Genomic DNA, 144,179 nt, shown 5'->3' with positions numbered 1-144,179 from the left:
TTACTAGTCCTAGATTTCATGAATTCATTAAAGATGGGCAAGGTGAAATAAAAAATTATTCAACTAACAAAATACTTGTACTGCCAGAAATATCTCCATCTATGTGTCCTTAGATAAAATGGAAAATACTCTTTATTCTCATAAAAGAGAAATAATATTAGATGCAGGCTTTTCTACCTCCTTAAATAGCCAGAGAGACATAGCTACCATGTCATCTGCCTGTGCGGCCCCAATTTCTTTGCTAACCATATTAGTTATTAATCTTAGTTATAATACCAACTGCTTCTCTATCAAGAGACATATGAGACAGTAAAGTAGAAATGTCCAATCCAGTTGTCAAATGGAAATGAGAGACTGGAGTTAGTATAGGATTGGATGTATTTATTGAGGAAACATTTTATTGAGAACAAGTATCCATAAATGTGAACACTTCATTCTACATAATTAATAACCCCCCATAAGAACTCAAGAACTAGAAAACTAGAAAATTGATGTATTGTATCCTACACTGGCCTGTATCTAATATTATTTCTCTCTTATGAGAATAAAGAGTATTTTCCATTTCTTCTAAGGACACATGGGTGAATATATTTCAGGCAGTACAAGTATTTTGTTAGTTGAATAATTTTTTTCCCTTTGCCAGTCCTTAATGAATTCATGAAATCTAGGACCAGTAAATGTTCTTCAGAGGGTCTTCAAAGGACTTCTTCAGAGCTTGTCTTCTAATGTTAATAGTGTTAACTCAGCTCTCCCATGTGGCACAATGGAAAGAACTGGAGGTACAAGGTTTGAATCCCAACTCTGCAATTGCATAATGAAATAGCAAAAGCCCTGATTCTCGGTGGTGACTACCTTGTACAATTCACTGAACCATTTTCACATCTGCAAAATGAGGCAGGTGTTTGACTGGATAATTTTTTAAATATATTCCATCTCTAAATCTATGATCCCATGTTCCCAAATCACTTAACATCACTGGGCCTCAAATTTCTTCACCTATAAAATGAAAAGGTTACCCTCAATATATTCTAAAGCCCCTTCCAGTTCTAAGTCTATGACCCTATGATCTTCTTGTGAAGCCTAGACATAAAGAATCGAATTTAACCCAGACTGCTGCCTGAGACCTCTTATTACATGAGTCATTATTTTAAATAATAGGTCTATACTGGTCCAAAGTCTTTAGCTAGCAAAGAACACAGAGTATATGTGACCTATTTACTATAACTTCAAAGCTTTGAATTAAGTGCCTTGTCTCCCTTTTTATCCCTAAAACTACTCATGCAGTGCAGGGATTTACTTTGGCTTTGAAAAGTCAATTTATTAAAGCTCCTACTATGTCCTAAGCTCTGAACAAATATTATCTGATATGAGGGTACTTCTGAGGTATGAGTTCCAGGCTGAAATTATCTTCAAGACGAAGCATTTCCTAGAGCACGAGGAGAAGTCTAGAGGAGTGTGTAGCCTGGTAGGATTCGTTTTTTTATGTGTTCATTCTGTATATAGCTGTATAGCCTATAAAACTTTTGAAAGTTTTGAAAAAAAACTTTTGTTATAACTTTTTATTACTTTATTATTTACTTTTCTTAATTAATTATTAACATATTACATAATGTTTTCTCCTTCCCAAAAGAATATAAACTTCTCTCTCTGTGTCTCTCTTTCTCTGTTTCTCCCCATCTGTCTGTCTCTCTGCCTCTGTCTCTGTCTCTCTATCTCTGTTTCTCTGTCTCTCTCTTGGTCTCTGCCTGTCTGTCTGTCTCTCTCTCTCTGTGTCTCTCTGTTTCTCTCTATCTCTTTGTCTGTCTCTCTGTGTGTCTTTCTGTCTCTGTCTCTCTCATCTTTTTCTGACTACTACCTAGCACAGTGCCTTAAACATTTAAGGTATTTAAAAAATGCTTTCTGATTGATTCTCTAGTTGTGAACAATTAGATTTTAGACCCATGTTGGCAAACCTATGGCACGTGTGCTGGAGGGGCTGCTCCCCTCCCTCTCTCCACCACCATGCCTGAGGAAATTTCTCCCATCCCCCACCCCTCTGCCCAGCAGCCAATGGGAGCGCTTCCTCCCTCCCCCGTCTGGGGTAAGGCGGGGAGGGGATGGGGGGGCTCACATGCAGCATGAAGGTGCAGTTTGGGCACTCGGTCTCTAAAAGGTTCGTCATCACTGTTATAGGCAGTGTGGGGTAGTGGAAAGCATCCTGAATTTTAAATCAGACAATATGGATTTGAGGTCTAGCTCTGATATTTATTCATCTTGACAAGTTGCATAACTTTGCTGAACCTCAGATTTTTACATATGAAAAATGAAGAAATGTGATTAGATAATCTTTAAGGTATCTTGCAATTCTAAATCTTATGATTCTCTAAAATCCCTGCGAGGGGGCACCTGGGTAGCTCAGTTGATTGAGAGCCAAGTCTAGAGACAGGAGGTCCTAGGTTCAAATCCGGCTTCAGACACTTCCCAGCTGTGTGACCCTGGGCAAGTCACTTGACCCCCATTGCCTAGTTCTTACCACTCTTCTGCATTGGAACCAATACACAGTATTGACTCTAAGGGTTTAGAAAAAATTTTTTTAATTAATAATAATTAAAGTCCCTGCGAATGAGAACTATAACAATTTTAAATTTTGTACCTGTACTGACTAGCACTGCATCTTGCACATAGTAGGAAATTAATAAATACTTGTTTAATTAAATGGGTAAGCTTTACTAAATGTCTGAAATTCAAATATCATAGGACTGCCTCTTTGCTAATGTAGCAATATTAAACACACATTTACATAATTCAGGTCTAGACTAACCCATGCTAAATGAACAGAGAATCTCATCTAGTTAATTGGATTGTATCCAAGTGACAGATGTGAATATTTTCAATCCCCCTGCTTGATCTAACTTGTGATGCTTTCAGCATACCAAATGTTTCATACTTTTAAAAGGAATCTGTCTATAGTGAGTTGAACAGTGTTTTCAAAAATAGTGAAAGAGGTGATAGGGAAAAATTTGTACATGAGCAATTCATATTCCCTTTTATTTCTGATGGTACGTATAAAGCACAGATAAATAAATGATAGATAAATGATAAATAGATAATAAAAATTCCTTGAGATCATATATCAAATATATATGTGTATATAGATAAATGATAAATAGATAATAAAAATTCTTGAAATCATATATCAAATATATATGTGTGTATAGATAAATAATAAATAGATAATAAAAATTCCTTGAGATCATATATCAAATATACATATTTGTATAAATATGTACATATATATGCAGTGCCACTTCTTTTCTCAGACATTTGCATGGACATATTTAAATGTAAACCTTTCATCCTACCTTTAATAGTATCAAAATAAAAATAAATTAATTTATAGGGCTTAATACAGATAAATATGAGACCTCAGAAATGTTTACAGGTACTCTGTAAGTCAAAATTAACTAAAAACTATAGTTCTTGAGCTTCTATTAATGTATTTACTTTTACAGAGCACACAATTTTTTTGAACAAAAGCATTTTTAAAATCACAGTAAGAAAAATAGCAAGAGCTATTTTTTCATCAACCTGGACTATAGTTTCCCACAAATATCCATAGGATTAGTGAGAAGTTTAATTCTACCTAAAGAACCTTTGTGAAGGAACAGAAACAGAGAAGACATAGAGATTCTGATGCCATTCTTCAGTATGACTTCTGACCAGCTTACCTCCCATCTGTGAGAGTACAGTCACTAGAGAGTATCTCCTTGAAAAGGTCAAACAAGATAAGCTACAACTTAAAGTTAAAGGCCAAAACTGGACAGAAATTAAAGATTAAGTGTGACTTTTAAACTTATTGATCCCTCTATTTGACTTGGGGCTAGACAGTCGATGTAATACCTGCTTAATTTCTGACTACCAAACTGCCCCTTTTAGATGTGTTATGGAGTATAAAATTCATATATAATGGGGACTTCCAAAAGCCCTACAATTGAGGGCTTGAGACTTGGGGCCAAAAATTTTATTCTCTGTTTCCTTACTTATAAAATAATAAATGTATTAAATATAAAAAATAAATTTATAAAATAAAGGGCATAGACCATTTGGGTCCATTTCTAGATCTACAATATAGGATTCTATGACTTGTATTTGAGAAAAAGATATTGTTTTCATAGGTAAGTCCTCATTGAGTAGAGAGGGGGAGGGGAGTGGCCTGAGCACTCTGCTCCCCTCCAGCTCTACTGCTTGTGAGTCATACCCCTTTACCTTACCATTGGGCTGCTGGGCAGAGGGTCAGGGGATGTGAAAAAATGTCATCAGACACAGTGGAGAGAGGGAGGGGAGCATCTCCATCCAAGTCCCTCTACCTTTCTAATAATGAATTCTGGCAGGGGGGAGGGCAGCCACGTGCCCACTGAGAGTGCTCTGCATGCCGTCTTCGACACCCGTGCCATAGCTTCGCCATCACAGTCCTATGTGTTTTCTCTTCCAACAGTGAGTTTATGTAAAGAGAAACTTCTGAAAGTACTCAGAAGCATCCTTCATCAGATGCACTGTTCAGCCTAGGAACAGATTTTTTAAGAAGCTCCCATTTTTTCCCCTTCCTTCAACTCTTGACAGATTTTGCAAATCTTTCTCTTTCTATTTATTTGGTTTTTGTCTCTGGGAACCCATTTTTTTTAAGTCTGCAGCCCTGGATTTAAAAAAAAATTTATGTTGGAGAATATCTTCCTGTCCTCCAACACTTTCAAGCCTCAGTTTGTTAAAGTCTTCATGACATTTCTAGAAGGCATCAGGCTATTTGGTTGCTATTCAGGCACTCCCTCTTCTGAAGTCAATGTTCCCTGGTTTCTTCTCAGATCTAAGGTACTATAACTGCATTATAACTCAGGAAATGTGGTATAATGGAGACCAAAAAAAACCTCATTGTTTGGGGGCTTGTAAACAAAACAACTGATTTGTTAAAGTTATTTTTTTTTCTTCCCAAACAATTGTTTAGTGTCTCAGCCTTAGAAATTGCTCTAGTGACTAGGCACAGGGTTATAGAACAAGAAACAAAGGTCATGAGATCACATAGCTTGTGACTTACCTAAGGTCAATTAGAGAGAAAGCACATCAAATTTCAATCCAGGGTTTACTGACTCCAGAATCAGCATTCTTTCCCCTGTGACATATCATATCTCATATACAGAGGAATAATAAAAAGCCACTTAGATGTGATTTCAGGATATAAGGAAAGGTTACACTACCCTCAAATGCCTCCTATTCCCAATTACACTAGCTGATGACTAAAATTATTTTGGGAAACAAAAACCTTTCAACTCATAATTTAAAGATGAAGTTGAAATGCAAATATTTCTGAGAGAGACAATGCATTGATTTAAAGTCCCATTAGCAGATTTTTTTACTGAGATTAGGTTTTGGTGGCAACTGAAAGAGAGGCTTTGAGAGTGCTGAAGCAGTCTAAGGGATTAGAACTAACAAGAATCAGTACCAAAAGGAGAAGTTCAACTAAAAGTCAAACTAAAAAAATTGGGTAATATTTATTAGCTGTACAACCATGGATAAGTTACAATCTCTCTTAATCTCCATTCTCTCACCTATATTATGGGCATGCTGATAAAAACAAAGATTTAGAACTGAACCTCAGAGGTCATATAATCTTAATCCTTCCTTTTATAGATGAGGAAAATCAGGCCTAGAGCAAGTAAATGACTTATCAAAACCTTATGCAATTTAAGGGAAGCAATTCATAAACTCTAAAGCGCTATAGAAATGTGATTTATATTGTCAGAATAATTGTTCCCACTGCAAACACAATTAAAACCTAAATTTATTAAATGCAGTGCAAGTTAATGCTGACCCTTTCCAAACTTGGTCACAAGTTTGACTAGAGATAAAAAATTATTCAATTACTCATGGAAAAGGCTAGCAATGAAATTACTCACCCAGTAGAATTAACTGCACCCAGCAGAAATCAGAGACACGTTATCCTGACAGATATATAGAGAGGCAGATATATACAAAGAAGAGGCATTCAAGGTTGAAAAAATATCTTCAAGATACATAAACTCTGGCAGCAGAAAATAAAGCCAGCTATGAATTCCAGGAAGAATTATCCCTTGTAGTCAAATGTTGAGCTAAAGAAAGGAGCAGACCCAGAAAACTTGCTCAGTCTGTGGCTTACAATAGGAAACAATTGATTTATGAAACAAATACAGCTCATATCACTTCAGGAATAATTAAGAAGGGTTGGAGTAAGACACCATAAATTTTAGTCTTATTCATTAGAGTTTCAACAAACAACAATCATCTCGTCAGTGCCCAGGCTCCCTCAGAGGTGCATTTCGTTCAGCCCAGTGTTTGGATCCTGCATCGTCTTTGTCCAGATCCCTCCATAAATACTCCATGCAGGATTGTCACCCACTATAAGACAGATCTTCTTTTAGATCATGAGTTCTTCAACTTTTTGCATTATGAACCCCTTTCTCAGCCTGCTGAAGTGTATAAATCCCTTCTCCAAATAGTACTTTAAATGAACAAAACAAAATGCATAGGATTACAAAGGACACCAACTATATTGAAATATAATTATCAGAATTTTTTAAAGCAAGATTACAAACCCTAGGTTTAAGAAGCCCCTGCTCGAGATCTTTTTCCTATTTTTGGAGAAGCGGGATCATACTTGGACTGTCCTACCCCCATTATCTTTCACTTTTCCTACATGACTGACTTTTAGCCTTTTCTGGTTATTTTTTCCTTGAGGTCTTTAGTCATCTCAACCCAAGTCTCAAAGGTCGTTTGAGACTTTAAGTAAAAAAAAACTATTGTAACTTGATTGGAGACCAAGTCCAGGAGTAGGGAATGATTAGGACGTTGCTCCCAACATCAAGAGTCTTCCTAATTCTAGATGCATCTCTATGCTATACTGTCTTTCAGGAAAGCAACAGTATGGTATAAAGATAGCATGTAGGGAATAAGTGGAAACCAAAAGTTGTGGCGATGCAATGTGGATCCCAAAGTTTTGTTATTAATTCCTAAATAATGTAGTCAGATGACTGCAATAAGCTTCGCACTGAGATAGCCAAACCCAACCTTATATAAAATTAAGAAATGGCCACAACCCAAATGGCCTTCTGAACTGTTTGACATAATTTTCTCTTCAACACTATCTGTGTGTTCACTCTGATAATAAGATGGGCTATTGTAATGCCACTTCCTGGGTGAGATCCCTTCAAAAAGCGTCCCCAGAAAAACTGGTGAAAGAAAGAAACACTTTTCTCATCCTCTCTTTGAGCCTTTAGCAGGAAGGACACTGGACTTAGAGTCAAAAGACTTGGGTTCAAATTTCAGCTCTATTACCTACAAAAGTAGACAGTGTTCAAGTTCCAGATTTTCCATTTATCTGTTGTGTGACCTTAGGTCCCTTCTCCTCCCTGAGCCTCAGTTTCCTCATCCATATTGAGAAAAATAACATTTACACTACCTACCTCATAGGTAGAAAAATACATTGCAAAAACAAATCTTAAAGTGCAATATAAGTTTCAATTGTCATTTTATTTATATTTTTAAACTTTTTTTATTTAGAATGTTTTCCCATGGTTAAATGATTCATGTTCTTTCTCTCTCCTCCACACCTCTCCCCTCCCCATAGCTGACACGCAATTCCACTGGGTTTTACATGTGTCATTGATCAAGACCTATTTCCATATTATTGATAGCTGCATTAGGGTGATCGTTTAGCATCTGCATCCCCAATAATATCCCCATCAACTCATGTGTTTCAATTGTCATTTTAGAGTGCAGCAATGGTAAGCACATGGCTTTGTAATATTCTCTTCCAGCATGCCAGCTTATTTGAAGTTGTCTTAGATCAAGCCTCAGTCTAGACCTGAGATTTGTTATACTTCTGGAAGATGCCAAGAGGGCTTTCCAGAAAGGGTTCCAATCAAAGTCCACATTGAGGGTGGCACTCCTGGTCAACCCACCCTGATTGGGAATCATGCAGATGACAATAAGCTCCTGGCATTGCGCTTGGCTTTGGAGCTGGTGACAGTGTTGGTAAGAGTTCCCATAGTTCGATGGTCTCAATTCTCTTGGGACAATCTCAGAGGACATTGATGACCCAAGGCAGGTAGTGTTCCCAATGCCCAATGCACAGCAACCTATGGAACTTTGGATTCCTTATTGGGCAAATAATGTGAAGGGACTAATACAACATTATCCAATTGGTTTCCTTCTCAGCATCTCTGAAATGATCGCCAGCTCAGAAGAGCCCAGGGCAGGATGGGTTGTCCAGTTTTAGGTCCCTGGAAAGTAGTTGTGCTCAGCCTCAGGGGTAGCACCTACCCTTAGCACAACCTAGAACATAATAAGTATTTAATAAGTGTTGATTAATTGATTAATTGATGTTGTTCTTCCCGCTCTCTCCATTCCAATGAAGTCTTTGCCCTCTTTTCCCAGGATGCTTCCAAAGAGGGGGCACAGATCCTTCTTCAAGACTTAGTCCTTCCAAATCCTCAGTTATGGAAAGAATACTAGATTTGGAGTCAAAAGAGTCAGGTTCAGATCTTGTTAAATTTGGAGTCAATAGACTCAGGATCAAATCCTGGCTCTATCACTTTTTTACCTGTGTGACTGGATATTTCAACTAATGTCTCTGGGGCCTCAATTTTCTTATATGTAGAAGGAAAGATTTCACTTAGATGATCTTAAATACTCTTTCCATCTATAAATTTCTGACCCTGGTCCCCACTAGAGTAAATATCTTATTCCTTGGGAGTAAAGGACTTAATATAATGCAACAAAATATAGAAATAACTCACAGTAGCCCATCAAGACATCAAAACAATCAAGACAATTCTCATCCTTATCCATCAAGTGTCACTTTCTAAAGGATCAAAGATCTAGAGCTGGAGGAGATCTTAAAAATCACAGGGTATCACTACCACAACACACATACTTTATAGATATGGAACCAAGTGACTTTCATAGGGTCACATAGCTAATAAATGCACAAGGTTGGATTTTAAATCCAAGTCTTCCTGACTCCAGTTCAGAATTCTTTTATACAATGCTATCTTCCATGAGAATAAGAGCCAACCAATTCCCCTTGGGGGCAGTCTCCATCAAGAAAACCCTTATGTCAGGAGGTTCCGAAGGACATGTTCATATCCTCCAGAAGAGGATAATATCATTGGTCCTCTTTGAAAATGAAGGACAGGAGGAGACAGTTAAGTGACTAAATGGAGAGTCAGGTCTAGATACAGGGGGTCCTGGGTTCAAATCTGGCCTCAAACACCTCTTAATTGGGTGGCCCCAGACAAGTCACTTAACTCCAATTTCTTAGCCCTTGCCACTCTTCTACCTTAGAACCAATGCTTAGTATCAATCTAAGACAAATTTAAGGGTTTAAAAAAAAGAAAAAAAGGAAATGAAGGACAAAACAACAACAAAAGCCCCCCAAAATGCTTACCAACCTATATCACCCTGAAATTACCAAGGAGATTCCTTAGTCAATCTGCCTATACTTTTTTTTTAAATATGTGAAAAAAATCTGAGAACTCTAATTGGTTACAAGATCAGTAAGAGTCAACAGCATGTATGGCCCAGATTAGCCTATATTTAGATTGTTGTATTCACTTCTAGGTACCATACTTTAAAAAGGATATCAAGTTAGAAGGCATTCACAGGAAAGTATTAGAGATATTTATGTGAGGATTAATAAGAATAAGTGATGTTTATTCTTTTAACCTCTGTGAAGCACTTTGCGTATGATGTCTCTGAAAAGATCATTGCTTGGGTGAGTACCCTTTCTCACTAAGGGCCCCCCCCATCTGAACTCAAGTGAACTAGGTTTAGTCCTGCAGGAACCTAATCCCACAGCAAAGGAGTAAGGGTCTTGTTTTACTCTCTTGTTCATAATGTCTTCGCCCTAGATTCCTGGGGAAAACCTTATAAAACTTAGGTATAACCTACATCTAGACTCACCCTTAAAAAAGGACTAACAGAGTCCCTTCTAAAAAAGTAGTCAATCAGTCAGTCAACATGCATCTATTGAATGTTTACTATCTGCCAGGCATTATACTAAGAGTTGGGACTACAAATATAATCAAAAAGAAAGATGATTCCAGCCCTCAAGAACTTACAATCCAATAAGGAAGACAATTCATAAAAGAAAGTGAAAAAGGAAATAGGGCCATGATAGAGAATTCTGGATGGATACAACCATCTGGCATTGGGAAATGAAGAGATTGAAAGCGAGGTACCCTCCTTAAATGGAAGTTTTTGGAGGAGTATTTTACCTTTCATTCAAAGGGAGGAGGACCACGGACAGTTGGTACTTCTGAGAGATGTGAGTTCCAGGGCTTAAGTGATCTTCCAGGATATAGAGGTTTGGGGGCCATTAAGGGGAAGTCTAGAGGAATGAAGCCTGCTCAGAAAGAAGAGCAAGTATAAGATAGCTATTTATTTCCTCTAACACAAAAGAAATACTTAAAACACAAAAGATTCATAAAAATGCACTGACAAATATTTAAAATGTGAAGCAGCAATCTCCATTTCCTATTGTACTTTCTCAAGAGGTTGAAACTCAAAATAATAAACATGAAATACTTGGTTTCCTGCCTGCCGAGTAGACATTTCATCTTCAACTTGGCTCTGCATTATCTGAGCAATTCCTTCAGTGTCTATTATCTTCTGGCAAGCCAGGACATGGTTTGTAATCATCAATTCTAGGAAGCTGTTGTGCAGATTACTTCTTGCTGGCAATCAGGACCTGAACCCAGGAGCTCATGAATTCTCATAACAGTGACACTTGTAGGCTGGGTCTGATCTGGACTGTTCTTAAAACTCCAGGTTCAGATCCAAATGAAATTAGACACTTATACATCATCTAAGAGGTAACAAACGGTTTATTTAGGCATAATATGGAAAGGATACTCAGAAAGGAAACAGCATAGGCTTATCTGGACATGACTTTCCTGCCTCTGTGTTGGTCATGCTGGTCTGTCAAACAGAAGGATGAGAAAAGAGCTGTTGATTCATTAGGCACTGGATTTTTGTATTTATGCCACCACAAAAGATCAATGGTTTGAGCCTTAGACACACGGGTCAATTAAGCCTGAAAGAAGATTTATAGCACTTAAGGAAAAACTTGCAGAAGGATCTGAAAATATTGCTTATTCTATACTACCAAAGCTAGAAACGTGTCTCAGAGCAGCTTTCAGTTATCTGTGTTCAGAGAAAGAAACACAAAACATAAAAGGCAGCCACACTGAGCTCCAGTCTTATGCTCTTGAAAGACAGCAAATGTGTGTACAATTGCTATTGCTGCCTAAAAAGGAGAATGATGAAAAACCCTCTCGAGTCTTTAATGGGAGTCTGAGTGAGAACTGCAAGAGTCCCAATTCACTCAGGGGGGAAAAGAAAGATAGTATAAATTGTCTCCCTTTTAAAAGTCTACTGAGTAGGCAGCTCTTCCTTCTCAGTGGCCAAACCTCTGAAGGAATAAGGAACCAATTAAGAGCCTCTTCATATAAGCCAAGACAAGACAAGAGATCAGAGCACACATTATCAAAAATGGTCAGACCATAGGACCATTGGCATGGGACTGGTCTTATGCTTAGTTCCATGGAAAATGTCCTATCTATACAACCCAGATACATATAGCACACCACAATGGGGACAAGTGTCAACTAACAGTTAGGTTGCCTACTCTTGATTCCCCATCAGATATCCATCGCAGACTGAGAAAGGGACCAGTCTCTTAGGGAGAGGAGGAGAGTTACTGCTCTCCCCAGGCTAGGGAGAACCTATGCAGTGTACCAATAAAAGAGGAAGATCAGAAGCAAGCAGCAGCAGCATAGTCAGATCCCAAGAGTAGAGTAGGGTCTCAGTTCCAACATTCAAACTATCCTGAAGAGAAATAACTACAGTAGAAATCCCAGACCAAAGGGAAGCCTAAAGATCTGTAAATCTGAACCAAGAGAACTTTCTGGCTGGCTGATAAAGAATTTGTCCAGCATCTTTCTAAGTGAACTTGCAGAGCCCAGACCAGGATGACAGCAGGTTTGGCCCCATACCAGACTAATTTGGGAGCATTGAAAGTTTGGAGGTTCCAAGTCTATTGCTAAAATCCTGGAACAACATAACATATAATACTCCCAAGAAAACAGGAACAGGAACTAGTCCAGACCTTCCCTCCAAAAATGCATAGAGGCCAGTCCTAAAATCAAGTCCAAAAACAGGAAGTAGATTGAAAGAATGAGCAAACAAAAAAGGAATCTCATCATAAAGAATTAGCATGGTAGCAAGGATGCTAAAGATTCAAATAAAAAAAAAAGACTTCAAAACTTCTATGAGCAAAGCCTCTGAGAAAAATACAGTTTGGGTACAAAGTTTACTGCAAGAGAAGTAAGTGATTTAAAAAGAGTTTAAACTATTATTAATTAAATGAGAACACTTGTTCACGACTTAAATTAGTGGTGCTACTGGGAGAAAATAAAAAAGATGCCATAGCTAACAAACCTCTAATTCCACCCTGATTTCTCAGTGCTTTTTTTCTTTTTTCCTTTCTTTCTTTCTTTCTTCTTTCTTTATATCAATGTCATTTTATTTATTTGTTTATTTGTTTGTTTTGGTTTGCTTATTTTTATTCATTTTTTAATTTTAAGATAATAGAGGATTGGAGGGATGTTAACTATTATTATTTGTGGGTTCACACTGGGGTGAGAGAGACAGGAATGTCAGTTGAACAGGACCAAACAGGATAGGGAGACCAGGGTTTACTGCCAAGGAGCTAACTGTCAACAGGAACGGCAGTTAGGCCCAACAGTCTCTCAGCCCACCTAGGCAAGGGCCTCTGAAAACAGCAGGAAAAAGGTAAAAGTTTAAGGAAAAACTTGCAGGAGGATATGAAAATATTGCTTATTCTATACTACCATGGTTACATGATTCATGTTCCTACTCCCCCCTAACCCCATCATTCCCCCCATTCCCCACCCCATAACCAACCAATGCTCATTTCCACTGGTTTCTTCATGTGTCATTGATCAAGACCTATTTCCATATTACTGATAGTTGTTCTAGGATGATCCTTTAGAGCCTACATCCCAAATCATGTCCTCATCAACCCCTGTGTTCAAGAAGTTGTTTTTCTTCTGTGTTTCCACTCCTGAAATTCTTCCTCTGAATGTGGGTAGCGTTCTTTACCATAAATCCCTCAGAATTGTTATGGATCATTGCATTGCTGCTAGTACAGAAGTCCATTACATTGGATTTTACCACAGTGTATTGGTCTCTGTGTACAATGTTCTCCTGGATCTGTTCCTTTCACTCTGCATCAGTTCCTGGAGATCTTTCCAGTTCACATGGAATTGCTCCAATTTATTATTCCTTTGAGCACAATAGTATTCTATCACCAACATATACCACAATTTGTTCAGCCATTCCCAAATTGAAGGGCATACCCTCATTTTCCAATTTTTGGCCACCACAAAGATCACGGCTATAAATATTTTTGTACATGTCTTTTTTCCTATTATCTCTTTGGGGCACAAACCCTGCAATGGTATGGCTGGAACTAAGGGTAGGCAATCTTTTAGTGCTCTTTGGGCATAGTTCCAAATTGCCATCCAGAATGGTTGGATCAGTTCACAACTCCAACAACAATTCATTAATGTCCCAATTTTGCCACATCCCCTCCAAAATTGATAACTCTCCCCTGCTGTCATTTTAGCCAATCTGCTAGTTGTGTGGTGATACCTCAGAGTTGTTTTGATTTGCATTTCTCTAATTATTAGAGATTTAGAACACTTTCTCATGTCCTTATTGATAGTTTTAATTTCTTTATCTGAAAATTGCCTATTCACATCCCTTGCCCATGTATCAATTGGGGAATGGCTTGATTTTTTATACAATTGATTTAGTTCCTTGTATATTTAAGTAACTAGACCTCTGTCAGAATTTTTTGTTATAAAGATTTTTTCTCAGTTTGGTGTTTACCTTCTGATTTTGGTTGCATTGTTTTTGTTTGTACAAAATCTTTTTAATTTAATGTAATCAAAATTATTTATTTTACATTTTGTAATTTTTTTCTAACTCTTGCTTAGTTTTAAAATCTTTCCTTTCCCAGAGATCTGACAAGTATACTATTCTGTGCTCACTTAATTTACTTACAGTTTCCTTCTTTATATTCAAGTCTTTCACCCATTCTGAATTTATCTTGGTGTAGGGTGTGAGATGTTGCTCTAAACCTAATCTCTCCCATATTGTTTTCCAATTTTCCCAGAAGTTTTTGTCAAATAGTGGATTTTTGCCCCCAAATTTGGACTCTTTGGGTTTATCTTACACTGTCTTGCTGATGTCACTTACCCCAAGTCTATTCCACTGGTCCTCCTTTCTGTCTCCTAGCCAGTACCATATTGTTTTGATGACCACTGCTTTATAGTATAGTTTAATATCTGGTACTGCTAGGCCGCCTTCCTTTAGGGTTTTTTTTCATTATTTCCCTTGATATTCTTGATCTTTTGTTCTTCCAAATGAACTTTGTTATAGTTTTTCCTAATTCAGTAAAAAACTTCCTTGGTAGTTAGGTTTGGCACTAAATAGGTAAATTAATTTGGGAAGAATGGTAATATTTATTAGGTTAGCTCATCCTACCCATGAGCAATTGATGCTTTGCCAATTGTTTAGATCTAGTTTTAATTGTTTGGATAGTGTTTTGTAGTCATGTTTGTATAATTCCTGTGTTTGTTTTGATAGAGAGATTCCTAAGTATTTTATATTGGCAAGGGTGATTTTAAATGGAATTTCTCTTTCTACCTTTTGCTACTATGATGTGTTGGAAATATAAAGAAATGCTGATGATGTATGTGCATTTATTTTGTATCCTGGAACTCTGGTAAAGTTATTGATTATTTCTACAAGCTTCTCTAGGATTTTTTAAGTAGACCATCATATCATCTGCAAAGAGTGATAGTTTAGTCTCCTCACTGCCTATTTTAATACCTTCAATTTCTTTTTTCTTCTCTAATTGCTACTGCTAGTGTTTCTAGTACAATGTTAAATAATAGAGGTGATAATGGGTATCCTTGTTTCACACCTTATCTTATTGGGAATGCTTCTAATTTATCCCCATTTTATAAGATGCTTGTTGATGGTTTAAGATATACACTGTTTATTATTTTAAGGAAAGGTCCTTCTATTCCTATACTTTCTAGTGTTTTCAATAGGAATGGGTATTGTATTTTGTTAAAAGCTTTTTAGCATCTATTGAGATAATCACGTGATTTTTGTTTGTTAGCTTGTTGATATGGTCAATTATGTGAATAGTTTTCCTTATGTTGAATCATCCTTGCATTCCTGGTAAAAATCCCACCTGATCATGATGGATAGCCCTCATGATCACTTGCTGTAGTCTTTTTGCTAGTATTCTATTTAAGAGTTTTGCATCTAAGTTCATTAGGGAGATTGGTCTGTAGTTTTCTTTCTCTGTTTTTGGTCTGCCTGATTTTGGAATTAGTACCATGTTAGTGTCATAAAAGGAATTTGGTAGAACTCCTTCTTTGCTTATTATATCAAATAATTTGTACAGCATTAAGATTAGTTGTTCTTTGAATTTTTGATAAAATTCACTTATGAATCCACCATGCCCTGGTGATTTTTTCTTAGGGAGTTCTTTGATGGCTTGTTCAATTTATTTTTTTCTGATATGGGATTATTTAGGTATTATATTTTTCTTCTGCTGTTAATCTAGGCAATTTATATTTTTGCAAATATTCACCCATATCACCTAGATTGCTATATTTATTGCCATATAATTGGGCAAAATAATTTTTAATGACTGCCTTAATTTCCTCTTCATTAGAGGTGAGGTCTCCCTTTTCATCTTTGATACTATTAATTTAGTTTTCTTCTTTCCTTTTTTTATTAGATTTACCAGTAAGTACTTTGTCTATTTTATCTGTTTTTTCAAAATACCAGCTTCTAGTCTTATTTATTAATTCAATAGTTCTTTTACTTTCAATTTCATTCATTTCGCCTTTGATTTTTAGTATTTCTAATTTAGTTTTCATCTGGGGATTTTTAATTTGTTCACTTTCTAGTTTTTTAAGTTGCATGCCCAATTCATTAACCTCTGTCCTCCTTAATTTGTTAATATATGCACTCAATGATAAAAAATTTTCCCCTTAGTACTACTTTGGCTACATCACATAGGTTTTTATAAGAAGTCTCATCATTGTCATTGTCTTCAATGAAATTACTAATTGTTCCTATAATTTGTTCTTTAACTAACTTATTTTGGAGAATCATATCATTTAATTTCCAATTGGTTTTTAGTTTGCCTCTCCATGTATCCTTGCTAATAACTTTTATTGCATTATGATCTGATAAGGTTGCATTTATTATTTCTGATTTTTTGCATTTTTTGCCATGTTTTTATGCCCTAGTACATGTTCAGTCTTTGTGAATATTCCATGTGTTGCTGAAAAGAAGGTGTATTCCTTTTTGTTCCTATTTATTTTCTCCATATATCTATTAACTCTAATTTTTCTAGGATTTCATTCACCTCTCTTATCTCTTTCTTATTTATTTTTTGGTTTGATTTATTGAGATCTGATAGGGGAAGGTTCAAGTTTCCTACTAGTATAGTTTTATTATCTATTTCCTCCTTGAGCTCTGCCAGTTTTTCCTTTAGAAATTTGGATGCTATACTATTTGGCATACATGTTGAATATTGCTATTTCTTCATTGTTTATACTGCCTTTTACTAGGATGTAATTACCTTCCTATCTCTTTTAACCAGATCCATTTTTACTTTTGCTTTATCTGAAATCATGACTGCAACTCCTGTCTTCTTTTTCTCAGTTGAAACCCAAAAGATTTTGTTCCAGACTTTTATTTTTACTCTATGTATGTCTGCCTGCCTAATGTGTGTTTCTTGTAGACAACATGTGGTAGGATTTTTGTTTCCAATCCACTCTACTATTTGTTCCCTTTTTATGGCCAAGTTCATCCCATTCACATTCAGAGTTATAATTATCAAGTGTGTATTCCCAGACATTATGATTCTCTCTCCTTGTCCTCCCCTTTCTTCTTTCACTATTTTCTTTCACTATTTCCTTCTATACCAGTGTTTTGTTTTTAATCAGTTCCCCTGATCCCCTCAGTTATTGTACTTCCCTTTCTCCCCCCTCTCTTGTTATTCCCCTCTTATTGTTCTTTAAGGTCTTTTTAAGCTACCCCTCCCTCTTCCTCCCTAGTGTTGCTTCCCTCCCCACTAGTCCTTTTGTTACCCTTCTACTTCTCTATAGGGCACAAATCAATTCTCTGTCCCAATGGATCTGATTGTTCTTCCCTCTTTAAGTTAATTTCCATGCACTTAAGAATTAAGTATTTCCTCTCTCCAATCTCTTTACCCTTCCAATACATTGGTCTTCTCCCCTTTTTGCCCCAAGCACTTCTTTATGGAATATAAATTTACTCCATTTTGTCTGTTTTCCCATTTCTCTTAATATTATCTCCCCCTTTTTTCCTTCTTGACATTTCTTCCTATACAGTATGTCACTGTTCCCTCTCAAAAAACTTCTAGTTACCCTGTTGATAATAACAATTTTTGATACTTACCAATATCTTCTTTTCTTCTAGGGATACAAATCAATTGAACTTATTGGGTCCCTTAAAGAAAAGGGTTTTGTTTTTGTGTTTATTTCCCCCCCACCTCCGCTCTCTTAATTACCTTATGGTGATTCTCTTGAGTTCTGTATTTGGGCAGCAAACTCTCTGTTTAAGTATGTTTTTTTTTCTTTATGAATGCTTGGAAGCCTTCGATTTTATTGAATGACAATACTTTCCCCTGAAAAAATATAGTCAGTTTTGCTGGATAGTTGATTCTTGATTGTAGTAGTCCCAGTTCTCTTGCTTTCCGGAATATTATATTTCATGCCTTCCGATCCTTCAATGTAGATGCAGCTAGATTCTGTTTTATCCTAACTGTGGTTCCCTGGTATCTGAATGACTTCTTCTTAGCAGCTTGTAATATTTTTTCCATGGTCTGGTAGTTTTTGAATTTGGCTATAATATTCCTGGAAGTTGTCAATTGTGGATTAAATGTAGGAGGTGATCTGTGGATTCTTTCAATTTCCACTTTTCCCTCTTGTTCGAGAACTTCAGGGTAGTTTTCTTGGATAATTTCCTATAGGATGATATCCAGACTTTTTCTTTTGTCATGATGTTCTGGTAGACCAATAATTCTTAAATTGTCTCTTCGAGATCTGTTTTCAAGTTCTTTGTTCATATTCTCCTCAAACTTTTTATTTTTCACAATCTTGTTTTACATATTCTTGCTGCCTTTTGAAGTCATTTGCTTCTAGTTGTTGAGTTCTATTTTTTAAAGACTTAATTTCATCCCTGGATTTTTAGTCATCCTTCTCCTTCTGGTCTGATTTTCTTTGTAGATCATCTTTCACCTTCTTTGCTTCATTTTCGAGCTGGTCAATTTTGGCTTTTAATACATTATTTTCTTGTTTTATTTCATGTATTTCCTTTTTCCAATTGTCTTCAGCCTCTTTTGATTGTTTTTTGAGTTCCTTAAGTTCTTGAGTTAATTGAATTTTGAGATCTTCCAAAGCCTGTGTTGAATTTGCTGGAGCTTCCTCCTCTTCTATTTCATTTGCTCTTTTTTCACTTCCTGGAAAGAAGCTGTCAATTGTAATTTCTTTTCTCTTTTTATGTTGTTTACTCATATTTTTCCCTTCTCTGTTCTGCTAGGTTAAGCAGATGGATTTAATGAGCTTCAAAGAAAGATCTTTCCCCAGCTGGCAATGGATATTTGTAGTTACATTCTCTGCAGTCTGTATGGAGGGGTGTTGGAGTTTCCCTTCCCTTCGAAGATTTCTTGTCTTTCCAGTTGATGGAATTAAGCCTGGACTGGGTTAGTCTGTATTGCTTAATGTTTCCTGAGGCTAAAATCTCAAGAGAAAAAGGGGAGGGTTACAAAATGGAGTGTTTTCACTGAGCTGTCCAGAAGTAGGGTCCCCCTGCTCTGTCTTGCTGTTAGACTTAGCTTTCTTTCCTCTCAAAGCACTTTGTTTTCTATCTCCCTGTGGTAAAGCATGCAGGTCCGAAGTTTTGATCCATTTAAGACACCATCTTCCTAGTGTTTTTTTCTGTGTTTCTCTGCCTCTCTCTCTCCCAGCCACTTCCCTGGTGTCTGTGTTCAACTCCTTGAGTTTGGTGCCATCAAGGCCCTTTTTCTGGGCTGATGTGTTCGCCAGCCCAGAGATTTCAGGGGCCACTGAAGACTCCACACAGCCCGTGGGGGAGGAGTCCTGGGATTCCCTTTCTATACCCTCAGACCTAATAGTTCAAGAACTCAAGCCATTTTCTTGGCGTACCTCTTGAGCTGTCCAGCAGTAGGGTCCCCTTGCTCTGTCCTGCTTTCAGATTGGTTTTCTTTCCTCTTGAAGCTCCCTATTTTCTATCTTGGTGTGAAAGGATGCGGAGGTCTGAAGATTTGCTCTAAGCCACCATCTTCCCAGAATTGTCCTCTTTTTTTCTTTCTTCCTTCCTTTCTTCCTTCCTTCCATCTTTCCTTCCTTTCTTCCTTCCTTCCATCTTTCCTTCCTTCCTTCCTTTCTTTCTTCCTTCCTTCCTTCCTTTCTTTCTTTCTTTCTTTTCTTTCTTTCTTTCTTTCTTTCTTTCCTTCCACACAGTTATCCCAAATTCAAAATCAGGTACATACCATTCCCATTAGAGCTGCACAAAGTATACTGTAAGAGGGAGATTTTAGGTATTTTATAGGTATATATTTAAAGTGTGGCCGCCAGGAATCAACAATTCAGATTGATTCCATAATTAAAAATAGACCCAAGTCAGGATCAGGTTTAAGGTAGTTTATTTACAATTAGGAAGGTAAAAGGTAGGGAAATAGAGAGAGGGAGAGGCTAGTCCAGGCCTGCAGAGGCTAATCAAACTAATTTATAAGCCATAAGACCTTAGCAATAAGAGAGCTAAAAGCCTACTTTAGGTAGAGTTTGGAAAATGCCAAGGTAGGCCAAGGAAGTCAGCCTATTCAGAGTAGAAGCAGTCTGAGGTCTCAGCTGAGAACCTTCAGCACCAAGTTCAAAGCGGGAACTGCTCCAACAGAAAGTAACCAACATACTTGAAGAGATAGTGTCTCTCATCACTTCCTGTGCGTCCACCTCTAATTCAAGTGGACAAATCACAGCCTCTACACTGATTTGGACTGCCCAAAGGGTAGTCCCTTGTTCTTGATTAGTTACTTATTTTCACGTGTGGGTAACACATATCCCCTCCCCACTAAGGGAGGTGGGGATGACATCATCTCGGATAAGTAGAGTTTTGACTATGAATGGGCTAGAGATAATTCCATTTACACAATACAAGTTATATAGAATACCTGCAGAAGCATCATTAATAGAAAACATAACAAAATTCCAAATCTTACAACATTTCCACTGATTTAAGTTCTGAACAAGTGAGCATACTGACTAGCAACACAAGCTCTAATCTCACCTTCTGTCATAGTGGTCTTTCCGTGTTCTCAACACTGCTAATTTCTTCCTTGCAATTACATACCATCTACACTTTTTATATCTTTTCTCTTCAAAGTTGTTGGCATATTGTCTTCCTCATTAGAATGTAAGCTAATGCTGGGAGAGGTAAATAGTGAGGAGATCAAGGGATAGATCCCATTTGGTTGGCTCTTCCCTCTTTCCAAGCACCAGGAGCCTAAGATTAAAGCAAATAAAAAACAAAGTCCTTACTCACACCTCTGTTTGGAAGTGAAACCAACTGGTCCCACACCCCAGCAGTTTCTTTATCTTTCAAAAGAGTAATGTAAATAGAAGTTGAAAAGGACCTGGAAGTCTGCCTTAGGGCCAGTTGATTCTATAAGCAATAATAAAGCCAGGCTTGTACTTGATAAGCACATTAATCTAAGGGCAAACACTATGGCAGGATAATATTATTGAAGTCAGAGGATGCAGAAAGGGCTGATGAAGTAATTGACAGGCACGTTAAATTTTTCTCTGGTGAATTGAGTTTTGATGTGCAACTTTGGCAGCCAGCAGTCATATGATTGATGATCACTAGAATACAGTATACTTCCAGGGTTGTAAAATGCTTTCTAAAGAAAAATAATTTAACCATTAATAGGAATACTATAGTCAGATGAAAGAATAGTCACTAAGAGTCATAAGGCATTTATTTCTAAATTACTATTCACATCAGTAAAATTCAAAGAAATGTCTCCCAAATTGTTCTGTTCCTCTCATGTTAAATATGTTTCTAAACTGAATTTAGATTAGATCTAAATCAGACCTAAACATTTGGGCATTATAGTCAGTACAAAACAAAACCAAAAAACCTTATTGGTGAACTGATCCAACCATTGTGGAAAGAAAAGTGGAACTATGGCCATGGGACTTTAAAACTGTGTATACCTTTTGATCCAGCAAGGTCTGTATGCCAAAGAGATTTTTTTAAGGGAAAAGGATCTATTTGTACAAAAATATTTATAGCAGCTTTTTTTGTGGTCACAAAGATTTGGAAATTGAGGGGATGTCCATCAATTGGGGAATGGCTAAACAAGTTGTGGTATATGATTGTAGTGGAATACTATTATGCCATAAGCAATAAAGAACAAGATGATATCAGAAAAACCTGGAAACACCTGCATGAACTGATACAAAATGATATGAACAGAGGCAAGAGAACAATGTGCATAGTAACAGCAATATTGTGTGATGAATGATTGTGAATGACTTAGCTATTCTTAGCAATACCATGATCCAAGAAGATCCCCAAGGACTCATGATAAAAAAAAATACCATCTGCCTTCAGAGAAAAAAACTAATAGTCTGAATATAGAGAGAAACATACAATATTTAACTTTCCTCATTTTCTTTTGTTCAAGGTCTCTTCCACAAAATGACTAGTATCGAAAAATGGTTTACATTATTGCACATGTAAAATATATTGTTTGCCATCTTAAGGAGGGTGGCAGAGAGAAAAGCAAGGAAGAGGAGAATTTGGCTGAAAAAAATTTTAAATGAAGGTTTAAAAATTGTTTTTACATGTATTTGGGGAAAATAAAATGTTATTTTTAAAACTTTACTGTTTACCCTTATATAAAAATTAGTCTTTCTCTTCTCAACCAATTTTTAGTATCTCTTTATTTAGTATCTACTGTGTTCAGGGTCCTAGAATTGCAAAGTTCCAGAGGGGAATGAGGTCAGAGCAATTAAGTGTCATCCTAAATCCAATCAATATAGTTGTAATAGTGACCAAGACCAATGAGGAACTCAATGATCTTGATCTGTTGAGATACTCCTCAAAGACAACTTTGTTCTGTTTTGTTTTTTAAACACTAACCTTCTGTCTTAGTGTCAATTCTAGGACAGAAGAGTAGCAAGGGCTAGGGTAATCAGGGTCAAGTAACTTGCCCAGGATCCACAGCTAGGAGGTACCGAGGGTTAGATTTGAACTCAGGTTCTCTCCATTTCAGGCCTGAGGCTCTATTCGTTGTCAAAAATAATTTTGATGTCTGCATCACCCACACTAACCTCAGCAAAAGCAATTAGCTATTCTTTGTAGTTTCTTTGAAAGGAAAAAAAAAAAACAAGGTAAGCAGAAGCACGGGACAAAGAAGGAAAGAAACAGGGCTCAGATTTTTACTCTCCTGGATTCTTCTAACACCATCCCCTTTGCTCAGGGCTTCAGACTTGCTACCATCATAAGTCTAATGGAATGATGGCTTCTGATTATAAAAAATTTTCTTTTTGCTTTTCTCTCTCCTACTTACCACTTTATGTCTAGACAAAGTAGACATCTATCAAGATTTCATAGATACTGGGAAGGGCTCTCTGGAGAAAAAAATATTTCCTGCACCCTGAAAAAAGTACTTCTTATTCTTTGAATTTTAGTTCATGAAGAGGTCATCTATTTACCTCATTTGGCACTTAAGGAACCTGAAAGCCCAGAGAAGAAAAGATAACTTGATCAAGAGTGTACTCTGCTAGCTACAAACCAGTACTTGACATTCTATTATCAGAATACCTCATTCCACAGCTAAAATGCAATCACCCCTGGAAAAGGATACATGGACTTAAACTATTATTGTTGTTTTTTGTTGTCAATATTATTATTATTATGAACAATAATAGTGTAAATAATTGCTATTGACTTTTTTAATAGAAAAATTTTTTTATTTTTGAAAAATTTTCCATGGTTACATGATTCATGTTTTTAATTTCCCCTTCACCCTCTCAAACTCCCCCCCCCCACCAAACCAATGTGCATTTCCACTGGTTTTAACATGTGTCATCAATCAAGACTTATTTACATATTACTGGTAGTTGCATTGGTGTGGTCCTTTTGGGTCTACATCCCCAATCATGTCCTCATCAACCCATGTGTTCAAGCAGTTGTTTTTCTTCTGTGTTTCCTCTCCTATAGTTCTTCCTCTGAACGTGGGTAGTGTCCTTTTCCATAAATCCCTCAGAATTGTCCTGGGTCATTGCATTGCTGCTAGTACAAAAGTCCATTACATTTGCTTTTACCACAGTGTATCAGTCTCTGTGTACAATGTTCTTCTGGCTCTGTTCCTTTCACTCTGCATCAATTCCTGGAGGTCTTTCTAGTTCACATGGAATTCCTCCAGTTTATTATTCCTTTGAGCACAATAGTATTCCATCACCAGCATATACCACAATCTGTTCAGCCATTCTCCAATTGAAGGGCATACCCTCATTTTCCAGTTTTTTGCCACCACAAAGAGTACAGCTATAAACACTTTTGTACAAGTCTGTTTATCTATGATCTCTTTGGGGTACAAACACAACAATGGTATGGCTGGATCGAAGAGCAGGTATTCTTTTAGCACTCTTTGGGCATAATTCCAAATTGCCATCCAGAATGGTTGGATCAGTTCACAACTCCACCAGCAATGCATTAATGTCCCAATTTTGACATATCCCATCCAACATTCATGACTCTCCCCTGCTATCATCTTAGCCAATCTGATAGGTGTGAGGTGATACCTCAGAGTTGTTTTGATTTGCATTTCACTTTCTCATGTGCTTATTGATAGTTTTGATTCCTTTATCTGAAAATTGCCTATTCATGTCCCTTGCCCACTTATCAATTGGGGAATGGCTTGATTTTTTTTATACAATTGATTTAGTTCCTTGTATATTTGAGTAATTAGACCTCTGTCAGAATTTTTTGTTATAAAGGTTTTCCCAGTTTTGTGTTTCCCTTCTGATTTTGGTTGCATTGTTTTTGTTTGTACAAAATCTTTTTAATTTAATGTAATCAAAATTATTTATTTTACATTTTGTAATTTTTTCTAACTCTTGCTTAGTTTTAAAATCTTTCCTTTCTCAGAGATCTGACAAATACTATTCTGTGCTCGCTTAATTTACTTACAGTTTCCTTCTTTATACTCAAGCCTTTCACCCATTCTGAATTTATCTTGGTGTAGGGTGTGAGATGTTGATCTAAACCTAATCTCTCCCATATTGTTTTCCAATTTTCCCAGAAGTTTTTATCAAATAGAGGATTTTTGTCCCAAAATTTGGACTCTTTGGGTTTATCTTACACTGTCTTGCTGATGTCACTTACCCCAAGTCTATTCCACTGATCCTCCCTTCTGTCTCTTAGTCAGTACCATATTGTTTTGATGACCACTGCTTTATAGTATAGCTTAATATCTGGTACTGCTGGGCCACCTTCCTTCACATTTTTTTCATTAGTTCCCTTGATATTCTTGATCTTTTGTTATTCCAAATGAACTTTGTTATAGTTTTCTCTAATTCAGTAAAAAAAATTTTTTTGGTGGTTTGATAGGTATTGCACTAAATAAGTAAATTAATTTGGGTAGAATGTCATTTTTATTAGGTTAGCTCATCCTACCCATGAGCAGTCAATGTTTTTCCAATTGTTTAGATCTAGTTTTAATTGTTTGGAAAGTGTTTTGTAGTTGTATTCGTATAATTCCTGTGTTTGTTTTGGTAGATAGATTCCTAGGTATTTTATATTGTCTAGGGTGATTTTAAATGATGTTTCTCTTTCTACCTCTTCCTGCTGTGGTGTGTTGGAAATATATAGAAATGCTGATGATGTATGTGCATTTATTTTGTATCCTGCAACTTTGCTAAAGTTGTTGATTATTTCTAGTAGCTTTTTAGTTGATTCTCTAGGATTTTTTAAATAGAACACCATATCATCTGCAAAGAGTGATAACTTAGTCTCCTCATTGCTTATTTTAATACCTTCAATTTCTTTTTCTTCTCTAATTGCTACTGCTAGTGTTTCTAGTACAATGTTAAAACATAGAGGTGATAATGAGCATCCTTGTTTCACACCTGATCTTATTGGAAAGGCTTCTAATTTATCCCCATTTCATAAGATGCTTGTTGATGGTTTAAGATATATACTGTTTATTATTTTAAGGAAAGGTCCTTCTATTCCTATACTTTCTAGTGTTTTCAATAGGAATGGGTATTGTATTTTGTTAAAAGCTTTTTAGCATCTATTGAGATAATCACGTGATTTTTGTTTATTAGCTTGTTGATATGGTCAATTATGTAGATGGTTTTCCTTTTGCTGAACCATTCTTGCATTCCTGGTAAAAATCCCACCTGATCATGATGGATAACTCTCATGATCACTTGCTGGAGTCTTTTTGCTAGTATTCTATTTAAGATTTTTGCATCTATGTTCATTAAGGAGATTGGTCTGTAGTTTTCTTTCTGTTTTTGGTCTGCCTGGCTTTGGAATCAGTACCATATTTGTGTCATAAAAGGAATTTGATAGGACTCCTTCTTTGCTTGTAATATCAAATAATTTGTATAATATTAGGATTAGTTGTTGTTTGAATGTTTGATAGAATTCACTTGTAAATCCATCAGGCCCTGGTGATTTTTTCTTAGGGAGTTCTTTGATGGCTTATTCAATTTCTTTTTCTGATATTGGATTAGTTAAGTATTCTATTTCTTCTACTGTTAATCTAGGCAATTTATATTTTTGTAAATATTCATCGATATCACCTAGATTGCTATATTTATTGCCATGTAATTGGGCAAAATAGTTTTTAATGATTGCCTTAATTTCCTCTTCACCTTTGATACTGTTAATTTGGTTTTCTTCTTTCCTTTTTTTATTAAATTTACCAGTACTTTGCCTATTTTATCTGTTTTTTCAAAATGCCAGCTTCTAGTCTTATTTATTAATTCAATAATTCTTTTATTTTCAATTTTATTAATTTCTCCTTTGATTTTTAATATTTCTAATTTAGTTTTCATCTGAGGATTTTTAATTTGTTCCCTTTCTAGTTTTTTAAGTTGCATGCCCAATTCATAAACCTCTGCCCTCCCTAATTTGTTATATAAATTTTCCCCTTAGAAATGCTTTGGCTGCATCCCATAGGTTTCGGTAAGACGTCTCATGATTGGCATACTCTTCAATGAAATTATTGTTTCTATAATTTGTTCTTTCACTATATTATTTTGGAGAATCATATTATTTAATTTCCAATTAGTTTTTGGTTTGCCTCTCCATGTATTTTTACTAATAACTATTTTTATTGCATTATGATCTGAAAAGGTCACATTTATTATTTCTGCTTTTTTGCTTTTGTTTGCCATGTTTCTCTGCCTTATTACATGGTCTATCTTTATTAATGTTCCATGTGCTGCTGAAAAGAAGGTGTATTCCTTTTTGTCCCTATTTATTTTCTCCATATATCTATTAACTCTAATTATTCTAGGGTTTCATTCACCTCTCTTATATCTTTCTTATTTATTTTTTGTTTTGATTTATCTAGATCTGATAGGGGAAGGTTGAGGTCCCCTACTAGTATGGTTTTGCTATCTATTTCATTCTCCACTAGCTTCTCCTTTAGAAATTTGGAAGCTATACAGTTTGGTACATACATATTGAGTACTGATATTTCTTCCTTGTTTATACTGCCTTTTATTAGGATGTAGTTACCTTCTCTACCTCTTTTAGCCTTATCTAGTTTTACTTTGGCTCTGTCAGAGATCATGATGGCAACCCCTACCTTCTTTTTCTCATTTGAAGCCCAATAGATTTTGCTCCATCCTCTAATTTTCACTCTATGTCTGTCTGTCTGTCTCATGTGTGTTTCTTGTAGACAACATATGAAGTAACACTAGGAAGGGAGAGGGTGAGGGGGATGGTAACTTAAAAAGATCCAAAAGAAGAATGAGGGGAATAAGAAGGGAGAGAGGAGAAAGGGAAGTACAATAAGGAAGGGGATCAGGGGAACTGATTTAAAAAACACTGGTATAGAAGGAAATAGTGAAAGAAGAAAAGACAGGACAAGGCAAGAGAATCAAAATGTCTGGGACAAACAGGTGATAATTATAAATCTGAATGTGAATGGGATGAACTCGCACATAAAATGGAAACAAATAGCAGAGTGCATTAGAAACCAAAATCCTACCATATTGACTCTTTATTGAGAGCAAATGTTAATGGCAGAAAGGGCACTGGATATTTGTAGGAAATGGAGTATCAAGTAGAAAGAAGAGAGTGGAAATTTAGGAGACAAACTGTCATATCCTACCAAAATTATTGGGTTGGGAAGCTGTCTTAACTAGCAATAGCAGATGAAATAAAGTACTAGGGAATTCTTCTTGTTCAAGCACTATTCCCATCCTTTGGGAAAGAGGTGATGAGGAGGGAGGCAATGGGAAGAGGAAAAGGGAATAGAGGCAGATATAGCTCTTACCACAGTCTTGCTTTGGTTCCCAGCCTCCATCACACAAAAACTAAACTAGTTTCTTATATCTAGGAGTGAGATAACCAATCTAAAAAAAGGGGGAGGGGAAGCACAGGGTGAAGGAGGCATCACTGGAAATATAGTAGCCTGAACTAACCACTTTTGAATATAAAGTCAAGAAAGATGGTTTTCCTTTTTGAGACACCAGAAAATGGTGGCTTCTTTCACAGCACAGTACCACCTACCTTCTATTCATTATCTCATTTGAGCCTCACCACACTTCTGGATGGCAGTTAAGGGAACCTAGGAATGGCTATTCCAGTTTTTCCCTCTTATATCTGAGAGACAGACTCAGTGACTAAGGCCTAGGGACTTAAGGTCAGAGTCACAAATCTAAGAAGTGGGAGGTACCTTAGTAGTCCCATGGTACAGCACATACACAGAAGAAATATCCATCTTAAATACTCAAGTGGTTGACTAGTGCCTGGTTAAAGGCTTTCAAAGAGGAAAAATCTGCCACCTCAAAGGTAACTGAGGACCATCTCTCATGGTGGGGAAATTTTGTTTGATTTGCATTTTACCTAACATCAAGGTAATTTGACCTCTTTAATTTTCACCTACCACTCTTGGTTCTTCCCTCTGTGTTCAAACAGAACAAATCTGATCTGCTCTGAACATGACAGATATTGCAATACATGAGGACAACAACAATGTTGTCCCCAAATCTCTCCAAGCTAAACCCCTCTAGACCTTGGACTGTCTTTATGTCTGGACAAAGTAGGGGTCTATCTATATGGCTATATTTCACAGATGCTAGAATGTTTCCCTTGACAAAATACATATATATATATATATTTATATACATATATATTTTTTGGACCTTGGATCATCAGAATTTAGATAATGAAAGGGCCATCCTTTACCTCATTTAAAATAAAAGAAAAGACTAGAAAAGTAATGTAACTTGCCCCAAAGCACACACAAATAAATAGCAGATCATGAATTCAAATCAAAATTTTCTAACTCTAAGCTTAGTGCTCTTATCATTCTACCAGAGCTATTACTGCTAACTACATATTTGAAATTCTATTATCAGAACACTTGATTCCACAGCTAAAATGCAAAATTCCTGGGAAATGTGCATTGGCCTAGACTATATTTTAGTAGTAATAATAGTAAAGGAATAAATATTAAATATTATTATTAATAATAATAGTTTAAACAATTGCTATTAGCTTTCTTGAGGATGTCAGAAAGAACATTGGATACTTGGAAAAGGTAGGGTAGAGTAGAGGAAGAGGAAGGTGGAGATTTAAGAGATATACCGGTATATCCCACCCAAGTCATTTATTAGTTCTATGAAGTTCAGGGAGTTAGTTTCAAAAAGAACAGAGCTGAGTGAAGAATCAGAGGAAAAACTGAACTGAGTCAATCTCCAGCTATCAGACCTAATTTGGCCAGAACATGGGGGAGAAGATATTTATTAATATTATTATTGTCTTACTTCTGAAAAGAGCATTCCTTTTTTTAAAAAATCTTAAGTCCAAATTTAACAATCACCAAACAAAAGCAGAAGATTCTGATATGCCTTAGAAAAAGGACTATGCATGCAACTCAGAATGTGAGAATGTTATGATGGGGTTTGGTTAACAATGCTATCATTGGTTGCTGCACTTCTAGTTTTCAGCTTTTCCTTGGGAAACCCATCATGAGCAGAGATTAACTTATTTTGGAGAGAATTATAATGGAAGTCCCTCATCTAGGGAACTCGACAATTAGGAATTCAAGTCACGAGTGCTTTCACTTTTATTCCTAATGATCCTGTGAATATGAGAGAATTTCTTGTGTACATTATTCAGGAAAGGTGAGTGAAAAGCTGGAAATAATTGCTGACATGAGTGGTTACCGATTTTAATGCAGAAGTCATAGATGTCATGCAGTCTCTTTTCAGCATTTGAGTAGGGTCCATGTAATGAACAAACCTGCTGCTCGTAGACTGATAAAATATTCCTTGTCAAGGTAATCGAATCACCATTTTTTTTATCTGAAAAATAGCCTTAGCAACAACTGTTTCAATAGAGGTCATATAGATTCTCTAAAGATTATAAAAACATTGGATAGAGGGAGGGAAGTGAGGGAAGGAGAGCCAAGTAGGAAAAGTCTAAATATTCTAAAAGTATTTTACAAAGAGCTCAGAAAAATATATCAATAACTCAAAGAAATTGTACATCATATGCTCCATTCTCTTTTCTTCCTGCCCTCTCCCCTTTTATGTACCCTTGCATTCTGTAGTTTAGAGCAGGTAGGTGGCATGGTGGATACAGTACTGTGTGACCCTGGCCAAGTCATTTAATTCTAGTGGTCTCACTTTCCTCATTAATAAAATTGGCTGGAGAAAGAAATGGCAAACTACTTCAGTGTCTCTGCCAATAAAACCCAAATGGGGACACAACTGAAAAAAACAAACTGAAAAAACAGCTGAAAAAAAAATCTGTAGTTTAGCCCCTCTCTAACCCCTACCTCCAACCTTCCCAACTCATCTCTCTTCTAACCTCTCCCTACACATACCTATAAAGATTCTTCTGTAGGCAGGATATTGTGAAGCATAGTCCATAGTGTGTCAGTCTGTTCCTTCACAATCTCTTCTTATGTTCTGCTTTCAGTCTTGTTTCTTTGTGTACTTTTAGAAAGAAATCTCCTAATAGTCCTACTGTGTTTTTCTTATTATTTTTAACCTATTCCATAAATAAATTTCCTTTCTAGTTTTTTCTTTCACCTTTTTTTTGGGAGGGGGGCACAATTTATTTGTTACTTATGCCTTCTTTAGTAGTTGTATTTATTTACATTTCTTGTATTTGGTTGTTTACAAAGCTATGCTCCAAATAGGAATTGCTTCAAATGTCCCTTTTGGTTGAATGTCCATCTTTTTTGTTGATGATTAGGCTCAGGTCTGCAGGGTAGGTCACCTTGGGTTACAGCTTGAGCCACTTTGTTTTCTAGCACATATTTTCATTCCTTTCTATGGTTGCAGAATGGTCCTGTATTTTTTTTTTATTTCTTGTCCTTTATATTTTAAGGCTTTTCCCCTCATTATTTGCAAAATGTGTTATTTATTACTAGAATTGTTCTATTTAGTCACAATATGCCTTGGAATTTTCAGCATAGAATTTTTTGGAAGCAATCTATGAATCCATCTTATTTTATGTGCTTAATAATTCTGGGATTTTCTATTCATATTTTTTTAAAACTTGTGTTCTTCTAGAAGACCTATATTCCTTAGGCTGTCTCTATGCATCCTACCTTCTAGATAAATAGGCATTACTTGCATAAAGACTGTTTTATTTTCAATTGCTTTTTGCTTCTCTTCTTCCAAACTATCCTTCACCACTGTATATTTGCATTCCCAATCAGTTATTCTGTTGATTTCATTGTTGAGATCTGCCATAATAGATTCAAGTTTTTTCTGTTCTCCTGATTATCTTCAATGTGTGGGCCATACATTCTGCCTTTTAAATTTTTTTTAATTTAAGATTCATTTTTTTAAATCTTGAGTTCCAAATTCTCTACCTTCCTTGACGCTCTCTCCTATCTATTGAGAAGGCAAGTAATATGATATCAATTATACAATATGAAGCCATGCAAAATATTTCTATATTAGTCATATTGGGGAAAAAAACAACAAGAAAAATAAAGTGAAAAAAATGTGCTTCCATCTGGACTCAAGAGTTCATCAGTTCTCTCTCTGGAGATGGAGAGAATTTTTCATCAATGGTCCTTTGGAATTGTTTAGAATCACTGCTATTGATCAGAGTGGCTACGCCTTTCATATTTGATCATCATTATAATATTGCTGTTACTGGTTCAGCTCACTTCACTTTGCATCATTTTATATGTCTTCCCAGGTTTTACTGAAACTTTCTTGCTCATCATTTCTTTAACACAATAGTATTCCACTACAATCAAATAGCAGTGCTTGGCCATTCCCAAACTGATTGACATCCTATCAATTTCCTAATCAAAAAAAAGCTGCTATAAATATTTTGGTACATATAGATCCTTTTCCTTTTTCTTTGACCTCTTTGCAATACAGACTTACTAGTGGTATTGCTGGATCAAAGGGTATACCAAGTTTTATAAGCCTTTGGGCATAGTCCAGATTATTCTCCAAAATGGGTGGAGCAATTCACATCACTACCAACAGTTCATTAGTGTACCTATTTTTCGACATCCCTTTCAGCATTGTTCCTTTTCCATTTTTGTCATGTTAGACAATCTGATAGGTATGAGGTGATACCTCAGAGCTATTTTAATTTACATTTCTCTAATCAATAGTGATTTAGAACATTCTTTCATATGATTATTGACAGCTTTGATTTTTTTTCCTCTGAAAACTGCTTATTCATAAACCTTGACCACTTAACAATTGGGAAATAGATCTTATTTTTATAAATTTGGCTCAGTTCCCTAAATATTTGAGAAATGAATTCTTTATCAAAGAAACAATGTAAATTTTTTTTTGTTCATTTTCTACTTTCCTCCTAATTTTGGCTACTTTGGTTTTGTTTGTGCAAACCCTTTTTAATTTCATGAAATCAAAATTGTTCATTTTGCTTCCATGATCCTCTTTATCTCATTTGACTAAAAAAAAAAACTTCTCTTATCCCTAGATCTGATGGGTAAAATTTTTCATGCACCCCATAATTTATTTATATTACCTTTTATATCCAAAACATGTACCTATTTTGACCTTACCTTGATATGCAGTGAAATGTTTGTTAGTTCCTTATTTCTGCCAAACTGCTTTCTAGTTTTCAGAGCAATTTTTGTCAAATGATGAGCTCTTGCTCCAAAAGTTTGTATGTTTGGATTTATCAGACATTAGATAACTTTGGTCATTTACTACTATGTATTGGGTACCTCATTTATTCCACTGATAATAGCCAGTACTAGATACTTTTGATGATTACTACTTCGTAATATATTTTGAAATCTGGTAATTTTAAGATGCCTTCCTTCACATTTTTTCATTGATTCCCTTGATATTCTTGGACTTTTATTCTTCCAGATGAATTTTGTTACTATCTTTTCTAGCTCTTTAAAATAATTCCTTGCTAGTTTGATTGGTGCGGTGCTAAATAAGTAATTTAAGTTAGAATTCTCATTTTATTATATTGGCTTGGCCTACTCATAAGCAATTAATATTTTTCCAGTTGTTTTAGCCGCCCTTTTTTTGTGTGAAAAGTGACTTGTAATTGTATGTATATGGTTCCTGGGTTTCTCTTGGAATATAGACTCCCAAGTAATTTGTATTGTCTGCAGTTATTTTAAAAGAAAGTTCTCTATTTTTTCCTGCTGGGTTTGTTGGTAAGATGTAGAAATGCTGATGATTTATACTGCTATATTTTAAATCCTTCAATTTTGCTAAAGTTGTTCACTGTTTCAACTAGGTTTTTAGTTGCTTTGTTAGGGTTCTTTAAGAATACCACTATATTGTCTGCAAAGAGTAACCGCTTTGTTTCCTCAATGCCTATTCTGATTCCTTCAATGTATTTTTTCTTGTCTCAATGCTATAGTTAGCATTTCTACTACAATACTGATTAATAATGGTGATAATGAACACTCTAGCTCCCCCTCTGATCTTATTGAGATTTATCCTCATTACTTGCTTTTGGATTTAGACAGATAATACTTATCACTTTAAGAAAAGCTCCATTGATTCCTGTACTTCCTAGTGCTTTTTAAAAATAGGAATGAGTGTTGTATTTTGCCAAAACCTTTTTCTCTACTGAGATAATGCTATGATTTTTGTTGTTTTTGTTATTGATATGGTTAATTATGCCTGTAGGTTTTTTCCCTATCCAGCTCTGCATTCCTAGTATAAATTTACCTGGTCATAATGTTTAATCTCTGTAATATATTTTGTAATTGTGTTAGTATTTTATTTAAAAATTTTGCACCAATATTCTTTAGGGAAATTGACCTATAGTTTACTTTCTCTATTTTTGCTCTTCCTAGATTACGTTATCAGGACCCGAATTTGGTAGGACTCTTTCTTTACCTATTTTTTCAAATATATATAGAGTCTGGAAATCATTCATTTAACTTTCCCTTTAATAATTTGGATGCTATGTTATTTGGTGAATACATATTTAGTATTGATATTACTTAATTATCTGTGGGACCTTCTAAATTTTAAATTATTTAAAATTTATTTATAGAATTTATCCACAAGTGTCTAAGGCCCCTACCCTCTTTGCATCACAGAAGGCATAGTCCAGGAGATAAATATGTTTATACAAATTAAGTCTTTCATGTTCCACCTTTCAATTCCCTCTCTGAAAGTAACATTCACAGTGTCTTCTTCCAGTATTAATTCTGTAGCTGTGTATGATGTTCTCTTGGCTCTATTCATTTCAGTGTTCAGCGTCCCATGTAATTCTTTCCAAGTGCTATAATTAAAATTAATCTTGGAGACTTTGATTTATAATAATTTATTTTTGAAAAAGAGGAAAGAAAGAAAGAAAGAAAGAAAGAAAGAAAGAAAGAAAGAAAGAAAGAAAGAAAGAAAGAAAGAAAGAAAGAAAGAAAGAAAGAAAGGAACGAAGGAACAAAGAAACAAAGAAAGATATATCACCAGGTGCTTCTAACTAACATAGTCTCCCCAGGAGTGCTGCTTCTTCAAGTTCCGGATTCCCAACCGGCCCTGGCACATTATCCAGTCAGACAAATTAAGGTCAGTGAGAGTGAACTCGAATTCAGGACAGGAGTGGCTCCTTGCTGAGGCTTTTTATATGGCCAATGACATTACACCTGGTTGGCTTTCTGATTGGGCAGTCTGGGTCATGTGTTCTGGTGTCCAGGCACGTAACCATGACGTGCCACTTGCACCATCAGGACTTCTACCTGCCCATTCAGGCAGTCAGAGCTTCAGTTTACCATGCAGTCCACCCCTTACATGACCTGGTGTCTTTCTTAGTGTATATGTGCCAGCTAATGGATTATATTTTTATCTTAATTTCATATGTCTTTTTTTAATTAGTCTGATCATCATTTCTTATGGTCTGGTAGTATTCCATCACAATCATAAACTACAGTGTGTTTCATCATTCCCCAATTGATAGACATCCCCTGAATTTCCAAATTTTTGCAACCCCAAAGAGAGTTAATATAAATATTTTGGAACATATAGGTATTTTTCCTTTTCCCCTGATCTCCTTGGGAAACACATCCAGCAATATTGCTGTGTCTAAGGGTATACACAGTTTTATAACTCTCAGCATAATTACAAATTGTTCTCTGAAATGGTATCAGTTCACAGCTCTACCACTCTACCAGCAGTGTATTATTGTTCCCATTTTTACTCATCCCCTCCTATATTTGCCATTTTGCCCTTTTGCCATTTAAACTAACCTGATGGGAAAGACATATCTCAGAATCACTTTGATTTGCATTTTTCTAATCAGTAGTGATTTAGAACATTTTTTCATATGTCTATATATAGTTTAAATTTCTTCATCTGAAATTTGTCTGTTCATATATTTTGCCCATTTATCAATTAGGGGATGGTTCTTCTTCTTATAAATTTAACAAAGTTCTCTATATATTTTAAATGAGATCTCTGAGAGGCTGGCTATAAAATTCTCCCCTTTGCCCCACTTTTCTGCTCTCCTTCTAATCTTGGCAATATTTGTTTTATCTATACAAAAACTTCAATTTTATGTACTCAAATTTTTCCATTTTACATTCCACAATGCTCTCTATCTCTTGTTGACTCATAAATTCCTTTTGGATCCATAAATCTGATATGTTATGTTCCCTGTTCTAATTTTTTTGTATTTCCTTTTATGTCATCATGTTTCCATATGATATCATGTATCTATTTTGATCTTAGTGAATTGTGTAAGATATTGGTCTATATCTAGTTTCTGCCAAAATATTTTCTATATTTTCCCAGCAATTTTTACCTAATGATTTCTTATCCTTAAAACATGGATCTATGGTTTTGTCAAATACAAGTTAGTATAATCTTCTACAGCTGTTTGTTGTGTCTCTCCTATTCTACTTATCTACCTTTCTATTTCTTAGCCAGTACTAGATAGTTTTGATAATCTGTGGTACCTTTTAGCAAAATATCATTTCCCTAATTATCTCCTTTAATTAGATGTTTTTGCTTTTGCAATAATCATGATTGCTACCCCTGCCTTTCTTCAGCTGAAGCATAATAGATTCTGATCTAGCCCCTTATTTCAAATCTGTGTGTATCTCTAAGTGTGTTTTTGTAAACAACATATTATTTGTTTCTGGTTTCTAATCCATTCTGCTATGTACTTTCATTTTATGGGTGTGGTGGTAGAATCTGAAATGACTGAGGAAATAAAAGTTTAAGCTTCCAAGCATACCAACTTATTAAGCAATATATGCCAATTGCATAACAAATTGGAAGCAGGCTTTTCTAAGCATAGCACTATACCCTGAAAACAGGGGGAGAGAGATTTTCATGCATTAAAAACAATCAAATGAGGTCAATTAATTAAAAGAAAAGAATTAACCAGATTAAAAATCAGGTAATTTGATTTCAAATTGGAGGAAAGATTAGGGGCTTTCTGAATCAAGAGAGGAAGAGTAAACAGATGCATTTCCTGAAAGAAAAAAAAAAGGTATCTCACTCTCACCAAATGTCTGTATTCAAAGAAAGAAACATGGAAACAATAACTGATTGACCAGTATAGAGCCAGTTTTCAGACAAGACATATGGGTTGTTTGAGATGGCTATATCTCAGGAGAAAAATTGTATTAATCTTCAGATCTGACTGGGTTTCTAGTCAGCAAAACCTAGGTCCTTAGTTAAGGGTCTCTAAGCAACCGGTAGAGATGGTCCAATTTCCCAGCCATGCAGCGATGCAGTCAAACAATGCAAGATTTTTCACAATTCCCATAATTGAATGAAAGTTTCTCACAAGACAGAAATTAGACTAGATTGAAAGAGAAAAAGAAAGAAAAACTTTGCAGATAGAAATAGACAGAAGAGGGCAAAGGAGAACTTACCACATGCACAGAACCAAAAGGGCTATTCTAGAACCTGGGGACTACTTAAAAGGGGATACACTGAGTCAGTTAGGGGCCATTGATTCCTGTCCCTCAAGGTGATCAGAGAGAACTTTCTGTGTGGTTTGTTGGTCTAAGTCAAGTGGGAGTTAGCCTACCTGTTCCCTGGGAAACCAGAGGTTCCTGATTTCAGCTATCCAGAGATCCTGATATCCTGGTGGAAGATTTTGTCAATCCCTGTCTCCACATTTCTACCTGTGTTCCTGTGACATCCTGTGTCCTGAGAGTGTCCTTAACATCTGTGAAGAGAAACTGTCTACAAGCCAGTAGCCTGAGTGTGAGAAAGGCTTGAAGCCACCTTGGGCCCAGCCCCAAAAGGGTTTGATCCCTAAGATAAAGGGATCAATCTGACTGCCTGGACTGACTATTTAATCTACCCAAAAGAGTATCTGGGAGGATTAGAAGCACAGGTAGCCAGTTAGTGGGGTTTTATATTAAGTTCAGTGTGGATTTAAGTTAACTTGAAGAAAATGAAGACTATCTCTCTAAGACCCATAGAACTGGGGGTTGGAGTAGCTAGAACCATTAGCTTAGGGCATCCTCACCTAATCCTTCCTTCCAAGTGACTGTGTTTCCAAATAAACCTTTTAACTTGTTTTTATAACCTGTCTGTGAGTTGGTCAAGCTCACTGAGCCCTATTCAAATTGTGGAATAACTTCAACTTCGGTATCTCTCAACAACATACAGTCAGATAATGTAACTATTTCAAGATCCATAATCAAACAGAAAGGGAACAGAGCTAGATCCAGAATTGAGTCACAAGGAATCTATGGTTCATTCAGTTTCTACAATTCTTCATGGGCAAGTTCATAGTCATGATTATTGTGTATTTCCCTCTATCCTATTTTGTTTATCCTTTTCTCTGTCTTTTTTTACCATTTTTCCTCAAATGTCTATTTTATTTCTGACTATTGCCTTCCTTAATGTTCTCTCCCTCTAACTCCCTCTTTCCCTTTGTGATAATGAGATTAAATCTACCCTGCCCTTGCTTAGATTTAATCGCCAAAGATGTAAACACCACCATTTAATTCACAAGTTGGGAGGTCTGTGACCCAGGTATGCTAGAGTGTGATGAATCAGAATTGACTGACTGGTCCCTGGGCAATCCTAAGAAAAGTGTCTGTTGTGATTGGACATGTAAACTATGAGGAAGGCACAGGAAGTGATGGAAGAAATGGCCTGGATAAATTAAGAGAACTTCCAGGGCTCATCCCTTTTTGGTTTTTTCTTATTTGTGACTTGCACCTGGAGAAGCTCTGGTTGGGACCCTGATACCTTGGTGAGTGAAAAAGGCTGACTGACTACCTTAACTTCCCTGAAGGTACCAGCCTCCAGGAGGCTCCCTTGATTGGGAGAAACCTTAGTGGCTAAACCCCTTGTTGATTGAGTTTTAGGTTCTCTGGCTGGCCCTCTGGAGCCCTGCCAGAGTAAAGTCCAGACTTGAATACAAATCTAGTTCATTAAGTTAGATCTCTTTCTCTACCCTCTTCTCATCTCTCTACTTCCACTCTCTTCTATATTTTGTAAATAAATTACTAAAATCATTTTAGGAATTGGTATTTATTCAGTTCCTTGGCAACTACACCTTTAAATATTAATATATCCAATCAAATACCCTTTTCCCTCTTACACCTTATCCCCTTCCCTACTTACTTCTCTGTTGGGTAGAAGAGATTTCTATACCCAACTGAATGTGTGTGTGTGTGTGTGTGTGTGTGTGTGTGTGTGTATACTTCCTTCTGAACTAGTTCAGATAAGAATGAGGTTCAAATATTACCCACTCCCCACTCCTAAGCTATTTCCTCCTTCACTTTGCCTGACTTTTATGAGATAATTTTCCCCATTCTTCTCCCTTCTCCCTTTTCCCTGTGCATGTCTTTCTCATCCCTTCATTTTTTAAGATAACCCCAATATAACTAATTCACACTTGTGTCCTCTATGTAGATTCTAACTGCCCTAATAATGATGAGGTTCTTTGTAGTTACATGTATACTATTCTTATATAGTTATATAAACAGTTTAACCTTATTTAGTTCCATGATTTTTCTTTCATGTTTACCTTTCTATGTTCTTCTGGTCTTATTTGAATATTGAATTTTCTATTCATTTCTGGCCTTTTCATCAGGAATGCTTGAATATCCTTTATTTAATTAAATATCCATCTTCCCCTCCCCCCTGGATTATACTCGGTTTTGCTGAGTAGGTTACTATTGGTTGTAACTTTAGCTCTTTTACCTTTCAGAATTCCATATTCCAAGCCCTCTGCTCCTTTAACATGTTAGCTACCATACATTCTGCTTTCATAATTCTTATTTTTTTTCCTTGAACCATCTGAGAATATTTTGCTGTAATTTCTTGTTCTTAGAAGGCATCAGGCATTGATTCATTTTCATTTTTCTTGCAGTATTTATTTTTATTTAAAAAACATTTTCCTGATGGTTACATGATTCTTGTTGTCTCCCTCCCCTCTTCCTTCCCTCCTCCCAGTTGTTATAAGGATTTGAGGATATGAGCAAGAGATGCTAAAAAGGCAGAGGTGGGAAGATTTTAGAATTCTGGAGAAGTGACTGTCTTCTAACAGACAGTTGAGCCTGGAGGTTGGGTCTTGTCTTGACTCCTGGGATGGACCTGGTGAGATTGGATTATTCTCTCCTGTGTCTTTCCTTCTACTACATCTTATCATCAACCTATTCCTGTGGTTATCCTGTTCCTGCTGGCTGAGATATATCAACAGAAGTGTTTGAATCATCTAAGGCAGTGTTATGATGATAATAACAGATAGTTTGGAGAAGCAGATAAATGTTTTCAGGGCCAAATAGAGCTTTAAGTCAAGAGCCAGAGATTGACAGGCTACAGTGAGGAAAAGAGGGGGTTAAACACTCCTGGTTCTCAAACCGCTCCCCCTCTAACTGCTTCTGCTTCAGTTGGTAATGAAGACAGGAATAAGATTCCTCTGGTAAGTTTCAGTTATGGCTGAAACCCCAATTGATGTTCCTTTTCTTAAATGTATATCCCTCACAGGTCAGTATGATGAGTATATAAAAATTAGTTATCTAACAGTTGAGGACAGAGGAGATCTTCTTAAACTGGCAGCCAACAGGATTCAAACTAAATGTACAGACTGAATTGTAAGTATCTTCCCAAATAATTATCAGGCATAGATTTGAAGGTAAAAAGTTATATTAGGGATTAACAAGGAAAATTAGAGAAGTTAATGAAGGTTTTAGGATAAAGGAAAGGTGACCCTGAACTGTGCAGATTAGGAATAATGTCCCACAGCCAGATAGAACATTTCAGGGGGCTGCATCTGGCCTGCCAGCTGTAGTTTGCCCATCACTGATCTAAGACATCTGTCAGGGACAACCTCTCCCTGAGTCCTGTTCCTGCTTAGCTCCCAACCTAATTACCTCTATTACCATCCAAGGGGGAATTTGGGTTAGTGGAGTTTATTTATATTAGGGACTGGGACTTCAGGTAGAGAGGTAAAGGACAATGCAGCCAATATCTCTCTGAAGACTTCCCATGAGGGAACAACTGTAGTTTTGTTCGGGAGGGTTAGTTAGATACCTTAGATAAGATAATCTAAATTCCCTTCCCTACCTTCCCTTACCTTAAATAAACCAAACCATCCCTGTGTTTATTCACCCTGCCTGGACTTCATTTGTTATCCTGTCAGCTATATCCTGTAGACCTTCCCAAACCCTTTGTATCTTCTGATACTGGTCCCAATCAATCATTCCTTGAACCTATTAACATCCCATTACCACCCTGGTATATTCTAGTTACTTCATTCAGAGTTGACAAGCAATTTCACCAGGTTACACATATATTATGCTCAAGTCCTATTCCCATATTATTCATTTTTGTAATAATCTTTTAAAACCAAACCCCCAAATCATATACCCACATAAACAGGTGATAAATCATGTTTTCTTCTGTGTTTCTACTCCCACAGTTCTTCCTCTAGATGTAGATAGTGTTCTTTCTCATGAGACTCTCAGCATTGTCCTGGATCATTGCATTGCTTTCAGTAGCAGAATAAATCATATTTTATCATCCCACAATGTTTCAGTTATTGCGTATAATGTTCTACTGGTTCTGCTTATTTCACTCTGCACCAGTTCAATGTAGGTCTTTCCAGTTCTTATAGAAATCAAGTAGTTCATCATCCCTTATAGCAGTGATAGGCAAACTTTATAAAGAGGAGGCCAAAGGAAAGGAAATGCTCATCTGTCAGTCTGTTTCTAAGGCAACTCTTTCTAAATTACATTGTATTGTATCCTATTCATTGTATTCATCAGATTAGGAATAATGTCCTGCAGCTGGAGCGGGAAAGAACATTTCAGGGGGCTGCATCTGGCCCACAGGCCGTAGTTTGCCCATTACTGCCTTATAGCATAATAATATTCCATCACCATCACAACTTGTTCAGTCATTCCCCAATTGAGGGACACTCCCTCATTTTCCAATTTTTTGTGACCACAAAAAAATGCAGCTATAAATATTTTTGGATGAACAGAACCTTTCCCATTTAAAAAAAAAATCTCTTTGGGATACAAGCCTTGTAGTAGTAATGCTGGATCAGATATGCATTACTGAATAAAAGTGATAGAGAAGAGGGAAGGGAATAATAATTCATTAAGCACCTAGTATTTGTTAGGAATTAAATTATTTTACAAATATTAACTAATTTGATCCTCAGAAGGATATTGGGAGGTAAGTACTATTACTATCCCCATTTTACAGTTGAGGAAATGTGCTTACAATGACACTGCTAAGTAAGTGTCTGAGGCCAAATTGTAACTCAGGTTTTCCTGATTCTATATCCAGTGCTCTAGTTACTACTTCACCTGGCTGCTTTTAAATAAGGATTAAAGATTAGCCATTTCTGCTGTTAGTTCCTTAGGTAGCTAACTTGTTAGGGTTCTGTGTATCTTTGACCATAATTGCAATTGCTTCTTATACATAATTTTTATTTTGGAGAGATATGAGAAGTCATGAGAATCAGAGATAATGTTGACTTCTATCTTACTGTTTACACAACCTGGAAGCAACTCCATCAAATTTTTATCTACTATTCCAACATTTTATAGTGACAATTCAATTAAATGTTTACTTATGTTGACTATTAAATTAGGTTTTCATACAATTTGATATTTGCAAATAGTTTTGCGTGGGATCACTACTTTATTTATGCCCACCTTCAGGGAACCACCTTGATTTTCAGTTCTATTGACAATACAATGTTTACATGTTTCTAATTCATTATCCAATTCACCATAGAACCATTAACCAAATATTTTCACCCCTCCTCAAATTTTCAGTGGCTTTCTTTTCCCTCAAGCTCAGCTGAGAGCTTTGATTCATATTTCAATGAAAAAATTGAGGCCATTCTTAGAAAATCACCTTTTTCCCACTTCCTTAATTTAAATCATTCAGATGCAGTCTCCCATTGTGTCCTTCAACATTTCCTAATATGAAGAGATTGGTCTTGTCAAAGCTAAACCTTACATATTTACAAGGAATCCTATTCTACCCCATCTTCTCAGTGGATCATCATTTCTATCACCAGGAAGTGGGTATCCTCACAGCAGAGTCCAGACTCACTCCAGCAATGTTGTAGTTCCTCCAGGACCACTAGATGTACTCTTCCAGGTGGGTAGATTCTGGGAGCTAACCCAGACCAAGTGAACCGGCAACTCGGGTTGGGATTGTCTCTACCAAAATCTCCCACAAGTGGATGACAGTCTTCCTTCAGGATCCCAGGGCACAAACTCCACTTCCTCTGAGGTCTTCCAGAGTCAGTTACAACTTGTCCCAACTACCATGGAGTCCACACTTCTTGTTTCCCCATTCCACTTGGAATTCTCAAGCCCTTCCTGCTAGGTCTCCTAAATAATTAAGTAATCTTCCTCACAACAATCCCCACTCTTTGTTTTTATTCCTTCTCTGCCTACTGGCTGCTTCCCAGATGCCCACAAATATGCCCATGTCTTTTACATTCTAAAAAAAAAAACTGATCACTTGATCCATCCATCCCTGATAACTATTATCATATACTTCTTTTCCCTTTCCCAGCAAAATTTCTTGAGAAGACCATCTATGAAGTCCCTTCATTTCATTTCCTTTTATTCTTGTCTTAATTCTGATTTCATCATTTATTTTCTTTCCAAAGTTACTAATGATCTTTTTATTGCCAAATCTAATGGCCTTTTCTCAATATTCATCCTTCTTGACCTTTCTGCAGCCTTTGGCACTGCTGATTACACTCTTTTCCTGGACACTTTTCTCTCTAGATTTTCATGACATTCCTTCCTTTATCTTCTCCTCTCTAACTGGTCCTCATTCTCCTGTGCTGGAACCTCACCCAGTCACATCTGCTAATGACAGGTGCCCTATTGAGTTCTGTCCTGGGCTGCCTTCTCTTCTACTTCTATACTTTTTCACTTGGTCATCTCGAGACCCATGTATTCAATTATTATCTTTCTGTTGATGACTTTTAAAAACTTATTCTGATATTTTATTTTCTCAATTACATGTAATAACAATTTTTAACATAGGTTTTCCAAAATGATATGATCCAAGTTGTCTGTCTCCCTTCCTTCCCTCCCCATCCCCCATCACAGAGGGTAAGTAAATTGATCTGGATTATACATGTTTTATTATGCAAAATACTTCCATATTGCCACTCATTATGAAAGAATACTCATTTGAAGCCCAAACCCCAAAATAAAACCATAAATAGGCCAATGTAAATTTGTATTAATTTGCATCTGACTCCAATAGTTCTTTCTATGGAAGTGCACAGCATTCTTTGTCGTAAGTCCTTCAGAATCATCCAGGATCATTGTACTGCTGAGAGTAGTTCTTTCACAGTTGATCATCATACAATATTGCTGTTACTATGTAAAAAGTTTTCTTGGTTCTGCTCATTTTGCTTTGCACCAATTCATGTAAATCTTTCCAGCTTTTTTAAAAATCATACTATTCATTGTTTCTTATAACACAATAATATTTCATCAGCAGCAGGTATACAATTTGTTCAGTCATTCCCCAATTAATGGGATTTCCCTCAATTTCCAATTCTTTACCACCACAAAGAGCTGCTATATTTTTGTACAAGTAGGTCCTTTCCGCTTTTTTTATGAACTCTTTGATATACAGACCTAATAGTGGTATTACAGAATCAAAGGCCATTAGATTTGGCAATTAAAAGATCATTAGTAATACATTGTTGTGTAGCCCTTGGGCATACTTCCAAATTGCCCTCCAGAATGGTTGGATCAGCTCACAACTCCACCAACAATGCATTAGTGTCCCAGTTTCACCACATACCCTCCAACATTTATATCACTTTCCTTTGTCATATTGGCCAGTCTGATAAGTGTGAGGTGGAACCTCAGAGTTGAGTGATTTAGAACATTTTATGTTTGATTTCTTCATATCATTTAACCATTTGCCAATTGGGAAATGACTTGTATTCTTCTATATTTGACTTAGTTCTCTATAAATTTGAGAAATTTTATCAACTTTGTATGAAATTTTTCCCAGTTTATTTCCCTTCTAATTTTGGTTATGTTGATTTTGCTTGTACAAAAGCTTTTAAAAATAATCAAAATAATTTATTTTACATCTTATGCTATCTCATTTGGTCACAAATTTTCCCCTTCTCCACAGATCTGCCAGGTAAACTATTCTATGCATCCTTAATTTACTTTTCTTATTCTTTATATCTAAACCATATATACATTTTGACCTTATTTTGGTATAGGGCGAGATATTGGTATGTACCAAGTTTTTGCCATACTTTTTATTCCCCAGTTTTCCCAGCAATTTTTGTCAGTTATCTCAAAAGCTGCCGTCTTTGAGTTTATCAACCTTTAGGTTGCTAAGGTCATTTAGCCCATGTATCTAATCTATTCTACTGACTCTCCATTCTATTTCTTAGCCAGTACCACAGTTTTGATGATTACTGCTTTATAGTAGAGTCTGAGATCTGGCATTGCAAAGCCACCTTCCTTTACATTTTTTTTCAATAATTCCCTTGATATTATTGGCCTTTTGTTCTTCCAGCTAAATTTTATTTTTTCTAGTTCTATAAAATAATTTTTAATAGTTTGATTGGTATGGCAATGAATAAATTTAGGTAGAAGTGTCACTTGTATTATATTAGCTCAACCTGCCCATGAGCAATTAATATTTTTCCAATTGTTTAGTCACGATTTTGTGTTAAACATTTTGTAATTGTGTTCATATAATTGTTGCTAAGTTTTGACAAATAGATTCCCAGGCTTTTTCTATTGCCTAGTAAATTTAGATGGGATTTCTCTCTTGCTGAACTTTGCTTTTAATATATAGAAATTATTTCTGTGGGTTTATTTTGTATTCTGCAGCTTTGCTAAAGTTACTAATTATTTCAGCTAGATTTCTAGTTGATTCTCTAGGATTCTTTAAGTATACCATTATATCATTTGCAAAGAGTGATACTTTAATTTCCTCATTGCCTAACACTTTCAATTTCTTTTTCTTCTCTTATTGCTAATGCTAGCATTTCTAGTAGAGCATTGTGTTAATAATGGGTATCCTTGTTTCAACTTTGATCTTACTGGGAAGGCTTCTAATACTCCCATTGTAGATGATACTTGCTGACTTTATTTACTTAGAATATTTTCCCATGGTTACATGATTCATGTTCTTTCCCTCCTCTCTTTCCTCCCCATCCCCAGTTGACAAGCAATTCCACTGGGTTATACATGTATCATTCTTCAAAGCCTATTTCCAAAATTCCTGATAGTTTCAGACATACGTTACTTATTCTAAGGAATGGCCCACTTATTCCTATGCTTTCTAGTGCTTTTTTTAAACCCTTACATTCCATCTTATAATCAATACTGTGTATTGGTTCTAAGACAGAAAAGTGGTAAAGACTAGGCAATGGGAGGGTGTGGGGGGAGAGAGGGTAAGTGACTTACCCAGGGTCACACTGCTGGGAAATGGCAGACCAGATTTGAACCCAGGACCTCCCGTCTCTGGGCCTGGCTCTCAATCCACTGGGCCACCCAGCTGCTCCCTTTCTAGTTTTTTTTTTTTTTTCCTTTCTAGCATTTTTAATAGAAATGAATATTGCATTTTGTCAAAGGCTTTTTCCCCCCTACATCTATTGAAATAATCATGTGATGTTAGTTTGGTTATTGATATGGTCAGCTATATAATTCGTTTTTCTAATAATAAATTGGCTCTGCATTCCTGGTATAAATCCCACCTGGTTACAGTGAATAATCTCTGTGATATGTTGCTGTAGTCTCCTTGCCAGTATTTTATTTAAAATTTTTGTTAACTATATTCATTAATGAAATATGTCTATACTTATCTTTCTCTGGTTTTGCTCTTCCTTGCCAAGCTATCAGCACCATATTTATATCATAAAAAGATTTTGGTAGGATTCCTTCTTTGCCCATTTCCCCCTAAATTTTATGGGGATAGGGATTATTATTCTTTAAATGTTTGATAGAATTCACTTGTGAATCCATCTGGCCTCAGGGATTTTTTCCTTAAGGAGTTCACTGATGGTTTTTTCAATTTCTTTTTCTGAGATTATTCTATTTCCTCTTTTGTTAATCTGGGCAATTTATATTTTTATAAATATTCATCCATTTCAGATTGCCAGATTTATTGGCATATGATTAGGCAAAAAAGTTCCTAATCTGATGATTCTCAAATCATCACAATTATCTGCACATGCCTTCCTTATTAGATTGTCAGCTTCTTGGAAGCAGAGACTATATTTTACCTTTCTTCATATCCCCAGCATTTAACACAGTGCTTGGTACACGGTTAATGTTAATAGGTACAATGCACATTGACTTCATTGAAAAGGTAGGGAAAATTTATAAACATGGGAAGAAATACATGAAAAAGCATAGATCAAGAATTAATGAGTGGCCAAATATTTGTAAATCAGCCCAAAAAATAATACCTTTCTGAATAAAAAATTGGTAGGCACTGATGGGGTGAGCACCAATAACAATTCCCATGCAAAAAAACCACCATCCCAATATGTGTTAACAGACAGAAAAATATTTGCTATTGATGCGGCATTTATCCCTAGGTCAGATGTCCATACATAGTCAGGCAAGTGAAAAAAGCAGGAATATGAGGGCTAAGAAAATATGGCATACAATTGAAACAACTCAATCAAACTATTAAAAACAAGTAAATGACATAAAAAAAAAGAAATGGATTTAGAAGTTTAGCCAATATAAACTGATTCATAATTAATGCAACAAGATCACAAAATGCCCAGAAAGTATTTTAGGCAGCAAATATACAACTTATTTGCTAGAGAACTTCAAAAGGCAACATTGGGTTAGAATATAACTCATCCGTAAGATCTTTTTTGAATATCATTTCATAAAACAATAATTATCAAGAGAAAAATTTATTTAAATGTGTCAAAGCAAACAATTAAGCTACATCATCCTGTGAACATTAAAATATGAAAATAGAAAAATCATATGAAAATAGAAAAATCATGAAGAAAAATGGAAGATTGTAAAAATCATTATAAGAAAAATTTCCATCAAGAAAATGGAACTATAATTCTTGAACCCTAATGTCAGAGTTACAGTTCTGATTATAGGGGAAGTAGAAAAGGCCACTAATGGCAATAGACAGAAACAATCAGATTGAGCCCAATATAAATAGAGGATTGTCATGGTAGAGAGGCACCACATTGATGAATTTTGAGAGATCAATATTCAATATACCCAAAGGAGTAGAAGATGCTAAAAATGTAGGATGAAAAAAATCTAAGCTTATAACTAATAATGTGCGAAGAGAGAATTAGACTCTTAGTTTATTTTTAAATGTAATCCATCAGCAACCTTTAATTTAATCAAATCAACAATTTGAAGTACCCCTAACTTAGCACTTGGTAGCACTTACCACTAGGTAAGACAGCTCACAAGTCACCTACTACTTTACACCCACAAAAGGCCACAAGCACTGCCCTCCCTTGGGCAGTGCTAGGCAAATTGGGAGACTGCAATTGGTTCCTGTAAAGAGGGAGAGATAGGAAGTGATGGGAAAAAGGGGTATAAAAGGCCAAGTCCAAGGACCAATTCATTCACTCTGCTTCAGGGAGCTGAGCTGAAGGGAGATTCTTCTTGGATTCATTCTACAGTGAGCAGGGCTGGAAGAAGACTCTTGGAAGCAGTCATGTTGTCCTAGACTCCTTGACTGGAGCTTTCTGCGCTGGAGGCTTGCTGGGTGACTTGGGCTAAAGGAAGAGGTTCGAGTTGGTGGATTTCTGGCTGAAGACATCACTGGGACTTCCAAGTGGAGATCAGGACTTGAGGGAGCCCTTGGGGGTGGAGGGGGGGGGGGGGAGTCGGATTTCACCAGATCAGCACTTAGGATGGTAGGCTAGACAAGGCTCTGTCTCCTTCCTACACTTCCTACTTTCAATATCTCTATTTTGTTGTAAATAAAAGCTGCTAGTTGTTATTTTGACTTGGGGGCTAATATTTTATAAACGGCAACCACAATTTCACTTTTATAACTCTCATATTGAGTCAAACCTAATTTTAAATCTTACAAATGAAAAGTTTGAGAGAATATCAATAACTGGTAACTTATATACCTGTGTCTCACTTTTAAGCTAAATTTCCTTTTGTATGAATCAAAATAAAATGTCGATATAAATCAATTTTTTCAATATACGAGAAATAAAAAAGAAATTTACATAAGAAACCATGAGTTTCTGTTTTAGTTTGCTAATATTAGCATTAATATCCTTTTCTATTTCTATCCCTGCTCATTAATATATTATTCCAATGCTCTGCTTCAAGTAGAAATCTTTCTTTGTAATACATTACGTATAGCCCAGCAAAACATGTCATTAGTAATGACTGAATATACTTTTCTTGTTCATCTCAAGTATCATTACCTTTCTGTCAAGTGGTGGGAAATACATTTCATCATCAGTATTCTGAAGTCATTATTGTTTGCTGCTGTGAACGCAATTCTGATATTTTTTAGTTGTTTTTTTTTTCCCCATCTCATTGGTATTTGCTAAATTGTTGCTTTGGTTCTGCTTATTTAATTTTGTATCAGTTCATATAAATCTTCCTATTTTTCTGAACATAATATTCACAATTTGTCATGGTGCAATGTTTTCCATCATAGTCATATACCATGATTTATTCAGCCATTCCTCAACTGATGGGTCCCTATTTTGTTTCTAGTTCTTTGCTAGTATAAAAATTGATACTACAAATATTCTTGCATATAATTATCCTTTCCCTCGTATTCTTGACCTCTTTGGAATACCTGCTTAACAGTAGTATCTCTTGCCTAATAGAAATGTACACTTTACTATAATTTTTTGGTACAATTCCAAATCATTTCCCAGAATTCACAGCTCTAACACCAATGCATTAATATGCCTATTTTCCCATAACACATCCAATAGTAATTATTTTTCTCTTCTGTTCTTATCTTCTGATAGGTATAGGATGAAACTTTAGTGTTATTTCACCTTGAATCTCTGTTACTAGTGATTCAGAAAAAATTTCAAATGGTTATTAACATTTTAGTCTTCATTTAAGAATTAACTTAATATCCTTTGATTATTCATCTATTAGGGAATGGTTTGCTTTCATATATTTGTATCAATTTTTTATATATTTTAAACATCATTAGTCTTTTGTCAAAGAAATCTGTTGTGAATATTTTTCCCTATTTGTTTCCTTTCTTATTTTAACTGCATTTATCTTGTCATTCAAGTCTTTTGATTTCATGTAATCAAAACTGCAAACATAGGAATCCATAATGCTTGTTTAGGTAAGAATTCTCTATCTGTGATTATGATATTCTCTAATTTGTTCATGTCATGTTTACATCACATATAGATGTATTTGGTGTTTATTATGGTATATGGTTTAAGATGTTTGTCTAAATCTAATTTATGCTAGCTTGCTTTCCAGTTTGGGGCAAATAAAGTTCTAAGCCAAGTAGTAACCTTGCATTTATTAAATACACTAACATTGTCATTATTTTGTGGCTTTGTTTGCCAAGCCTCCCATCTATACTCTAATCTTCTCTCCCTCCCTACTTACTCCTTTCCTGATATCCATGTATCCCCCATCCTTACAAAACTCTTATTGAAGTCTATCCTCCCCACTAATTATTATTATTAAAGCTCTCTCTGTCTATTCTCTTACATCCCTTCCTAGCTAAACTCCTTGAAGATGTCTATCATCAGTGCTTCTGCTTCCTCTCCTGTTACTCTCTTCTTACCTGCTCTGAAACAAAGCTTTTGGAACCTCCAGCTTCTTTGTCCTCATCCTTCTTGATTTCTCTACAGAATCTTACACTGTTGATTGCTTTCTATTCTTAAATACTCTCTCCTGTCTAGGTCTTCATGATACTACTCTCTCCTTTTTCTCCTCCTACCTATCCTACTATTCCTCATTATCTTTTGCTGAATTCTCATCCTTATTATACACTTTCTTGTAATAGTGGAAAAGGCACTATATAAATAAAGTAGTGAAGTATGGAAAGAGGCTAGTAGAGACATAGGGACATCCTGGCTCACTCCATGTAAAATAATTAGTTCAATGAAGACACAACTTTGGATGACACATTACATGAGGCCATAGTTCAATAGAATTGAGGAGAGGATTTAATAGAAAGATACTTATTAAGGGAAGTGGCTATTTCCTAGAGCTCTGTTCTCTTCTCTTACATCCCTTCCTAGCTAAACTCCTTGAAGAAGATGTCTATCATCAGTGCTTCTGCTTCCTCTCCTGTTATTCTCTTCTTACCTGCTCTGTTTCATCTTCCTATTCTGTTTCATCTGATGATCTCATCTGCTGCCATAGGTTCAATTATGATCCCAAGCAGATGATGCTCAGATCTATTACTCAATCCAATACTCTTGCCATAGCTCGTCTCACATTATTAAATGCCTTTTGAATATCTTATACTGTCCAGCAGGCATGTCAAACTTAACATGTCCAAAACAAAACTCACTTTTCTTTAACCCACACTTTCCATCCTTCCCAAATTTCCCAATTGTCAAGGATACCATCACTCTAGTCTCACAATCTGTGTTATTCTTGATTTTTTACTCTTCCAGGCATATAACCTACCTCTGCATCATCCTTGACTCTCCTTACTTTTACCCCTCAAAATCCTATTCTTTGCCAAATCTCGTTGTTCCTAACTTGACAGTATTTCTTATATTAGTCCTGTTCCCTCTCTTTAGAAAATACTCCTATCCAAGTTCAAGTCTTCATCTTTAACTAGGCTATTAAAATAGACTTATAATTGGTCCCTGCCTCATATCTTGCCACCAGTCACTTTCTGAAAGGAATCCCAAAATGAATATTGCTAGGAACATTACAATAAAAAAATTCCAGAACTTCACAGTAAAAGAAATAGATAACTGCAAATAGCCAGACAACTTCACTAAGCCACAGTATCAAATATGGCTTATTAACCATCACTATCCCAGGGACTTTCAAGTCCAAAACATTCCTCTCCTGGACATCATTTACTGTTTATTTTTTAAATCTTTAATTCAAGTGTCAGAAACTTTTGCTTGGGAATTTCTTAGAGGAGTTGGGTCCAGATATACTTAAACTTTCATGTCACCATACTTACAAGAATATTATGACATTTTAAAACTACTATAAAAAATTGGTAATTAAAACTTGACATTCTAAAAGGCAGTAAAATTAGTCTTTTCTGCCAAATTAATTGGCCTACCAACCACTTACAAATGTGTAACTTGGCCTTGTAAGAATAAATGGAACCTATTTAAAGATTTGTATATCAGGCTACATGTAAAATAAAGAACCAAGTTTGACCACTTCATGTGTTCATAACAAAGTGACATTATTTTATTATTCAATCTTCATGGCCCATATTTATTTATAGCTGTGGTACATTTACAAGTATCAGAAGAAAAGAAAATCTTAAGTCTCAGTACTATTACCAACAACTATAATACACTAATTTGGGGCTGGTCATGAGACAGTGAAGGAACTATGAAAACAAACAAGCATACCCCCAAAATTCCAGAATTAGAATAGAAAGAAATAAGTATAGTGGAAAGAAAATTATATTAGTCAGAATCTTGACACTTACTAATAATAACCCTGTCTGACCAGGAGAAAGTTGTTCTCTTAGCCTCAGTTTCCTCAACTATAAAATGGGAATAAATAATCCTTACCCTGCATGCTCCACAGGATATTGAAAGGAAATCACCTTGTAAACACTAAAGTACCATAAAAATTTGTTTCTAATATTACTGATGTTAGCTGACCTCAGAAATGAAAGCAGTTCTGATATTTGGAAGTTAAGAGCATAGCCAGTATTCCTTTGACTGACAAGTCACCAAAGGAGATTTAACTCTTTAGGTACTATCATTTAGCTATCAGAGATTTTTTTCTTGTATTTACCAAATAAAAACAAATAATTTGCTGAAGATATCAACATTAAAGCGTCTATTAAAGCGTCTACAGGAAAATTCTCCTCGTTTGGTAAATTATATATTCTCCTCTTACCATACAAGTGATTATATAGCCAAATAAAAGGTAAGCAGCCTATAGAAGAGAGATCAGGGAGTAGTATCTGAAGCTTTCAAAAGTATTTCACTACTCCATATTCCATTTATTTTTACCAACCCCCTTTCCTCCTTTATTTGCTTTCTTATGCCTTTATCCCTTATATATGTACTCTGTAGGTTTGGCATGGACATTCCTTAACCCTAACAATGGTGCTTAGAAAATCTTGGACCAAAAGGGCACTAATGATTTAAACCAGTACTTATCACTATACTTCAGCAAGCATCAACCTACTGACTTCTGGCTACTAACTACTGACTTTATGATCACATATCACCAGTGTAATCCTCTTCATAAAGAAACATCAAGTGGGAAAAAAATTTGCATTTTAGTGTGCCAAGGGAGATTTTTTTTTTAATTGTGAGAAAAATGAAATACTGCAACTTGGCTAGACATGAGGTTTACTGATCAAATAACCTTCACAGAAGTTAGATACAAATAATGATGCATTAGAAGGTATGAAAGTGTTTTAGCATAGTCATGTTTGTTGTCAATAAGGGAAATCTATAATCCATTATAAGCAGTAGCTTAGAATTTTGTAGTTCTAACAATCAAGCATTTTAGATGGCAGGAACTATTTCTCCTTCCAAAGGAGAAAAGAAATGCTGCAAAGATTACTGTAGAAAAAAAATTCTAAAAGAATTCTATGCTATGTAGCTAAAAAATATCTATTTTTGGGAAGGGCCTTAAGCTAAACAAACGCTACTACTATACTAAATATATTAAACGATACTAGTAGTAGTATACTAGTAGTAGGTAGCTATTGCTTCTATTAAATATAGTAACAAAATGTTGCCTAGAATTTTAAGATGTTCTAAAACAGATATGTGAAAACCTGTATTTTGCCAGCACATTCAGAACACCAACATTCAAAACTGTACAGAATGGAAAACCATTTAATGTTGAAAACAGTATAATAAGACTACACATATGCAAGTACGCACATGTGCGTGCACACACACACACACACACACACACTCACAGCTTGGATTTCTTGCCCCATATCCTATAGTCTCAAAATGTAATACTGTAAACATACATCACTGAATAAACTGGAGCATAAGGGTAATGGCTCAGCTGCCTCAATAATAAGTTGTACTTTTAACATAATTTTTGAAAGCTACCAGATCAGTGAAAAGTCAAACAGGTTTTTTCCCCTGACTATTTCTGAAAGCAAACTAATTGTTTTAAAGAGATGAATGTCCAAGCTCATTTTTTATACACACATATAAAAGTTTATCTGCCACAGTCAGGAGCTGTAGGGCAGACAAATGTGTTTGCCCTGGTTCTTTGAAGGATCCTACATGTTTGAAACAATTTTTTTAATAAGGAAGAGATAAACAAAGAAAAAAAGAGATGAAAACAAAGCTGCTAGTGCCGATTGAGAATCCTCCACTTCCTCCACTTCCATACAAGGTGGGATAAACCACTCTGTTTGACTAAATCAGTTTTATGCTCAAGGCTGCTTTTCAAATGCAAAAACCAAGTAAATACCTAAAAATGAAAGAAAAAATATATTCAAGGCTTAGTAAAATAAAAGGAACAATTCTAGTACACAGTATAAGATTTAATAAAGATAATTCTGCTTTTAGAAAGTTCTAAAAACAAGGAGAAAAGGAGAAACCTTAATATCCTCAAGTATTTCATATTTCCCTTGTTTACTGACAGCCATGCTTAAACAGGTAAATGACCACCAATTGCAAAATCTGTATACACCATAATCCAATGGCATGGGCTTGATAATTTAATGGGTCCGAAAAAGGCACAAGATAGTATTGAAATGTAATGTGAAAACTAGAGAAAAAAACTTAGTGCCTAGTCTAGTGCGAAGTTACTAGAGGACGTTCATAGAGCAAATCTCCCAAGTAGAAACAGGAAATAAGCTAAAGACTGGTCTGATTTCCACAGCTGACTAATTTCTGGAAGAAATCAAATCTTTTGGTCCTAATTTTTAAGTCAAACAGAGTTAATTTGGTTCAAAGGCTCTTAATCTTTGCTTTGCTAAGCAAGTACATAAAATACAATAAATTGCATGAAATAAAGCTTAGAAACAATAGTTTATACTTTTAGGATAAAGGTCCCTGAGTATAAATTATTACAAAATTCTCACTGATGTTAGTGGAAGAAAGAAGTAATTTGATCACAGGCACAACTCAATCTCCAAACCATTTATACTTAGGATGTTTGTATGTTGGGAGTGGGGGTGTGGGGTGGGGGGAAGAGGAGAGGAAAGAACAACAAGAATGGGTAAATAAGAAGTTCATATGCATAGAGGCTGGCATTCAAGAAAGTAAAAATAAAACAAATACATATACAAGAGAACAAAAGAATCTCTACCATTTCTTTTCAGCATTTGAATTCCTTAAAGTTATCAGATTTAAATGATCACTTTTCAAACATCTAAACCAGGGGTCCGCAACCTTTTTGGCCATGAGAGCCATAAACGCCACATTCTTTAAATGTAATTTTGTGACAGCCGTACAGTGCTCACAGTGCGCGCTCCTGTAACAGCGCCTGAAAAAAATTGACTTTATGGCTCAAGAGCCATATGTTGCCGACCCCTGATCCAAACACTAAAAGACTTTGTGCTCACACTGAGACTACTTACTTGTAGCTTCCCATTCAGATTTACTTAAGGTTCCCTAAATTTAAGTTAAAAAAAAAAAAAAAAAAAGGAAAGTTACAAATACAAAACAATATACAATTTTATAGAAAATGTTATTGTTTATAACTCATAAACATTTTAAGCATTAAACAAAGCCTAAGATGACAATACGAAAAACTGTAGGTCTAGTTCTAATCTTCACTGCAAATTGATACAAAATTTAAAGAGTATTTATAAAAATATTGTCTAGGTATAGTGTCCCAAGTCTAAGCAGCTTTAAGCTTTAACGGTTTAAAACTTTAGTAGCACATACTCTTAATATAAAACATGAGTAACACTTCAACTTTAATCAAATCTTATCTTAATCAATATATAAAACTTATTAATATAATTAGTGATAGTGATCTATTTTTAAAAGATAATTTTTTTAACATACACATACACCCAACAATGAAAACAAATACTTAGTCTTAATCAAACACCATTCTCTTTTTCTGAGAGAGAATAGGAGAGAAAGGGTGAGGCAAAGGAATAACAAAGTCTAGGTTTATGTGCTCTTTTACACTTTTGGTAATTAGCATCACAATTTCCTCCCTAATCCCTTAAAACTTATCTTACTCCAAACTCTGCTGCTGCATCTATGTAGTTGATTTAAGAGAAAATTAATTATTGTTCCTATACTAAGAAGTAAATTTAGATGAAGAACTACAAGCAATGCTTATATAGTGCATATCACAAGGAATAGCTTAAAAAAAAAGCTAAACAAAGTAAACAAAGGATGCCAGACATATGCATTGGGCAGGTCTGAATTATTTGTTATTTTTCAATACAGTATTTGCTTTATTGATTGCCTATCAATATTTTTTTAAGGAAATACTTACCAAAGGTAATCTAACTTGACTATTTTTCATATATTTTGCAGCATGTTCATAATCACCTACATTTCCTGAGGCAAGTTTGGAATTCTCATTTGCTGGATATGGCTAAAAAATTAAATTAAGAGTCTTGAGTTTCCTAATATCAGTAAGACTATAATTCAAAATTCAATAAAATCGGTTCTTAAAATATTTTGCTAAAAGATATCTATTATTAAGTTAACATACACTATACATACTTTTAAGAGTAAAATAATAACTTAAATATCTAAAAGAAGAATTTAGAGAGAACTATGGTAAAGAAAAATCTTGGATTCAGAAAACTTAAGTTCAAGTCATGCTATCAAATATCAAGTACCTATTGATTTGAACTGTTACTATCTGCTACCTTTAAAGGGCTAGTTGAGATAACTGCTTACAAAGTAATTTATGAAAGTATAAAACAGTATCAAAAGATAAATGGCCACAGGATGTGAACAATTTTTAAAAGAACCACATGAAAAACTTCCAAATCACCACGAGAAAGGCAAGCTAAAACACCTAGAGCTATGACCTCACACTTGTCCAGCCAATGAGGAGGAAAAAAGACAGGAATACTCATTATTGTAGGAGCTATGAGACAACACAATGAAACTTGCCTCTGCTGTTAGTAGAGCTGTTCAAAATAAATAAACATTTATAAGTGTCTACAATGTACCAGGCATGAAGTTAAATGCTAGGGACACATAAGAAAAAGCTTTTCCCTGCCCTCAAATATCTTATAATTTAATAGGGGAAAAGAACATACAAAAAGAACAGGCCAGGGCCCCAATTTGGATCCCTGGGCAAGTGCTCTCTTGGGATCAGGGGCTGGTCCCAATTTGCGAGCTGCTGGTTTCATGGGCACAATCTGGGCTTGATTTGAGAACATCTGGATCTCTAGGTATGGATCTTGCTCCCATTTTAGGAGCAGCAGGCCTTCTTGGAGCAAATTCAGCCTCTTTCTCACAATCATCTGGAAATATGGGTCCAAATCCATCTTCCATGACAAGAGCAACAGGTCCTATAGGCTCCAACTCAGGTCCTGGCTCTAGAATAGTTGGCCTTCTGGGTCCAAATTCCTCTCCTATGCCGAGGGCTACTGGTCCCTTAGGTCCTAATTCAGCTCCTTTCCAAGGCCAACTGGCCCCTTAGGTGTAAACTCTGCTCCCTTTCCAAAGGAGACAAATCCTGCAGGCTTGAACCCAGCTACATTTTCGCAGGCCACCAGCTCACTCAATTCAAACCCACCTACCTTTCCACATTCTACTGGTCTTCAGGCTACCAGTACAGCAATTTTTCCAAGGTCATCTGGCCCCTTGGACCCAAACTCAGCTAACTTCCTTGGTCTGGTAGTTTTTGAATTTGGCTATAATATTCCTGGAAGTTGTCAGGAGTGGATTAAATGTAGGAGGTGATCTGTGGATTCTGTCAATTTCCACTTTTCCTTCTTCTTCAAGAATTTCTGTGCAATTTTCTCTGATAATTTCTTGTAAAATGCTATCTAAACTTTTTCTTTTATCATGATGTTCTGGTAAACCAATAATTTTTAAGTTATCTCTTCTAGCTCTGTTCTCTGATCTTTGGTTGAATCAATGAGGTGTTTCATATTCTCCTCAAATTTTTCATGTTTTTTATTTTGTTTAATATACTCTTGCTGCCTTGTGAAGTCATTTTCTTTTAGTTGTTGAGTTCTGTTTTTTAAAGACTGAATTTCATCACTGGCTTTTTGGTCATCCTCTTTCCGGTCCAATTTTCTTTGTAGATCATCTTTTGCCTTCTTTGCTTCATTTTCAAGCTGGCCAATTCTGGCTTTTAATACTTTATTTTCTTGTTTTTGCTCATGTATTTCCTTTTTCAAATTGTCTTCAGCCTCTCTTGATTGTTTTTTGAGTTCCTGAAGTTCTTGAATTAATTGAGTTTTAAATTCTTGAGTTAATTGAATTTTGAGATCTTCCAAAGCCTGTGTCCAGTTCACTGGAACTACTTCCTCTTCTATTTCTGTTTCATTTGCTCTCTTTTCACTTCCTCGAAAGAAGCTGTCAATTGTCATTTCTTTTCTCTTTTTCTGTTGCTTGCTCATGTTTTTTCCCCCTTCCTAGTTCTGCTAATTTGAGCAGATGTATTTAATGATCTTTGATGAAAGATCTTCCCCCAGGGGTAAATTACTGTCTCTGCCCTTGGAAGACTTTTGGTCTGTCCAATTGTTGGGATTAAATCTGTATGGATTGGATTAGTCTGCCCTGAGGCTAAAACCTCAAAGCCTCGAGGGGAGGGAAAAACAAACAAAAAAAAACCAAAAAAGGTGGGGTGATAAGAAGGGGGGGGGGGGATTTGCTGAACTGAGCTCTCCAGCAGTGGGGTCCCCCTGAGCTATCCACTGTGTTTGATCTGGTTTTCTTTCCTCTTGAAACCCTGCATTCTCTATCTCAGTATGAGGAAGCCAAGCTGTCTGCGCTCTGGGGTTTGGCTCTCTCTAAGCCACCATCTTCTGGGCGTTTTTGCTGTGTTTCTCTGGTTTTCTCCTCCAGTCACCTCTCCAGTGTCTGTGTTTGACTCCCTGAGTCCTATGCCAGCAAGGCCCTCTCTCCCGACCGTTGCACCCACCAGCCCTGAGATTTCCCGGGCAGCTGGAGACTCGGCACAGCACTGGGGGAGGTGTCTTGGGATCCTGGGCTTCCCCTTCTACGCCCTCAGTCCTGACAGTTCAAGTATTGAAGCCTTTTTCTTGGCGTACCTCTTTAGTTGTGCTGCAGTAGGGTTCCCCCTGCTCTGTCCCGTTCTTAGATTTGGTCCTCTTTCTTCTCGAAGCACATTGTTTTCTATCTGGGTGCATAAGGGTGTGGAGGTTTTAAGATTCGCTCCGTCTATGCCGCCATCTTACCGGAACTCTCTCAGCTAACTTCCCAAGATCAGTTGGACTGCAAGGCCCAAGTCCAGCTACTTTCCCAAGATCCACCGGCCCATTAGGTCCAACACCAGCAAGTGGCCCAGGCATAAAACCCAGCTCCTTTTCCAAGGCCATCTGGTCCCCTGGGTATAAACCCATCTTTTCCTAAGGTCAATGGCCCCATAGTAAAAACTGTGGTACCATTTCCTAGGAGTGGAAGCCTTTTCGGCCCCAGCCCAACAGCTTTTCCTAGACCAGGTGGCCCACTGGCCACAATGTACTCAAATGGAATGCTGCCACCCTAGAGATTGCCACCCTCCCGCCTACGCTACTTTGGCTATAAGGTACCATGGGTCTGGGCAAGATGGAGAGAGCTGTGACCTGAAGGCCAGACTGTGGCTTGACTTAATGGCCAGCCATTTCTTTCCGCGGCTCATTTCTCCAATGAAGATGGAATCTTCATTTTGCTTGTGAGACAAGGACTCTGGTAGGCAAGGAAGCCCAAGCCTAAGGATGAGGAGAAGACTCCCAGTGTCCTGGAACCTGTGGTGCTTTCTCGCTGCTTTGTGCCAAGTTCTCTCTTTTTTACTCATTTCTTGGATTGTTCTCCTGGACTTTTCCTCAGGGATGCATAGGCCTGCCAGTCTCAATTCATTCTATACTACCATCTTTTCCCTATCAGAGAAACCCAGGTAGCTGCTTTTGTTAATTGTGTTCCAATTTCAAACATTACTCAGTAACTCTGTAAAGAGCAGCTCTGACTGAATAGTCCTTTTCAGTTCTAAGTAAAGCTTATTTCTTTATGCCACAAACTGGACATTGGCCAACCTCTGGAATTCATGGGAAGCTAAAGCTGTGTAGCAGCCTCTCCCTTGCCCTTCTTGCTACTGGTTACTCCCAATCAAAGAACCTCAAGAATTTGAATTGATATTGGCTCTGGGATCTGGGGGTGGGTGGATGGGAGGTAAAGGGGAGAGGGAGAGGATAATCACTGCTTTTCAGCCTGCTATGAAGGCACTGTGTTTCATTCTACAATATATCATTTCTTACTGTTTCTTTAATAAATGGGATGGGAGGTTAAAAAAAAAGAGATATCATGAAGGCAAAATCAACAGGTCTTGACAACTGATTGAATATGGGGGATAAGAGAAATCAAAGATGACACCTAAGTCGCAAAAAGCCTAAGTGACTGAAAAGATGGGGGTGCCCTGGACAATTAGAGGGAATTTAAGAGAGAATTTTGGGGAGAAGAAAACAAATTGTTTTGGACACACCAAGTTCAATATGTTTACAGAACATCTAGTTTAATGTGTCCAACTGGTGAAGATGTGAGCCTAGAAGTCAGCAGAGAAGTAAGGGTAGATAAATAGATCTAAGATCGACAACAAAAAGATGATAATTGAATTTGTAGGAGCTGATAAAGTGAAATAGTAAAGAGAGAGAAAAGAAGTGATCCCAGAGAGAGCTTGGGAAATACTCAGGGTTAGTAGGCCTAGCCTAGTTGAAGTTATAGAAAGGGGACTGAGGAAAAGTTGGATAGGTAGGGAAGAGTAGTATTGCAAAAATCTAGGGAGAAGGAGGTGACCAAGTATCAAAGGCTGTAGAAAGGTCAAGAAGGATGAGAATTAGGAAAAGGACTTGGCAATTAAGAGATTGTTAATAACTTTGGAGAGTAGTTTCATTTGAATATTAAGAGTGGAAGCCAGACTGTAGAGCAGAGGTGTCAAACTTGTAAGAAGGAAATTTAATTAAGCAGTCTCTCATTTGTATTAGTTGAGAATCTCTTCAGTTTGATACCTTATAACCCTGTAATATGTAGTATGAATATAGTCTGAAGCAAAAATCTATGCATGTAACCAGACTAAGAATGTAGATCCAGACTAGCACCTGAATAATAGTTTTAAGTGTGTCACCATAAGTATGTTACAATATTAATCATTAAGTGTGTGATTATATTACATTATGCTATTCTATCAAATTGATTCATGTAGGAAGGCAGCAAACCCTGAGGGGGGTTGGGATTTCAGAACTAGGTTGTCAAGAATGACCAGCATAAGCAGCCCAGGTCAAAGTGTCCTGACCTATCCATGACCTATAAGATCTTGTTATTTAAACAGAGAAATAATGACCCCCTGTAAGTCTTACCTCCCCCTCCACTCAGTTCATCTTTTTGCCTTTAAAAATCTGTCAGTGTTTCAGAATTTCAGAGTCTACTGGGGGCATCTGTAGACCTCTAGCTTGTTTGTCTTGCCACCAAATAAAGTAAGACTTTGCTCAATCTTTTTCTTTCAAACTCAAATAGAAACCATACATACATAAGGCTTTCTGTTGGCTGCATTCTGATGTAGTTTTAAAATCTAATGTTATCTACGTTTTTATTCCATTTTTATTTATTTTGTTAAATATTTCCCAATTACATTTTAATCTGGTTTTATCATTGTGGGTAACTATGTTTCATACCTCTGCTATAGAGAATTAAAAGAGGAAAAAAGTGGACCCATCATAGAGTCTTCTTAAAGAGTTTACCCACAAAAAGGAAAGTAAAAAAAAAAAAACATGATAATTAGCTGGGACAGATGGATCAAGTAATGTCTTTTTGAGAATGGAGTGTTTGTAAGCAAGTCAACAAACAGGGAGAGAATGAAAGTATGAGTATTGATAATAGAGGAACAATCTGATGGAGAAAATGGATGTGGGATGATAGAATGAAATCAACTGGTTTCTAAAGGGCCTTGGCAGAGAGAAGGGCCTTTTCATGTGAGACAAGTATATCTGAGGGACAAAGTTAAGTGGTCTCAAAATTTTTTCAGCAAAATATGATGCAGATTTTTGTGAGAAGGTGAAGGAGAGGAACCATGGAAGGTTTAATAAAGACAGAAATATCTAAGAGTCTGCTGTGATGAAGGAGATAGTGTGTTAATTGGAAAGGTGTAAAAGGATTGATTTGTTATAATGAAGGTCCAGTTAAAATTACATAACACAACTTTGTAGTAGATCCAGTTAGCATAGTTTTGTGATTTCCCCCACCCCCAGCTTTGTTCAGCTAAACACAAACAAGAGCAAAAGCAAGCAACAATGAGAGCAATCCAAGGCCAAGTCTCAGCAGAGCAACATAAGTGATAGGATAAGGGGGCAAGAGACATGACAAAAGAGGACACTGCAGGTTTAAAATATTGATCCATCACAATGGGAACAGATAGGAGAGTGTATTCACTGCAATTAGCCAGAAATTATTGTAAAGAATGAATGCATAAACTGTTTGGGAAACATTTCATATACAAAAATTTAGTTGATTTAACTTGCTAAAAAAATGGCAATTTAAAATTCTTTTCAAGACACTTACCTCTAAAGCCTGCATGCGTTTCAGAAGCATTTTATTTTCAATATTCTTAATCTTTTCTTCATAGAATTCCAAAAATGTCTTTTTGTACACCAACTTCATGTTATACTTCTTTGCCATTCTGTTAAAAAAAAATTCTGATAGTGCAGTAAAAACATATAGATTATGAATAACTTGTACTATGTCACACTGACATCTTCTGGTTTCAACTAAAATAACTACTTTCTCTGGAAATAATAGCACATTGATACAGAATATGTTCATTCATTCCACAAATTATTATCAAAGTTCTATAATGTGCAAAGCACTCAACTAGAAGCTCTGAAAAACTATCCTCATTGTACTTATATTGGAATATATAAATTTAAGTATACAAGGTACTCAAGCTAGAAATTTCACTTCTCTTAATATTTTGTTGAGCCTCCTTGTTTTATAACTGGGGTTCAGAAAGGGAAAGAGAACTAATAAAGGGCACCATTCAAACTGTAAAGGAAATTTGACAGCTTTAAAGAGAATAGCTAGGTTCACAAATGATGAAATTATATCACTTGAAGTTAAGAGTGAGAGAGTTTAGAGAAATAAAAGTTATACTTTCAGAGGTTGTAAAACGGTATTCAATAATTACTTCAAGAGGTTGATAATAGGAATATTTTCTAAAAAAAATTTAGCTAATCAATATTCTAAAATCTACTATGTGCCATCATGTCAACCATAGTCAGTCTTGTCAATAGACAATGGAAATGGAAATGAAAATTGTGATTCTAAAGATCAGGTATTAATTGAAAACTTGATATCCTTTCCACTAATTTCCACAAATCAAAGGATTATCAGATGAGAAATGAAGGGATATTTAACTTTTGCAAAGTGTCTTACTGAAACCCTGTGTTTCACATTTTTTTAAACATTTTTTAAGGTTGGGTCTTCCTATCTCCCTCATGTTGGAAATGGCAACAGCTATATTCAGGCCCCTACCACATTTAGATGGCATGGCTGTTTCTCACATGGACAAATTTGTGAGCGCTCCTTAGGTCAAATGGTGGCTCTCTGCTCAAGAACTAACCATATGATGCCAGTTTTATTGTGGACACCCAAGTAATTGGCTTGGTCCACTGTAATTCAGAAGTCCCATGCTCAAGGAACCTGGTAGCCCCAGTCTCCTTGGTAGCAGGGACTACATGCTTGTGCTGCCAGCTAAAAAGACTCAATTAGTTTTCACAGGCACAAAAAAATAAGAAAAGAAAAAAAGAAAGAAAAAAAAAGAAATTCTTAAGTGTGAAACTTACAATTACTGAACAATATAATTTTATAAGCCACTTACTGTTATATTAAGTTACAAATTTTTAAAAATCAGCAAACAAAAATGAACAGTAGTTTATGGGGGCAGTTCAATTGCTCAGTGAATGGAGAACAAGGCTTGAAGACAGAAAGTCCTAGATTCAAATGTGACCTTATACACTTCCTAGCTATGTGGCCTCAGGCAATCACTTAATCCCTATTGCCTACCTCTTACTGTTCTTTTGCCTTGAAACTGATACTAAGACAGAAGGTAAGGGTTTTTTTTTTCAGTAGTTTACAGAACTATTAAGGAATCTAATTATTTTTCATGTAAGAAAATCAACAAGTAGTTACTAAAAGAACGCTTCTAAGTGGAAGTAGTAAAACATAACTACACCATAAAATTTGAACTTTGTAAAATTCAGATGGTTTGTACTAGTTTATTTTTAGTCCCCAATGCTTAGGTTGGACTCAATTGATAGATCTAAGACTTACCTGGTATACCTCCAATCCAAGCAAGTTGCCTTCACCATTCAACCCCTCTCCATGGTTTACCTGAATTCCATCAGAGAGAGGAAGATAGCCCACATAAATGCCCTCTTCCTCCTATTCTATAGCACTTTACAGGTAATACCTTACTTCCCCATATGCCACTTTCAGGCTCTCCCTCTACTGTTATTAGTCAGTAATCTGTCATCCTTTGAAGTTCATTCATGTTAAGATTGGGTGGCTTTTGCCCTCTAGGTCATTCCTTCCTTTTTCAATAAGTCCAGAGTCTCCTCTCCAACTCCCACCTTCAGCCAAGGGGCTTTAACAGATATGTTGATACTTCATCAAATCATCCAATTTCTTATAGTACTAATTTTCCGTGACCTATTTACTCTCTTCACCCACCCCATCTCAGCTACAGAGAAAGTCCTACTTTTGATGTTGCCATCATTCACAAAAATTTATTTCTATGTCAATGAAGTCTGAAATTCCTTTATCTGATCATAATCTGTCCTCATTTTACTTCTCTTTCTGCTTTGCAACTCCAAAACCTGCAATCTCTGCAAAGTTCATTTCTTTCCCAAGTCATCCTCCCTGTACTGGTTACAACTTTACTCCCTTCCCCATCTTAATCCCTTTTTAAAACAGTTTAACTCAACACTGTTTTCTCTCAATTTCCTTGACCTCTTATCCTATCATTAATATTGCCCTACCAATCTCAGCCTTGGATGATCCCATCAATTCTGTCTTTGCTCTTACTCATGTTCTGCTGAACAAAGCTGGAAAGAAATCAAAAAAAATATTTTGACTGGGTTCACTACAAATTTATGTTACATAATAATTCTAACTAAGTCCTCAATGAAGCAAGGGAATCCTTTTAGACTTCCCTAATCAACTGACTCTCATCATTGAGCCTTTTCAAAAATCTTTTCATGCTTCTTAAAATCTGACATAGCTCCCTCTTCCCCAGCTTCCCTACCCCACCTAAAAAAACCCCTTGCTTCACATTTTACTAAAATAGTAATAACAATAACAAAACAACAACAATAATGAGGTCTGCAGCCCCCAATAAAATCAGAGGCATCAGCTAGCTAGAGCCAGACATGTAGCTCCCCACACCCCACCCCAGCATGAGAAATTAATCTAACTCTTTCACAAATACTGTATGTCCTGCCAAGAAAATTACTGATGCAGGAGTTCTGTGAGAACATACAGTGTCCTATACAAAACTGGGTCATATGTTGACATATTGAAGTGTTCCCTGTGATTTATTAACCGATAGAAAACTCAGTTCAGAACCACTGAGGTAATCTAAATCCATTGTCTCCATCTTGTAAATCATTACTAACCACTGTCCCTGCAAAAGGCTTACCTAATCCCTTAACCTACGTCATTTTCCCTATAAAGTATATACCCCAAATCATTAAACTTTGTCATTGCCCAGCAAGAAGGATGTCTGTGTGTCTGTTCTGTCAATCTGGCAGCTTGACCCTCCTGTAATCCCAGAATCATTTTTCTCATCCCAGTTCGACAACCCACGAGCTATTTGTAGAGCTGGCCTTTACAGAGGGCATTCACCAAGGAATTCTCTCTCAGCTCATACTTCCCAGATAGGCCACACTCTCTTTCACCCTTATCTCACAAGAAGAGGAGCTTGTTCTATATGCAGAGGTGATCTCATGCTAACCCATCCTCTGCAGCACATCTAGGACTTCTCTGCAGGTTTTCATGACAATGCTCTCTGCTGGCTTTCCTACCTATCTGACCATGTATTCTCTGCCTCCACAACCATTATGGGTGTTTCCCAGATCTCTGTGCTGGGCTTCATTTCCTTTCCCCTTTCCTTTCCCTTTCCTTACGATTCTATTCTGCTTGTTGATCTCATCCATTCACCAGGTTTCAAATATCATCCCAATGTAGATGATTATTAGGTCTATTTGTCCAACCCTAACCTGTCTCCTGACCTCCAATCTTACACTTAAAACTGTTTATTAGAAATCTTCAACTAGATGCTCTGAAAACATTTTAAATTCAGCATTTCCAAAAAAGAATCCATTTTATTTTCCCCCAATCCTCCTTCTGCCTAACTTCTCTTCTACTGTCAAGAACATCACTATCCTCCCAGTGTCTGAGGCTAACACCCTAGGCATCATCCTTAACTCCTCACTTTCTTCCATCCTTTCTCCTTCATCCAATAGGTTGCCAAATCCTATTGATTTTACCTTATCAAATGTATGCCCCTCCTCTCCTCCGATGCTGTCATTACACTGGTACTGGAATTATCACCTTATACCTGAACTACTGCACCAGCCTTCACCTACCTCAAAAGCCCTTAACCATTTCAAACCATCCTATGCTTAGCTGTCAGGTTGATCTTCCTAAAACACACATCTGACCATGTTTTCCCTGTATTTAATCAACTCTAGCAGCTCCTTATTACCTCTAGGATCAAAAAAAAATTTTTTTGTTTGGCTTTTAAAGCTCTTCATAACCTAACCCTCTCCTACTTCTCCAAATACTCTGTGATCTAGTTATACTGCTTCATTTCTGTTCCTCACACACCACACTGCATCTACTGATTCAAGATATTTTTATCAACTGTCTATCATACTTTGGATCCTTTACCTCCTTATCTCCAGTTTCCTAGGTTCCAGGCCTCCATAAAGCCTGAGCTAAAGTTCCTGGTGTCTTTTACAGTCCTCCTTTATTAGTGTCTTACTTTTGTATCGCCAGTTAATCATATGTTCACACACAGACATACATATATCATTTGTACATAGTTGTTGCTTTTGTTTTGTCACTCCCATTAAACTAGCAACCCTTGGGAACAGAGGCTGGTTTTTGCCTTTCTCTGTATCCCTTGCATTTAGCACAAACATAGCATATGTAAAAGTACTTTGGTAGCTTAACCTGACATCAAGATTTTAGCAAAAGTGCATGACGAAATGTTGCTTTTCTCGCCAAAAAATAAAATCTCAGGATCATTACTATATTTAGATCAGAATATCTAAACATAACTTCATGAGAAATTTTATAAGAGTAAATAATACAAGGTAAAACCAAATCAAATTCAAACTAGCATATTTCCTATGAGGTTAGAAATAAGACAATATTCTTGATATCCCCCTACTTTCAAGGAAGACTTTTAATTATCTTTTCCCCAAAACCGAAAGCAACTTTTCCAACTAGAATAGCTAATGTGTACACACACACACACACACACACACACACACACACACACACACACACAGATAGATAATGCTTTAAGGTTTGCAAAGTACTTGACAAACTTAATTCATCTTATCCTCACAACCATGAGATGTAAGCATTTCCATTTTACAAAGAAAGTGAGGCAGACAGTAGTTAAATAACTTCCCAAGGGTAATATAGTTAGTAAATGTCTGAGACTGGATTTGAAATCAGATCTTCCCAACTTCAGACCCAGTTGCTCTATCTACTATGCCACCACCTGCCACTATCTACTTTCCCTATCATCAAGCTAGTAGACCCCTTCTGATAATACTGACTTTATTGAAACACTCTTAAATAGTTTCCCCAACCTAGATTCATCCTTCAAACTACTTCCAAACTACCCTTCCTCATGGTACAAATTATGTTGATCCTCTAATTCTCTTGGTCTACTACAAAAAATCTAAATTTTTTATTTTGACATTCAAGCCCCACTCCTCTAACCTCGTTATATAGGTTAGTTGCCAAATTATATTAGTACACTAACTAGCACTATGTACCTACTATTTATGCTTTTGTTTACACCATTTCCTCCATCTGGAATAACATCTCCCTTGCCCCATCTGCCCTTTAAATCCCTTAAGCCCATCTCAAAGGTTATCTAGTCCATAAAGCCTTCATTGATTTCCCAAGTCAAAAAATCATCCTTTCTTCCTCCAAACTCATACTTTGTACCTCTTGTTATCCTTATTATAGGCTCTGCTAAATCAGTCCCTATATATGTAGTGTGCAGTATTGCATAATTTGCCTGTATGATACTCTCCTTGCTAAACTGTAAATCTCACTGACAATGCCTTAAATTTTGTGTTTCTCCCAAAATCTAGCAGAATATTTTGTCACACTATAAACAACTAAAAAATGGCTGTGGAATTAATTTTAGGAAGCTCACCTCCCTCCTCCCCAACCCCCGCCCCCTCCCAAAGAGAGGAAGACAACATGAGCCTGCTGGTATCAATACTGTGTAAATAGTTACTTTTCCACTTGTTAGGCTATGCTTCTCACTGGAGTCCCACATTTTTCCAACACTAGGTGAATACAAATAGCATTGTTCCCTATGTTCCCTCATCATTCTAAGGTAATAAGAGAATATAGAAGGATAAATTATGAAGTTCTTACTCAATCAGCAAAGGGAAATAAACCAAAAATTCTGGAACATCCACAACACCTTCCAAGTTAAAATCATATTTGCATCCAAATAAAGGATATTCTCCCTTCTTCTGAAATCGTATAGTATAGATTTCATTTCCAAATGATTCTGTTTCTGAAGCCTCAAGGCGTTTTCTATAAGTTATCAAAAAAGATGAAAATTAGATCAACAAATTTTTTCTGATTCTTCATTTGAAAATACAACATTTGACAAAAAGCCAAAAATTTGATTAGCTTTGTGTATACTCATTTCAACAATAACTACTGTTACCACTAAAAATATAAGATAACACTGCAAGTCCAAATGGCTTCGATCTCTACTATATTTAATCTATAAGCAGAATGCCATCACAACTTCCACTTCAGTATACAAGCAACCTATATAAACAGACATGTCACAAAGTTTGTTTTTGATTCAGTATTTGAAACTTGGGACAAAGAAACAATATTATAAATTAAAGATAAACTGGGTTCTAAACTGAGGTCACAAAACTGTAAGACCCATAATTATACCTTAAGTGTAGTACCATTTGAAGTATACATAACCACCGTTTTATAACATAATTCTGAAGAGGCATCCGGAAAATATCTGCCCCCAAAGTGATCAGTGATGGGGGGTGGGAAGGTGGGGTGTGTGTGGTAAATTCCCATTGTAGGAAAAGGTTGATAACTTCTAAGCCCCAATAATTTGTCAATATGACAGCCACATTAAAAAAAAAAAAAAGTAACATTCTAGTTCAATGACTAACCTAGCATTCCCAGTCAAGAAACAGAACTCAAGGTGATTTCACCTAAACCTTTTTTCTTGGATCATATCTTGTTCTTTATCACCTTATTTCTTGACTTAAATTTTCCATTAAATTTGAGAGCACTTGGCCAAACTTTAGGTTTCTTCATGCCACTGTTTTCGGAGCTAGTTCTGGGGGTTAGTGTATCCTAGGTGATATGATCTGGGGGAAGGGGTGGTCATTGCTCTCCTGGTCTGCATCCTGGTCTTTACTCAGGAAGTATCCCTAGTTCCCTATAACATTTTTTAAAAGTACACACTCTGGGCATTTTGTAAACCATTATAATTTTTAAAAATACTTACATGAGCTCAAAGCTATTTGGTGTAGTACCAATAAAATATCCTCCAGGACTAAGTTTCCCACAAGCATTTCTGAGCATCATATCAGCCTGTTCATAAGTCTCAAATGAGTAATGATATACAAATTGACAACTGCAAATATCAAAGCACATCTCTGGATCACGAAATTTATCAGTCAAGAGTTCCTGAAACAAATTCAGTAAGTTAAGGATTCAGACTACAAATGCCTAGATATAAAACTCTCCCCTAGTTAAGAATAGAATTCTAGAATTTGAAAAAGGAAAAAATTTCAGCAGCTTTCCAAAGACTTCAACTAATACAAATTAAATAAAACACTGCAAGAATATGAGCAGAGACTAGAAAAACTAAAAAAATTTAAGACATGCTGTTTATCAGACAGATTTTATTTTATTTTTTTGGTTAAGTAAAACATCTAAATTCTGAACTATTAGAATGGTTTTGCAAAAATATTTAGAATCATGTTATACAAAGTTATTACTCAACGTTAGATTTTTAAATCTAGCTTTTTAAAAAGAAAACTAAACTTTATCTTAATATTAGCTAAATGCATTCCTCTTTTGAACTAAATCAATCAGCTTTTTAAAAAGAAAACTAAACTTTATCTTAATATTAGCTAAATGCATTCCTCTTTTGAACTAAATATAACTATTAAGTGGTTACTGAATTTATTTTCCCAAAATAAGGGGGATGATTTCTTCCCAAACTCTATTCAGTCCCTACTAATTATTAAACTACAAATAAAAATATGAAGTTCTGGTTCAATTGTGCAAAAAACTTCACTGGACAGTATCAGTTCATAGAACTAGAGGTCAAATCAAGACTTTTCCAAAACGTATTTATAATACAAATAAGTTATTCATTAAAAAAACCTACACAATAAAACAGCTTTTAACAACTACAAGAATTCCTATACATTTTACTTATGTCTTAATAAAATTAAAATAAAATAACCTTTAAAAAATTATGCCTTTCATTTCAAGGCATTTTACCAATGTTCATGAAAAACTATAACACCTATCCCTTTGGCTCAAAACAATCAACTTGCAAGTACAATAATAATAATAATTAATATTTATATAGCAACTATGTGCGAGACAACTCTGCTAAGTGCTTTACAATTATTTTATCTGCTTCTCACAACAAACTCAGGAAGTAGGTGCTATTATTATATGCATTTTACAGATGGGGAAACCGAGGCAGACTTATTAATTTGCCTCAGGATCAGACATCTAGGAAGTGTCTGCAATTGAACTTGAAGTCAGTCAGGTTTTTCTGACTCTAGGATCAGTGTTCCACTCAGCCAACTTTCCAATGATGATGATGATGATGATGATGATGGTGGTGGTGGTGGTGGTGGTGGTGATGGATGATGATAATGATGACAATGATAATAGCTATCATTTCTATAGTACCTACTATGTGCCAGCCCCTATATACTAAGAGGTGGTATGCTTAGAGGTCTGTTTATCAGAAAAGGACCTATGGTCTTAGTGACCTACGAGTTAAAAATGAGTCAACCAACTAATAGTAAAAGCTAATATATGACCTTAGGTTATATTAATAGAGGCAGAATGTTTGCAATGAAGCAAATGATAACTCCACTATATTCTGCCCAAGTTAGACAATTATTTGGAGTAGTTCAATTCACAAAGTAGAAAGAATATTAAATAAGCTAGGAAATGCTCAGTGGAAGGGAATCACAGTGCTTTGCAAATAGACATCTCAATGTTTGCTAAGTTTGATCAGATAAAGGAACTAGGGATGATCAGGCTGAGAAGACTTGAGTAGGCAATAAAAGCAATCTTTGAAATATCTGTAGGTTTATCATGTGGAATAAAAAAGAACTAGAACTTATTCTGCTGACCCCTGACTGGGGCAGAAATAAGACCAACGGATAGAATTTGCAGAGGTACATTTGGGCAGACTTTAAAACTTCTACTAATGAGAAAAATTCAGAATCAAATTTTGAATAAGTTGCCTTCCTTACTGGAAATCCTGAAGCATAAGCTGGATGAGCATTTAGCCTGGGATGTTATAAAGGCAATCCTATCCACAGATCCTTATATTACCTTGCTCTAACTAAAGACCTAAGCAGTGATGGAGGTTCCATGTAAAATGATAAATATCCGCAATTTACAAAATGACCACTGAACAGTAATTATTCTGTCATTATGTCACTATTTGCTCTCTTAGGATTATTACAAAAATGAATATGCTTGAAGCAAAAAACTGTTTGAAGAACAAAAGAAACCAAGGTAAAGATGACTTGAAATTAAAACAACTGATAAAATTATTTTAAATACCAAAAATCAATTCCAGAGATGGAACAACACATAAAACAAGAAAACAGTACCTTTGAGCTATCAGCAGTTACAAATTCTGCATTGAAAATATACTCATGATCACGACAGTGATTCTTCATGTCAGTATAACGCTGCTGACACTGCTGGATAGAAACATCAGCAATATCTAAACAGAAAAGCTTCCAGTTAAAAGCTATTACAGACCAAAACAGAGTGATAGAAAGGTATAAAGGCAAAGTAATGCCACAAATCTCAATCATGAAATATAGCTTAGGTACAAAACCAATTCCATTGTCTTCAAAATAAGTAAGAGGAAAAAGTCTTCACTCTGATGCAAAAGTATTAGTTGTTTTTAATTTTTAAATGGGACAAAAACTTTTAAGAGGCAATGCTTACTCTTTTTTTATTCCCAAATTTTTATTAATTTGTTGTAGGTTACATTATAATTCCAGCATCTCTTTCCCCTGTTCCTGCTCCTTCTTACTTCCTGCACTAGAGAAAAACTTACTTTAAAGACTTAAAGGAACCAAAAAAGAAAAGGTGAATCTTAGTTTCAAAGACTCTGTTCTAATCCAGCGATGGGCAACCTTTTGAACTTAGTGTGTCAAAATTTGCCAAAAAACCAAGCATAACACTTCGAGAAAAAACACCGTAATTTCACGATATTTATAGTTTAAATAATAAAAATGTATAATTTTAATATATAACTATATTTAATAAACCAAAAGAGATAAATTAATATAAGTAGAATTGTCATCTATAGTGCACAGAGTGTCTACACCAAAATTCGGATGTTTCAACCTCAGCATGCGGCCCCATACTTCTCTGTATGCAGCTGTTGTCATTGGAAAATATGCTGACACGCGTATCATAGGTTTGCCATCACCATTCTAATCAAAGTTATAGAAAATAGAAAATTTCTATTGAGAAAACTATTAGAAAAGGTCTAAATCCCAACAGGGAATTCATTCTCTACACATTATTCAACCTTATTCTTGGAGATATCCACTTTTAATTTCTGCATAACCATCACCATTCTTTAGAGAACTACCAAAACAATCTTCCTGAGACATAAGATTAAAGGTCTAACTTGTCAAAATTTTCAACAGTTCCCCAATTCTTTCAACATAAAAATTCAAACTCCCTAAGTCTAGTTATTTTTAATCTTCTACAATGTGGTTCCAAACTACTTTTCAACACTTCTTTATAAAATCTAAATTCCAACCAAACTAACAGGTGTTGCTGAAACTCTAAATTCTATCTCTTGCCTTTATCTGCTGTCCTTCATGTTTAGAATGCAATACTTCTTGTCTCTACCTCTCTGAACCTTTATCTTCCCTTCAAGATTCAGCTTAGGTGTCTTCTTGAAATATCCCTTGATCCCTGTTCCCAAGTTGTTAGTGTTCTATCTGTCAAATGAGTTTGCATTAATTGCGTAGGTATTGGCCTCTCCCACTAGAAATGCTAGCTCCATAAGGGTAGGCAGGGACTAACATTTTTGTTACTGTATCATTGTACCTTGAATTACACAGTAAATAGTTAATAAATTTAATGAAATAAAAATCTTAAACCTAAATTAATCTCTGATCTCTTCATTATTTACACCACCTCCCTTATGTCCAACAACATGTGTTTACAACACATCTAACTGTGCCTAAGAATTCAGTACCAGACCACACAACAATATAACTGGCCACAAAGAGGAAAAAAAAACATTACTTTTCCAATATCTTACTTTAAAAGCATCACTAATGCCTTAGTGTGTTAATTAAAAGTACATTAGTCTTCCTGTAACTTGATCTCTGGGATTCATGCCATAATACTTTTAATTATGAGGTCTCCGCATCATTTCCTGTTTTCTAACTCAATAGAAATGGCTGTTTCTAAAACATTTTTATTTCCTCTTACCAGTACAAACTAGTTTGCTAATTTTGCCCTTTTTCCACTTGAGTAAATCTCCACCTTTCCCACATCCCAGGTCCAATACAGTGATGTCACGTTTCTTTTTCTGTCGCACTTTTTCTAAAAATTCCCCTGAAAAAAAGAAAAAAAAAGTAAACCAAATACTCCACTCAACTTTTTGCCAAAACATTGATTGTTGCCATTAATAATAATCTTCATCACACAAGACATGAATTAATTTGCAAGCTAAAAATAAATTCATAACTACAAAAATAAGGGAGTCTCTAAACAGGGACATTAAAAATTATGTGGTTAGCATATTCTTATAGGAATTCATTTTGAAAAATGATCTGAAAATTATTTTCAATTAGATACATCTCAAATCTATTTTTCCCAAAGCAAGGGAAGAACTAGTAATTCATAAATTATATTGAAAGCCTTTGGTTCTCAAAGCTAAGGACTTCTACACTTCAACTTATGAGTTGAAGGATTTGGCCTTTTGTAAATCAAACAATTGTGAATTCATTGGTAAGTTTGAACTTGTAAGTCTTGGTTTTTATAGGAAATAGATTTTTCCAATAATACCTCCATGTACTAACAGTGTGGTTAAAGTATAAGTCTCTTAAGAACAGAAATCTAAAGAGAACTACAATTAATCAAAAAGTGATACAGCCTTGTTAACTCTATATTGAGATGTTGAAAAAACCCCAAAATTAAGAATAAAAATCTCTCATCACTGTCAAATGACAGGCAGATTTCACAGAAATAATCATGTTTTGGCTAAACACCTAAAACATTCTTAAATAAGTGCAGTACTATTGCATCCTACTTAAATTACTGTATCTAAATTAATTTCTCCTTTCTCATCGCCTTCAGTATACAACATTCTGCTTTGCACAACATAAAAGCATCATGGTATAGATTTGGAAGGCAGACTATGTTGTTAGCTTGAGTCCCAGTCAAAACTTATTATCTCAGGGCCACTGGGCAAGTCAGAATCTGGGCTAGTTTCCCAAAACTCTCTTAGAATAAGTTAGTTAGCTTAGAATTAGCATAAAAGGGATAGTTAGAAAATTTATTATTTTGGGGTGGGGCATTAATTAGGAATAGAAAATAATATTTGATAAACGTTTTCACTGGTGACTCTTGGAAAGTCACATAAGAAAACCAAGAATTTTAAGAGCAGGCTGGCACAATGGTCATATGTAAAATCTGTATTTGCTGATCTCAGAGTTGCTATGTTGCATGAATTAGGCATAGTGGTACAGTAGAAAGATGGGAAAATATGTGGAACAGGAGGCACTGAGTTCAAATTATAATTCTGCTTCCTATCTTTGGGACTTTGGGTTCTATTTCAACTGTTTCAACATGGTTTGTTTTCTTCGTACATGTTTTATTTTATGCATTTAAAAACATATACAATGGAAACAAAATTATGTTGAAACTGCTGAAATAGTGTCCAAATAAACAAACAAAAGTTCATGGACCCCCAGTTAAGAACTCTTCAGTTAGAATAACCACAGGAATAAAGGGAACTGTTATTCTGTTAGTGAATCTCAGAAGTGGTCAAACAGTTCTGTATTATAAATTTAGAATTATGAAAGAAAATCAAATATATTATCCATAACCTTTGACTCAGAAATCCTACTAGTGGGCTTATATCCTAAAAAAGTTAAAGACAGAAAGAGAAGTTCAAAATATAGCAACATTTTCATAGCAGCACTGTTTGAAGTAGTTTAAAAAAAAAGTAGACACAAGGTAGGTACCTAATGATAGAGGGAATTACTGAAAATTCTATGGTACATAAATGTAATTAAAATATAATTGTTCAGTAAGAATAAAGAACAGGTGGGGTAGCATAATAGAGAATCAGTAAAACCATGGAGTCAAGAAGAACTGGCACGGGTAAGCCTTAGCTCCAAAACACTGTGTGACCATGGGAAGTTGCTTAAACTTGTCAGTACTTCCATAAAACTCTTCTGAACTATAAGATACAGAGCAAGTGCCAATTTACACTAGTAGAAGGCATTTCCTCACTGGAAGACCCCCCACACTAATGAAATTACAGGTGAAATTAAAAAACAAACAAGAAAGCCCAAAAAATTCAAAGAAACATGGAAAAATTTACATAAATTAATGGACAAAAAAATAAGCAAAAAGAAAAGAGAATTTACATATATCAACAACAATGTACATTTAAGCTAAAGGGACCCAATGAGATTTAATATTTCCATTTACCACAAGAGATAATTACTAGAATGGAAAACACATTATTAAATGTGGATGTTTTTGCTTGTTTTCCTATCATAAGAAAGGGTTCAAAGGGTGAAGAGTGGGGGTAGAAAATGACCACAAAGTACTAAAAAAGGTATTTTTTCTTTATAATTTCCCAGCATCATTTTTTCCCCAGTCACATCACACCCTCTTCATGACCCCATTTGGTTTTTTTTTTTTTTAACCAAGATACCAGAATGGCTTGGCATTTCCTTCTCTAGCTTGTCAGAAATGAGGAAACTGAAGCAAACAGGGTTTAATGACTTGCCCAAGGACACAATGCTAAAAAGTGTCTGAGGCTGGATTTGAACCCAAGTTTTCCTGACTCTGTCCACTTGACTCTGCAAAAAGCTTATAATAATTCAGACTAAAGGTAAATATGAATTAATTTATTTTCAAATAGTCTTATTAATTTTACAAACAGCACATATTAAAAACTAAACTATACATTGATCTCAATAGATTTGCAAAGAATAAGTGTCCCCCATAGAAATTATATTATACCAGTGAATGAGATTTTGCAAGGTTTTAATTGGCTGTTTGTTTCAACACTGGACACCAACTCTCTTATCCACAAAAGGTACTGTTTACCAATCCACAATGGTTTAGTTCATGGCATACCTCAAATATAAAGTTCCAATAGCAACCAACAAGTGCAACATTATCTCTAAGGACAATATCTATGAGACACACATGACCACCATAAATACACAAACTGCTCAAGCAATCACAATGTGTATGTTATTGCACTAGGAATTTAACTCAAGTACTAGCTAGAGATTCAAACAGATGACTTTTCAGCTATGTGAGTGTGAAGCCCTCTATTCCCTTTATGATTATAACAGTATTAGCCTTTATGATTATTTTCATAACACAATCATTAGTTTTGAGTTAACAGTCAAATAATATAGTTTGCTTTATAAAAATTAGGTAAAAAAATACAGTTTGGGGGTGGTATCAAATTTTGTTTACAGGAATTTTGACCTTAAGCCCATAACCCAAAAATTTCTACTAAGTCCACCAACCCTATTGGTTAGAAACCTTGGACAGTCAGTAAGGAGGGGGAAACTTGCTCTGGTGCAAGTTCAGAATAGTCAGTAAAGAGGTGGAGGCCTGCTCCTAGGAGTAAAAAAAGTATCAGTATTTCATAATTGTCAGTGGAAGAATAATTAGCCCCCAACCCCTTGGCTTTGAAAAAGTCAACTATTAAATTTGACCTACTATCCATAGTGATTTAATGTTTATTTTTTATACTGTACAGCTTATTCAGCACTTGTATCATTGGCTAAGACCTGCCTATATGAAAGATATGTACATCCATTCTATTTTAGTTTTTGACTGTATCATTTTTGGAACTATGTCATAAGATTTCTCTTTTATCTCCTAAGGCTCGGGATCTCTGGTTCTGATCTTGACCAGAGTCTAGCTTTAATGTGAGATGGGCCTCCTTTCAATAAACCTGTTATTTAGCTTTGGAGTTTTACACTGGTGTGATAAATTTTCGCTAAAACTACAAACTCAAGCTACACTAGATCATTAATATCATAGAAAACAGAAGTGAATAAGTGTAAACAAAATAGAGAACTATACCTCCTAGACAGAGACCAGGGGCTTATTACTGTTTTTCCCTCTCTAACATCTCGCTATCAATTAAGTTGCTGTTAATCCTTGCTTATAATTAAAAACTTAAGTCCTAAAAGAAGTCATTGATCATCCTGGAAGTTTAGCTTCATGGGAACAGCTAGGTACTCAGTGGACAGAAAGTCAGGCCCAAACATGGGAGTTCCTGGGTTCAAATCTGGCCTAAGACAGATGCCTTAGCTATGTAACCCCAGGCAAGACACTTTAAGTCTCAGTGTCTAGCCCATATCATTCTTCTGCCTTAGAAGCAACCAATATATAGTATTGTTTCTAAGGCAGAAGGGAAGAGTCTTCTTTAAAAAGAGGGGGGAAAAAATAAAGTTTAGCTTCAGATATAGGTATATACAAAATTTCTTAATTTTTAACTATATCAAAATGCTTGATCAATGGCCAATTACACTGAAGGAAGATAAACGAGATACAAAAATCTATAATACAAATATGACAATCATACCAATGAGGACACTCTTCATCCAATTATTGAAATTTCGAAGGTAAAAAATTCGACTCTGGCTTCGTTTCTCCAAGCCAACTTCCTGAAGCTCATTGTAGTAAGCAGCTACTGTTGAGCCATGTCCTTCTAAACGCTGAACCCAAGAGAGAGCAGGACAATATTAAAACATGTATAAAATTAAGAAAAAGAAGAACCAGTCTACACAAGTGCAACTAAATGTTATGACATTCATTATTCACTGTTATGAATCCAGACTTCCTTTCCCCCCAGCCTGCTCTTCTTGTTGCTTCACTTGCCAAACTTGCTTACGGTGATCTCCTCACCCCTCCACATCCCATTGCACAAAAATCTCTTTTTCTAAGAACTATAATCAAATCACCAGAAATATGTTGTATACACATAGGAAGCTAGGCAATTGTATGGGTAGAATACTGGGCTGAAGCCTGAAAGATCTAAGTTCAAATTCCAACTCAGCCACTTATTTGTTGTATGACTCTCTTGTCTGCTTCAGTTTTCTCTTCTGTAAAATAGGAATAATAATAGCACCCATCTCCTAGGGTTGTTATGAGGAATAAATTAAATAACTCTTGGAAAGCATGTAACACAGTGCCTGGCACAGAAAAGGTACTTAATAAATGCTTGTTCCCTTCGCTTTTCCTATTAGAATATAAATTCCTTGAGGATAGGGATTGTTTAGATTTTGTATTTATATATGTTTATATATAGCTCAGTACAATACTTGGAACATGGTAAGCAATTAATAAATGCTTTTCATGAATTCTTAAAAAGTAGAAAGAATTGATTTTATCTCAATCTTTTAGATTTTTATTTCTCTTGGTTTATGTAGATTGGTTTCAGAATGTTACAGCAATCCTTCCAAACTTTTATAGTTGAGATAGAAAGAACATAGGCAATTTAGCCAAATTAATATATTTTATAATAAACATTTGCTTACTTTATAAAAGGTACCATGCATCTCCAACCATAATGAATTTCAAGAATGCATAAAATGAGATCTATTTAAGAATATTAAATATTAAATATAGCAAAGGAATATATTTGGAATGAGTCTCTATGGAGAAATATCTTTAGTGGAATGTCATCTGCTTTAAGCAAACTCAATGACCAAGAAAGAAATTCATAAAACAAAGTAATTTCAATGATTCACTAAAAAATATGGTTCAATTCAAATTTGAAAAGTATTAGAAAACCTATATGCCTCTAACTATAAAAAAAATTCTAGGACTGCACAATAATTCTTTCAAAAACAACTTTGCAATAGTACATTTATTAAATAAATAGACGTCCACCTGTGGTAATTCACATAGATCCAACCTCAATTTCAATAATTCAGACTTACTTAACATACTTTATTATTAAGGTGTTCCTTATGAACAACCTATAAATACTACTTTATTATAGATGGAAAGCCATAGCAATGTCAATGGTTCATCAATTATTATTAGTCCTAAAAAATCGTTCTTAATATATAGCCTGGATTTTCCAGTTTCTGTTTCTTTTGTTCTCCTGAAGGCTAAGTGACATTTCCACAAATCTTCATGACCAAAGTGCAACAGTATGTCAAAGACAAAACAGGATGAATTCATTGGGAAATCTAAAATCAGGTCTTAAGATGGTTAGGTAGATCAGATAATTTAAAATATTTGTTTCCATCTTAGAAAATATTGTAGCAATTATTATAACTTAAGCAGAAAATAACATCTATTATTGTTGTCAACAAAACAGGACTGTCTTGTGTCTGATAATGAGATTAAATCTACCTTGCCATACTCAAATCTAATCACCAAAAGTGTAAACAACTCTACTTAATTCACAAGTTGGGAGGTCTGTGACCCAACTGTGCTAAAGTGAGTGACAAATCAAAATTTACTGACTGCTTCCTGGGCAGTCCTAAGGAAAGCGTCTGTTGTGATTGAACACATGAACTAGAAGGAAAGCACAGGAAGTGACATATAAGAAGCCCCTTTAAAAGAGTATTCAGTGAGTTCAGCTGGGAGTTGCTGTTTCGCGTCTTGGATCTGAAGGAGCTCTCTTCTTGTTCGTGGCTTAGATTTGGAGGAGCTCTGGAGCTGAGACCCTGAGACTTTGGTGAGACTTTCTTAAATCTTTCCTTTGGAATTCCACGTGGTGAATGTTGTATATTTGTAATTAGGGAGATGCCATTTAAAAGTATGTCACAAATTTTCTATGGACACGTGGGGACTTTGAGACTACATTTTGCGTGATCCCTATGGGTTTCCGGTTTCCGGTTTAAGGCGTGGGGATGTCCAGCATCCCCACATATGGGGCAATTTAAATTCGGAGGAGGGCCTAGAGAAAGCCTCTTTCTGGGTTTTGCAGAGTGGCTGGCTGGTGTACCAGAGGGACAAGATGGGCTCCGGAGGTAAAATTAAAAGATAGGCAAGGTTATATATATATATTTTACCAACATGGCCGTGGCTTTAATTAAACTACTAATTTCTCTTATTATATCAGTCTTTATCATTTTCAATCATAACAATAATGGCAACCACAAGGTCAAAATTCGAATTCTCAATTTTCCAGTTAGCCTAAAGAGAGCCATGCCTGTTTTTTGGCCATCTTGCTCAGCTCTTTTGGGCAATTTTTTAAAAAAGGAAAGTGGCCTTCCTCGCCATGCTTTTGCTAAAAGCAACAGCACGTTTTTGCCTCAGGTGGGACTCAGCCAGCCAGTCCAGCCCAACCTACCTTGGGAGGTCAGGCTAGCTGATTCTGGCTTCTGGCTTTAAACCCAAAATGCCAGGAGCCCAGCCAGTATCGTCTCACCGCTGATCTCCTGGGTCCTGACCTGGTCTCCCTTCCTGCCGCTTCCCTGCTGAACCTCGAGCCTGCCAGTGCCCCCAGTGCCTGTGATCTCTGCAGCTTTTCCTGCTGCCTCATATTCCTGCCGCAAGCCCGCCAGTGCAGACCACTTCTGTTGATCCGGAATCCTGAGATTTCCGAGGAGTGACCCCCACCCTGACTTGCTGAGTGCCGCCGTTTCAGCTTCAGCTCTGCTGCTAAATATTTGGGAAGTATCCCCCTTTCTCCCTACTCTCTTATATAGAGGACTCTTAACCTGAAAGGCCATTCTTGCCCTCCATGGGGAAACCCCCGCCCACAATCTCTACACGTGGGATTTTCTACAAAACTGACCTAAGCTTTTCTCTAACCCCAAGCCCACAACCCCATGTGGACGCTAGTGTATGAATCTTGAACTAGTGATTACTCTTCATCGGGCGCATGGCCTATTCAAACTTTCTTGCGATTAAAAACTGAACATCAGGGGAAGAAATTCACCCCGTACCTGCTTAGAACTTTGAACTAAGAGCAGTGACTGATTATAAAGACCTTGAATTAGAACCTTTCAGAATTGAATGGCTTTTAAAGAGACACTGTATCTTACTGTATTTTGTGATTAGTTTTGTGAATTAATCTTGCTTATTTTGTTGATTTTCCTGTTGCACTGAATCATTTTAAGCTAATGAAGTTTCTGCTTATGATTTTATTATATTTCCTAATTTACTTAAAGTTTTACTGTATCAAAACAACGCAGTTATATGTACCACCTATTAACATCCTATAGGAGCACATGTCTTAAGTTTTATTCTGTCTTGGTAATTGTATAGAACCTTGGAAGTTTCCATGCCTTGAGATTTAAATTGTAATTTTACAAGAGGTCTTTTAACTTTTACTTTAGATCCTAAAGAATTGTTGTCTTATAGGATAAGCTTTCATATATTTTTATTATTAAAAAATTATTGCCTCAAATGGGTAGAAGCATGAAAATTTCCTACCGGGGATTTTTTTTCTAAAACAGGAAGCCAAGGAGCTCGTATATACTTTTATCACAAGGATCTAGAATTCCTGAAGATAATTTAGACCAGAAGGTTTTTAAATATCAGATTTTGATATGAAAGCAGTAACAGTTTGTTGAGAAACTCTTAGCCAAGATTTAAAAGTTATAACAAGTATATGATTTTTTAAACAACATTGTTTATTGTTTTAAAATGTGCTACTAAAAATTATGGTACTCTATTTGAATGTGCACTGTGAATCTGCTATTACACTCATAGAAAATCTCATTTTTGGGTAACAAAACCCTTCACTAATTCTAAGCGCTATATATATATGTATATATGATTTTTAAAACATTTTTTTTTAATTAGAGCAATTGATTTTTCCCTTTTCTCATCTTGTACTGGAAGTACATATATTATCATTATTTATCCTTTTTTTAAAATTTTACAGTGATATAAGCTTAATACAAATACCTAAGGAGCCTATGGGACTATGATTTAATGCCTTTCTGTCTGATTCCAGGAGAATGGAACACAAGAGCCCTTAATAGTGCTAAGAAAGCATAAGGTCAAAGAGACCTGACTGAGAATCTGCATGGATTGCAGGAGTTCTATGCCAATACTTGAAGGGTTTGAAAATTGGGGTTTGAGTCCTGGAGTCCCAGTCTTTTCTAAAACTTTAGAGGATGTGGGTCCCCTCAACTTAAATTCCTAGCGAAGCACCTAAGATTGGTTATTTATTTATTTGGCTCTCTTACCTGAAAAGATGATGGCAAATGTAGTATAGAGAGGGGTCCACAAGATATCCAAACCAACTAACTCTTTTCCCTCAAGATTCCAAACTCCTAACTGATTACAGAACTCAGCCAAAGCTTGAAAAAACTATCATGACCCCCTCTCTCTATACTACACAAATCAGATCAGAGAGAGACATTTCCCTTAAGTCCTGGCCCTGAATGGGTAACAGCAAACTGCTTAAATCACTTTCATTGGGCCTTGATTCAAAGGCCTATTATAAGTTTATTTTCCCTACATTTTTTGCACATTTTACAATTCATTCACAAGTTAATTTTTCCTTCTTTTTTCTTGAATTTTATTCTTTTTATTTTGCCAAATGATTTCATACAACCCCTGTGACTGAGCCACTCATCCTTAGCTGACCTGAGGTACCCTTTTCAAGAAAAAAAGTGTGTTTAGAATTTTCCTCAGGGGGATGGGATGTGTATTAAGTTTAAAAAAAAAAAAGAAAATGTAAAAATATATGTATATTTAACTCTTTTAGGAGTAATTTCAGGGGGAAATGTATGATTCTCAGAAGGAAATGTATGTTTTATAATCTATAATGTTAAGTTTAAATTCTTTTGAGAATAATTTCAGGATAAGGATTTTGCCATCTCCCCAGAATCCAGATGACGGACCTGTTTGATGAAGGCACCAAAAAATGCCTAAAGACCTTTTACTGGATCATGAAGACCAAAATTGAACTTTGTGTGCTGTTGATTTTGAACTATGGGGAGTTAAACGAGCTGAATGCAATTTGTTTTGAATGTACTCTATTATGCCAATAGGGGACTGCCCCCAAATTGGTTTTTTGTCAATGTGGCTAGTTTATCTACTTGTTTATCCATTTCTTTTATCCCCCAAATTCCTGAAATTTAGATGTTGTCTATGTTTACAGATCCAGCGAAGAAATAAGGGCCAACTTTTTTTTTTTTGACAGATCTCAGGGGGAAATGTATATTTGGAATTGGGAAGATGCCATTTAAAAGTATGTCACAAATTTTCTATGGACACGTGGGGACTTTGAGACTACATTTTGCGTGATCCCTATGGGTTTCCGGTTTCCGGTTTAAGGCGTGGGGATGTCCAGCATCCCCACAAATGGGGCAATTTAAATTCGGAGGAGGGCCTAGAGAAAGCCTCTTTCTGGGTTTTGCAGAGTGGCTGGCTGGTGTACCAGAGGGACAAGATGGGCTCCGGAAGTAAAATTAAAAGATAGGCAAGGTTATATATATATTTTACCAACATGGCCATGGCTTTAATTAAACTACTAATTTCTCTTATTATATCAGTCTTTATCATTTTTAATCTTAACAGTGTAAGACTGAAATCTTCCTGAACATCTCTTAAGGAAATTCCCTTTCAATAGAGACTCTGTGACTGAAGCTTTTGCTTCATTCGCCTCCAGGCCTCTGGCCCTCTTGACTTTCCAGCCTTGGCTCAAGGCCGACCTCCCTCGGCAGAGGGTTAATTAGATCTGCTTGGGTTAAACTAGGGGATCGAAGCAAATTACCTAGTGCAGTAATAGGCAAACTATTCCCCGTGGGCCAGATCCAGGCATAGTGATTAGGGAATTTCTTAAGGCAGTGATGGGCAAACTATAGCCTGGATCTGGCCCGCCAGGAATAGTTTGCCCATCACTGACCTAGTGTGTTAGATTACTTATCTTATCCTCTCTCTGATTTCCTTATTTCCTCTTCCTCTCCACATCTGTAAATAAACTTCCATAAGTCATTTGACTTGAGGTTATTCTTTAATTGGGGATTGATAATTATTCAATTCCCTGGTGACCAAACCTTTTAATATTCAACTAATCAAAACCCCTTTTTACCCCTTACATGTGAGACCTCAAAAACTACATGTTACCTGCTCTAAGTCCTTGTAGAGCAAACAGTATAAATAATGAATTTGTTACCTTGGCAAATATAATAACTAGTACCTTCCCAAGATTAGAACAGAGTATTTCCATTAGCTTTGGCTGGCACTAAATTTCCAGCACTAAGAAGGCATCCAGATAAAGAACCAAATAAATGTTATAATTTTATATTTAAATCATTTTGTAAGAATAAAGGAAAATAGTTAATATGGATCATAAATAATATTTTAAATTATTATTTAGTAGTTAAACACTACAAAAGCATGAGGTTAAACTAGTATAAAACAAGGAAGTTAAATAGTTCCTTTAGGAATTATAAGGAAATTAAAGTTGTGCTATACTTTAAAATAAATTTTAAAATCTAATTATCTTAAAATACCATTCTTACTTTGCGTTTCACAGGAACATCTTCACCTTCCAATTTTCTCTTTCTTGAAGGAGTGCCGCCTCCACAGCTAGAGGTATCATCTTTTGGAACATCATCAGTTTCTAACTTTCTCTTTCGTGAAATGCTCTCTTCATCACCTGCTGCAGCTCTTTCCTCAAGAATAATTTCATTATCTACCTTTCTTGTCTTTGATGGAGTGCCTTCTCCACAACTTGCAGTCTCAACATCAGGATTATCCTGAAATTCTAGTTTTCTTTTTTTGGGTGTGACTTCTTGTACCCTATCAGTGTCCTTTCCATCAGAAGATTCACTTCTTGAAGTTGTTAAATTTTCATTAACATTGATGGAGAGTTCTGTTTTGGAAACTACATCTGTCTCTTCATCTTCAAAGATCTTCTCACAATCTTCTGTTTTTGCAGAATTTTCCATTTTGTTCAAATATTTGAATTTAAAGCTTTAGTTCACAAATGAAAGCTGCAACAGCAAACAAACATGTTACATATGCAAAATAAATAAGGAATTTTTATTTCTAAATATTAACTATGGAGGTGGAGCCAAGATGGCAAATTAGAGGACGCAATTTAGCTGAAGTCCTCTTTAAACTTTAAAATAATGCTTCAAAACAAATTGTGGAGTAGAAAAGGCAAGAAAAGATCAGAGTGAAATTTTTAACTAATGAAGCCAACAGAAGCCTGTATTATTGGAATGGAAGCCTTTCCAGAATGAAAAACCAGTTATAGCAGTAGCTCTCAGCCTAGAGCTAGTAAGAGGGTCAGAAAGCTGCCTATATAATATCTGCCTATACACAAGTCTGCATCCCAGGTCCAGGGTGGCAAGGAAGACTTGTGAGGAGTCACGAAAGAACAGGGCCATGGTCACAGTTCTAAGGCAAAGAGAAATGCTAGGACTTACAGCAGCCAGGGACAACTTTCACCATAGTTCCAGGGCCAAGAAAAGTGTTTGTGATTATAGCTGTAGAGGGCCCTTCCCTGGTAAAGACCTGAGAGTAGTCCAGAAGAGCAGTGACCATACCTCTCCCAGCATTCTGTCACCTTAGAAGCACCAAAAAATTGCAGACTGGAGAACTAGCTACTATGGAAGACAAAGATACAAATTCTGAACATGATAATGCAAAAATAGTTACAAGCAAAATCTCAAAGTAAAATGCTAACTAGGTACAAGATCAGGAAGGACTCCTAGAAACTCCTAGGAATCAGTATTAGAGGAAATATTGAGGAAAAAAAATGAAAATGGCATGAGAAAATTACAAAAAAAAAAGGAATTAGGAGCTTGGTAAAAGCAGGACAAAAAAACCTGAAGAAAATAACTTTAAAAAACAGAATTGGCTTTGTGATAATGAGATTAAATCTACCCTGCCCATCTTTAGATTTAATCCTCAAAGGTGAAAACATCTCCATTTAACTCACAACTTGGGTGGTCTGTAACCCAGGGGTGCTAGAGTGAATGACAAATCAGAATTTACTGACTGCCTCCAGGGCAGTCCTAAGAAAAGTGTCTATTGTGATTGGACAATCAAACTAAAAGGAAAGCAGAGAAAGTGACAAAAAAGAGGTCCCTTTAAAAAGAGTTGAGTAAGGGTTCTCTTCTGGTTCTTGCTTGGATGTGGAGGAGTTCTGGACCTGGAACCCTGAGACCTTGGTTGGACTGCTCTTAAATATCTCTTAGAACTACACATTGTGAGTGAAGAAGGCTGACTCCTTTAACCTCCAAGGAGGTTCTAGCGGGAAGCTCCCCTGATTAGGAGAAGCCCTTGTGGCTAAAACCCTTGTTAATTGGCTTTTAGGCTCTGGCTGGGCCTCTGGAGCTCTGCTGAAATAAAGCCCAGACTTGAATGCAAATCTCTTATTCTACCCTCTTCTCATCTCTATACTTCCACTCTCTCCTAAATTCTGTAAATAAATTTCCATAAGTCATTTTGACTTGAGGTTATTCTTTAATTGGGGATTGATAATTTTTCAATTCCCTGGCGACCAAAACTTTAATATATTCAATCAAAACCCCTTTTCACCCCTTACAACTTAGTGATTTTTTTAAAAAAAGGTACAAAAATTCACTGAAAAGAACTCATTAAAAAAAAACAGAATTGGGTTCCGGGTTAAGATGGCGGCAGAGTAAGAAGCAGCTCTTAACCTCTCCTGACCAAAACACACAAAACTCCTCAAGGGGACATAAAAACAAGTCCAGATGAATGGAGGAACTCCACAACAGGGCACAGGGTGGAAGGTACGTGGAATCGGGGCATTTCCAAGCTATAAAGGGGTGAAACAGCTCTCACTAAATCGATGGCTGAGCAACCACCCCACCCCCACCCCCTCCACACACAACACCTATAGCGCCGAAGCCAGCAAAAAAGAAATAGAACAAGTTTCGGGCACCCATCGAGTCATTGGCAGCTCCGGGGCATGTTCCTGAGAGCAGCAAGATTTAGGACCCCAAAAAGCTAAAGAACGCACATGAACTCTGAGCGCGGGAGCAGGGTGCGGAGCGCGGCAGCAGGGCGCAGGCGGGGTTGGAGGCAGACACAGCAGCGAGCTAAAGCTCTGAAACCCTGAGTAAGGAACCAGTGCAGATGGGTATATGACTGTGGAAGCAGCTCCCTGAGACTTGTAAAGAAACCTTCGGCAGAGGATCAAGCAAGGGGGTCCACCAGGGGGCTTGACCTTGGAAAAAACCAGAACTCAGACCTCAGAAGCCAAAAGACCACGGACAGACCGTGAGCACGAGGATAAACCTGAGAAGCTGCTACCCAGTCTCAGGAAGTTCAGAAGAGAAAGATTAACAACAAGAAAAAGAAGTCTTTAACACTCGACAACTTTTACACAGAGAAAATCCAGACAACCGAGCAAACAGAGGAGGAGAACAAACAAGCATCTGGACCCTCCTCAAATAAGGAAAACTCCTCACAAGCTATGGAAGAGTTCAAAACTGAGATTTTGAGGAAAATGGAAGAGATCTGGCAAGAAAATAACAGTTTAAAAGGTAGAATCTTGCAATTGGAAAGTGAGGCTCAGAAACCAAATGAACTGAAAAGCAAATTGAACACCAGAAATGACCAGATTGAAAAGGAATACCAGAAGATTATAGCCAAAAACCAGAAGATTATAGCTGAAAACCAATCCCTAAAGGCTGGAATTGAGCAATTAGAAGCTAATGATCTCTCAAGACAACAAGAACAAATAAAACAAAGTCAAAAGACTGAAAAAAAAGAAGGAAACATGAAATATCTCAATGAGAGAGTGACAGACTAAGAAAACCGGTCCAGAAGAGACAATCTGAGAATCATTGGGCTTCCAGAAATACCAGAAATTAATAGAAACCTGGACTACATATTAACAGAATTTATTCATCAAAATTGCCCTGAAGTCCTACAACAAGAGGGCAATATACACATTGAAAGGATCCATAGAACACCCACGACATTCGATCCAGATAAGAAAACGCCCAGGAATATAATTGCCAAATTCAAGAGTTTCCAAGCAAAAGAAAAAATCTTACAAGCAGCCAGAAAGAGACAATTCAAATATCAAAGAGCACCAATCAGAATCATACAGGATCTGGCAGCCGCCATGCTAAAAGATCGCAAGGTTGGAATACAATATTCAGAAAGGCAAGAGTGCTGGGCCTGCAACCACGGATCAACTACCCATCAAAATTGACTATATATTTCCAGGGGAAAGTATGGGCATTCAACAAAATTGAAGAATTCCAGGTATTTGCACAGAAAAGATTAGGGCTAAATGGAAAGTTTGATATCCAACCACAAAAATCCAGAGAAACATAAAAAGGTAAATAAGAGACAGAGGGGAAAGAAAGAAAACTTATAATTTTTAAATTTGCCTTTTTAAGGGCCTCAGTGAGATCTAATTATCTGTATTCCTATGTAGAGAAATGTTATGTATAATTCTCTGTAGTGAACTCTATTCACTATTATAGTAATCAGAAGAATAATTCACAGGGTGAGGGTGGAACACTAAATAATCTAAGATGGCATGGGGAATGGGAAAGAGGGGGTGAATACCAGGGGACACCAAGAGAAACTTGAGTGAATAAGAAAAATAGGATATTCTATTACACACAAAGAGGGCATGGGAGGGAGAGGGGACAAATACTATTATAAGAAGGAGAGGAAGAGAGCATTAAGAGGTAATAATCAAACCTTACTCTCAGTGTAATCAACCCAGAGAGGGAAGAGTAGCTATACTATCCATTGGGACATAAAACTCTTATCTAACCCTTCTGACAAAGTCAGAAGGGATAAACCAAGGGGAGCAGGGAAGTGGGGAGGTCAAAAAAAGAGAGGGGAGAAGGGGGAGGGAATTCATAAGGCATTTAAAAACAAAAAGAGGGGGAAAACAAGGAAGGGGGTAGAAAGGGAAGTTAATCAAGGGAGGGGATAAGGGATAGCAGCTCAATAGCAAACCACTGGTTTAAAAGGAAATAGTATAAGAAAAAGGGGGTAGGAATAAGGGAGGATACGAAAATGTCAGCAAATGCACAACTGATGATTATAACGCTGAATGTGAATGGGATGAACTCGCTCATAAAATGGAAGCAAATAGCAGAGTGGATTAGAAACCAAAATCCTACCATATGTTGTCTACAAGAAACACATATGAGATGGGTGGACATACACAAGTTTAAGGTTCAGGGCTTGAGCAAAATCTTTTGGGCTTCAAATGAGAAAAAGAAGGCAGAAGTGGCTATTATGATTTCTGACAAAGCCAAAGTAAAAATAGATATGATTAAAAATGACAGGGAAGGTTATTACATCCTGATTAAAGGCAGTATAAACAATGAGGAAATAACACTGCTCAATATGTATGCACCAAGTGGCATAGCACCCAAATTCATAAAGGAGAAACTGGCAGAGCTCAAGAAGGAAATAGATAGTAAAACCATACTAGTGGGAGATCTAAATATTCCTATTTCAGATCTAGATAAATCAAAACGAAAAATAAATAAGAAAGAGGTAAGAGAGGTGAAGGAAGTCCTAGAAAAATTAGATCTAATTGATATGTGGAGAAAAATAAATAGGGACAAAAAAGAATACACCTTCTTTCCAGCTGCACATGGCACATTCACAGAGATTGACCATGTTATAGGGCATAGAATCATTGCAAACAAATGCAAAAGAGCAGAAATAATAAATGTAACCTTCTCAGACCATAATGCAATAAAAATAATAATTAGTAAGGGCACCTGGACAGGGAAATCAAAAACTAATTGGAAATTAAATAATATGATTCTCCAAAACCAATTTGTCAAAGAAGGAATCATAGAAACAATCAACAATTTCATTGAAGAAAATGACAATGATGAGACATCCTACCAAACTCTGTGGGATGTGGCCAAGGCAGTACTCAAGGGGAAATTTATATCCTTGAGTGCATATATTAACAAATTAAGGAGGGAAGAGATCAATGAATTGGGCATGCAACTCAAAAAATTAGAATGCGAGCAAATTAAAAATCCCCAGATGAAAACTAAATTAGAAATACTAAAAATCAAGGGAGAAATTATTAAGGCAATAATTAAAAACTATTTTGCCCAATTATATGGCAATAAATATAACAATTTAGGAGATATGGACAAATATTTACAAAAATATAAACTGCCTAGATTAACAGCAGAAGAAATAGAATACCTAAATAATCCCATATCAGAAAAATAAATTGAACAAGACATCAAAGAACTCCCTAAGAAAAAAACGCCAGGGCCTGATGGATTCACAAGTGAATTCTATCAGACATTCAAAGAGCAACTAATCCCAATACTATACAAATTATTTGATATGATAAGCAAAGGAGGAGTCCTACCAAATTCCTTTTATGACACAAATATGGTACTGATTCCAAAGCCAGGGAGATCAAAAACAGAGAAAGAAAACTAAAGACCAATCTCCCTAATGAACATAGATGCAAAAATCTTTAATAGAATACTAGCAAAGAGACTCCAGCAAGTAATTAAGATCATCCACCATGATCAGGTGGGATTTATACCAGGAATGCAAGGTTGGTTCAACATTAGGAAAACCATCCACATGATTGACCATATCAACAGTCTAACAAACAAAAATCACATGATTATCTCAATAGATGCTGAAAAAGCCTTTGACAAAATACAGCATGCATTCCTATTGAAAACACTGAAAAGTATAGGAATAGAAGGACCTTTCCTAAAAATAATAAACAGTATATACCTAAAACCATCAACAAACATCATATGCAATGGGGATAAATTAGAAGCCTTCCCAATAAGATCAGGAGTAAAACAAGGATGCCCATTATCACCTCTATTATTCAACATAGTACTATAAACACTAGCAGTTGCAATTAGAGAAGAAAAAGAAATTGAAGGTATCAAAATAGGCAAGGAGGAGACTAAGCTATCACTCTTTGCAGATGATATGATGGTCTACTTAAAAAATCCTAGAGAATCAACTAAGAAGCTTGTAGAAATAATCAACAACTTAAGCAAAGTTGCAGGATACAAAATAAATGCACATAAATCATCAGCATTTCTATACATTTCCAACACACTAGAGTAGCAAGAAGTAGAAAGAGAAACACCATTTAAAATCACCCTAGACAATATAAAATACTTAGGAATCTATCTACCAAAACAAACACAGCAATTATATGAAAACAACTACAAAACACTTTCCAAACAAATAAAACTGGATCTAAACAATTGGAAAGCCATTGATTGCTCATGTGTAGGATGAGCTAACATAATAAAAATGACAATTCTACCCAAATTGATTTACCTATTTAGCACCATACCTATCAAGCTACCAAAAAACTTCTTTACTGAATTAGAAAAAACTATAACAAATTTCATTTGGAATAACAAAAGATCAAGAATTTCAAAGGAAATAATGAAAAAAAATGTGAAGGAAGGGGGCCTAGCAGTACCAGATATCAAACTATACTATAAAGCAGCAGTCATCAAAACAATATGGTACTGGCTAAGAGACAGAGAGGAGGATCAATGGAATAGACTTGGGGTAAATGACATCAGCAAGACAGTGTATGATAAACCCAAAGAGCCCAACTTTTGGGACATGAATCCACTATTTGACAAAAACTGCTGGGAAATTTGGAAAACAATATGGGAGAGATTAGGTCTAGATCAACATCTCACACCCTACACCAAGATAAATTCAGAATGGGTGAACGACTTGAATATAAAGAGGGAAACTATAAATAAGTTAAATGAACACAGAATAGTATACTTGTCAGATCTGTGGGAAAGGAAAGACTTTAAAACCAAGCAAGAGTTAGGGAAAATTACAAAATATAAATTAAATGGTTTTGATTGTACAAAAGCTTTTTAGTTTAATATAAACAAAAACAATGTAGTCAAAATCAGAAGGGAAACAACAAATTGGGAAAAAATCTTTATAACGAAAAACTCTGACAGGTGTCTAATTACTCAAATATACAAGGAGTTAAAGCAATTGTATCACGCAAGGAACCGCTTCTCCAGTGGTTCACAGGCTATGCTAATCCTCCCTGATCTAACCAAATTTATACTATTCTAAATAAACCTAACCACTCTAACTCTTAACTTTGCCTTTAAGTTATAAAGATAACTAAGGCTAGCTGGTTGAGTCTCCACAATTATCAAGTCAGGACTCTGAGCCTTAACAGACTCAGAGTCCAAACCAAAGACCAGGTTTTGTTTGGTCTCTTCAGAGTTTGACCAATTTATAGATAATAACAGATAAATGAATAGTGTTTCCTAAGTTGGAAAAGAAAACACTTCACACCTTCAAGTCTTTCACCCTGACAGAGATAGAGAGAGGCAAAGATGTTACCTTCTCTAACCCTGAGAGAGAAAAGAACCTGTGTGTGGCTCTGTGGACTGCCAGAAGCCCCCTCCTGGAATGCCACACCCAGAGAGTGTAACTGTCATAGAAATAACGGTTCTAACTGCCACCAGATGAAATTAATACTCTCGGCTCTATTTGAAACTCCAATTCTTCCTCAAGCCAGCTTCTCTACCTCTTATCTTTAAACCAGTGATTGCCAAAGTGGGTGCCACCACCTCCTGGTGGGTGCTGCAGTGATCCAGGGTGGTCAGTGATGGCCACAGGTGCATTTAGGGGCAATGAGTAACTGTAAGGGGGTGATGATAGTATGTGACAGGGGGCGCTAAGTAATATTTTTTCTGGAAAGGGGGTGGTAGGCCAAAAAAGTTTAGGAACCACTGCTTTAAACTAATAGAATACTTATTTTCTAATATCATCCTTATAATATACACCAGAGTAGGTGTTGGAATGTGCCTAGAAACCTCATCACTTCACAGCTGGACTATCACAATACTCTGTTCAAGTGTTTCCCCACTCCAAACCACCTTCTGCTTAAGCTTTCAGACTGATTTTCCTAAAACATAGGTCTGACTAACAAATATCACCTAAAATCCAATAGTAATTTATTACCTCTAATATAAAATATAAACTCCTAGTTTGGACATTTAAGGCTCTTCATGATTTTAGCCTCTTTCCTTTCCCTTTTTTTTTTTTTACATCTTATTCTACTACTATGATTCAGCAAGACCAGCCTCCTTGCTGCTCCTGGAACATGACACTCTTATCTCTTGAAACTGGGCATTTCAAAGTGGTTTTTCCAATGCTTGGAATGCACTCCTCAACATCAGTGGCCTCCAAGCTTTTCCCTGGCTTTCTTCATTTATCAGCTAGTCCTTTCTTATGCAAGAAGCCCTTTCAAGTCCTCTTTAATCTTAATGCCTTTATTGTGTCAATAACTTCCAATTTAGCCTTTTTTCCAGGGTGTTTCCATCTCTGATATTCCAATTGTTACCCAACTCTTACCACTGGTTCCAAAAAACTATACCCAAATACAGCAGCCACACTCCAGTAAAACCTTCTTGGCAGAAAAGCTAAACCAGGTTGAGGGTAACTGACAGGCAGGCCTTAAACCTATTGTGAGTGAGTTATGGGAACTGTCTCCTCCAAACATGTGAATACTTCTCTGGAATATTTTGTTTCAATGGGCCAAGAAGGTGGCAGAAATGCACTACAGAATGCTTAGAGCTTGGTTAGACATCAAAGACATAAAGGTCATCCACTGCATCTGGAGCTATCACCACTCATCTTTGTCTTATGGCTGGATTTTAATGACTCTGAAAGAGGCCAATAATTTTGTACAACTGACTAACAAATTCAATTTATGTTTGAGTCAAATCCATACCATTAAACAATTTTTCATCTTACCATTTATTTAGCATTTTATTTTGTTAATTTACCATCTAAAAGTCCCATGACAGACAGTGGCATGTAATAAAAATTAATCTTAGAGACTTTATGCTAAATTTATAAGTATTTATTAGTTCAGACAAAGAGAGAAGTAAGGCTCCCAGCTTAACTAGCCAAAGTCTCCAGCTGAGGTTAAAGTCTTAATTCCAGGATTCAAATCCCAGCATGTTCTGCCACTGGCATCCTGCTATGCAGCTTGCCAGAGATGGCTTACATAGATAACTGCCCCTGGCTCACCAGGACAGAGTTCCTTTCATAAGCCAAAAAAATGGCAGAGAGCCCCATCCTATTTCTCTTCAGTCTAAACCCTTCGCCAAAGATTTTCTAAATGGCCAGGGTTTCAATTCAGTCTTTACATATCACATCCCTTGACAACCACCAGTCATGAATCTCACCTGCTACACTGGCAATTTAAGACTCATGACTCTGTGATGCCCTATTAGGTGAATCTTCCAGGTTGAGTGACCTCTAAGTATTTAATTCACACAAGCAGCAGGTACAGTTACACTAGGAATTGTGTTCACTACCCTGTACACAGGTGGCCTGGGGTATATAGCCAACCTTCTGACTGAACTGAAGCAGCAGTGGAATTCAGCAGCTGCCTGGATGTTTCAGCAGCCTTTAAGTAAAAAAAAAATATTTTTTTTGGATTGCACATGAATTATCATACAATTACCATATTACTTATTTATTAGATTTTTATTTTGAATATTTCCCCTAGTTACATGTTTCATGTTCTTTCCCTCTCCAAGTCCCTCTAAACCCCCTTAGCTGACACATAATTTCACTGGGTTTTACATGTATCATTGATCTAGACCTAATTCCATATTATTGATAGTTGGACTAGAGTTATCGTTTAGAGTCTACATCTCCAATAATACCCCTATCAGCCCATGTGTTCAAGCAGTTGTTTTTCTTTTGTGTTTCTCCTCCCACTGTTCTTCCTCTGAATGTAGCTAGTTTTCTTTCTCATAAGTCCCTCAGCCTTGAGGCTAGTAGAGAAGTTATGTTCGATTGTACCACAGTGTATCAGCCTCTGTGTACAATGTTCCCCTGGTTCTGCTCCTTTCACTCTGCATCAATTCCTGGAGGTCACTGCAGTTCACATGGAATTCCTCCAGTTCTTTATTCCTTTGAGCAAAATAGTATTCCATCACCAACAAATACCACAATTTGTTCAGCCATTCCCTAATCGAAGGACATTCTCTCATTTTTCAATTTTTTTGCCACCAGAAAGAGCGCAGCTATAAATATTTTTGTACAATTCTTTTTCCTTATTATCTCTTTGGGGTATAATCCAAGCAGTGCTATGGCTGGATCAAAAGGCAGTTAGTCTTTCAAAGCCCATTTGAGCATAGTTCCAAATTGCCATCCAGAATGGTTGGATCAGTTCACAACTCCACCAGCAATGCATTAATGTCCCAATTTGGCTACAACTCCTCCAACATTCATTATTCTCTCTTGTTGTCATTTTAGCCAATCTGCTAGGTGTGAGGTGATTCCTCAGAGTTGTTTTGATTTGCATTTCTAATTATTAGAGATTTAGAACACTTTCTCATGTGCTTATTGACATTTTTTATTTCTTTATCTGAAAATTGCCTATTCATGTCCCTTGCCCATTTATCAATTGGAAGATGGCTTGATTTTTTGTACAGTTGATTTATCTCCTTGTATATTTGAGTAATTAGACTTTTATCTCAGTTTTTTGTTATAAAGATTTTTTTCCCCAATTTGTTGTTTCCCTTTTAATTTTGGTAGCATTGGTTTTATCTGTACAAAACCTTTTTAGTTTAATGGAGTCAAAATTATTTATTTTACATTTTGTGATTTTTTTCTAACTCTTGCTTGGTTTTAAAAGCTTTCCCTTCCCATAGATCTGCCAAGTATACTATTCTGTGCTCATCCAATTTACCTATAGTTTCCTTCTTTATATTGGAGTCATTCACCCATTCTGAGTTTATCTTGGTATAGGGTACATCCTATATGTTGATCTAGGTGATCTAGGCCCAATCTCTCCCATGATGTTTTCCAATTTTCCCAACAGTTTTTGTCCAATAGTGGGTTTTAGTCCCGGAAGCTGGGTTCTTTGGGTTTATCAAAAACTATCTTGCTGAGGTTGCTTACCCCTAGTCTATCCCACTGATCCTCCCTTCTGTCTCTTAGCCAGCACAATATTGTTTTGATGACTACTGCTTTATAGTACAGTTTAAGATCTGGTACTGCTAAGCCACCTTACTTCATAATATTTTTTAAATTATTTCCCTTGATATTCTTGGTTTTTTGTTCTTCCAAATGAACATCCTTATAGTTTTTTCTAATTGAGTAAAAAAGTTTTTTGGTAGTTTTATAGGTATAGCACTAAAAAGGTAAATTAATTTGGGTAGGACGGTCATTTATATTATGTTAGCTTGTCCTACCCATGAGCACTCAACTGTTTTTCCAATACTTTAGATCTAGTTTTAATTGTGTGGAAAGAGTTTCGTAGTTGTGTTCATATAATTCCTGTATTTGTTTTTGGTAGATAAGATTCCCAAGTATTTTATATTGTCTAGGGTGATTTTAAATGGAATTTCTCTTTCTAACTCTTCCTGCTGTGATGTGTTGGAAATATATAGAAATGCTGATGATGTATGTGCGCTTATTTTGTATCCTGCAACTTTGCTAAAGTTGTTGATTATTTCTACTAACTTCTTAGTTGATTCTCTAGGATTTCTTAAGTAGACCATCATATATCTGCAAAGAGTGATAGCTTAGTCTCCTCATTGCCTATTTTAATACCTTCAATTTCTTTTTCTTCTCTAATTGCTACTGCTACTGTTTCCAGTACAATGTTAAATAATAGAGGTGACAATGGGCATCCTTGTTTCACACCTGATCTTATAGGGAAGGCTTCTAATTTATTCCCATTGCAGATGATGTTTGTTGATAGTTTTAGATATATACCATTTATTATTTTTAAGAAAGGCTCTTCTATTCCTAAACTTTCTAGTATTTTCAGTAGGAATGGGTGTTTTATTTTGTCAAAGACTTTTTCAGTATCTACTGAGATAATCATATGATTTTTGTTGATTTGCTTATTGATATGGTAAATTATGAGGATGGTTTTCCTAATGTTGAACCATCCTTGCATTCCTGGTATAAATCCCACCTGATCATAATGAATAATCCTCGTGATCACTTGCTGGAGTCTTTTTGCTAGTATTATAAGGGGGAAAAAAGGGTTTGGGGGTTCAATATATTAAAAGATGGTCACCAGAGGATTGAACTATTATCAATCCGCAATTAAGAATAATCTCAAGTCAAAATTGACTTTTATGGAAGTTTATTTACAATTAAGAAAAGAGAGAGAGGAAATAAGGAAATAAGACTCTAACTCAGTAGGCAAGAGACCCGGAGGTGAATGAAGCAAAAATTCATTCACAGAGTCTATTAAAAGAAGCTTCTAAAAGAAGATTCAGTCTTTAAATTCGCCATGTGGAATTCAAAAGAAAATACTTAAAGTTGTCTCACCAAGGTCTCAACAATCCTTCACGGACCAGAAGAGCTCCTTCATCAGCCTCCCTCTTCACCAGAAGCCTCCCCTGACTGAGGACCTTCTCCTTTTAAAGGGGTCACTTATGCATCACTTCCTGTGCCTCCCTCCTAAATTGCATGTCCAATCACAATAGACACTTCTCATAGTACACCTGGGTTATGGACCTCCCAGAATTAGAGGTGTTCTCACCTTTGGTGATTAAATCTAAAGATGGGCCACCGTAGACTTAATCTAATTATCACAATATTCTGTTAAGATTTTTGCAGCTATGTTCATTAAGAAGATTAGTCTATAGTTTTCTTTCTCTGTTTTTGATCTACCTGGCTTTGGGATCAGTACCACATTAGTGTCATAAAAGGAGTTTGGTAGAACTCCTTTGCTTATTATGTCAAATAGTTGGTATAGTACTAGAATTAGTTGTTCTTTCAAGGTTTGATAAAATTCACTTGTGAATCCATCTGGTCCTGGGGATTTTTTCTTAGGGAGTTCTTTGATGGCTTGTTCAATTTCTTTTTCTGATATGGGATTATTTAAGTATTCTATTTCTTCTGCTGTTAATCTAGGCAATTTATATTTTTGCAAATATTCATCCATCTCACCTAGATTGCTATATTTATTGCCATATATTGGGCAAAATACTTTTTAATGATTGCCTTGATTTCCTCTTCATTAGAGGTGAAGTCTCTCTTTTCATCTTTGATACTGATTATTTGGTTTTCTTCTTTCCTTTTTTTAATTAGATTGACCAGTATTTTGTCAATTTTATTTATTTTTTCAAAGTACCACCTTCTAGTCTTATTTATTAATTCAACATTTCTTTTACTTTCAATTTTATTTTAATTTGCATTTCTCTCATCAAGAGGGATTTAGAACATTTTTTCATATATTTATTGATAGTTTTGATGTTTTCATCTTAAAACTGCTTATTCATATCCTTTGACCATTTATCAATTAGAGAATAACTTAGATTTTTATAAATTTGACTTAGTTCATTAGATATTTGAGAAATGAGACCTTTATCAGAGAAAGTTATTAGAAAAATGTTTCCCTGGTTTGTTGTTTCCCTTCTAAATCTTGGTTGCAGTGTTTGAACAAAAACCTTTTAAATTTAATATATAATCAAAATTATTCAGTTTACATGTTAAAATGTTTTTTTATCACTTGTTTGGTCATAAATTCTTCCCTTCTCCACAGATCTGACAGGTAAACTATTCTATGTTCCCCTAATTTACTTATATCATTCTTTATATTTAAATCATACGCCGATTGTGACCTTTTCTTGTTATAGGGTGTGAGATATTTATTTTATCTAATTGTTGTCATATTTTTCCAATTTTCCCAGCAGTTATTGTCAAATTATGTGTTCTCATTCCAAAGGCTGGGACCTTTGGATTTATCAAACACTAGATTGCTGAGATCATTTGCCCCTAATCTATTCCACTCTACTTTTTCTTAGCCAATACCAGATTATTTTGATGATTACTGCCTTATAGTACAGTTTAAGAGCTAGTACAGCTGAGCTACCATCCTTCACATTTTTTTTCATTAGTTATCTTGATATTCTTGACCTTTTGCTCTTCCAGATGAATTTTATTATTTTTTTTAGTTCTATAAAACAGTCTTTTGGTAGTTTGATTGGGATGACACTGAATAAGTAAATTAATTTTGGTAGAATTTTCATTTTTATTATGTTAGCTCAGCCTAATGTATGGAGTGAGAAATTTAGTGTATTATTCTCAAATTATTAAGTTATTAATATCTCCAAAAAGTTATAAAAGCCATTCAAGTCCCTCCCTGGCCCCTGGCCCCCACAGCCCCCAATATCTTTAAGTGTTTGGGTTGGGTCTTTAGAGTTTGTCTCAGAACTTGGGCTGGGGCAGGTGCTCCAAGACAGACTAGATCAAATCTTAAGTACCAATCTTGAGTACCTTTTTGTCTTGGAAGTCTCTCCAAAGCTTCTTCTAGGACAGAGGTCTGCAACCTTTTTGGCAATGAGAGCCATAAATGCCACATTTTTTAAAATGTAATTTCGTGAGAGACTTACAGTGCTCACAGTGCGAGGTATTGTAACAGTGTGCGCTCCTGTAACAGCTCCTGAAAAAAAATTGACTTTATGGCTCCTGCAGAGCCATAGGTTGCTGACCCCTGTTCTAGGAGGTCAAGACCCTGGCTGATCAGCCCCTCCCAACTTCCTGATCATTCCTTTAAAATGTTTGAATGTACCCACTGTAAAGCTATTTTCCAATTTCTTGAAGATGTTAATTAGCTTGAATGTGCTCATTGTAAAGCCATTGTAAAGCTGTTTAACATTCTGTCTCCAACCATAGTAAAATTGTTATAATCCCTTTAGGAAGTCTTGATTTGTCAGGATTCTCCTATAAGTAGGGGATTTTTCTTATGAATTTTTGGGTTTTTGCCTTAGGTCAATGACTTGAGACAGTGTCCCCTCCCCCCCTTCCATTTCTCTCTCTCAATAAAGCTTTATATTTTAAGTGAGGGTTTCCCCCTGGTCATATTATTTTTTTAAGTAGTTAAAGAGGGTGTACTTTGAAATTTTCAAGGTCCCCTCAATTTCCACTTCACACTGTCCATGAGCAATTAATGTTTTTCCAAATCATTAGATCTAACTTTATTTGTGTGAAGTGTTTTGTAACTGTATTTGTATAATTCCTGTGTTTGTCTTGGCAAATAGATTCTCAAGTATTTTATATTGTCTAAAGTGATTTTAAATGGAGTTTATCTTTCTATGTCTTGTTGCTGAATTTTGGAAATATCTAGAAATGCTGATGATTTCTATGGGTTTATTTTGTATTGTGATAATAAGATTAAATCTACCCTGCCCATTATTAAATCTAATCACCAAAAGTGTAAACAACTCCACTTAACTCTCAAGTGGGGAGGTCTATGACCCAGGTGTTGAAGAATGAGTTGATTGCCCCCTAGGCAGTCCTAAGAAAAGCATTTGTTGGGATTGGACACATAAACTAAGAGGAAGACACAGGAAGTGAGGAAAGAAATGGCCTGGACAAATTGAAAGAACTTCCAGGGCTCCCTCTCTTGGCTGTTGCTTCTTGTAGTGGGTGACTAGGACCTGAAGGAGTCTGACCTCTGGCTGAGACCTTGGACTAAGTGAGACTGTTGTTAATCTCTCCCTTGGAATTACATGTGGGGAGTATAAAGATTAAATCTTCCTGTACTTTTCTAAAGAAACTGCTTTTTCAAGAGACTCTGTGACTGAAGCTTCTGCTTCATTCGCCTCTAGCCTTGGACTCAAAGCCAAGCCTCCTCTGAATGAGAATTAATTAGATCTCCCTGGGTTGAAAAAGGAGGCTGGAGCAAATTACTTAGTGTGTCAGATTACTTATCCTATCCTATCCTCTCTGATTTTCTTATTTTATCTTCCTCTTCTCATTTGTAAATAAACTTCCATAAAAGTCATTTTGACTTGAGGTTAATTGGGGATTGACAATTATTCAATACCCTGGCAATCAAACTTTTTAATATTCACCCTACAGTATCCTGCAACTTTGCTGAAGTTTTAATTATTTCAACTAGTTATTTAGTTGATTTCTAGGACTCTCAAAGTTTACCATCATGTCATCTGCAAAGAGTGATAGTTTAATTTCTTCATCGTCTACTTTTAATTCCTTCAATTTTTTTCTTCTCTTAATTGCTAAAACTAGCATTTCTCGTACAATATTAAGTAATAGTGGTGATAATGGACATCCTTGTTTTACTCCTGACCTTATTGGGAAGGCTTCTAACTTATTCCCATTGCAAATGATAATTGCTGATGGTTTAAAATATGTATTACTTATTATTTTTAAGGAAAGATCCTTTTATTCCTATGCTTTCTAGTGTTTTTAATAGGAACAAGTATTGTATTTTGACAAAGGCCTTTTCTACATCTATTCAGATAATCATGTGATATCTGTTAGTTTGATTATTAATATGGTCAATTATGTTGATAGTTTTCCTAATATTAAACCAGCCCTGCATTCCTGGTATAAACTCCACCTGATCATAGTGAATAAGCCTTGTGATATATTGCTATAGTCTCTTTGTTAATATTTTAAGACTTTTGCATCAATGTTCATTAAGGAAATCAGTTTATAATTTTCTTTCTTTGTTTTTGGTCTACCTGGCTTCGGTATCAGCACCATATTTGTGTCATAGAAAGAATTTAGTGGGACTCCTTTGCCTATTTTGTCAAATAGTGTGTATAGTATTGGGATTAATTGTTCTTTAAATGTTTGATAGAATTCACTTGTGAATCCATCTAGTCCTGGGGATTTTTTTCTTGGGAAGTTCATTAATGGCTTATACAATTTCTTTTTCTGAGATGGATTATTTAAGTGTTCTATTTCCTCTTGTTAATCTAAACCTAACCAAGTCAACAAGCTTGTGTGCCTCCCCAAAGTGCAAATGCAGGCCGATGATAATGCAATTCCAATTTACAAGAAAGTAAACTGCAATTTACAAGAAAGGAGTGTTTATGCTCCCACAATGATGAACCCTAATAGTAAAAAAAAAAAAAAAAATCCACAAAGAGCTGGAGACCCTCAGTATCAGTGTGCTGAAAGAAGTTTCTGGATGACTTTAATGCCAGAAGAAGCACAAACTATTAGGCATGGGGCAGAGTTCTTGGAAGGAATGGAGTCGGAAACAGCAATAGTCACCACTGAAGACTTGTGCATCTCATGACCTCATGGACACTGGCCTTCCCTCATCTAAAAGCAACAAAACTCTGTGGGTGCATAGTGAAAGCAACAATGGTATTTAAATGGACTATGTCTTTCCGAAGGAAAAGGGACAAGAGAAAATGTGAGTGACCAAACTATTTAATGGAGAACTCACATAAAGCATGGGCTCATGTAAAAGATAATTAAGCAACTTCCATTTATATTCATTGTTTTATGCCTCTATATAACTGTATATATTTTCTGCATGTCATCCTATTAGACAATTGATATTTTCATGACAAATTATAATATATTCAACAATAATAAATAATTCCAATTATTAAGTAACTGTATGAGAATCAGTAATCGATGATTATAGTATGCTTAAAATAAGTAATAGAATTCCCTCTAGAAAATTTTGCCAAGGCAAATTTGTGAATTTCTTCAGTGTCCTGGAATGTATCTAGATGTTTCTGAGGCTGTTATCTCATTTGGCTCTGAAGCTACAGAATAACCTTGGCTAACTTTTTTATTACCATGGAGGGCTACATAATCTGTCCTATAGAAAAGAATATGAAAAGACTTGGCCTTACTAAAAAAACTTTCAGATCTTTTTTGTCAATAAGGTGTCTTGTCTCCAAGGGAATATCTGATTATCATAAGAAAACTAACTGGTAGACTTTCTTACTAAAAAAGGCCCCATTTGGCAAACCTCCTCTAAATTGAATTTATGTAATCTAGTTTTGTATAAATACTGTGTCAATTCAAAGCCTCAAGAGTCTCTCAGGTCAATGGGAAGTCTGTAGACCAGATTTATGTTAAATATGTATTTACAATAAAATCTGTTTTGCTCAGAAGTTTGCTCCCTGTATTTTTCTTTTATACTCTTATGGACACAAGAAGAAGTGATACAAGGGCATTCTCAAACTCTTTTTGAAAAACTTATCTAGAATGGAATGCCTCAATCAAAGAAGGCACTGTACTCTATGAGCAAAGCTGAGTATCAGTTGCTCAAAAGAAATGTGAGCTGAGCAAATTTAGAGATATTTCCATCCCAAATCATATGGAATATCTGTGCCCTACCTGCTGTAGAGCCTTCTGGAGTGTGTATTGGTCTGATCAGCCACAATGAAATACAATTTACATTGACCTCAACATAGTGATATCATTTTGGTCCTCATGTATAAAGGGCAACCAACCAACTTCAAATTGATGCTGTATACATCTTGTTTGTACACAATTTGTTTGCATGTTGTCTCTCCCATTGTAAGAGCAAGATTTGGGGATCTGAGTTGGGGGATGGTTTTTGCCTTTCTTTATATTCCCAATATTTAGCATAGTATCTGCTACATAGTATGCACTTAATAAATGTTGGCAATGTCAAAGATTGTACTTGTGAAGACCTTGTTTTCTGTAATCCTCAATTTGACCTGTGGTCCCACTCTACCCCATCAGACTGCCATATTGTACCCTTCCCCCCACCCTTTACCCCACACAGGGGAGGGAAGAAGCATTCCTATTGGGCTGTTGGGTGGAGGGGTGGGTGAAGTAAGGAATGTTCTCAGCAAGTGTAGACAGAAGGAGGGGGAATGGCCAGAGAGCTGAGCTCTGCTCTCCTCCTGCTCTACCACTTGTGAGCCACCCACCTTAACCCTTATGCACTTTTACTGGGCTGCTGAGCAGAAGGATAGGGGATGTGAAACAATGTCATCATGTACTGCAGAAAGGGGAGGGAGAGCAGCTCTGTCCAAGTACTTCTGTCTTTCTAGTAAGGAACTGGGGGTGGGGAGAGGATTGTACCCACAGAAAGCACTCTGCATGCCATCTTTGGCCCCCCTACCAGAGGTTCTCCATCATGCCCTAGCCTATAGCTGTGGAGTCTAGGCCCACAGCAACCACTTTAGATGGAGACTAGTGCTTTGTTCCCAAGTAAATGGCAGGGCCTATCCTCTCCAAAAATCTATATAAACACATTACATTCTGTAGTTCCTAGGTCTGAGGTTCTGTACATCTTCCCAGATTTATCTTCTTACCTCAGTTAAAGGGGCCCTTTTTATAACTACTTTGGTAGTTTGTTTTTGTTTCCAGGTCAACACCTGTTTCCAGTCATTTTCCTTCTTCCTACAAAGAATTCAATCCATCTCAACTCAGTCCTTGATCTCAGATTTCACTAAACATACTTAAGTCCTTCAAACTCCCTGGCCACTGAATTTGTCAATCACCCATGACCAGGTTCCCTTCACATCTTCAAACTCTGAAAAGGCAGTTAGATGGCATAGTGGACTGGGCATTGGACCTAAAATCAGGAAAATCTGAGTTCGAAGACCCTTAACAAGTTGTGTGACTTTGAGCAAGTCACTTAATCTGTTTGCTTCAGTTTTAAGTGTAAAATAGTGGAAAAATAGCATCTACCTCTTGGGGTTGTTGTGAAGAACAAATGAGACCATTTGAAAGGCACTTGTCTGGCATATAGAAGGCATTTAATAAAATGATTATTTCCTTCAGTTCTGAATGCTCTTCTCTTTGTTTATAATTTCTAATCCTATATTTCCCTCTACTTCTTAGGACTATTCTTTGTTCTTACTTCTACAGGCACCTCTTTATTCCTTTATTTTGTTTACTCTTTCTTCCCTTGAGTTATAGTTGGAAAATTCAACTATACATTATCCTCTCCCTTGAGTTTCTTGCTCCCTTAAGACTTTGGCCCACTAGCACCCTCTCTCACACCAAATTTTTCCATCCCTGCTCTTAATCGGATGATATTCAACATAGCTGTATAGAATGTACATAAACACTAGGTTCATCACAAATTCTTGTCTAAAAAAATCTTAAGTGAGTACACACAGAACAATCTTTCATCCTGTCCGTTCTTGTCTCTTTGGATAGCTCCCTTCTTCACTCACTATATTCTCTCACTCACTTTCAAACTATTCTTATCCTCCTTCCTTGTTGCCTTAAATTTGATTCTGCCATTCATTCATATTGACTTAAAACCACAACTCTCCTTAAGTACCTGATCTAGCACCAGAAGCCTAGCTCTGACCCTATCAGTAAAAGAGAAGATAAGATCTAGACCAGTGATGAGGAACCTTTTAGAGGGGTGGGGATATGAGAAATGTCCTCAGATCCCAGGAGAAAGGGGCAGAGGGGCAGAGGGGCAGCCCTGGCCCCAGAGTCCTTCTGGCTTTCTAATAACAAACTCTGGCAAACTCTGTGCTGGGGCAATGATGCTGATGCTCTTACCTTCTATCTAAGAGTCAATAGTGTATTGGTTCTGTGGCAGAAGAGAAGAGAACAAAAGGACTAGAGCAATGGTGTTAAGTGACTTGCCCAAGGACACACAGCTAAAAAGTGTCTGGGGCCAGAACCTCCCACCTGTAGGCCTGCTTCCAAGATTGTCCACTTTAAAAAAAAAATCCTAACCTTCAAGTATGTTTAAATGTCATCGAGCCTAAAAATAAAACAAAAACATTTTCTTTATTCCTGTAGACCAGGGGTCTGCAACCTTTTTGGCTATGAGAGCCATAAAAACCACATTTTTTAAAATGTAATTTCGTGAGAGCCGTACAGTGCTCACAGTGCGTGCTCCTATAACAGCGCCTGACTTTATGGCTCCTGCAGAAAGAGCCATACGTTGCCAACCCCTGCTGTAGACCCTTCAGCTCCCATCTATAACCTCCCATTTGCCACATCCCAGTTTAACAGGCTTTCCTTGCTCAGTTTGGTTCTTTGTCCTCCTCCCTGTTGTTAGCATGTCCTTAATTTTCCATGTACTATACTTATTTGTATACACTCCTCCTTCCTTTATAAGTTCAAAGCTAGAAATTTCCCTTGAAATGCCTTCAGATCCTTAGTAGCTTACATAAATTGGCACTGAATGTTGAACAACTCTGTATTCTTTTTTGCTTTCTTTTCTAGATCTTCCACTGCTTTATTATTGTGCCTGACCCCTAAATCTTTCTCCATCGAGCCCTTTCTCTGCACTTTTCAATCATCTGCTATAGGTGCTCTGTTGTTGTTCATTTATTTCAGTCATGTATACTTCTTGGTTACTTTATTTGGGGTTTTCTAAAGGTTTGCCATTTCCTTCTCCAGCTCATTTTACTGATGAGGAACTGAAGCAAATAGGATGAAGTGGCTTGTCCAGGGTTACACAGCTATACTGTCTGAGGCCAGATTTAAGCTCAGGAAGATGAGTTCTTCCTGACTTTAGGCCTGGCACTCTATCCACTACTTCCTCTAACCCAACATATATCATGAACATTTCAATTTCAGATCTAAAATCTAACTGCTAACAGCATTACAATTTTCCTAGACTTCCAAGGAGATCCACATACTCTATCCATCCACTTAATTAATCATTAATAAATTCTACTCCTCTCCCTTGTCTCTTCCCTCTTTATTCCCATAACAAATATCCTAGTTCCTGTCCGTAGTCCCTATTATTTGTTCCTACATCTCCAGGATAGTTTAACTCATCTTAGTTTCCTTCAAGATATTAACAGAGGCCAGAATAAACTTACCAAAGTTTATCTCTAGTCAAGTCACTCCTTTTGCTCAAAACTTTCAAAGGTTTCCCAATATTTACTCAAACACCAAATCTCCCAGACAAGTTTAAGACTTCCGCACTGACCCTAAGACAAGTCTCTAGCCATATTATGACTATCACATACCCCCAAAAGTCTCAATATTCCAAGTGTCCTTTGATTCCACTGTTTTTTCTAGCAGAAACTCTTTTCCAATCTCTACACATCTACCCATTATTATTCTAAGCCTACAACCAAAACAAAAACACTTGTGGGAATAATCACTCTCCAAGAAACTCTTTAAGCACTTCTTTCCTTTTAGTTGTTCTTTTTTTAACCTGTGACCCTAAAGTGGTGCTTAATCTCTCCCCTCAGCACAGTTCTTCCAGGTAGCACAAAGCATTGCGCTCCCCGCCCCCACTTTTTAAATGTTAAGAGTTGGAAGGAGATGTCAGAAGTTTTATTAGTTGTGAATTTCACTATCCACAAATGAGTTTGCCAGACTGAAAATGCTTCAAGAATGAGTGATATTAGCCGGAAGGGGCAGTAACCGGCAAACCTGAGTGACAAGAATTAATGCTACAATAAAGTGTCTTACTGTTATTTTTGTGGAACTATCAACCAAGAACTTTCCTACAAAAGCCCTAGTGAGTTGGGGGAGGAAAGAACAAATCCTTACACGGGACCATGACGTCACGTCTCAAGCTATCCCTTTAAAGCTTCAACCCCAGTTCAGGGCCCAGAGAGCTGGGAGGTCAGTGAGGCCAGGGATGCAGAAGGTGGGATAGAGCAGTTAGGAGCCTCTTGGGCGCGCCAAGCGCGGGATTCCTACCCTCCGCCTCCTCTTCCGCTCGCTCAAAGGAAAGATAATCAGTCGGTAATGTAATGGGGGGCGGGCCGCAGCCCGATCGGTTCCCCATTGAGGTATACAGGAGAAGAAGGGCTCGGATCCCGCTGGCTCCACTACTCTCACTTTCTTTCCCTGTCCTCATTTCATTTCAGTTCCGCCCGTGCCCTCCAAACCCAGGACTGGAAACTTCTACCCATCGGCGCCCCCTGCCCCAGCCGGGTCTCGCGCAGCAGGGCGCGCGTGGCCCAGGACCGAACGCGAGCCCCACTACTCGAAGCACGGACACGCACCTCTCCAGCCACAGACTCCAATTGTTCCCCACCGGCTGGCTACAGTCACCCACACGGCTCCGTGGTCTGGCACTAGCCCGCCCTCTCTCTGGCCCACCTTTGCAGCAGCCGGCTCAACCGCCGCGCGTGCCCAGCCAACGTCACGTCCGACCACCCCGACAGGCACCACTAACTTCCTTCCCCGCCCTATAACACAACCAACTCGGGCCGAGGAGTAGGCAAGGTGCGCAAAGAAAGCATGGTACAAATGCAATAGTTAATACAGCTCAGGATAAGTGGTGCATGCTCTACCTCCACAGTGGCAACAGTCCTCAAGATGGGGAGAGCGAGAGAATAGTAGAGACTCGGGGTGAAGATGGAAAAGGAGCATAGGTTTCAGTCGTAACACTTACCTGAGTAAGTCTTTCCGCCATTCTGTTTGCGGAAATAGTAATCACGCCACGCTTCGGCAATTACGTAACTTCCTGGAGGCGGGGAAATGTGGTCATTCCCACATGACGCATGCGGGTTCGTCTCTTCCCCATTCGCGCTTTTGGAGGGAAGAGTTCAATATAGTTCTTAAATGAACTACATTTCCCAGTGTGCTGGGCGCAGGGCATTGCCAGCAGAGGCTCCGAATCGGGCACCCGGTAGTCGCAAGCACGTTGTGGGTAGGCGCGGCTGCCCGGAGAAAGCGAATGACCGCCCTGGCCTCCAGGGTCCCGGGAGGGTGAGGGTAGGTCTGCTCACACTGGCTTCGACAGGGATCCTGGGGGGAGTTTGTCTCCTATCTGTGATTGCCCTTGAGCCAGAAGCACAGGAAAGCTCCCCTGTCAGTGCCTGCGGCCGCGGACCCAGCGTCCTCCGAGGTACCGCGGCCCCTGGGCTTCTCGGGGCGGGAGTAGGGAGGGATCGAGGAGGCGTCGCTGACCCGAGGCCGATGGGAGAGGAGATTCGGCCCAGTTGGGGATAGGTTGGGGCTGGACTTAGTGCTCGTGGCCAACTGTCCTACGTGAGTCTGTGGGGGAAGGGCTTGACCTGACCTGCCGGGGTAATTAATAGCCCTGAGGCCGTTCCTCCGCTTTGGGAGAGAGTTCTTTCCTTTGCCCTTTGCACCTTCACTCTCTTCACTCCTGGATCGTGACATTAGAAGGGCCCCCTACAAGTTTTCTGCCGTTATTTTGTTTTTACAAAGTATCGGCAGATCCTCACCCCATCCCCCAAGAACTCTGGCAGAGCACCCGTTTTCTGGAGCAGTAAGAGCCACCACCCAGCAACCTCTCTGGGGAGGGAATGGGCCCTCCTGAGTTTGGCAGGCCACACGTGGTCTTGGGGAAAGATGGAAAGGGATGTGTTGGACCTCACGTAATCTAGCTTGGAGGACCTGGCTCATGTTTGGGGGGAAATTCACAACTTTGTTTCTTCTTGTGGGAAAAAAGCCACTTTATTGCAGATTTGACACGCTGGTCCACAAATAGACTCTTTTAAACGACCTGCAAAAAAGTCATAAGCCAAACGTTGGTTGATAGTTTTAACTAACTTGCAGCTAAAGAATGTGAAAATATGGGCAGGTTCACCATTAAATTTGAATTTTTTCCCCAAGCCTTGTTTACACACACACACACACACACACACACACACACACACACACACACACACACACACACTAATCTCCTTATCAGGAGAAAGTTCATGTCAGAACTACATCATAAGGAAATGTTATCAGTATTCTATGAATGAAAAATTACAAGACTCAATGTACTTATATTCTCAGTTAACACCTCGATATTAAATCCTTTATACATACTGATTTCTCACAAACTTTGATTATAGAATAAAACATTGAAGGAATGCAGATGAGACATTTACTTTATTTAAATATTTTGGTTGAGTTATATTGACTCCAAGTTCTGTAATAATTAAAATTATGATATTCAATATCAATTTTGGCATTTGTGAAGACATTATTTCCCAAAAAACTAGTTTTTATATATGATTTATTCTTTTAAAAATATTTTGTAAATCAAGCCCTTAAGTTAGCAGTTTTCATTGCAGTGCCAAAGAACCATTAGAAATTCATCATCCAGTCAGACTTAATTTCTAATTCAGTGAATTTCTCTAATATTAAATCTTTTGATTCTTACACCATAAGTTTAATACTTCTGACTTTAAGGAAAACAATGAAATGCCAGCATATACTGGAGTTTTCCCAAGGAATTTGTTAGGGATTAAAAGATGTCTCATTATTGATATTTCTTCATAGAAACTGAGATCACCTTCAGTTTTTAAGAATTCTGAAGTGGAAATTAGAATCTAACTGAGCAAGAATGGGGGCAAGATATATTAAAAAATAATGGAGGGAAAGGGTGGTGAGTTAAAATGTAGTTTGAATTTTAGCCAGGTTCTCAAGGTTATTCACAGCACTAACTCAATGGGTCCCCAAACTGAATCTAATTCAATCAACCTCTCTAATTTACAAGTACCGGGCTTTGTAGCACATAGTAAGCACTTAATTAATGTTTATTTACTGACTGGAAAAAATTCAGTTATAGGCATTTTACCCAAATTCAGAGAAGCTCCACACTTAGTAGCCATGCCCACAGTGTCCTGAATTGGTAGAGAACCACTTCCTGCTAATACAGAAAAACCCTATGAAGAGTGAATTTCTTCATTCAAACCTGTAATTATCAATGTAAATAGAACCTGCTATTCTTTAAGTCAGTGGTTCTCAGAGTCCAATGTTTCTTTGAAAGCATATTTTCCATCACAAATTTTAAATATATTAGAAGACATAAAAAGTAACATTTAAATTACAAAGAAAGAAAATTTTCCCTAGGAGTACAGTTTTGAGAGGGACTTTCACATTGTGGATTTGGAGCTGGACTTGTGCCTCAATAGACCTAGGTTTGAAATCTGCTTCAAGCTCTTATTTATAGTGTTCTAGGCATGTAATGTAACCTCCCTGAGCTTCAGTTTTCTTATCTGTAAAAGAAGGATAGTAACATCACCTACTACAGTATCATTATGAGGATCAAGTGAGATAATGTTCATCTATAAACTTTAAAGCCCAGTATAAATATGAGCTATTTCCCAAGTGGAAAAGGGATAGCAAGAAATAAAAGGCTTGTTCCATGAAAATTTTTTAATCATGTGTTATTTTTATTGTCTGTTGCCCTGTATTTTCTTTGGCATGAGAACAAATAGTGCATTTGTATAAGAGGTGTTTCTAGAGTTTTTTTAGGGAAGGAGAAAATCACTGCATTAGGGGGCAGCTAGGTAGCTCAGTGGATTGAGAGCCAGGCCTAGAGATGGGTTCAAATTGGACCTCAGACACTTCCTATCTGTGTGACCCAGGGCAAGTCACTTAACTCCCATTGCCTAGCCCTTACCCCTCTTCTGCCTTGGAACTAATACACAGTATTGATTCTAAGATGGAAGCTAAGGGTTTAAAAATAAAATAAAATATAAAAAGCATTAGTCCATTACCCCTGGCAGGTAAGACATGTGTTTGAATCTCCAGTGAGACACAGACTACCTGCTTTCATAGGGGGACCGTGGGCAAACCACCAATTTCTTAGAACTTCATTTGACTTATCTGTCCTCCATTTTGGGTTTGTTGTAAAGTTTAAATGATAGGATGTAGAACTACTTTGTAATCTTTAAAATGTTATTCAAAATTTGTCAGTTATAATCATTATTAGAGGAAATAGTTTGGGGTAGTGGAAAGAGCTTCAGACTGGGCATTTGGAGACCCAATGACTAGTCTAGAATTTGCTAGCAAGTCATTCTCTTTTAGCTTCAGTTTCCACATCTATAAAAATAGGAAGTTGTACAAGGTAGCTAAAACTTTTTAAAAATAAAGTTTACATTGGTGCCTACCTTCTCCCATTCTAATAGGTAACTTCACAGAAGCTCAGAAGGAACCACAGAGACCATCTGATACAATCCACGTCATCCTCTCTGCAACATACCCAACAAATGATCATCCTAGCTTTGCTTTAACTTCTCCAACAAGGCCACACAATACTTGCAAAGTAAGTCAATTCTCTTTTGGGAAAACTAATTTTAACAAAATTTTTCCTTAAATAAGCCTGGAACCTTAGGCAATAAATTGAAAATCTTTAGGGCACAAGTGGTTGTTTTGGTGTTTGGTGTTCCTTTTTTTTTTAACCGCTTATGGTAAATGTTTCAGAAGAAAGAGGAAGATTTCACAGGGAACTACTGGATAAGAAAATGCTATCTGAGAACAGGATTGGGATTTCTGGACCATGGTTTTAATACTGGAATGATGGGCTTTAGCCAGAAATGAAATCTAAAACAGGGGCTAGTAAAAATATATTTGCCTGGAATCTTGCAATCCTAATCAGAGGAAACTACCTACCTATATTTACTATACATATATATGTGTATGTATATGTGTGTGTGCATATATACACATCTATGTGGGTGTATATGTATACACACAAACACTATCTCTCTCTCTCTGTATAGAGAGGGAATCTTCTAAATTGGGCAGGTAGGTGGTGAAGTGGATAAGAGTGTCAGGCCTAGAATTAGAAGAATTATCTTCCCAAGTTCAAATCTGTCCTCAGACACTTAATAGCTATGTGACCCTGGACAAGTCACATAATCCTGTTTGCCTTGGTTTCCTCATTTGTAAAATGACCTGGAGAAGGAAAAGACAAATCACTCCAGTATCTTTGCCAAGAAAATCTCAAAATGGGGTCACAAAAAGTTGAATACAACTGAACAACTGCAATGTGGAAGATGATTAACAGTAGACTCTCCTAGAAATCCCCAAAAGACAAAATTCAAGGAAGGAATAAAATACTTGGCCTCAGATGTGTAGCATAAATACACAATTTTTAGGTAGCAAGCAAAATGACCTAGAAGTTATCGTTATAGAGACTAAAATGACATTTAGGTATCACTGAGTGACCTGTGAAAGAGTAACTATTATTCAAAAGAAGCAGGATAGATTAAAAGGAGAGTAATAGGCTAAAGTAGCATTGTGTATTAAAAAGATAATACTCATATGAAAAAAACTAGAACCCAGAAGGGGAGAGAATTTGGTTGAAAATCAGGCAAAGTAGAAATAGGAGTTATACTGCTCTTGATGTATATCTGGCCTCAGACGCTTCCTTGCTGCATGACCCTTGGCAAGTCACTTGACTCCAGATGCCTAGCATTTGCTGCTCTTTTGTCTTTGAGTTGAGTGTTAAGACAGAATTTTTTATAAGGGTTTGGGTTTTTGTTTTTAATAAAAACAATTTTTTAAAAAGAATCTTAAGTCTCCAGCTCAGAGATTTACCTCCAAGCTAATATCATCCCCTTTTCTTTCAAATCATATGGTATGAATGTTCTTTGGTTTTTTTATTAATCATTGTTCTTCCTAAAATGTACATAGAACTGAATACAATATAATAAATGTAGTTTTACCAAGTCAGAATACCAGAACTATATTGCCTCCTTACACCTGGACACTGCCTTTCCTAATGAAGCCTAAAATTACAATTGAATGTTTCATGGGCATCTCAAACTCAACATGTCCAAAACAGAACTCATTTTCTTTCCCTTCTAGATCTACCTTTCCTCCAAACTCATTTCTTTAGAGGTCGCCACTTGGAAGTCATCATGTCTTAGAGCTTAAACTGAAAATGACCTTAAAAACCATCTAATCCAGCCCTCTCATTCTACAGAGAAATGAGGCCCTGGAAGGTTGTAACTTGCCCAGAGTCACACAGTTAGTATCAGAGGTGATAAATGAACCCAGATTCGCTGACAGGAGCCTGTGCTCTTTCTACTGTACTACTTTGAGTCATGCATAGATAGTATCTTCCCCTTTCTGCTCCATCCTCTACCCATAATCCAAAATAATCTTTCTAAATTCCCATGTCGTATCACACTAGAAATTTTGAGAATTTTTCACTCGGGTGAGATTGGGATTCTCTCTCTTTGTTGAGCTGAGGCATGTCCCAATAGGAGAACTTGTTCACTCTGTGTGTCTGGTATATTTTCATCTGAATAACTTAATTAATTTCTGTTTGCTGTCAGCTTGGATAAATGTGTTTATTTGCTAAAAATTTCCCATGCCATAGAAACTAAAGTATTTCCCCGTTGCCTCAAGGATACAACACAAACTCATAGAACAGTAATAACTCATAGAACATACATAGTATGTGTATAGCACTTAACTGTGTGCCAGATTAGTACTAAATATTTTACAATTTCAGTTGGTCATCAAACTCTTGTGAGGAAAATGAAGCAAACAGAGGTTGTGACTTGCTCACACATACAGAATCGGGTTTTTCTAATTCCAAACCCAGAGCTCTGCCTATTATACCACCTAGCTGCTTATTTAACATTAAACAGAAATTACTGCTTTTGCTTTTCTGTTGACTTCATTACAAGTTTCTCCCAGAGTACCATCCATTGAGGAAGAAAGGGAAGAAGGAAGTTCTGAAAAATTAACCATTTGTTTGACATTTAAAAACCTTTACGGACCACTTTCTTTTTCTAAACTCATTCTTATGTTTCTTGCACTCTGCATTATAGGCAAACTAATGTATTCATTATTCCTGAAACTGAGCCACAGTCTTATGCCTGGAATGCATGCTCTCCTCTCTTTTTAACTCTTAGGTAATCAGCAAACATCTTTGAAGTGTACAGTATGTGCCAGGCACTGTATTTGATAAACATAGGGGTCAAAATCCTTTCAGGAGTAGCATTCTTTCACAACCTCTTACCTGGAAAGACTGCTGAGCCCCTTAGTTCTGGGATCCTAGAGATCCTAGGTCCAGAACTAGAAGGGACTTCAGAGAGTATCTAGTTAGACTGCTGCCCCCTCCCCCTCTTTTACAGATGGACAAACTGAAATTGTCCAAAGTCACAGAGGTTTGAAATGACAAAGCAGAAATTCAAATCCAGATCTTCTGACTCCACATTGTTATTGCTCTCTCCCTCTTCATCAGCTTCTCCTGAAATGAAATAGAAGGGAATAGAAAAGTCTTAAGTTAGGTAACTCACATACACACTGCTAAATGCTGAGAATACAAATAGAAAATTGAGATCATTCCTATTCTTATATCATACTTGGGAAAAAGAACACATACAGAAGAGTTCAGTTAGAGAGACAATGGCAAGACCCAAATTACATTGTTGGGAAAGGGAAATTATAAAGAGATTGGAATAGCGGGATCCAGGTAGGTCTTCCATGGTTTTAGTGCCAAAGCCTTGTATTGATTTCTGAAGATAAGAGGCTGTGGCTAGGAAGAGAAGAGGGACCATTGCGGTGTTTTCAGTGGGTTTCTATATACCCATAGCTGTATTGGGTATATGGGGATTGGGCCAAGATTATACAGTCAATAAGTGTCAGAACTAGATTTTAATCCAGTTCTTCTAATTCCAAATCCATCACTCTTTCCACCAAGTGATAACACCCCACTTGCAATGAGTCTGGTTTATTTTTCACCCATATATACATATACAGCTCAAGCATTATAGCATAATAGACCTATTTTATTTTGTTGTCATACATATTTTGTGACATCTATTAATTATATGCCCCTGGGCAAGTCACTCAACCTCAGTTTCCTCATCTCTAAAATGGAGATGATAAAAATTGTACCTACCTCACAGCATTGTGAGGATCAAATGAGAATACATAGGTAAAACTTTGCAAACCTTAAAGCTTTATAAAAAGTAACATTTATATAGCACTTCATTTTTGCTAGGCATTTCAGTAAGTGCTTTACAATTATTATCTTATTTGATCCTCACAACAACCCTGAGAGGTTGGTGCCATTATTAGCATTTTACAGATGAGGGAACTGAGACAGCTTTGCCCAGGGTGATACAGATAAAAGGTGTCTGATGCTGGATTTTAACTTAGATCTTCTTGACTTCAGGCTCTGCACTCTATCCACGTCCACCTTCAGCTGATCCTAGGTATCCTTTCTTTAGAATGAAACTATATAAAGGAAAGGACTGTTTTTCATTTTGTCTTTGTATCTCTAGCACCCAACACAGTATCTTTAACTTAGTAGGAACTAAATAATAATTATTGGATTCTGTCTTTAAAATATTCAATTAACATTGATTAATTTAATTAATATTATTTAATATATTTATGATTGTTATCAAAGTAGATATACTAAGATAATCTTTGGAACTGTTTTTGTACCAGTGTTATAAAAATGAATAATTTTCAATGCCTCAATTTGACGTATTTTTTGATAATGATGAAGTACTTCTTTTTTTTAATTTATTTTTTTATTTTTTAAACCCTTACCTTCTGTCTTGGAGCCACTACTCTGTATTGGCTCCAAGACAGAAGAGGGGTAAGGGTAGGCAATGGGGTCAAGAGTCTTGCCCAGGGTCACACAGCTGGGAAGTGTCTGAGGCCAGATCAGATTTGAACCTAGGACTTCCTGTCTCTAGGCCTGGCTCTCAATCCACTGAGCTACCCAGCTGCCCCCCATGTACTTCTTGACTATACTTGCTAATCAGCCTTATAGTTAACTATTTATGTGAATAGCCAATTACTTTAGTAGCCATAACTAGTAAATTTTATCTTCCAACTTTTTTATTTCAGTTGATGACCAGTATTAAGAAAAATCTTAAACTAGAAAATTTCAACCTGTTTCTGTAACTAAAAGCAGCCTGGTAATTTCTATATGGCTCCTATTTTCTATACTATATAATAACAACTAAATTGTTTAGTCATGTCAGAGCTAATCTTTATGTGAGGGTACAGACATGCATTGACTATAATCCTTTTATAATTTCAGTAATTGCCACATCCAAATGAGTGAAAATGCCTTTTGATCATTTTTCTATACCCTTTTTTGGGGCATTCAGCTACAATAGAACTCTATTATAAAATATCGTCATGGGAAGGGAGCATCCGTGTTATAGATGTTTCATATTATAGCATAATAAATATATTTAAATATATGTATATATCATATATGGGTACATATATTACACAGGAATGTAATATGACAGATATAGATAGATAGGTCGATCGCTAGTTCTTCTGTGCATTATGTTTTTGGTCTTGAATTCCTCCATCATGTTCTTTTTTAGTATTTGAAAATAAAAAATTCTACCAATATTCATAAATCCATCTTCTGCTATGAGATCTTTTCTAAGGTTTGACCTTGAAGTTTAAATTATAGAGTGTATTTGATCTTGAACTTCAAATTATAGAGTGTAGAATTACATAGCTACGATGACAACTCATCATCTGGTATCTAGCCTGGGAGCAAAGAAGGGGGGCCTCCTAGCACTGGAGATATGTAGCAGCCTCTCTCCTAAGCCTCATTTTGTGACCTTCGGACTTGGCTGCTGTCTCTACTTTAGCTGTTTTAAAATCCCAGGCATCAGGGCAGCTTAATTGGTCAGGCCTTGAGTTCTTCATATGTGTAATATTTCATTAGAGAACTAATAAAGTTGCTTGCCTCATAACTAGTTATTTGTGTATGTATTTACATGTATGCTTTTGTTTATATCATTGATTATAACCTAGAATAGTTGTGAAGAGAAGCAAAACCAAATAAATTATACCTTTTCTCCTAGTTTAACTTTCCAGAGTACAGAGACCTAATGATTATGTTTTGTATGCCCAAAAGGCCCTAAAACTTGTATTTAAAAAAGAAAGTCACAACATAGCAGAAGTAATCCACAATTATTTCTTAAACACCCTTAGCCTCTTTCCCTAAGTGATTCAGAAAACTGTAATGCAGGAATTAACAGTCTACTTATGAATATGGCATATCTCCCTTTTTTAAAAAGCAAGCAGTATTAAGCATCATGATAAACACTATAAATAATACAAATAGTAAATGTAATTGTTAAGAGTAGGAAGAGAGTTTTGTCTTGGGGTAATCAGAGAAGGTTTCATGGAGAGAACATGATCTTGCTTTGAAAAATTCTTCGGAGAGGAGGAGGAATATTTGTGGATATGGAATAAACATAAGGATATGATGAGTAGATCCTTTTGACTATAGGGAAGTAATGGAAAGCATATAGTGAGGTTCTGATTGTGTGAAACTTTGATAGAATAGCGTATTTTAAACTTCATCTAATGATTAATGGAGAATATTTTGGAAGTTTGAGAGGTAGTACGACAAAATAAAAGCAGTTATATGATGGTTGATCTGATGCCATTATAAAGAACAAATTGGAAGAACAGTAACTGAGACTATTATAGCAGTGCAGGTGTGAAATAGTTAGGGCGGGGGGGGGGAGGGGCGGGTAGTGTGGTAGCTGTTGGGGGTGGAAGAGAAAGGGTGAATATGAGTTATAGTGGAAGAATTAGCAAGACCTGCTGTATTACTGGGTACAGGATCCAAGAAAAGTGTCAAAGATGAAATTCAAGGTTTTGAACTTCACTAAGTGGACAGTTATTTCACCCATCCATTCTTCCATCTTAGAATCAATACTGTCTATTGGTTCCAAGGGAGAAGAGCTATAAGGGTTAGGCAGTTGGGGTTAAGTGACTTTGCCCAGGGTCACATAGCTAGGAAGTGTCTTGAGGCCAGATATGGCCCCAGGACTTCCATCACTAGGCCTGGCTCTCAACCCACTTGAGCCACCCAGATGCCCCCTGGACCGGACCTGTGATTTTTATCAATATGGGGAACTCCAGGTAAGGAGTGTCCCCTACCAAAGCAAATCCACAATCTTTTTTGCCTTGAATAAGTCTTAAAAGTTGCCTAAGGCTCTGAATGGATAAAGTGGCACAACTAATATTTGTCAGAGTCTGAGACTTGAACTCAAGTCTTTCTGATTTCAAAGCCAGCTATCTATTACTCCTCAAAGTTTCATAACAATAAAATTAATGATGATAATAATGAGTATTCACAATCTTGATACATTTTATATAATGCTTTAAAGTTTACAGAAGTGTGTTGTTTAAGGTTCTTGTTGTTTCTTTTCCCATAGAAATCCACCTGTAATGTAATATGTTAAAGTAGAAAAGATGATGATTTTGTAATCAGGGGATCTGGGTTCAAATCCTAGCTCCTGCTTCTTATTACCTTTATGATACTGGACAAGTCACAGTCTTTGAGGCCACAAGCTCCTTAAGTGTAAAACAAAGTATTTGTTTTATCAGGGCTTCTCATCCTCTGATACACGGACTGATCTCCCCTTCTTCCCCCCACCCCCTCGCCTCCCAGGAGATGTTCTTGTATTTGAAGAGGGAACTAAGTGTGTCTTTTAATATAGTTGGTTTCACTTATAATTGTATATATTTTATTTTATGTATTTGATAACATAGTCCATAGGTTTCAACCAAAAGGAGTCCATGAAACAAAAAAGGTTAAGAAGCGCTGATCTATATGATCTCTAAGCCCCTTTCTAGCCCTATATTTATGGCCCTATTCTGTGGCTAGCAAAGGTATTATTATCCTCATTTTATAAAGTAGGAAACTTAGGCTCAGACAGTTTTATATAACTTGCCCAAAATCATATACCTCTTAAGTTGTGGAACTGGGAATTAAACCTAGTTTGATTCCAAGTCCAGTGCTTTTTTGACAATAAAATTATGAAATAACCAAGTTAATAAAGAGGGGCTTTAGTTTGGGGAATAATGTGGGGAGTTTTAGGTGTTGAATTAGAAATTGGAAATTGATGAGCCAAGAAAGTGTCCTTGGCTGTAGTAAATCAAGAACAAAAACTTTTTGAAAGCAGTAGGCCTCCAGAAACTAGTAGAAAGAAGAATAATGGTTGTTGTGATAATGTTCTAAGTTGGAGCAACAGATGGCATAAATAAGAAATCTAGGAATGGAACTGAGCTTCTGCTGAGGAGGGCTGAATATAGACACTATATGCAAAAGAAGGAGATCATTGAAAGAGTCCCTGATGCCAAGGGAGAACACCCTATGCCTTGTCATTTTAGGAATAGAGCTGCTTCCTGGGCCTTTTCCTTATTTTTCCCCATGACACTAATTGACTGGTGCTTCTGCTTCTTTTTTTTTCCCCCCCAACTTCAGGATTGCTAGCCTAGGAAAAGTAGAGCCATCACAGCACCATTTTCATTTGGACAATAAGGTAGGGGAAAATCCTTTGAATCATAGAATTGTTAAAACCAAAAGGGGCCCTCAGAAATCAATTTGTCCAATATGTATTCTCCACAACATTCTCAATAAAAAGGCAGCGCCTCTACTTGAACACTTGCAGTGGCAAGGAGTCACACAACATTACAAGACAGCACATATTCTTTCTTTAGACAGCCCTAATAATTAAGAAGTCTTTTGTGTTATTGAATTTAAATCCATCTCCCCATAATTTTGAGTGAATCCTAGTTCTGGCTTCTGACACCTACTTGATCCAAGTTTTCTGCATGATAGTCTTTCTGGTTCCTTCACTAGTTAGTCAACAAGACTTTACTAAGTACCTATTATGTATCTGGTACTGTGCTAGACATAGTTCAAAAATTCTACTGTCCCTGCCATTAAGGAATTTAAATTCTATTAGGAGAAAAAAATCACTTATACATAATAACTACAAGGTATGAAGGAGAATACTAATAGTTTAAGCCAGTGATGAGCAAACTTTTTAAAGAGGGGGCCAAAGGAAAGGAAATGCTCATCTGTCAGTCTGTTTCTAAGGCAACTCTTTCAAAGTTTCATTGTATTGTATCCTACTCATTGGATTTGTCAGATTAGGAATAATGTTGAATGCAGGATAGAACATTTCAAGGGGCTACATCTGGCCCTTGGGGAGTAGTTTGCCCATCACTGGTTTAAGGGGAAGATTCTTTAACCTATTCTTTGTACAGGGTAATAAGGTTATTTGAAGTTTACTAAATAGTAGGTAATAATAGTCTCTGTGGGAATATTTGGGGTGTGGCATTTACTAAGACTGATTTGCCTTTTTTTGCCCCAAAATAGTGGGTCCTCAGACTTCAGACCATGAACTATGATGGGCCACTTACTTATCCTGCCCATTCCTGATATCACCACAAACGAAACATTTTATGTGGCTTTTGCCTAGGCAAATAATAACCTTGTTCCTATCTACATTACAGAAACATTAATTTTCCTGCTTTGTTTTTGTTTTTGCAGTGACCACCAATAATCTACTGATTGTTCTGTGAGAACCACTGACCTAGTGCAGTACCCATCGGTATGGGAACTTAGTCCATTTTAATGGATGATGATGCTAATTTTCACATATGATCATATATTTAGACCCAGAAGGGATCTTAGAGATCATCTAGTCCAACCCCCTCATTTTATAGATGAGGAAGCTAAGGCCCAGAGAAGTAAAGTGACTTTACTACCTATTGACCTTGGACAAGTGACAGAACCAGGATTTGAATGAAGACTATCTGACTCCAAATCCACCCCTCTTTCCACTGTGCCACATCTCATTCTTTGGAAAGAGGTAAAGAGCTAAGCATTTTCTGTGAAAGGAATATCCTAGTAAAATTGAAGAATGATAGTTCTCCATTTTCCTCAATTACATTTAGAAATGTGGATAAAGATGCAATTCCTCAGGAATTCACAAGGGGGCACATTAACCTTTAGTGAAAAAAATTAAATTTGATAAGGACCAAATTTTAATTTACCTATTGCTATGATAAGCCTTCTTTCCCACCCCCATGTGCATACATACAGGCACATGAAGGAGATGGTAGTAACCTACAATAAATGAAACATATTGAGGAAAAAAATCAAGATTGCTTTAAATATGTGCTTTTTTCCTTGAACATCAAATTAAATTTTGTTTAGTGCGTAAGTAAAGGTGTAATTAGGGTTGAGAATGAATGTGTAAATGCCTCTTAGGATGTTTGATTTCTTGAATTAGAATTTTAAATTTTCTTTTATTAAAACTGAGGCAGTAAACACATGGAAAGAATTTAATTCTTGTTTTTAATGTATCCATTTTGATAAGGTTATCTTCATACAAAAATGTTAGGTATTGCTAAACATTTAAATCAGCTAAGAGTACAGTATTTTGATGATTTTTAAATTTTATTTTAAATAAATATTAGTTTATTATAGGGTTAGAAATGAAAATTTAAAAAATTAACTCACAACCCCCTGACTTTATTAAAATGGTATTTATATGAAAAATTACATAATGGTAGCCCACGTTTAACATTGAAAATTAACTTCATGTATTAGTGATTTAAACTTATTGAATTCACCGATGTATAAAAGATCATGTACAATTCTAGCTCTTTTTAAAAATTATTTTTTACAGCCTCAATAATAGATACTAATAGTGTCAGTAAGTTCTACTGAAGGAGATAATTGAGCCCTATCAATAATTCCTTTATCATATAAACTTGAGTTTATTTAAGAGCTTTGCTAAGGGTATGCCATTGAAGTAGTAGCAAATGATTCCTGATGAGACTTAAAGAAAGTGTCACCAGTTAAGTAACTTGTAGATGTAACTTAAGGACTTAGCTTGAAAAACTCTTGAAGTGATTCTCTGACTTTTGACAACATTGTTCTTTCTGCGAGTATTAGAAAACCTTTTTTTGGAGTAACTTAGGATAAATTTGGATACTGTTTGAAAATTGAAAAAGCAAGAATTTTTTTTTTCATTTGTTGGAATAACACACAAAGGCCTACTCAGTCCATCAGAATGGGAGGTTTTGAAGGCATTATGGCACAACTTCTTGCAAATATTATAATTAAATCTAATAATAATATTATCTAAGATTTACATAACTTTAAAACTTGAAAAATGCTTCAATTTCATTATCTCATTTGAACTCTACAATAATCCTGTGAAGTAGAGAATGCAAGAATTTTCTATATTTGAGGAATGAAGAAACTGAGACACATAGATAGTAGATTACCTGGCCACATATCTAGTAAGTGTCTGATACAGAATTTGGACTTGGCCCTCCTTATTACAGGGTTTTCAGTTCTATATATTCCCCTTTTGCTTTTGTAGTAATGGGGACAACGTGGCAAAAAATATTAAGCATCATGCAATTTTTCTTTAGCATTATCTCTTGAAATAGGAAAGTCTTATCTAATAAATAATCCCAAAGTAGGCATCTTGCTAGAAATGACTAATAGGAAGACATTTCAGTAAATCTGAAAACTAATGGAAATAGCAGATAAAGGAAAGGATGTCTCACAAGCCTGAAGAGTTAAAGGAATTTCAAGAGTTGTTTTATTATACTTTAAAAGGCACCACCACCCCCCAAAATTTCCTGGGATATTTGGTTATCTCATTTCACAGTGCTCAGGAAAAGCATTTATAAAAAAAAACCACCTTGAAGATTATTGTAGCTTATTAATTTGTTTTTCTTTATAAGAAAGTGTAAAGAAATCAAATGTTCCAAATTAAATCACTGTATACTGGGTGACTTCAATTCAAAGGTGGATAATGGGAGGGTAGTGAAAAATATGTTGGAAAACTTGGTTCTGAAATAAGAAATGCACAAAGCCAAGAAGTTCAGAAAGGAACATAAATAACAGATTTGTTTATTAGTACTTAAATGTATATTTTTTAAAAATACTTTAAAAACTACATTTTAAAACTAGTCCAGTTTTTCTAGTCTTTAGAAATGAAAATGTTCATGTTTTTATTTGTTTCTTTTAATTTTTTTAATTTTAATTTTTAATATTTTCCCCTAGTTACATATTTCATGTTCTTTCCCTCTCCCCAAGCTTCCCTAACCCCCCTTAGCCGACGCGCAATTTCACTGGCTTTTACATGTATCATTGATCAAGACCTAATTCCATATTATTGATAGTTGGACTAGAGTTATTGTTTAGTGCCATGTATTCAAGCAGTTTTTTTTTCTTCTTTGCTTCTCCTCCCACAGTTCTTCCTCTGAATGTGGCTAGTTTTCTTTAAATTCATAATGAAAAAAAAATACTTTAAGAAATTACAGAAAGCTTTTCAGATTTTTTCCATTTTTATTTTGTTTTCTTTGCATTTTCATACTTGAATGCTCCTGGCATGGTCTGGTTTGGTTGAGTGTCTTGCCTCTTTCTTTCTAAACTTATTTTACCATTGGCCACTTCTTGTTTGTTCATGAGGAAATACTACTAATAATCTTCCACTGTCCCCCTCAAGATTTTTAGAAACTATTCTTAGTTGCTATGACTTTGTTTGTTATTGCCCTGATTTTTGCAAACTGACAAGATTTTTTCTGTTTTTGTGATCTCTCCTTTGTAACAGTTTTTAACTTCTTTAAGAAATATTAGTAGTTGGGGGCAGCTGGGTAGCTCAGTGGATTGAGAGCCAGACCTAGAGATGGGAGGTCCTAGGTTCAAATCTGGCCTCAGACACTTCCCAGCTGTGTGACCCTGGGCAAATCACTTGACACCTATTGCCTAGCCCTTACCAATACTCAGTATTGACTCCAAGATGGAAGGTAAGGGTTTAAAAAAGAAAAGAAATATTAGTAGTCTTTCATTATCTGTTCATTTAGCCATTTCCCTTCTTCTTTGGCAGCAGCTTGTTTAAGATTAGCGATGCCTCAATTTGGACAGCATGTCTTCTTATTTTTATTCTTCTATTGAGTTTGATATTTAATCTATCATGTCATTGGTGTAACCACAGCAGTTGAATTTGGAATTACTTGATCAATCATCTCCAATCTATTAAAATAGAATTAAATCTCTTGAAAAAAAACATAGCTTCTGTATACTCTTAATAGTCTTTGTCTTCTTTTATTTCTTATTCCAAAACTATGTTACAAAACATTTTTCATCATTCTCTCCTCTGCCCATCTTTGCATTGAAGGTATGCAGTACAGTAGTAATACAGTAAATGTTGATTTAACTTGAAGTATCTTACTAAATTCTTGATGGAATTTCTTTACCTTATCTTCTGCAACCAACATTGGTGCATAAGCTACATTCTAATAGAGGTCTTTTGCAAATGGATATCATAGTCATTGCTATTCGAGCAAAATTAACCCAGGAAATGTTTCATGTTGCCCTTGGATGAAAAATAAAATAATTCTTTGCCTCTCTGCCATCCTACCATTTGCTCACAATTCCCTTTGGGTTTCTGATTGCATAATAGCAAGAATATCAAGATAGATATGATGCAGTTTCTCTTATAGTCAGCTGTTGGATACTGGACAAGAATTTCATATGTAGAGTGCCAGCTATCAAATAAATGTTAACAAATGGGCTAAAATCTGTGTGATTCTTTAATACCTTCTGCACCCTTTTCTTCAACTATTAACTTTACTCCAGAAATGCACTACACAGGACTAAGGACCACTTTTTTCATTTTGTTTCATAAGTTGCCATGACTGAAGAATTTGTCTGAGTGGCCAACCTACTGGTGACAGCCTTTCCATATTAAAGTCGTTTGACCTAAGAAAACAAACAGCTGTTATTAGAGCCTCTTAAAGCCTCTGAACATCACATCAAACAAAAATTAAGTACTTCTTATAGGGGAAAAATTTTATGTTGAGATTTTAAAGCTTTACATAAAATTTGTTTCATTAATACTGACTTGAGTTTACTTTTCCTTAGTGTTATCATTTTAGTATTTTAATTCCATTATTGTACTGACTAGGCTACTCATACCTTCAGTATATTGAGCTACATGATGCAAAGATTTTGAGATAAACAAGTGAAGAATACAATTTTCACTTTCATTATATTGGAGGATTTTTTGAATTCACAACCTTGAATTATCTGAATTTCACTTGAAAAGGCTTAAAATCTAAGAAAGCAAATTGGAATTGCCTTATTCTCTCTACAACTTTAGCTTCGTTTTCAATAGACCTATAATCTCTTGAGAAATTTCTTATTTTTGCACTTTCACATCATAAGTTCTTTATCATCTTTCCTTCTTATCTTAGGATGCAGTGTCCCACCACCTTTCGCTTGCTAACTCTCTCACATTTGTCCTTCATTCCTTTTGTTTCTTTCTCCTCTAGACCCTGGTTTCATCAATAATTCCTTGTATTTTTCTTCCATTATCTCTTCCTTTCTACTGGTTTCTCTTCTTCTGCCTACAAACATATTACGTCTTCTCCAGCCTAAAAATAATAATAATTACATTCAAGGGAATATTCTACTTTTGCTTCTTTACCTCCAATTCATAGAATTGGAGAATTAATTGTAAGACCATCTAGTTTAATTCATACATTTACATAGCTAGCCATTCTTCGTTTAAAGGAGGGAGGGAGAGAGAACCCACCACTTCTATATGAAGCCCCATTCCACTTTTGGATAGCTCTATTTTTCTTTTAAATTCATGAAATCAGGCTTAAATTTACCTCTTTTACAACTTGTACCCATAACTCCTGGTTCCGCCCTCTGGGCTCAAATAGAACAGATCTAATCCATAACTCTACATGGTAGCCCTTCAGCTTATTGAAGATGCTTATCTTCTCCTACCCAGGTCTTTTCCAGGCTAAACATTCCTAGTTCTTTCATTTGATCTTATGTTATAGACTCAAGACCCTTAACCATTCTGGCTCTCCTTCTCTAGGTATGCTCCAGTTTATCCATGCCCTTCTGAACTGAACGTAGTATTCCAAATGAAGTCTACAAAGGGTAGAGTGCAGTGGGATTGTCACCTTCTTATCCCTGAAACTGCCCTTCTCAATAATGACCAAGATCACATTAGATTTTTTTACTGTCATGTCATACTGCTGACTCATTGATCTGGCAGTCCTAAAACTTTCAGATCTTTTTCAGAACAGCTGGCTACTCTGTGCCTCCTTCATCTAATACTTTTGAAGACGATGCTTTTTGGTACTCAAATGCAGGACATAATTAACATTTATAGTGAATATATCCTTATTAGATCCCACCCAACTTTATGGAAAGAGTGAACAAGAGGAAACCTAGGTTCAGGTCCCTTCACTTAATGCTTAATAGGTGTGTGACCATGGGGAAGTCATTTAACTTCTCTGATCTTTACTTTTCTCATCAATAAAATAAGATTAGTACCCAAAATTCAAGTCAGGGTAATATATCAAGATTGTAAGCTTTTATAGAATAGCTCTTATAGAAGATCAACTTGTTGAGGTCAGAGATTGTTTTGGTATTGTCTGTTTCCCCAACACCTGACTGCCTTCCTTATAAAAGGTACAGGAGGGGAATTCTTTTGAAATTGAAAGAAAATGTTGAACTAAGTTGACCATTCAGCATTGTCAACAACAATATATTATCTTCTTTTTCTGGACCCATCCTATAATACACTCTTTTGAACATATAGGATAAATGCATAAAACTTCAGAGTTCTTTTTATCACCATCATTAAACAGATGAAGGGCACATGATAAATTTATGATACTCTTTTTGAGGAAACACTGTGTGTGTTTGTTTTTCACAGTACCCTAGAGAGAAAGAGATTTTATTCACCATTAGACATATAGAGCAGTGGTTCCCAAACTTTTTTGGCCTACCACCCCCTTTCCAGAAAAAACATTACTTAGCCCCCTGGAAATTAATTTTTTTTAATAGCAATTAATAGGAAAGATAAATGCACCTGTGGCCATCACCATGCCTCTGGACCGCTGCAGCACCCACCAGGGGGCTGTAGCACCTACTTTGGGAATCACTGATATAGAGAATTATAGAAAACTTAATCCATTTAGTTCCTTAAATAAATTCACTTTTTTTTTTCATAAAGACTCCAGGTATAGTTTATCATCTTATATTTAGATTATTGAGTCTATAACTATAGAATGACATCTTCCATTCACAGTAGATCTTAGCACCTGAAAATCTTGATGTTAGTTTCAGCAGAATTATAAGAAAATTACTAATTTTACTAAGTTTACTTTCAAATTATAAATGTAAAGTGTACAAAAATGCTTTCTTTTTTGTGTGTATCTCTTTTTGGTCTAGTCTCTAAAGGAGCTGAAATCAACAACCACTATTCATCAAAATGCAGTGGAATTTAATACGGACTGTCTCTCGAATGGCAAATAGGACATGTTTAGTCTCACATGGGGCTGGTTCTATTGGGCAGTCTCAGAGAATAAAAGGAGTCTTATATAAAGCTTGGCCCAAGATTATTTTGGTTCAGTGTCCTCAAAACCACTGGCTACATGTATCTTCTACACAGCATATCTCAAAGGAAAAGAAGGCAGTAGATGTTTCTCACCATAAGCAACAAAAAGAAGAAACTTCATCAGAGGTGGTTATATCATCCCAAGGAACCGAGAAAAAGGAAGATATTGATCCTTTACAAGACAAATCTAGTAATCTTTTTCAGCGATTTAAGAAAACATTTAGACAATATGGAAAAGTTATGATTCCAGTACACTTAGTGACTTCCAGTATTTGGTTTGGAACATTTTATTATGCAGCCTCAAAGTAAGTTATGATGACCTTTATTTATTGTATCTGACTATTGGTCTGCCTTTTTCACACTTGTGATAGACTTAAGTTTTGTGTTAACATGGTCTCTGGCCTACTCTGAACATCTTATTCAAAATCTGGTAGTTTATAGAAACTTTTATGTTTTTTGATGTAAACATGATATTTAGAGTATTGCGGAAATGAAGTAGCATGGCGCATTGAAAAAAGTGCTGGATTTGGAGGCTCACGTTCAAATCCTGCCTTTGTCATTTATGAATTAAGTGTCTATCAGCAAGATAGTTTTTCCGAGCCTAATCTATAAAATGAAGATTACACTCCCAAAATAGAATGGGCCACTTTAGGAGGTATTGAATTCCTTCACATTGTAATTTTTCAGGCAAGGACTAAAACAAACATTTGTGGAGAGTATTATCATAGAGATTCCTTTCTGGATATGAGTTAAACTAGAAGGATACCAAAATCTCTTCCAATTCTAAAATTCTGGGATAATAGTACCTTATAGCACTGATCTCTCAGGACTTTTGTGAGGATTAAGTGAAATGATACATAGTAAAGTGATTTGTAATCTTTAAAGTGCTAAGTAAATGTCAATGATTAATTTTTAAAAACAATTTTCAGGAATCTAAAAGCATATTGTAAAGACCAGTTCTTTCTTTCATAGAATTAAAATATTTTAGAAGTAGATAGGGCCTTGGACCTCATTTATTAAAAACCTCTCATTTTATAGATGAGGAAACTAAACCCCATAAAATTTGTAAGTTGCTCATGTTAGTGGCAGTAGCAGCAGGATTACTGCCCAGGTCTAAAATTTCCCCATTTTCCCAATACTACTTCTATCCAAGAAGATGAATTGGATACATACAGACAGACAGACTAGCATACCAGCAACAGGGGATTAAAAAGGGGTAATAATTAATGTTGATTTCCTCATCTTCAGAATGAATAGGTTGGATTAGATGGCCTATAAATTAAGTTATTCCTACTTTCTCTGTACTATACTATTTTAGTTGAACTCAAAAATATTTCTTCCTACAATTTTGATCTTGACTATTTAAATAGTAAAAGAAACAATGGAACTTGATATTATAATAACTTCATTTTTAAACTAGTTAGGTGGCACAATCCCACTTTTTATAAGTTACATAACTAAATGTTCTAAATATCAAACAAATCTCCATGTCATAATTTGTTTATTAACCATATTTTCCGGTATATCTAATAGGACCAGGAGGAGTTTTGTCTTCCTTAATCAAAGGACAAAATTTCCTACCATTTCTAAATAAAAATAGTTTTAGCATTATCAGTCTCCATTGTTTGGTTGAAATTTTATACTTATTGAATTTCCTTTTGGTGCTACAGAGAAGTGTATACTCTGGTCATCACACACACCCCCCAAAACAAATACTGTTTGCTTTTACTACCCTCCACAAAGTTTAGGTCTTTACCATGAAGTTAGTCTCCTTAGCTTTAGGAGATTATTTCATTTTCTAGTAACTGAACCAGTCTCATATTGCCACCCCAAGAACTTTGTTTTTATCTTATTTTCTTACTGCTTGCCTTTAGTTTCATAGGAAAGGTTTCTCTATCACTGAGTAAGTTCAGATATCCAAAGGCATATAATACAACCAACTCAGTAATTGGGATGCTGAGTAACACCATTCTGTACGAGGTGTTCCTTCTTCCTTTGCTGAAAACTGATCATGAAATCTGGCTGTTTCTCAATGGGAGTAAAAGTGGTAAAATTAGTTCCTCTTAGTATCCTACTTTGTCTCTTTGCTACTCATAAAGTTGGGGGTTTGATTGCTGGATTCAGCAATTATACCAAACTAAAATAGCAACTAAATTTTAGCAGGCCATTTCTTATACATTGCCATGTCATTGAACTTTCAAAGATTATCTTGTTTCCCAAAGCAATCTTTTTAAATGACTAAAGTATATGAATTTTTGCTTAACATTAATTCTCTAACTCTACTACTGAAAATTGCTTTATTCTGAAGCTAAAAACCAATACATAGAAAAGTAATGTCAATAGGTAAGAGGGAGAGAACTTGTCAAGAAAAAAGCATTGTATCATTTTCATGTAAGCAATAACAATTGTGGTAAAGTTGCAGTTGTTTTTATTAAATACAAACTTTCAATTCCATCTAGAAGATTACCTATAATTAACCTAGTCCTATACTATTTTCGTTGAACCTGAAAATATTTCTCCCTGGATGTTGAATGTTGCCTATTTAGATAGGTAATAATAAAAGGAAACAACAAGCTCTTGATATGACGGCATTATTGAGCTAGTGTTTGTTCTAGTTGCTACAACCCAACTGGCTGTATCCTTCATTCTAGCACCTCTTGCAAAAATATTCTAAATTTAGCACAAATCAATAATAAAGTTTCACAAATACTTTGCTCTGGTAGTCTCTGTCTCCCTTTGGCCTGTTCATATTTCATTTCTGCTCTCCAAATTGGACTTTTCCCTACTCAAATGTAAGCTTTGCCTAGTAGATTAAGTATGGAGTAAAATTTTTTAAGAGATTTGGAAGAATCTCGTATTAAAGTGGGTCACCATAAGACAAAATCACATTTGGACATGAGTATCATTTTCTTTTGCATTGGCCTGTACTCTTACCAGGTAATGTCAGTGATAGGTAAAATAAAAGTTTATCATACTTGTGAAATGAGGAAAAGTTGACACTGCTCTCTTTCAGGCCATTTGTCAAATTTGTGTAGCACTTATTTTTAAACAGCTCAAAATTCTCCACAGATTTAAAAGGTTTAGGTTTTCTTTTAATTTTAAAAAGTCAAATATATTTTTACTTCTTTGATTTGTAGATAATGGAGGCCAGTTATTGGCATCTCCAGGTTATAGTTGTGGAAACAGTGATAAAGATGCTGTGAACCAATATTCAAACATCTATCCATTCATAGTGGTAGATTTTCATGCAAAAAATGCAAGTTTCTTAATCTTTGCTATGATTTTACATGGCTCTAAATAATGTAAGTGAGAGGTAAAAAACTAAATCAGGTATATTAGACAGTCTGGCCTTGTGTGGACAAATTGACCCAAAATTTTTACTTTTACCTACATTTTTGGTGTAGTATAAATACTGCTTGAATACACAAGGCTTTATGTGCTACAAAAACACATTACTTCTCTGGGGAAACAAATTAAGTCCTATACCATTTATTGATATTTTTAAGTTGGATTTTCACTTATATTTTTTTCATTTGTTCAGTTGTGTCCAGCTCTACATGACCACATCATTTTTGTCCATAGGGTTTTCTTGGCAGAGATACTGAGGTAGTTTGCCATTTCTTTCTCTAGTGTGTTCCCATTTTACAGATGAGGAACTGAGGCAAATAGGAATTTAAGTGACTTGCCCAGAGTCATAGAGCTAGCAAGTATTGAGGACCGATTTGAACTCATATCTTCCTGACTCTAGGCCCACTGCCCTATCTACTACCTTGCTGCCCTTTATAGAATTACTATTTCTCACCATTGGTTCTATGGAAACAGTTGAACCTCTTTATGATAATGCTGATGTTGGAAGATAATGTTATTCCTTTGTGAATTCACCCTATTATTTCAGGCTTTTATTGTATATCATTCAATCATTCAGAGCATTTATCAAGTGCCTACTACATGCTGGGTGCAAGACTAAGTGTAGTTATATTTGGGGTAAATTAAGGACAGAATAAAACTCAGTTTATGAGAGTTTTAGTAGAATCTCATTTTAAAGTGGATCACCATAAGACAAAATCACATCTGGGTACAAATGTCATTTGCTCTCACCTTGGCTGTGTTGTAAGGGCCATAGTATACCCATGTTTGTAGCAACAATTCACAAAACAGGATTCTTCTGTGCATGGAAACATGTGTGAGAAGGGATCAGACTTTGCCCTTGTGTTCTTAGAAAAAATGGATTTAGATTTGGTAATTTAAGATTATTCTATCTTAAGATTTTTTGATTCCGGTAAAGTTTAATCAAAATTGGAGGTGGGAAAGACCACTTGAGTGGTTAAGATGATTATTTCAGACAGCCTTTCTGATGGTACGTTATCTTTAATGATAATTATAAAGGTTTTTGTTCAAATGTTTAATTATTTGCATATGATTTTAGTGAAGCATTAATCAGGAATATTGTAGAAATTAGAAATTCATACTGGCAAAAAGCACAGAAAAGAACTTATGTTACTAAGCACATATAACCAGAGAAATTAGGCCTGAAATTCAGTGTTGTTCTTTTTTTAATTTTTTTTAGCTTTGTTAAAATCGTAGGTAATGATCTCCCATTTCCACATTTTTTTTGTACCAATTCTAAACTACCATTACAAAATTAAAACAGAACACAGAGTTTAGAGTAAAAGTAACTAATATTCCAGGCAGGAAGTAGTATTTTTCTTTTTTAAAAGGTTTAAAATGGTTCCATATAGCCTATTTATGTTAGAATGATGTTCTTAGCAAACTATATGGAACCTTGTAGAATAGCAATATATTTTTTGGTATGAGAATATCAAATGACATTTGCATATTCAGTGAATCTTACTTGTAAGAAAGTCCGTACAATGTAGAATTCTGGACTAGGATAGGAAAACCTATCTTTAGGTCCCACTTCTTATCATCTGGATAAGAGGTGTCAAATTCACCTCCAAACCCAGATTAAAATGTAATTTGGAAATGTTTGACAAAGTTAATAAAAATGTAATACATCATAGATAATGTTAATTTATGGTTTCTAAATCAATATGCAACTCCCAGTCAGTTTCTGTTTGCCCTTGACACTACTCATCTTTATGTCCGTGAGCCAGAGACTCATAAATTCTAAGCTGTTTCTTTAGCTGTAAAATAAAACCAATAATACTTAGTACACCAGTTTGCTGTGATGCTTAAATATTTATCTGGATCATGTACAAATCAATTTTTATAATATTTCAAAGTATTCTTGTTTTATACTCTACTGTATATCTTAAATAAGTAATATCTTAATATCTTGAATAATGAACTTTGAATCATAATTTGCCAATGAAACTAAAGAGATTGCAAATTTCCCCCCATTTGCTTTCCCTACTTTAGAAAAAAAGGAGTACTTAAAACAGTCATTGAAAGGCCATGCTACTAATTTTTCCCCAGTAGAACTGCCCAAATTAGGGAAATGTGCAAGATGAACATAAAAGTAGCTCAGTTTTTCTTTTCTTACAGCAGAAACACATTATTTCCAAATATTCCCATTTAACAGCATGTAAGAACAATTTGTCAGTTGAAGGTGCTTGACAAGTTGCGGTCAGTTTAAAAAAAATAATGATGAAGTATAGTGTTAGAGTGTTCAAAGAGCCTTTCAAGAGTATTATATGTAGGGGGCAGCTGGGTAGCTCAGTGGATTGAGAGTCAGGCCTAGAGATGGGAGGTCCTGGGTTCAAGTCTGGCCTCAGACACTTTCTAGCTGTGTGACCCTGGGCAAGTCACTTGACCCCCGTTGCCCACCCTTGCCACTCTTCCACCAAGGAGCCAATGCACAGAAGTTAAGGGTTTTTTTTAAAAAAAAGAGTATTATATGTACATATGTAAATTTTATTTTATTTTATATCTCCTTTACTAGAGGAGTGAATGTTGTTCCTTTTCTGGAACTCGTTGGGTTACCAGACAGCATAGTGGATATTTTGAAAAATTCCCAAAGTGGAAATGCATTAACTGCATACGCCCTGTTTAAGGTGAGTATTTAAACAAACACATTGAATCTTTGAACTAATTGATTATACACAGATCTTCATAAGTGTCTTTGTTAAGCTAAAACAATGTTGCATTGTAACTTTTATATTTATAAAGTATAAAATTCATTTTTATCTCTTAAAATGTTAATATATTCATGTTAGATTTAGAATAAAAGTTAAGGTAGTTCAAGGCTTATCACATACTAGATAACTAGATACAACTTGAAAGATTTCTGTATGTTTTGCCATTTTTGTGTACTTTTCCCAGAATAGTCTTAGTTTTGATACTTCTTATATTGACCTTGCACTTTCCTCTTTTTACTAAGAAATCTGTATTATATTTTGTCTATAATTCAGAGAACAGAAGAAGATTTCATATGAAACATTGAATATTATATAGTTTTATTTTAAGTGTTTACTAGAGGAGGCAGCTGTGTAGCTCAGTGGTTTGAGAACCAGGCCCAGAGATGGGAGGTCCTGGGTTCAGATCTGGTCTCAGATATTTCCCAGCTGTGTGACCCTGGGCAAGTCACTTAACCCCCATTGCAAGTTTTATGTGCTCATACTCCTTGAGTACTTCCTCCTGGTCCCTTCCGTGATTTATTTTCTTTGTTTTGTTGCTTATCAGCATCACTAACCACCCTCTACACCTGTCTCCCCCCCTCCCTGATTCTTCCCAGAATAAAAGCTCTCCTTCATTCACATAAGCATAGTTAAGTAAGAGAAATCCATACTTTAACTGTATTTGAAAATATAGGTCTCATTTCTGGATACGTTCTGCCAAGAGGTGAGAAGTATGCTTCTTGATTAGATTTGTAGAGTAAAATAATTATGTAAGTCATATTTCTTAATTCTTTCAAAATTGTTTTCCTTTACTATAGTCATTGTAAAAGTAGTATTCTTTTTACACTGCATTAATTCATATGTTGTTCCTTTTATTATTTCTTATGGGACAATAATAATCCATCATATTCAATACATAATTTGTCCAGCCATTCCCCAGTTGATAAACACCTACTTTATTTCTGGCTCTTTGCTACAATTAAAGGAAATGCTGTATATCCCATATACCTCTTTGAGATTTATATCTGGTAGTGGTGTTGCTGGTGTGTGTGTGTGTGTGTGTGTGTGTGTGTGTGTGTGTGTGTGTGTGTGTTGTAAAAGTGAAATTTGGGAGATGTCATCTAAAAGTATATATATTTTCTATGGACACGTGGAAATTATCAAACTACATTTCCCGTGGTCCAACGGGTTTCCATTTCCGGTTCTTTGGGCGTTGGGACGCCTATGTCTCCATGCAGAAAAGAGTTTAAATCTGGGTTAGGAGGGAGTGGCCTCTTGGCCAGCAGACTCGGGAGGAGACAGCAGACAATAATGGCGAGGGCGGCGGTTTTGAATTCTTACAAGCTTGTGGTCTAATGACTTTATCTATCAGCATGGCTTCAATTAAAATATTAATATTTATATTTATACCAGCCTTTATCATTTTTTATCCTTATAATTAGTGTGTGTGTGTGTGTGTGTGTGTGTGTGTGTGTGTGTGTGTGTGTGTGTGTGTGTGTAAATAATTTGGTGATTCAGATATAGTCCAGATTATTTTCTAGTATTGTTGGATCAGTTCATAGCTCCACCAACAGTGCATTTGTGTGCCTTTTCTACCACAATACCTCCAGTAATTGTCATGCCCTTTTTTTGCCCTCTGATGCACGGGATTCTTGCCTTTTTTTTTTTCTTCCATAGTTGCTACTGTAAAATAAGATAGCTAGGAACCTTATTATGATGAGTTTTGTTTTTTTTTAAACCCTTGTACTTCGGTGTATTGTCTTATAGGTGGAAGAGTGGTAAGGGTGGGCAGTGGGGGTCAAGTGACTTGCCCAGGGTCACACAGCTGGGAAGTGGCTGAGGCCAGGTTTGAACCTAGGACCTCCCATCTCTAGGCCTGACTCTCACTCCACTGAGCTACCCAGCTGCCCCTATGATGAGTTTTTATTTTGCTTCTGCTTGAGAAATTATTTAAAGTTACAACTTTTGTATTGAGAGAGAATTTTTATTGTTTGGGAATTTTTATGGTTTAAGAAGATAATAAGTATACATGTAGCTTTAGTTACAGATGAGGAATGAGTAATACCTTGAAAGCAAAATTCTTGAGAACTAACATTCACCTGATACTCTGCCTCCAGTTCTTTGGTTCTAGCTCTGTGAATCAAAATGTTTCTGTGGGCTTTTTTCCATGCAGAGAGTCATAATTTGAGCTTTAGCTGTTAGCAGACTGGCATTATTTTAAGATATCCAAGCTTCTGAGGCAATTGGGTCTAGTTGAGAAATAGCTGCATAGATTTTTATCACTGCCAACAGTTGTATTTTTTTACTTGTTTTCTGTTTGTTTGTTTTTTTAATTTTGAGGAAGAGAAGGTTTTCCAAGGTTTATGTGGTAAGAATCCCAGTTCTCTTGATTTTTTAAGTATTCTATAAAGTTTATATTTTTGGTATGCTTTGTTTACTACCAAATTCCAAACTCCAGAACATTTTGAAGTTGTGCATAGAATTTGTTAGAGGTGGAAAGGACATGAGGCCTGTGCTTTCATTGTTCTAGAAAATTCTCAGGGGAAAAACAGCAGACTGTTGTCTAGGGATTTGACCCATGTCATTATTCAGGACGCGTCAGAAAAAAGTTAAACTCGGGTCTGTCCAAGTTTTGGGCCACAATTATAAATTACTATTATGTAATACACACAACTCATTTTAGGAAATTAAAAGATATGTTAGCTTCTTGCATCAAAATCTAATTAAGCACCCCAAAATATGTTTGTATTATTCAACAAATATTCATGTGGAAATATGCCCAAGTCCCTTATTCACATCAATTCTAAGTGATAGTGGCCATGTTTAACTCTATAGCAGAATAAATGTGTTATAGTGGAAGTTGGAGTTAAGAGAATTTAAGGAATCTGAATTTGAAGACTCTTGGATCTAACTAATTCTGTGAATATGTACAATTCCTTCATTTCTATGAGCTTCAGTTCTCTTATCTGCAAAAGGGAGATAATAATTCTTGTAATAGCTAACTCATGTTGAAAAGATCAAATGAGAAAATGGATGCACCCTGCTTTGTTAAACCTTAAAATACTACATTTATTATAGTAATCTCTTCATTGATACACTTTTTATTTGGATTTTTACTTTTTTTTTTGCTAGCTTGAAATGTCCTTAACTAATATACTACCCGATGTTTGCTCCTTCTTTTAAGATTGCAACACCTGCCAGATACACTGTGACTTTGGGAGGAACATCCATCACTGTCAAGTATCTTCGTAGCCGTGGCTTCATGTCAACACCACCTCCAGTTAAAGAGTACTTACAAGACAGAATGGAGGAAACAAAGGAGCTTATTACAGAAAAAATGGGAGAAACAAAAGAAAGACTCACAGAAAAATTACAGGAAACCAAAGAAAAAGTTTCATTTAAGAAAAAAGTGGAATAGGAAGTCTTGTGTGCCAGGCCACAGAAAAATCACGCACTTTAACCCTGAGGAGACTACGGACAAAAACACTTCCTCCTAATTATACCTTTGGTTAGCAGTCTTGAAATACTAGTGCTCCAAGGGTTAAAGAGGCCAAAAAACTTTTTTACAGTTAAATATCACTAGAAAAATCAGTGTTTTCGTGCAAAGAAAAAATGAATCCAATGTACTAATTTCATATCAGCAGCAGCATAAGTAATGGTTATTGTTTTATGTCATGGTGATTTCTCAAAATCTTCATTATCTTTCTTGCTGATAGTTTTACTGCCTGCTGCAATAATGACAGACTAAGCAGTTTACTTCTTATATAAGAAATTTCTCTCATAGAAAGTATGGCTCTATTGGGATCATGATCTTCATGTTATCCATCAGTTAGACTTAACCATAATCAGTTCTCAACTTGGAAAGCTCTTAGCACCATTTTTGCCAGTAAATGAGGGTGTTTTTTAATGGTTTCTCAAAAATCTCAGAAGTCTTTCACTGTTTAAAAAAAAAAACAACAAGATTAGGCCATTCTAATAACTATCTAACAGTTAAAACTTTAATTTTTTATGAAGTAAGTTGAATTAAAATTGAGACTATGTATGTAATAAAAGTGAAATATGCTGATTATATATATATAAATGACTAAACAAATTGACATTTTAAAAATAGTTTTGTCTAAAATCTGTGTGAGTCAAATTTTTCAAAGTAAGTACATATGTCTGTAGTTCCTTTTTCAGTAAGTAGCTGTCACCTAGAATATAAAATTTTCCTTTAAATGCATTTTTCTCTTCATCAACTAACTTCTCAGAGTAAAAATGAAAGTAATTATACTTGCTGGTAATTTTGCTGCTGAAATCAGATACTCATAAATTGTGCCTCATATTTGTGATCCTTTGCTGAATAGGTTCTGAAAGTTGAGAAAGTGACTGGACTTGGTGACTAGATCCTTACAAACATTGGTTAAAACTTGTCATTTTTTTAATATACAAGTGCTACTGCCACCTCCATTAAGAAAACATTATTAGTTCATTTACTTATTGAGTCAATTCAAGAATCTTACCTTTCGGCAGAAATTTCCCAGGTAGAACATTTTGCTAGGAATTTTGTTGTGCCATTTGTATTGTCTTCAGTGGCAGTGACTAGAGGGGAATTCAGCCCTTGTCAGATACTCGAAATACCATGATGGGTATGGGTATGTCTCCTTTGCACAACTAATGATTGTTTTTAGGTCTGTGTATTTTTCAGTTGATACTTAGAAGATGTGGATTCTGTTCATGTCGTATTTACATATTTGACAAGCCAATAGAATTTGAGTTGTTAAAGCTATTATTCATACCACTGACCATTATTGCCATTTATGTCCACTTAATAGAATGTTTTGACTCCACTGGGGGATCATTGACAAAACTGAACTTGAAAAAGAAGGGATATTTATCTATATTAGCCTAGTCACTGTATTAGAACAGTTTGTAAATTAATATTCCAAAAACTTTCTCTGAAGATTGCAGTTGGGATAGTCCTTTTTTATTCTGAAATGCAGAGCCTTTAAGTCATCTTTTGTTTCTGCTGGTATAATATAGTATTTCAGACTGAAAAGGATACATTTTTTAAAAGTTTTATTTTTAATTAACAAGCATTTGATTGTTCTCCCTCCCCTCCCCTCCAATCAAAAAACAAAACAAAAACCTTTGTAACAACAAATATGATTTTTCAAGGAAAACACATTTATCTTCCAAAAAAGTGTGTCTTATTCTGTATCTTGAGTACTTTACCTCTCTGCCAGGAGGTAAGTGGAATGCTTCATCATTTATCCTCTGGATTCGTGATTTCTGGTCAGAGTTCCTAAATCACTGAAAGTAGTTTATCTTTACAGTATTGTTGATTTAGTATAAATTGTTCTGATGCTGCTCACTTAACTCTGCATCAGTCATTGACAAAGCTTCCCAAGTTTCTCTGAAGCCATTTCTTTTATTATTTCTTAAAAACACAATACTATTACATTACATATTTATTATCATAATTTGTTTAACCATTCTCTAGTAGAAGGATTCCTGCCTTAGTTTCCAATTCTTTACCTTTATCAAAAGAGTGATTACAAATATTTTTGTACTCTTGGCCAATCAGTTAAAATCACCGAGCATTATTATTAAAGAATTATATACCAGGCACTGGGTTAAGTGCTAGAGATACAAAGAATAAGTAGTCCATACTCAAAACAAGCTTACGAGATGGAGGAGACAGCCGGTGCGTGTAATATATCTGCATGTGTGTTAATGCGCAAGAGCATATAAGCACACAGAGCATGTTAATGAAAACATTATAAATATACAAGTAGTTTGTATGGGAGTGATGAGGAAAGACCGTGCAGAAAATGATGCCTAACCTGTATCTTTAAATGGAGATAGACTCTGAAGTGAGAGAAGGAGAGAGTACATTCCAGGGCTGGGGACCTACAGTTCAGAAGCAGAAGATGCAGTGTTGCTAGTGAGGGACAGAAAGAAGGTCAGTTCACAGAGTATGAGAGGGAAAGTAATGTCCAGTGAGGTTTTGTGAGTTTAGTGCTATCACTCTGTTAAAGGATTTGCACTGGTTAGTGACTTGCAGGGGGTTAGTTCCAAATTGTTTTCCAGAATGGCTGTACTTTTCAGAGCTCCACCAGCCATACATCATTGTGTCTGTTTTCTGAGAGCCCCTCCAATATTGATCATTTTTTTGTCATCCTTATCAATCCTGGTCTGATATGTCTTGAACCTTAGGGGTGCTGTAATTTCCATTTGCCTAATTATTAGTGATTTGGATCATTTTTTCATGTGACTATTGATAGGTTGGATTTCTTCTTTTGAAAACTGGTTGTCCATGTCCTTTGACCAGTTATTAATTAAGGAATGGCTAAAAGTATATTTTTAAAAACTAAAAAGTAACATGGTTTGTTGGCATTATAAGTAAGCTTAAATTGAATACGATTTTTCCAGAAAATTTTTAACATTTTCCCAGAAAGATACTAATTGGTTAATTCTTCAGCCTTAGCTTTAAGTTTATATTCTGCTTTTATTTAATATGCTATATAAAACCCCCAATTCCTTTTTTCTAAGACTCTTAGTTTTCACATTGTGCAACATACTGTATTATATATCCCTACTTTTTTCAATGAGGAAACTATTCATCAAACTATTCATAAGGAATGCTTCCAATGTCATATCTTTTATTGCTTTGGAAATAGAATCCACTTTTCCTGAGATCTGTCCTGTATTTAGTCCACTAGATTTTTTTTTTTAGTTTATTGATTTCAAAGTTTTGAATTCTTCTCATCTGCATTTTTCTCAAGTCTAAAATGAAATGCAGTCTGTAGTCACTTTGAAATGGTCTCATAAAAATCTTAAATTTGTAGGAAGTACTATTATTGCTTTGCATCAGAAGTGATTTAAGGATGTTGTTACTAGCGTAGTACAAGAATGCAGTCCAGATTACAAATAAAATAAGACATCTGTAACATGTTAAGTTTGGAATATTAATAGCAGACAAAATGGTTAGCATATTACAGTGGAATACCCCTGTATGTCCAGTGTAGTAAAACACCTGCAGTAAAAACTTAATCATTGTGTTCCGCAACTAATTGGAACTCGTTAGCTCCTTTATGGTATCTTCAGGAAGTCGGGCAGAGGGATTTTCTGCCTAAGATCAGGACTCCCACAGGTGGCACAGTGGATAGGGCACCTGCCCTGAAGTCAGGAGGACCCGAGTTCAAATTTGGCCTTACATGCTTTCTAGCAGTGTGATCCTGGGCAAGTCACTTAACTTCATTTGCCTAGCCTTTACCTTTCTTAGAACTGTTACTAAGACCAAAAAGTTAAGTTTTTTAAAAACCTTCCACATTTAATTAAGAGAACTGACTGAAGCAAAGGAGAGGCAACCTCAGTTTACTTTTTGTACTATTTATGAGGAAAGGGTTTGCTCAGCAAATTAGTAGTGGAGAAAAAAAAACAATTGAGGCTATTTAGTCTATCATAAAAGTGAAAACACAACTGGTAGGCATGATGGAGGCTTAAAACTGGTAGACTGTCTGAGTTCAGGAGTTCAGAAGCCAATGGATGTCTGTACTAGTATGACAAGTATGGTTAGCCCACAGGAGTGAGGGCCTACCAGACTGCCCAATGCAGGGCCAGTGTCAGTCAAACTAGCCCAATTGAGAAAAACAACAAAGCAAAGCTTTTTTGTCAGTCGTTTTGGGATTAAGGATTAGGCCTCTGAACGACTTTCCAGTGTGGACGAGATAGGAAACCCAGTCTGAAAAAAACAAAAACCACAAGCAAAAAAAAGACTTACAAATCCAAAGCTTCCAAAACTACATATTACTTAGCAATTATCCTATGCAAAAAAAAAAAAAAAAGTTTTAATGCAAATTATAGATATTTATGTAAGGGAAATAAATATTGAAATTACTTTGCTTAGGTGACCTATAGTTCATCAATTTTTTGGCAGAACTAACCACTTATTACATTTTTTTACGTGTTGCATTGTGATGGTTTTGTCTTTATGGTCATAATTTCTCACCTTCTCTTTTTAAAAAAAGAGGTGGGGGGAGACATCCTAGTCAGAAACTGCCAGTTATATTGTTCTCCTGGTTCTCATAATCTATTCTAGCACCCCTCTGCCCCACTTTTTTGTCATGAAGGAGGAAAGCTATTTTGTTACTTCTCCAAAGTCATCTTTGGATTTCCATTATTTTAGCATTTAGCTTCCTTTTAATGATCTTTTCATTTACATTGACATCATTCTAGGCATTAGTCTCTGGAATTAATCTCTTTGGAGCCTGAAATAAATTGGAGACTAGTGATAAAGGATTACTAAACATTTTCAGATGTAAAATTTGCTTGTTTAGCTCTCCATTAGTTCATCCAAATCTCAGTTTAATTACTCAAAGCTTTTAATTTTCATTTAGAGTAACATTTCATTATATTCACATACCATACTCTTTTCAATTATTTCCTAGTTGATAGACAGCTACATTTCTACATTATTTCTAGGTCTGTACTACCACAAAAGGTACTACCAAGAGTATTTTGGTAGGGGGCAGCTAGATAGCTCAGTGGATTGAGAGTCAGGCCTAGAGCCAGGAGATCCTAGATTCAAATCTGGTCTCAAGACACTTCCTAGCTGTTTGACCCTGGGCAAGTCACTTGACCCCCATTGCCTAGCCCTTAACACTCTTCTGCCTTGGAGTCAATGCAATGTATTTGTATTGACTCCAAGACAAAAGGTACGGGTTTAAAAAAATAGTATTTTGGTAAATATTGGATCTTTGTGTCTTTGACTTCTTTGGGGCATGTGTCAAGTAGTTTCTCTGACCTTATTTATTTCCAGTCATCTAAGGTTAAAGTAGAATTATTGACTAGTGTTGATCGATTTGTGTTGATAAACTTTCTCTTTGGTTGGCATTTTTCCAAGGATGTGGAAAAATCAGAAAGAGGGACAAGTTGTATATTCATAGATGCAATCTCATTTCTTTTTGTTTCTTTTATATGGCAGTCAAGCAATCCACAGAATTTGTTGATACATCCATAAAGTAGCCCAATGGTTAGAATAGGTAATGTACCTTATATTTAAGGAAGTTGAGGTTATTTCCTAATTTTTACAGATTTTTGATGAAATTTAGATCTCTGGATTAATACCAAGAACTTCTTAAACAGCCACACATACATTATTCATACAGACATATTTTAAGCATTGGGTGCCTAGTTACCTTCTCTTCTACTCCTCCCTAAAAAAAGAATCCCCTTGAACTTTAATTTTTATGCTTTAAATTCTCAAAATTTGTTTCCCTAGAATTGTCACTTTAGGGCCTGAAATAAATTGGAGGCTAGTGGTTAGAGATTACTAAATATTTTAAGATATAAACAACTAGAATGTCTTTTACTACAAATCATTTTCAAATGCAAATTATGTATCAAGAGATTAAATTTAGTGATCACACTTATTTAAAATGTAAAAATATAAAGATTTTGGAAGGAGATTTGCTCTAGAATGTAGTAACCACTTTGCTTTTTAGGCAATATATAAGGCAATATACTATATATTAGATATTAGATAGAGCTATGTGCCTATGTTTGAAACAGATAGCACATAAATCCAGAATTGCGACTCATTTTGCACATTTAGATCATAGGATCACAGACTTAAAGTTGGAAGGAACCTTAGAAGCCAGTTGGTTCTTTCTCATTTTTAGATGAACTGAAGCCTAGCAGTCATACTTTTGCTTCAGGTCATATTGGTAGTAAGTAGTGGAGCTGAGATTTGAATCCAGGTCTATCTGTCTATCTGAACCTCTCAGTCTAGTTCACCTTCTGCTATACTATTCCTTCTCCTAAAAAGATTTAAATCCATGTGTCTAAGGGAGATTGCTATTTTAAACTGCCCAACTTTCTTGAACACTAAGACATGTGCATCTCATGGTCTATAAATCCTAGTTGTGAAAGGTAGACTTGAATTTGAAGCCCACCTGCATCACGAACAAGGAGTCATTCAGGCTCTCACAATTTCTCAAAGCAGTCCATTCCATTTTGAGAAAACTAGTTGTTAAGAAATGGTCCCATTGACCAAAATCTG

The 144,179-nt window shown here is 36.1% G+C and overlaps 3 protein-coding genes across 6 annotated transcripts; 2 read left to right on the top strand and 1 right to left on the bottom strand.

Moving 5' to 3' along the window:
* Positions 1-51,741: 51,741 nt before the first annotated feature.
* RNMT (RNA guanine-7 methyltransferase) lies at positions 51,742-108,176 on the bottom strand. Its single transcript, XM_044667108.1, has 11 exons — positions 108,105-108,176; positions 84,921-85,394; positions 78,059-78,191; positions 73,696-73,821; positions 71,838-71,953; positions 69,467-69,648; positions 68,347-68,511; positions 62,221-62,338; positions 55,976-56,077; positions 55,098-55,131; positions 51,742-53,983 (listed from the first exon to the last, which is right to left on the bottom strand). The coding sequence occupies exons 2-11, from the start codon at positions 85,347-85,349 to the stop codon at positions 53,946-53,948; spliced, it is 1,443 nt and encodes a 480-aa protein (XP_044523043.1). The 5' UTR covers positions 85,350-85,394; positions 108,105-108,176; the 3' UTR covers positions 51,742-53,945.
* LOC123232562 (decreased expression in renal and prostate cancer protein-like) lies at positions 56,672-59,182 on the top strand. The gene is given in 6 exon segments (XM_044658989.1): positions 56,672-56,676; positions 56,742-56,851; positions 56,892-57,113; positions 57,116-57,334; positions 58,886-58,986; positions 58,988-59,182. Coding segments are annotated over 6 exon segments (852 nt in total).
* A 571-nt stretch (positions 108,177-108,747) lies between the features above and the next one.
* On the top strand, positions 108,748-138,209 carry FAM210A (family with sequence similarity 210 member A). 4 transcript variants are annotated; one of them, XM_044658080.1, is made up of 6 exons: positions 108,748-108,819; positions 111,981-112,117; positions 121,157-121,217; positions 127,892-128,362; positions 133,960-134,071; positions 137,319-138,209. In XM_044658080.1, exons 4-6 carry the CDS (start codon positions 127,932-127,934, stop codon positions 137,550-137,552), a joined length of 777 nt encoding a protein of 258 aa, XP_044514015.1. In that variant the 5' UTR covers positions 108,748-108,819; positions 111,981-112,117; positions 121,157-121,217; positions 127,892-127,931; the 3' UTR covers positions 137,553-138,209. The 4 variants fall into 4 exon arrangements, with proteins under 4 accessions (XP_044514015.1, XP_044514014.1, XP_044514016.1 ...); XM_044658079.1 differs by having other exon boundaries at positions 108,773-108,952; XM_044658081.1 differs by lacking the exon at positions 121,157-121,217 and having other exon boundaries at positions 108,773-108,952.
* The last annotated feature ends 5,970 nt before the right edge of the window (positions 138,210-144,179 follow it).

This window comes from Gracilinanus agilis, chromosome 1 (genome assembly GCF_016433145.1).
Source record: "Gracilinanus agilis isolate LMUSP501 chromosome 1, AgileGrace, whole genome shotgun sequence".
Taxonomy (NCBI): Eukaryota; Metazoa; Chordata; class Mammalia; order Didelphimorphia; family Didelphidae; genus Gracilinanus; species Gracilinanus agilis.
This window is presented reverse-complemented; position numbering and strand designations above follow the sequence as displayed.

Excerpts from the sequence above, each read along its gene's own strand:
- RNMT (XM_044667108.1), bottom strand. The coding sequence starts at position 85,349 with ATGGAAAATTCTGCAAAAACAGAAGATTGTGAGAAGATCTTTGAAGAT. Across the intron at positions 73,822-78,058 it reads GATGAAGAGTGTCCTCATTG|GGGAATTTTTAGAAAAAGTG; the intron begins GTATGATTGTCA and ends TCTTTTTTTCAG. Across the intron at positions 71,954-73,695 it reads TAGCAAACTAGTTTGTACTG|ATATTGCTGATGTTTCTATC; the intron begins GTAAGAGGAAAT and ends TTTTCTGTTTAG.
- FAM210A (XM_044658080.1), top strand. The coding sequence starts at position 127,932 with ATGCAGTGGAATTTAATACGGACTGTCTCTCGAATGGCAAATAGGACA. Across the intron at positions 128,363-133,959 it reads TTTTATTATGCAGCCTCAAA|AGGAGTGAATGTTGTTCCTT; the intron begins GTAAGTTATGAT and ends CTCCTTTACTAG. Across the intron at positions 134,072-137,318 it reads CTGCATACGCCCTGTTTAAG|ATTGCAACACCTGCCAGATA; the intron begins GTGAGTATTTAA and ends CCTTCTTTTAAG.